The sequence below is a fragment of the Sceloporus occidentalis genome, unplaced genomic scaffold (assembly GCF_023333645.1).
Source record: "Sceloporus occidentalis isolate IW3139 unplaced genomic scaffold, rSceOcc1.0.p SCAF_2, whole genome shotgun sequence".
NCBI lineage: Eukaryota > Metazoa > Chordata > Lepidosauria > Squamata > Phrynosomatidae > Sceloporus > Sceloporus occidentalis.
This window is the reverse complement of record NW_028316982.1, coordinates 199,301,724-199,429,609: the sequence shown is the minus strand read 5'-3', so window position 1 is coordinate 199,429,609 and position 127,886 is coordinate 199,301,724. Positions and strand designations below refer to the sequence as shown.

Sequence of the window (127,886 nt, the reverse complement as noted above, 5' to 3'; positions counted from 1 at the left end):
TTGCCTGATGAAGTCATCTGGAAAAGGCAAATTCTTGCACACATTTTTGTACTGTTTTGGTTGGCTTAATAAACATATAACAATAATATGGATTTGGGAATTTTTCTTATGACCAACATGACAACTTCTGCTTTCTACAGATCTGACATTGCATGGTTTGCACACATGGCAGGTTGCAAAGGCAGGTTACAAAATATAGCTGTGTAGAGGTTATACAGTTAAGAGGTACTCAGGTACCCTCTGTTTGTTAATTCCACCTCTTTCTCCTCCCCTCTGGCCACATTCCTGTGATGTTTTGTGCATATGCTCAAAGATTTTGAAAACTCTCCTGTATCAGAATGACTTTAAACAAGCATAAAGGTCTTTTGAGATCAAAAGAACCCTTTGAATACCAAACATTACTCATAAGTGTTGAGTATTTGCTGTATTTGGCTATTGCTTATAAAGGGCTTTGGATTCTTCACAGATTAAAGGTACATGAGATGGTTCAGGTAATCCATGTTATCAGTCCTGTTAGGCTAAGATAGCAAACAGCTGAGCTGCACAGAACTCTTGGAACTCTGATATCTTTGGTTGTCGAAGGGTAGAGCAATTCAGCTAAGTCAGTGTTTGGGCCCGTACAGACAAGCCAAAACAAAGCTGCTTCAGGTCACTTTGGAGGTATGTTGTTTAAATGACACAGGCATCTTAAGAGGCCAAAAGCTGTGCAAAGCTCTGCTCTGGTCCTTAGGTCTGGAGCATGGCTTTGGCACAGCTTCCGGCCTCTTAGGGCTTCTGGCCTCTTAGGACACATGCATCATTTAAGCAGCATACCTCCAAAGTGACCCAAAGCAGCTTTATTTTGGCCTGTATATTTCATCTCCTTGTTATCTTTTCTTGCTCCCCTAGCATTTTCCTTTCTTTTTCTTTCCTTTCTTTCTTTTTTGTTCCTGATTAGCAATAAAATAACAAAGAATTGCAAATTAAACTCACCTGGTTCTACATCATCACTATTGGTCCTGATGCAAAACATTTGCTCACAGCAGAAAGCCATATGCTCATTGCTGAGCTCAAAGTCCTCAGACTTCCAAACCACTCACACACATTAAATAATAATAGAATTTTAGATTGGAAAGGATGCCAAAGACCATCTAATCCAAGCCCCTGCTATGCAGAAATGAACAACTGAAGCACTCCTAAAAGATGTCCAGCCAACCTCTGTTTGAAAATTTCCAAAGATGCTGAGTCCACCACCCACAAAGGGAGTCCATTCCACTGTTGAACAGCTTTTATAATAAAGAAGTTCTTCTTAATGTAACCAGTGTTCTGTGTAATCATGCTGGCCACATGATCACAGAGATCATGATCTCTGACAACGCTGGCTCTTCAGCTTAGTAACGGAGATGAGACCACCCCCTATGGTCGGATGCAACTTGACAACCTTGTCAACAGGGAATACCTTTACCTTTTTCTTAATGTTTAGGCAGAATCTCTTTCCTTTGCCGTTCTCATTTAGTTTTGAGAATGGTGATAACTGGTAGAGATGGGGGTGGGAAGAAGGCAGGCAGGCACAAAGCAGTGCTGATGTATACAGAAGGTTTCTGCCCTTGCATTTTGTGCTTCTGGTCTGGCAGGCTTGTAAGTGGAAGCCTGTCTCCATTCATAGGTTGCCTTTTGCAGGATCAAAGCAATGGCAAACCACCTTTGAGTGTTCCTTGTCTATAAAATCATGGGGTTGCAACTTGCCATAAGTTGACAGGCACCAAAGGTACATGGATGCACACACACAAAGTGATTAAAAGTGAAATTTAAAGATGGGGGGGGATTAAAATCTTTTCTAATACAGTTTACTCTCCATATCCATGGATTCCTTATCTGCAGATTCAACCATCTATGGTTTCAAAATATATAAATTCCAAAAAGCAAACTTTTATCATTTTATATAAGGGACACCATTTTGCCATGTCATTGTATTTAATGGGACCTGAGCATCCACGGATTCTGGTATCCAAAGGAGGGGGGAGGGGGTGTCCTGGAACCAAACCCCAGTGGAAATCAAGAGCTCATTGTAGATGTGTCATGGTAGCCTTTTTTGGTTACACTTTGAATCCCAAATATGAATCTCTCACAATCTGTAATTTGTGCCAAATAAAAAGGTCATTAAGTCCATGCAGGCCCAGCACTCTTTTAGTGCCATTTTGTATTGCATAAGACTGTAACTGTAACAATTGGAATGGCACAATAGAATTCTTATAGCCCCTTTGATTTCTCTACCTAAGAGGCATCTATAGATCCTCCCTTCCATCACTGCAGTTATAAAGGTCAATTAGTCTTAAGCTGCATCTATACTGCAGAATAAATGCAATTTGACATGGCTTTAACTGCCATGGTTCAATGCTATGGAATTCTGGGATTTTGGGGAGACTGGGATTTTGGGAGAATTTTTGGAATTCTGGGATTATTGAGCCTTCTCAGTCAGAGAGCTCTGATATCACAATAAAATGTCCCAGGATTCCATAGCACTGAGTCATAGTAGTTAAAGCAGTGATAAACTGCATTATTTCTGAAGTCAGATTCAGGCTTAGTCCTGTAGATCTTTTCTGTACATGGTCTTTAAATTCTACAGGGATATTTTAGATGATATTTTATCACTGTTGTTACCTATTATGCTCTATATAAAATTTTGGTATAAATGATAGCCCTTATGACCCCTAGATGAATTCTGGCTGCCTGTCCTCCATTAAGAGCTAAGTGAGGAGACATGTACTCACCATACCTAAAGGCATAGTCATCTTAAACATTGTCATTCCAGATAGTCTAGGAACTGGCAGATGAGATTACCATTTTGCCCAAGAGGTACAATGTTTGCCTTCCCAGAGGCGCTTATCCCCTCCCTGAGTCTGTTGTCCAAGTAGATTAAGACCACTAAGATAATCAGACCGACTCATTCAGGTGTAAAACAAGTAATTAAACACCTTTGCCAGAGATGGGTCTTTTGCCCCTATAAAAACCCAAAAAGTCTGGGTGCCTTCTGAGAGATTTCCACACTTTACGTCAGTCACACCTTTGACTTGGACATTGGCATTTTCATTCAAACCCATGTTGTGGAATGGACTTCTCCCATCTCCTTTCTTCCCCATTTGATTCCTGGAGGAGAATCTACACTTTGGTGAGTATAGCCCTAGTGAAGCCTGAACTCTTTTCCCACACTAATCTCTGATTTTCCTGAGCCTTGTATGATTGTGTGTGTGTGAAGAAATTGTGTGTGGTTTTTACTATTAATAAATTAGATATTAACTATAGAAGTTTGTCTCTGCTCCATTTCTGGAATTCCCTGGTCTTCTCCGTATACACCAGGGGTCAGCAACCTCCAGCCTGCGGGTCAGATGTGGCCTGCGGAGGCCTGGCGACCGGCCCCTGGCTGCTGTTGCCGCCGCTGCCGTGGCCACCCGTCACGGCTTTTCGCCGCTCTGGGCACTGCCATTTTGGGCGGCAAAATGGCGGCGCCCATAGCAGCCTCTGGGGCTATGGGCGCCGCCATTTTGCCACCCAAAATGGCGGCGCCCAGAACAGCGAAAAGCCGCTCTGGGTGGCTGCGGCGGCAGCGGCGGTGGGCCTCCAGGAGGCCCGCTGCCGTCTCCGGAGCCCTCCAGGAGGGCTCCGAGGGCGGCAGGGGGCCTCTTGGGGGCCCGTTGCCATCTTCGGGGCCCTCCAGGAGGGCTCCGAGGGCGGCAGGGGGCCTCTGGGGGGCCCGTTGCCATCTCCGGGGCCCTCCAGGAGGGCTCCGAGGGCGGCAGGGGGCCTCTTGGGGGCCCGTTGCCGTCTCCGGGGCCCTCCAGGAGGGCTCCGAGGGCGGCAGGGGGCCTCTTGGGGGCCCGTTGCCGTCTCCGGGGCCCTCCAGGAGGGCTCCGAGGGCGGCAGGGGGCCTCTGGGGGGACCTTTGCCGTCTCCGGGGCCCTCCAGGAGGGCTCCGAGGGCGGCAGGGGGCCTCTGGGGGGACCTTTGCCGTCTCTGGGGCCCTCCAGGAGGGCTCCGAGGGCGGCAGGGGGCCTCTGGGAGGCCCGGTGCTGTCGCTGGGGCCCTCCAGGAGGGCTCCGAGGGTGGCAGGGAGCCTCTGGGGGGCCCGGTGCTGTCGCTGGGGCCCTCCAGGGGGCCCTCCAGCGCTGGCGGGGCCCCCCCAGCTTTTTTGCCGGTCTCTGACGGGGCCTGAGGCCCTGTCAGGGGCCAGCAAGGATGGGGAGGCCTCGCCCCCAGAGGGTGGAAGCCCCGCCCCCGGCATGCGGCCCCACCCCTGGAGGGTGGAAGCTCCACCCCCCGGCACACGGCCCCGCCCAGGAGGATGGAAGCTCCACCCCCGGCATGTGGCCCCACCCCAGAGGGTGGAAGCTCCACCCCCGGCATGCGGCCCCGCCCCGGAGGGTTGAAGCTCCACCCCTGGCTTCGGCCCCCCAGTCGCCTGAGGGACAGCAACCCGGCCCCCGGCTCAAAAAGGTTGCCTACCCCTGGTATACACGATGGGAGATGACCTTGCAGGACTGTCGTAGCAGGCCCCCTCTTGTGATACTGAGCTAATAATAACAATAATAAATTCCCCTAATCAGACTCTTGGCTGCACTATCTTTAGTCTAATTTAATTTAATTTATATTAACAGTTTATAATTTGCGCTAGAATCTATTCCTGGTCTTGTTTTTGCAGACAATGTAACGTCTCAATCTTCTGCTTCCCCTTATGTAGTATACTTGATTTTGTATGCTGTCTGGTAATGCCTACATACACAGTTGTCTTCTCAGCTATCTGAAGAAAGTGTTGAAAATGAACTAACTGTTGGCCTCACAATATTTGATATTCAGGGATAGCTATGTTAGTCATGCAGCAAAATGCAACCAATTACAAAATCCACAAAACAGCAAAATCTTCATTGGGCCAACAAAAAAGCACAAAATATGCATCATGCAAGCTTTCAAAGCCCCACTAGCTTCTTCATCAGGCAAAGTTGGTAAAAATCATACAGGAGAAGAAAAGATGTTAAAGTCACAGGCCTACATTTTCTTAAGATGTTCTTCTCTTGTCAGAAAAGGTGGTCTAGAGAGATATCAATGCAGGTAGAGGCCACTCCCCTTCTTGGCCATCAGGAGACTAGGGATAAAAGGAAATAAAAGACATGTAATAAATATTTCAACTCCATTAGCAACAGAAAACTAACTCCTCTTGAGAGCCAAGCTTTCCTGTTGCCTGGGAAGCTACCAGACCCTTTCTTAAGTAAAGAACATTGTCTTTCTCAAGAAATTTCTATACTGCTACATCTGGAAAAACTTTTAGTGGTTTTATGGGTAAAATTTGCTAATTGTAATCCAAATAAAAGAGTTTTTACCTTTGTCAAAGCTGATTAGTAGCATATCTGCTTTGTTTCTTTCATTTCTTTATTGTAGGCAAAATTGCCCAACAATGTTTGGTTCTTCTCTGTTTTCCATTTTTGAATTAAAGTTTCCTATGATTATCAAACATTCCAGCCTTTGAGTGTGATCAGTTTCCTCCTGGACTCTAGCATAGAATCTTTCCATACCTTCTGTTTCTGTACCAGGAACATAAACTTGGACTGTTGTCCTATTGATATATTTTCTATGTGGTTGTATTTATATTATTTGCTCAAACTTTGCATTATTTCACTGGATTGCTTTTAGTTCATCTTGCCACCTCATTTCTTCTTAAGTGGTCATTCCAAAGTAAGACACTGAAACTGTCTGACTGAAAATGTCCTATTCCTGTTCACCCCAAGTATGGCAATGTTTATACTGTATGTTTCATTTCTTGTTTTATACTTGCTAGCTTTAACCATTCATGCATCTCATATTCCATGATCCTATTATATCAGTTGATTTAACTTCAGACTCTCCTTTCCAGGAGAAGAAAGAAAAAGTGATTTTTTTTCTAAGATTTTTCAAAGCTACTAAACTTGTACTATTACGTTCCAAATTTATCAAAAAAAGAGAAAGAGGACTGTGGGAGCTCGTATCCCAACAAAATCTTTGTTAGCAATTTAGTGTTTACATAACCAGTCATCACAAAAAATTAAGAGTCATGAATAATGGCTGCAGTATATTTCCATGGAAGTGATCAAATTGGCTATAGAATAAGGAGGGATTTGCATTTTCCACAAAGCAGGGAACCTAGAAGACAATAGGTATTCTTCCATTTATTAGCTCTTCTGCCATTTATTACCTTTTTGTAATGCCACTTCTTTACCACCAACAGAAGCAGAACGTAACTAGTCTGGCAATCTACTTGCACCATTTTTTAAGTCTCCTGACTATCCCTCAACCTTTACTAGTTATACCCTTGATTGAACAAAATGAACTTTATGAATAGAGCAGTCACATATATGGACAGCAGCAATCCATGTGATTTGTTCAGTGGCAAGTTTTGTCACCACCATGAGACTAATTCTGATTCCTGCTCTGTGGAATCTTCCTCCGGAACCTGGGTGCTACAACCAAGGCAATGGAGGGATCTCTGAGGCTTCAGTCCAATTGCTTGTTTCAGCTAGAGTGCACCCAACAATTGAATGGTAAGTCAACACTTAAATAAATCCCACTGATTCAGTGAATTTACTCTAGTTGGGGCGAGTAGTTGGGCTTAGGCCTGTGTTACAGTCAGTCTTGGGTTTCGTTTTCTTTTCAGAAAAAGAGGCCTGATTCTTCAGAAAAGGAGACACTGATTCTTCATCCCACTACATACTGATAGATGTAATTTCATACTTACATGCCTACTATCAAATGTTAAGGTTGCCAGGTAAAATAAAGCACAGGACTCTAGTACCTTTAATGGTTATGTAAGAGAGGGAATTTCAGCAGGTGTTGCTTGCATGACAACCAACACCTACTAAAATTGCATTTTAACAATTATTACAGGTACTGAAGTTCCATCCCCTATTTCATTTGGCAACCATTATTATTATTATTATTATTATTATTATTATTATTATTATTATTAAGCTTTATTTATATAGCACTGTAAATTTACACAGCACTGTACATACAATCTTTTAATTAGACGGTTCCCTGCCCTCAGGCTTACAATCTAAGAAGACATGACACAAAAGGGGAAGGGAGTGGAGGATGGAGCCAGAAGCCTTCTGGAAAGGGCTCAGTTCCTTTGGGGAGGCCTGATGGCATTGGCCCACCCCCTCTCTCCCTCAGAAGCCAGGATGGAGTCAGATGCCTTCTGGGAAGGCTCAATCTTGTTGTTGTTGTTGTTGTTGTTGTTAACTGCCCTTTAGTTGGCCCCAACACATGATGACCCTGTGGATGAGATGTCCCCAAGCCTCCCTATCTTCCACTGCTATGCTTAGGTCCTGTAGGTTTATCTGAAATGTGGTCTTCCACTCTTTCTACTGCCTTTTACCTTCTCTAGCATTATTGTTTTTTTCCTAGGGAGTCATGCCTTCTCATGATGGGGCCAAAGTACAACAGCCTCAGTTTCATCATTTTGGCTTCCAAGGAGAGTTCAGGCTTGATCTGTCCAAGGACCCATTTATTTGTCTTTTGGCTGTCCACAGTCTTCTCCATCACCATGTTTTAAATGCACTTTTCTCCATCACCACATCTTAAATGAATTGATTTTCTTTCTATTGGCTTTCTTCACTGTTTGGTTGTCACAGTCATATATAGTAATGGGGAATATAATGGCTTGGACAATTCTAACTTTAGTGCTCAGTTGTATAACTTTACACCTTAAGATCTTATCTAGTTCTTTCATGGCTGTCTTTCCCATTCCTAGCCTTCTTCTTGTTTCTCGAATGCTGTTTCCATTCTGATCAATATTTGATCCAAGGTACAGGAACTCTTTTTATTCTTTTGGTTTCCTCATTTATCTAGGTTGAATTTATGTAGCCCCTCCGTGGTCTTTATTTTTGTTTTGTTTGTGTTCAACAGGAAGCCTGCCTTTTGCACTTTCTTCTATAAGCTTCCTTAGTAAGTGTTCCAAAGTCTAAAACACACTGCAGAAATAATCCAGTTTAAGATCGCTTCAATTGCCCTGGCTCAGTGCTAGGAAATCCTGGGAATTGTGAGACCCGAGCTCTCTCACTGAGGAGACTAAATGTCTCATAAGGCTACAGTTCCCATAATTCCCTAGCATTGAGCCAGGACAGTTAAAGCAGTGTCAAACTGGTTACTTCTGGAGTGTGTTTTGGACCCTAGTCTATGATATTTTCTGCTAGTAGTATGGTGTCATCCACATATCTTAGAAGGTTTCTCCTCCTTCTTCTGAGTCCAGACCTGCACTTCGTATGATATTTTCTGCATTCACGTTGAACAGGTAGAGTGATAGAATGCAGCCTTGCCTGACCCCTTTGCTGATCGGGAACCCCTGTTTCTCCATATTCTGTTCTAACAGTAGTCTCTTGTTCTAAGTACAGATTTCTCATCAGGTCTATGAAATGTAGTGGCACTCCCATGCCTTTGAGAGTGTTCCATAGCTTTTCATGACCTGTGCAGTCAAAGCAATCCATGTGGTCCACAGTCTTCAATCCTGTGACTGAGTTTAACTGTAGACCTGGTGGCTGCAACCTTTGGCTTCATTATTAGACTTTTTCTGGCTGTTTCTTCTCTTCTCTCTTACTTTTTGCACCACCATGGTAGAGGAAGGCTTTCAGAGAAAGTGGATGTTTGCTTGCTTTGCAAAAAGGATTGCACAAAATAAAATCAGTTTTAAACTCATGGACCAGCTACCTGGTTGTCGTTGCTATATCTGGCTTCTTGGTTCTCATGATGTCCATGTGGATGGAGATGTTTACTGTAGAATTGCCTCCAGTTTGTGGGGTTCCAGGACAAAATGTTCTCTGACAGTCCTTTGTGGGCATAATTACCTAGGTACATGGCAGTACTCCAAGCAGCAATGTTTTACCTTCTCACAATGCCCCAGAACAAAAATAGGCAGTGGGTAATGTGGAAAATTTAAGAAGTGGCTACAAAAAAAAAAGGTTGGTACTACAAAAAAAACTGACTGGTACTACATGGACTTGATGTCCTGATAGCTGCCCAAGGATGACGGGTGTTTATGTCAGTTTTAGTTTGATGGCAGAAAGATGTAGAGATGCCAGACTGAAACTGGAGAAGGCTCTTGTACCTTTAATAGTCATATAGGAGATGAAATTTCAAGAGGTGTCACTTGTCTAGCAACCAGGTAACAAGAAATACCTGTGGAAATTCCTTATTCTACACAACAACAGCAACAACATACTGTAATTCTTTTGCTTCTCTTTACATTCAAGTAAAACTGTTAAGTCCAAATAAAGCTTTGGACAACAACTCCCAAAATCCCTCAGCTGCTGTAGTCACTTTCAGACATTATTATTATTATTATTATTATTATTATTATTATTATTATTTCTACCTCTTCAATAAGATTGAGGCTCCTTACATCATTGGTGAACTCGTGAAGTACACAATGTGTGGCGATGTACGGACGCTGTGCGTCCGTTACACCAAGATGGTGGCACCCATGTAGACAGGACGCCGCCATTTGGCTGCCGTGCTGTGCTAGGGTTAGGGAGCGTGCAGTTGATGTGCGGTCCCTAACCCTAGAATTGGCGGCGGCACAGTGCTTTGGGGCCATCTGTCCCGTGCCTTTGTTACATTTTTGTTTTTAAAAAATCTGAGTGCAACTAGCTCCTTGCCTGTAGCACAAAATACATTTTCCTCCTGACAATGCAACAGTACAAGGCATAACACAAAGTAGTACTTGAACCATGTGATATTTCTCCTGTGCTATTCAATGTGTCTAAACCACCAGAACTATAAAAGTACCTTAATTACAGGAATTAATTTCAAGTTACACTAATGTAACTAGTTATAGACAAGCTCCAGTTGGCAATCACAGTCATTCCACACAAACATTCACTTCTGATTTTCCCAAGCTTTATTTATTTCAGCAAGCTTGTTTTCTGCTGCTCCAGAGAACAGAACCCGAAACAATGGATGCAAGCTACAGGAAAAGAGATTCCACCTGAACATTAGGAGGAACTTCCTGACAGTAAGGGCTGTTCAACAGTGGAATGCACTCCCTCGGAGGGTGATAGAGTCTCCTTCCTTGGAGGTCTTTAAACAGAGGCTGGATTGCCATCTGTCAGGGATGCTTTGGTTTGGATTTCCTGCATGGCAGGGGGTTGACTGGATGGCCCTAGTGGTCTCTTCCAACTCTACAATTCTATGATTCTAGGATAATTTGGTATGTTGGTGGTAGTATTTTTGTTGTTACAGCTTTAAGTCAGAAATATTTACCAACCTAAAGCAAATTGTCCAGAGATATTTGGGTAGATCCTCATCTGCATTCTGCTAACCCTGACCCCAAGACAATTTGTTCTCTGTGTTGCAACCAACATGACATGGTTATGAGTGACACTTTTGTACAGTGGGCTTCAATGAAAAGCTGGAAAGCCATTGACTGAAAATGATGACAAGCTGCCTATCAGTTGCCCAGAAAGATCTCTTTATTACAAAGCCAGTTAGAGCAGTTTGCCAGATACAGACTTTCATACCAGGAGCCCATTCATGACACACATTTTTTGCTTCTGGAAATTTTCAGTCGCTTAACCCATTTTCTCTCTCAGATAACTACAAAGGTAAGCTGTGCCTCCAGGAAAATTTTGAGCGTGTCAAGATCTGTGTTGCAAAGCATGGGAAAATAGCAAAAGAGGGAGGAGAAAGAGTGAAGATAAGATATATTTGCCCCCGGGAACAAGTTTCCCATTCTTTCTTCTGGTTCTGCAAGTAGTTTTAACTTGCTTTAGTACACACAGACACAAGTTTATCATTGCTCACTGAGCTTGGCTCCACCTTCTTCATGCAGACAAGATTCTCTTTAAAGCTTGCAGGGTTAGGGCTAAAATTAGCAGATCCTGACTTCATACATCATAAAACAACAAAGGGAAATGCTTCTTGCATGACTCACACTCTCTTGCCACACTGCTGTTTCTCTTCATTAGCTCCGCATCAGCATGTGGATTTTGGAGCACAAGAAGACATTTCTTGATTAGATTCCTGCATTTGACTAGATCTTTTTGGTGTATGTAGGAAGAGAGACACCTTCTACTTCCTGTGTTGACAGGCCAGAAGTTCACATTGGACAACCTAAATTATATTTTAGTTAAGATATGCCTGGAAGTGTGTGGCCAAAATCTGGAAACTCTCCACTATTTAAATAAGATACACAGGGATCAAGGGATACATTTCACTGGCCTGCAGAGATCTTGGCCCTCCTTGTGACTGACAGTACAATCCAGTACATGCTTATTCAGAAGTCAGGGCATGGGCCAGCTTCATGTAAGTAGAAAGTAGCTGCTACAATGGGATTATCTCTCTCTCTCTCTCCTTGGAGCACCCTCCTGCATTCTCCAAAATCTATGTGGTGGGCAGTTCTGGATAAGGGATCATTGCTCCTCCTGGTTTGACTGGTGAAACTTGTTGCAAATGTGAAACAGCTTCACTAACCCTTAGTCCCTAAATTCAATTAAATATAATGCAAAGTAAATGTATATAGCAGCTGTTCTAAACTAGTGCCATTCGGACCCTTTGGACTACAAATTTCATTTGTTATTAACTGCCATTCAGTTGACTTTGACTTGTGGTGATGCTATGAATGAGAGACCTCCAAGTCACCCTGACATCAACAGTCCAGCTCAGATCTTCCAGACTTGGGGCTATCACATCCTTGATTGAGTCTATCCATCAGTAATGCAGTATTCCTGTTTTCCTACTACCTTACTAAGCATGAGTGTCTTTTCTAGGATGCCATGCCTTCTTATGATCTATCCAAAGTACAACAGTTTCAGTACAATTATCTTGGCTTGGAGAGAGAGTACAGGCTTAATTTGTTCTAGGACCCATTCATTTGTCTTTTTAACAGTCCATAGTATCTATATAACTCTTCTCCACATTTCAAATAAGTTGATTTTCTTACGATCAGCTTCTTCACTGTTCAGCTTTCTCAGCCATACATAGAAATGGGAAATGTGATGGCATGGTGTGAATAACTTTAGTATTCAATGATATATCTTTACACTTTGGGATCTTCTGTAATGCTTCATAGCTGCTGTTCCAAGTCCTAATCTTCTGATTTCTTGAGGGCAACCCCCATTTTTACAAATAACTGAGCCAAGGTATCATAAATTTTAAACTATTTCAATGTTTTCATTGGTTTTCATGAGAAAACACATTAAAAGGTGGCTTATTGTGCCTCTTTCTGCTCAATACTAACAAGAGTTAGCTATGGTGCCTCTGCCATTCTCTCTGAGAGTTGTACACTAGGGACACATGGAGAGAGATGCTATCACTGCTGCCCAATAGTTGTTTGCACATTTTGTCTGGCTGCTCAGGAAAAGCTTGTCTGACATAGGAGACCTTACTAGCATCACTGCTACCATCAGCAAAGCCTCTTGCTTCACTGAAAGCATGCAATACCACCACCACAGAAACACAGGGGCATAGTGGGTCAGGTCCCATAAGCCGCAGTTAACATGGCCTATTGCATCATGTGGTCCAAAACAGCTAGAGGACACCAGAAGGCTAAGGTCAGTATACTGCTTCATAGATCTAAGTCCAGTTGTTAGGCACAGCTGGAATAAACCCACTGACTGAATCAAAACCTAAGAAGTCCATTGGGTCAGCTTTAGTTGGGACAAGGAATTGGATTTGAAATAAAAGTGGATATCATAGGACCCTCCAGTTGTTATTGAACTGAATTCCCAGCAGCCCTAGCGAGCATAGCCAACTATTAAAAATGCTGGGAGTTGCAGTACCACAACAACTGGAGGGGGTAAAATTTCCACCCTTGGTTTAGGCCTTAGTCAAAATTCTGCAAATTAATAGTGCAATCCTAATTTAAAAATGTCTCAAGTATAGAGGAAAGGGATTAGTCATGAGCCTCTTCTGCTGGCAGAGATGCCCTCCAAATGTTGTTGGATTGGGATTTAGGAGATGCCAATTCAAGTTCATACCATGGAGCACATTCTGTAATACTGAGTCAGTCAGTCTCTCAGAGGCAGTTTGGCTTCAAACCTAGAATATGTAGTGGTTTGAGCTTTGGACTATGACTCTGGAGACCAGGATTTGAATCCCTACTCAGCCATGGAAACCCACAGGGTGACCTTGAGTATGTGACACACTCTCAGCCTCAAAGAAAGGCAAAGGTCAAACCCCTCTGAATAAATCTTGCAAAAAAAATCCCCAAACTCTGTTACAGATTCACCTTAGAGTCACATAAGTCAGAAATGACTTGAAGACACACAACTGTGGGGAGGAGGTATGCTGCTTTTAGATTGATTGGAAGAAATAGAAGCTGATGGTAATGATGATACAGCACTAAATCTGTCAGTGAAGGGACATTTTAACAAAGATCCTTTCAGCATTTGAAAATGACAACAACTCCCAGAGTCCCTGGAGGCAAGATAACAGAAGAAAAGCAATGGAGGAATTCTGTGCGAAACAATTCATACCATACTATAAGATGTCTCAGGGATGGAAGGGCCCTGGGGAACTGAAAAGCTTTAAGGAATGGAGTTTTCCTCCAGTACTGCCATTATTTGTGACTGGGAGGGACAGTTGTCTTCATTTAATCACAGCATATATAGCCAGAGGGTCAGGGAAGGACCTACACCTCTCTATTCTTGCCCTCAGAATGACCTGGCTCAGCCCTGAGCTTATCAAGAATTCCAAATTGCAGTAGATAATATTGTAAAGCTTTTATGCAGTTTGAAACATAGGCATCAACTGCCATGTTGTGCATTTATCTTTCTCTTTATGCCTCATTCAAATGTAAAGACTTTCTTCTGTTGATAATTATTTCTTGAAATAATAATTTTTAAAAATCTACATATACCTTTGAACATGAAGGTAGCCATCAAGAAGTCTGACTTGAGTTTTTTTGGGGGGTGGGTTTTTTGGGCTATGTGGCCATGTTCTGGAAAAGTTCATTCCTGACATGTTGCCAGGAGCTGTGGCTGGCTTCTTCGGAGAATTCTCTGGAGATGCCAGCCACAGCTGCTGGCAAAGCATCAGGAATAAACTCTTCCAGAACACAGCCACATAGCCCAAAAAACCCACCAAAAAACTATGGATGCCAGCCGTGAAAGCCTTAGACTTTGCATCTGACTCTGTTTCCTGTGGTTTCACAAGGGGCAAAACAGTGCATGAAATTTTAGCTAAAATCTCATCCAGCACTTACACGGTATACACTTATGCAAGTTGAGTTATACTGAGCCATTGCATGATCATGGAGTGGTGATATGACTGTACACTCTCCCCCTGCAGAGCAATTGATTCATCAGCACCAAGCCCTGCATTTATGGACCCACTTAGCCAGTATCCCTCTATGCATGTGCAACAGTTTATGTTGGAATCTCAGGGCTTGCACAATCCTGAACAGGGGCCACTGTTGCCCAACCTCTGAGAAAGAGCAACTACTACTGTGATCGTGTTTAGGCCAGTCTAAATCTACAAGAAGATTCGGGCTAGTGACAGATATATGGCCCATAACTAGTTACTTGGAGGGGCAATGAGCATGTGGCAATCGTATTTCCAAAAGCTACATGACAAAAAACACAAGAAGTAAAACTGAAGCCAGTTTACTGGTGTAACTAACTAACCATTCTCAATCTCTTTACTAAGTTACTTTAAAGGGGTATTTTAGAAGTTTTTTAATAGGAATTTTTAATTTTTTAATTTCCCACCCTTCTACGAAAAAAAGAAGAGTAAAGAAGAAAAGTAAAGAAAGACTGGCTAGTGGCGCAGGCCAGGGCTGTGGCAACTGGGCAGCCCACTCTGAAAGTGGGCAGCTGCCATGGTTGCAAATGAGCTGCCGGCATGGAGCAGATTTTCGTTGCTCCTTTTGCTGGTGGTTTGAGATGCCTTAGGCAGCCTCAGAGCAGCTTCCAGTCATGGCAAGGACATGTGGCATGTGCACGCCACACCCCCCAAAGCAGCCGGAAGCTGCTCTGTTTGGGCCATCTGTTTTGGGCCTTAGAGACACATACTTACTTGTCTGGTTGTCCAATTATACCAGCAGCGGAAAAGGTATAACCCAATAACTCCTTTCCTCCCACCAGTCCCCAAGCTCCTGGATCGCCTGCAAAACCTACAGATCCTCCACCACATTCTTGATTGCAGAAATAACTCCAAATGTAGCTGAGAGCAGCCCAGCAGATTGGCAGCCCAACAGACCTTACACAACTATTTGACAATGGTCAGTGTCACAAATCACATTTTTTATAACCTACTAAGCTCTGGTCACCACTACGTAACTGCTAACATTCCTCAGGTTTGATATAAATTCATCAATACATCTGCAGAAATGGATTCAAATCCATGCTAAAATAAGTTAGCCTTAAAAGTGCTGCTACATTTCTATATATACTACACTGCTAAAACAAATCAGTCTTAAAAGTGCTGCTACTAACCCCCTCCCTTTTCTTTTTATCCCAAAAGTGGCCATTTTCTGAACACCTTCAATCCCCACCTCCTAAATACTCAAATGGCCAGGAAACTACCTTAACACTTGTTTGTGTCCTCTGGGTCATTTCCTTAACCTTCTATGCAGGTCTGACAGCATTCAAAAATCCTTGATATTTCACTAGTTTTGTCTAAAGGGGACCTTCCTAATTATTTCCTAGGTGAAGCAGTGAGATTTTCCCAGTTTAACAGATGTAGATGCCATGGTTGGTGGGGTAGGTGCTGCAGCAGGATGATCAATGGTCATTTTTGGAAATGGCTAAAAAGACTTTATTTTTATTTGTCTGTGTTATCTATCCACTTTTTGCCCATGCCAAATTGTGCTCTTTGTTTTGTCAAAACAGAAATTGCCATCAGTCATTATTTTCCTATATAGATCTATTACAAGGGGCAGTATGACACATGGCTGTTTGAAGTCTGATTGTTCAACAATTGGTAGCTTACCATGGAGCATGTAACCATGTGATAAACCATTCACACTTGTTGTGAACCAGGTGATCATGTAATTAAGATTACCAAATGTTTACAAATAAGTTTATCTTCATCCAGAGTGAATAAGCTCATTTTCCTTTCCTTTCCTTTTTTTTTTTTTTTGGGGGGGGGGCAGTCTCTTTCACACTGCTAGTAGACTAGTTTTATACAATTGTGTTCCAACCAGAGATAGTAGTTAGGAACCTGAGGTACAAACTAGGATGTTACTCAATTTCAATCCCTGATCAGACATGTATTTCTCAGGTGGCAGTAGGTCATTATCCCATGAATGATAACACTGCCCTACTTTACAAGATAGTTATAGCATTATTGAGATAATATATGAGGCATATTGATCATGTGCGATTATACTGATTATAATTGTGTAATATTCCCTTTACCAATTGCTTTTTAAATATATTATGTGATATGGTATGGTGTGTGTGTGTGTGTGTAGATGATGTAATGAACAGTTTTGAGACATACCTTTAGTTTGTGGGACCCAGAGCATATGGGCCGAGTCTGCTCCCTTCCCAGATAGCACTAGTTCCAACTGCTAAAGGTACAGAAATTGCAGAAGTTAGTGGTAGAGCTTAGAAAATCAATGTTTCCAAATTCTAATATTTGTGCTGTATGTCCTGTTTTCTCTGTGATGTTTCTAATTTTGCACAGCAGCAAGGCAGTGAAAGCATCTTACAATGGGATGTGACTGCCTAGTTTAGTCTTGACAGGAACACTCTGCACAGCAGTATTTTGTTACAAGACGTTAATACATCTTAATTTTAACTTCTTTCTGCAATGCATTTTTCTCTATATAATCTGGATATGCATTAGCATATTGCAGTTAGACAGTAACTGTCCAAAGCAATGGTGAGGAAATCAATTAGTGTATACGCAGCTGGTCAAATATTTCATTTTCTTGGTTTGGCTAAGAACTGATACAAAGGCAAGAGAAACATTCATTCATTCTTTTTTGTCAACTGCTGGACTACTTTCCTTTATTTTTCTGAGGGTACAACCATAGTCATTTCATAAAAGACACAGACTGAAATGTCATTTAACACAAGAGATGGCAGATACAAAGTGTAAGGGTGCAGAAACCAAATGCCCTTTTCAGCCTGGGCAGAAGACACAACAGTTCTATAGCTTCCTACCTTTTCTGCTCAAGTCTTTTGCATTAGTATTAGTTTAGGCTGCCTCCTTGTGGGCAACATAACCTACAATCAGTATTACCCTAATGCTTACACCTAGACAGTGTAATGCTGTGTGCTTCATGTTCCTCCCTCCCCCACCCAAGAGAATCAATGTATCACTTATTACAAAGAGAACAAAGAAAGGATGCATGTAATTGTTTTTAAAAATATCCCTTAATTTGCAAATATCCACCAATAACACAGAGTGAAGTACAAAGGGTATTATGGAAAAATGACTCTTGACACCCTCCCTCTAACCCCCAAATTTATGACATGATAGAAGAAGACTACTTGGTGAATTAACAGCCAGCTGGCAAAACTTGTTTTCAGTGGGAAGAACTGCTCTTCAAGTTTCTTAGCTAAACATGATTTGTAATCAATAAGCAGTCCTGCAATAACTGCATTAAAACATTAGGGGTTTGGTTCACAAGATGCTTGATTCAAAATTTAATTTCACTAGACAGAAAACCATTTCCTTGCTCTTAATATCACCTTGGCTATTTTAGATGATACCCCAAGTCGTCTTACTGGTAGAGTGGATTACCCATCACTATAATGGAAACAACTCATGAAACGAGGTACATCTCACATCACAGACTATCCCCACCCTAGTGTCACCCACTTATGTTCAATCAGATACAGGACTGACCTAAGAAATTCAAAGCAAAACTCTTGTTTTTGTGCTCAGTTTTGTTCTTACGTCCCAGTGAAAGGCTAACACATTTTTAAAGGAGTGTAATCTTTACACTTAAACATTCTTGCACTATGATTTTTTAAAAGATTTCAGTTGCATTTACTCTTTATTTTTCCCCACTTCTTTGTCAAACTTATCACAATTTCTCCCCAAGAGTGAGTAATGGTTATGAACTGTTGCTATTCATCTTTGTTTCTTTAGGCTTCCTGTAGAATACAAGATCCCCAAGACCTCTTCTGTATTTCAAACTGCTGGGCCAATATCAGCATATGTTTCACTGTGTAAATTTTTTCCACCAACTCTGGTTTCCAGCAATTGATTCTGTTTACATGTCCTACAGGCTTCTACAAGCCCCTCCACAGTTTGGTGTCAAATATAAGTTAGTAGCTATACATCTGTTGCTGTTGCTGCTCGGTCTGAACCTGCTGCTCCCCTGTCTGCTGTTGACTTGGCTGGGCCTGAGTCTGTAGGACATCAGTCTGAGGCACTGCCCTCCAGGTTAAAGGATGCTGTTCTGATATCTGGCTCCCTAATGGAGCAATGGAGTTCACCAGAGTTGTCAAGTTTATAAAATGGGCTACTGACTGAGGGTTTGTTGCCTCAGATTGTGACTGTATTTGGATATCGTTTTGGCGGTTACCGTGTAACATGGCAGAACCAGTCACTGTGTCAAAAGTCACAGTGAGAATGGAATTGTCTAGCTGTAACTGGCGTTCAGGAGTGGCAAGGTGGCCTACAGCCACAGGCTGCAGATTTGTAAACTGGGTTCCAGCAGCTGTAGTGATAGGAGTAACACTAATGTTGGTCAAACCAACAGAGCTAGAAGGGGCTGTGACATTCGGGTCTCCAAGGGTCACCACCACCTGAGGAAAAAGAGAACTCAAAATTAGTATTTATATGCAGTGGTAATTATCAAAGCAATGTGTGGCCCTCTAGATATTGTTGGACTGCAACTCTTGTCAGCCTTCATCACTGGCTATATTGGCTAGGGCTGATGCTAAGTCACAGTCCAACAACATCCCACTCTGGTGAGAGTACCAGAGGTAAGTGCTGCCTGTTAGTGACAGTTAGCTTTGTTATCTCAGGGGCGCAGGGGTGTATCTAATGGATGTGGGGAAAGTCAAAACTTTAAAAAATGGAACAGCCATATGAGCAACTGAGATCAAGAAGTCAGGAAGACTGTATGGCTTCTCTTTGATTTTCATAAAACACTTTTTGTTAATTCATACAGGTCTGGACTTGGTCTGGATTGCAATAAGTCTGTATTTCCATGATGGTGTACTGTATTTCCAGTGTGATAGTATTTCTAATCTCTTTCCAATTTCCAAAATTATTCTCATGGTCATATCTGTTTGGCCACCTGACTAAGCAATGGGCCTTGATCTGTCAGAGAATTTAGTAGCACACACAGGATGCTTGCACAGGGAGGCAGACTGTGTTTCCAAAGAACTCCAGCAATTAGCAGCTTCTCCTTTCCCTATTTTTATCACAATGATGAGAATTTTACAAATTCTTGTATCAACATACTACTGCAAAATCCTTACAGTCATTAAAATGCTTCTGATGCTTACAGCACCCACAATCCTTTAAGAGACATCTCTTTCCTTTTTTCTTTTGCAAATGACACTCACCTGCTGAATGCTTTGCACTGCTGAATTGGTCTCATCCCCCACATTCCCTGTAAACTCCACTTCTTTTTCGGTATATTCACTGAAGGCAGAATCTTCAGGCACTTGGGTTTCCTCCTCTTCGTCAGGCTTATGCTTTCGTTTATGGCCTCGTTTATGAACCTTCATATGCTTGCTTTCTGATAACTCACCCTGTTCCAGGGCTAGATCTGGCTGTATGGACACAGTTTTCAATGAAACAGTGTCAAAGATCTCCTTCAATATTTACTTTTCTTCAACAGAAGAATTTCAAGGATAAACTCTAATTTAAAATTTCTGGATTTAAAAAAATTAACTAAATTTGATTCTATTTGTTTAGGATTCAGTGAAGACAATGGCTCTCTCTCATGCTACAGCTGATAAATTAGCACAGTGAAGCTAGGAAGATTGTGTGATTGCTAATTATTACCGTTGTGGATGATCACTGTGATTATCTTGTATATATTTGGGATTTACACCGCTATGTCACAGACTGTGGATTCCACATGACTGAGCTCCATCTGGAACTCAAGGAGTGACTGCAAAGATCTTTGAAGTAGTGTTAACACATTCTACACCTCAGTCATGGATGACATATATAGTGTGTGGCAACAGCTCCCTGAATTTAAAGTAATATAATTAAACATATGATTTATAATGCATCTTTATTCAATAGCTGTTTATTAGTGAAATGATGCAGCAGCAGCAGCAGACGTTTTGCTGTGCACAATGCCAACAGCAACAGTTGTTGCAATTGCATTTTCGTAAGGTAGCTCTATGCAAGGGCTAGAAAACTATGTACATGTTGAGATAAAACGTGAGATTCTAAGAATTGTAAGTCAAGAAGAAGCCCAATGCACAAAAGAACCAAGAGTATAGTTTGTCTGCCTCTTTCATATAGTCTGGAGGCTTATGTAAAATATAACAGGAAAACCTGAAGTGGCATAACGATTTCACATTAGGCTATGATTTCAACTTTACCTGCACAATTCCTATAGAAGAAGCATCTACTGTAGTGGTCTCTGACAGTTCGTCCAAGTCATCAATTCTAACTGAAAGAACCTGCAAATAGAGGTATATAATAAGAAGAACAGACTTTCAAAGCGACATGACCCTGCAATTATGCACAAGGGATGGTTCTCCTAATATGTGTAACATAGAGAATTGATTTAATACTATGTTTTATATAGCCATTCCTTCTGGAGCATCAGAGGAATAAATGGGAGAGCAGGGTCCCACTACATTGCCTCAATTAAAAAAAAGAAAAAAGAGAGAACTAGCAATGATAGTTTTTCATTCCATCAACACAGCTGAGAGAGTGGCAACCTTCTGAGATCTTCTCTCAATGAATTGTTCCCATTCAACCTGGCCTTTATAAAAATGCTACCTTTGCAACAAAATGCTGCAGTATAGCCCTAGGCTCTTGTCTTAAAAACTCAGTATCAAAGATCCAAAATACACTGAAGAAATAATCCAGTTTGAGACTGCTTTAACTGCCTGGCTCAGTGCAAGGGAATCCTGGGAATTGCAGCTTATCATGACACCAGAGCTCTCTGACAGAGAAGGCTAAATGTTTCATAAAACTACAGTTCTCAGAATTCCCTGGCATTGAGCCAGGGCGGAAAACAGTCTCAAACTGGATTACTTCTGCAGTGTGTTTTGGAGCAAAGACAGCTCTGGCTTGGGTTTTATTTCAAGACCATTCATTGTTTTGATCATTTAAGAAGTTCAATCACTCTGCATGCAAGGCAGTGGAGTGAAAGGCCTTAGAATGCAACTGAATGCTCAGCTTGAATATATGGCCTGGAAGGAGTTCTGAGGGGACAATTTGAACAGATTCATCTCTGCTGCAACCTAAGAGGAAGGAGGACCATTTGACAGAAAACCCATTTAGCAGTCTGATTTCCAGCCTTTAATATTAAAGGAGGACAATTGGTGCTGCAGGCTCTACCTCAGAGGAAGCAACTGGCAAAAGCACCTCTGAGTATTCCTCCCCTAAGAAAATCCTATTAAAGGCCACCATAAGTTCACAGATGACTTGAAGGCACATACACACACATCCTGCAGGGCTAATGAAATCTATAAACATTTAGGATAGCATGAAGTTGAAGGCTTTCACAGCTGGCATCCATAATTTTTTGTGGGCTTTTCGGGCTATGTGGCTGTGTTCTGGAAGAGTTTATTCCTGACATTTCACCAGCATCTGTGGCTAGCATCTTCAGAGAATGCCAGCCTCAGATGCTGGCAAAACATCAGGATAAACTTTTCCAGAACATGACCATATAGCCCAAAAAACCCACAAAAACTATTTAGTATAGCCTTTCAACTTGTACTAGGGATACAACAGGAACAACTTTACAGGCTATTCTATTCTATCAGCTCAACCTAGAGTATAAAAGTCAATGGAAAATATAACAGGATTGTTGTACATTATTGGCTTTATGCCTCTGTTTTAGGCAACTAATGCTGCTGGATAACCCTCTAAGACACAATGGCAATATTCAGTGTGAACAACACTGCAGCAGTGTCATAGCCACACTCTTTAAAACATGGTTCCCTCTCACCAGTCTCACTAGGAAGACATCAGAAACCCTCAGTTTTAAAAGTCTATCTCCACACTTACCTCTGGGTGTTTTCGCCGCATGTGACGACTCATGGAAGCTCTCGTAGAAACTTTTGTCCCACAGAGCTGACAACTTTGGGCTTCCACCTTATCATGAGTCAGTTGGATGTGTTTCTGAAGCATGTAATCAGTGACGTATTTTTTATCACATACTGAACATGTCCACTGCTTTCCCACTATGTAATAAGTAAAAGTAGATCTTGAGTATTCACCCTCAAGTATGATATCTTAATACTTAAAGCATTTCAATCACAATAATATAGAACATGTTATATGTTGTAGTATATGGAATGAAGATGATACCATTTGTAGACACTTATTTACTGGTTAAGCTGAACTAGAATAAAGAAGTGGAAGGCTGGTGAAAAAGAAGATGGGCTCCATTAAGAGTGTACCTTGGATGCCTGTAGACAACCATCAGAATGACCCTTGCCATATGAGATCATGGCTGTAACATTATTTCAGATCAGTAATGCTGGAACCTCAACAGCTTACTAGAAAAGAGGACATTTAAGCTAAGCTTCCCTCTCACATTTCTGACCTATATCAACTTAGCTGATATGGCAGAGATCTTGACTTATTTCTGCAGATAAAACAGCAGTCTTCACAGCAAGTTAAAGTTTATTATGGCATAAATCAGACTTGATCAACTCACAGCTCATACATGGCCCTCAATCTTATTTGGCCATGGCTATTTATGAACAAGAAAACCATTGACCACAGTGGGAAAAGCAGCAAAAGACCACTGTTCTTAAATTATACATTCGTGAAAGAGAAACCACAGAACATGGTGGTTACAACATATTTTCACTGGTCTAGAGCCAAGGTTCCATGATTTGCTTCTCAAGACTAAGAGGTTGTGGAGACAGAAACCAGAGTGTCAGGACAGGAGCAGTGAAAGACCTCTGGGGTTTGCATCTCTCTCTCTTGTCAGAATATAAGAGACTTCCAAAAGCTTCCCAGTTTGGGGAAGCAGTTAGCTCGGGCGGGGTGGGTGGGTGGGAGGGAAACTGCACAAAATAAAAGATTGCAACTGTCATATTCAAAGGCAACTTCAAAGAGAAACTTTATGACAAACAATTGAAATGAATTCAGAGACATAACCGTGTTGTCAAAGGCACAACAAGATCCCTTTGTAAACTGAAATCAAGAAATTCAGCTGGATCATGTGGCCTGAATGAAGATGAAGTGCGTTCTAGTCCAGAAAGGATTATGCCATAATAAGCATGCTAATTTTATGGTTCTGCTGTTTTTGTCCCCCCCCCCCCCCCCACATGCATTACTTGCTTTTAATAATTTGACAAATACAGGGAAAATTGCAATAACCTATCAAAATTATGTTTTAATTGAATAGTTGTTTTAAAAAAGCTTATTCACATTCAGTTCAGAGTATGTACAAATTAGTGTCCAAAAACAAAATTCATTAGAATAATATTTATATGGTCCCATACAAAAAACAGCTACTATTTTGGAAATTATCAGAAAGATTTTACTGTGCTATACATTAAGTAATGCTACATGTTTAAATACATAATCCAAGATGGGTAAATATTGTAAAATATACTAAACAAACTACCCACAGCACATTTCCAATTTTAAATTTTCTAAAATAGAGGCATTAGATTCAGAATTATGTGTTCTATACATGACCAAGAATATCTTGCAGGTGCACAATCTGGAATCTCTGCTTTCGTTTTCAAAAACCAGTTTTTAGGATTAATAATAGAGGAGTTCATCATTTACCTGTGTGAATTAGTTTATGGGTCTCCATTGTGTTCCTCTCACTAAAGGTCTTCCCACAGAGCTCACACATGAAGTCTTTGATCCCTGCTAATTAGAAAACATGTTTAATACCAAAATTATAATCTTGCCTTGTGGCAAATGTGAAATCTTGTGTTACAAAAGATAACCATTCCTTCAGATGCCAAGTTATGTCAGTGTTTGCAGTTCAGCAAAACAAATGCTAATTGGGGAGTGACTCCAGAAGGTAGTGCTAGAGGTGAGTGTAAGACTTGGGGAGAGAGATCTATATATATGCTTAACTCTTTGGCATTTAGTGTATGGACATTTGCTTTGTCCACTATGAAATCACTGGGACAAGTGCTTTGGCAATTTGAAATGAACTACTCTCAGTAAAATGACACCTAGCTGGATTCACATATGTAATGACAAGGGGGGGGGGGGGGTGAACTACTATCTCTCAGCACAATTCAGAACATTGGTGCTCATTTGGAAGTTTAGCAGGGGAGTGCAACTATTGTATACCCTTGACCGAAGAATGGTACAGTCCTTCTATCTGGGATGGTTGTCTTCTTCCAGTGCACCTTTGGGAAGGACGCACATGGAGCGGTGAGGTACCCCCTCCACAAATCTAGAGTAATGGCAAGTTATGTACGGTAAGTGTCTTCAGTCCAGCTTAGCAAAAGCTAATTGGGTTGTGAGTATACTTTTTAGTAGTAGCCATTTCTTCCTTCCCAGAAAGGTCCATCTGATGCCAATACATGCATCTATTTATATAATGACATCCTCTACAAGAAACTGGGAGTTCTGTAAAGGGGCTAGAGCTGGTGATATATAAAACTGCTAACCTTTAATACAGCAATGAAAAATAGCCTTTTTTATCAATTATGTTCAATGAGTTTTCAGAAAGGAACTGACATTTTATTTTCAAATATATGAAAGAGCAATGGCAAAAAGTGATTTTGATAGATTAATAGTGAGGTTTGTGTCTGGTTGGAGTTTATAACTGATAATTGTGAAAAAATTATAAAGTGAAAGTAGCAAGGACAAACGATCTATTTGTTTCATAGATTAGGTATTAAATCAGAAAATGAACAATATAGTTAAAAGGTAATAAAAAAAGTTAATGCAAGAAGAAAAGGAGAAGTGAAAAGGGATACGGGAGAAGATTGGATGTTCAGTAGGAAGTCAAAGGAGAGATGAATGGTAGAATGATAGGGAGGGTTTACAGAACTTAATAGTTAATAGATAGAGGTGGTGTTGAATTCAGTAGGTTAGAGGTAGAGTGAGGATGAGGGAGGGACCGGGTTAGGGGTGAGGGTGAATATAGAAAATATTAGACAGTGATTAATTCTTTGTATGAATGTATTGTGTGGGCATTTAATTGTGAATGGTTTTTGTTAAAAATAAAATTTAAAAAAGGAAGGAACTGACAAAATATTGGGCAACATGGCCTACTCTGTGAGAGGGCCACATTGCTCCTGCCAGTTGTGCTCACCTGTATGCCTTTTGTAATGTTTAAGCATGTTAACTTTCTGTGCAAATTTCCGATGGCACTCCATGCACTCATACTCCTTTATCCCTTTATGAAGCTTCATGTGGTGGCGTAGTGCATGCTTTGTTTTCATGCCTGTAAAGAGGAAAGCTTAGCTGTTCTAAACCACAGTAAGGAAGCCCTTTTGAAAATGAAGAAATAAGACTTTGAATGTTTTGAGCCAATGACCACTTCTGAGGGGGAAAACTGAGTAAAACGTTCATTGGGACAACTTGTCTGGAACCACCTTTGAACTATGATCAATTTTAGAAAACAATCCACATAAAAGCTTTAGAAAACCCATGAAGGAGGTCAAGAAAAGATCACAGAACAGTTTTTAAATGGGACATTCGTAAGTGAAATGGGAAGCTCAGCATGAACTTGCACACAGTTTATTGAAAGAATTTTGTTCATTCAGCTGTTTGCTTTGGAAACACCGCTTAGGTTCAATGATAATTCATGACACTTAAGGCTGCTCAATGCAGTTCAAGTGAAGCAGAAAACAATTACAGAATGGCAAAGGAGCAGGAGACTGCCTAGTGAGGCTACAGGATTAGAAAATTCATATCCTAAGACATTTTAGAAAGAGATGTGTAATAGAACAAATTGCTGTAGAAAACTCAGGAAAATAAACTTTTAACATGGTTGCAGCAAATAAGAGAAGAACAGAAAGAATCAGACTCCCTCCCTCCTTTTTTTTTGCAGTAGCACAACAGAGAGATTTGTTTTTGTTTGTTTTTTAAAAGCCATTTTCTGTGTAAGATACTTCAAGCTACAAATACTTTAAATATTGTGATTAACATTTCAGTTAAAATAGTTGGAAGCAGGATCCATGAAGGAAGTAGGACTTTCTTTGAAACTAAATGTACAGTGTTAAAGATCCCTAGGCCTAATATTTGTAAATAATTGTTAGTGTCCCATCCTTCTTCCAGTGAGTTTAAGGCTGTGTACAAACGTCCCCTCCTCCCTTTTATTTTCACAATCACTCCATGAGATAAGCTGGGCTGAGTGATGGTGGTTTGCTGGAGGTCTCCCATTGAGCTTCACTGTAAGGGAAGGTCTACTTCACGTACTCCTGGTCTTAGTCTGAAACTAAGAACCACCTGAATTTTGGAGGAGGTAGCTATAACTACTGTCATACTGAAGAAGAACATTCCTACAGCCAAGATGCTCTCAGATCACTGGTGCTAAATGACTTGCATATTACTACAGCTTCTGTGTCATACTCATTGTTCCTGTAAAGAAAAACACCACCAATAGCAATAATTTTTTTATTACATTTCAGGCACAGTTATATCACCTTTACGCAACCAATGAATAAATGAAGCTTGAAGTCTTATACACTATATATTTTGATAATACATAGGGGAGACAGCTTTGGGGTCACTGTCATATACAATTAAATGGATGTAATCAATCCAGAATCCTATTCACTGCTGTATAAAACATAAAATGCACATTTCCAGTAATTTATAAGGAACCCTCCTGAATACCAATAAAGATTGATAACCAAAAAAAGAATGTTCTTCTTGGCGAACCAGAGATTTTTTGAGATACAAAGGGAGGCTCATACCTTTACCACATTCAGCACATAGATATTCTCGGATATTATCGTGGACTCTCATGTGTTCTTTTAACATGTCCTTCCTTGCAAATGACTTACCACACTGTTCACAGGCATGACTTTTCACACCTATAAAGCAAACAAGGAAAAGAAGGAGATTGGGGGGAAATGTACATTTCATGCGCAGCTAAAATCAAAAGCACATCTTTTACTATCTGTATAAAGCTGTTAAACGCTTTTCTCAAAACAAAATGTTTTAAGGAAAGATGTAAAATGAGAGAGAAGCAAAGACACATGAAAACTTGTAATTAACAGAACTCTCTAAGCAGCTGTAAAAAGATCTGCTAAATGTGACAAGATAACATACAAACAATGTAACAGATAAGCAAAATAAGGGGAAACAGAAAAGGGGAGAGAAGGGGCAGAAGAAACTATATTATCAGGGTGACTGAAGAAAGCATAGGGAATGGAATAGGAGATGCTCCAAATTGTATCCTGCATTGGAAGGGTACGAGAACTGACCATGTTTCTTATCCATCAGGAAAGGACATCTCATCGAGGGATTAGAGAAGCAAGAGCCTGTTTTTCTCATCCCAACCAGTTATGGATGAAATAGTTTTTGTTTTTAATCTGACTCCTATGTACCTCTATTCCTGTCAAGCTGTCAAACTCTCTCACCACTCCTTGCCAGGACTGCAAAATTTAGAAAGGCAAGTGGGGGAGGAAGATCCAGCCAATTCACAATGCAAGATGCAACTATCAACCAAGGCTGGTGCTTCTAGCAGACTCAACCTGCTTTATAACTTCTCTAGGCTGCAGGTAATGTATTAAGAGCATCTTCCTATCTTAAAGATCCTTTCTCCCAACCACCCACACCTAGAGAAAGCATACGTTTGGACAGAATTTCCTCAATGCAGAATTGAACATTACAATTAAGAATTACAAATTACAACACAGAATTAAGCACTACTATCCCAGCCAGTAGAATCCAATTACAGCAAAAAGCAGCAGCAGAACAAATTTTTTTGTTATTAAGAACAGTAATAAAACAAATCTACCTGTATGTATAAGTTTATGCCGTTCTAAATTTCCTATGCTGTTAAAAATCCTTCCACAGATTTCACATGGATGGATATATCTAAAATAGGAAATAAAGATCAGCTACCAACAACTTTTTTTCTGATGAATTGAAAATCTACAATCTTAAAGGTGTATTTTTATTTGAAAGAAAAGAAATGAAACCATTGTTTAACAGGGTACCATTATGCAGAAAACCAAACTGCATTTCAATATATTTGTCTTTCAAGCTACTAGATTATCTCCTTCATGGGTTCACAGGATCAAGATTTTTGTTTTTAATATTTCTGCAGATTACAAATGAGCACTGAAATGTTTCTATAGATGGCACTTTTAGTTTTTAAATTTGTATATGGATTTATAGCTTTAAAATTTTGTTATATAGGCATATGCAATTATACATGAAGAACATTGTTTTACACTATCCAACTAAAGATAATAAGAAAACATCACATCCTTTTCAGACAAAAACCTCTTTTATGCTAGGATTTTATGTACATTCTCATCAACTCTAATAAAGATTATTCCTATGGCACAGTGGGCTGATTGAGGCAAAGCCAAAAGGTAGATGGTTTGTGCCCAGGTGTTACATCAGATACTGTTTCTCATTCTGTTTCTCCCTGCCTCACACAAAGCCTTCATGTGAAGCATAACACTGCACTCCCACATTATTTCTACATTATTAGTGAAAGAGCATTTGTCAACTAATTTTGCTGCTGCTATGATTAACTGTGTTACACTTCAAACTGGCAAGAGGGGGGGGGGAATGTTTCTTCTGATGTATATGTGCAAAACTACCTTAAGTTATTTTCTCTAGATAATATGCTTTCAATCAGGAGCAGGCAACTTTAAAACCCACCCCAAACCCATCAGGAACTGCAAACCATCTGCAGTTAATGATTTTGGCATGGCAATGGCTATGGGAAAATCTGAACATTCATTTTAAGACCAGACGTACTGGGAAGATATGCCCTGAACCTTATTTTGAAGGTGAACTAGGTTTCCAGGGGTGTGATTTGGCTTTAAAGAAAAGTGACTGCTCCTCTGTGTGTTGTTTTGAAGAAAAAAATACTTATCTTTTTGCTGCTGCCCCTTTGTGAATATTCAGCAGTGGAGTGTAAAATTCATAAATGGGAGTCACAAAAAATGTGTAGTCCCTTCCTACTTTAAGCAGAGTCCTAGCTGAGTATTAAAAATCCATTAAAAGCTTGTCCCTGACTACTCATCTTTCCTAAAGCTTCATCATCCTTTCTAAGAAATGTGTTTTAGGTTGTAATCCTGTCTCGTGTTTCTCACTCAGAGGTTCCCAATGAAATGAGATCTGCCCACAGCAAGCTGTGGAATGCAACCATAATTTAGTTTAGACAGATGAATTTGCTTACTTCTGCACATTGGGGTCAGGCAGGTTTTCCCGATGAATGACCATGTGTGCATGGTAAGTTGCCTTCAAAGCAAAGCGTCTATTGCAGATACTACAGCCATAACCTTTCTCCTTGTGAATTTCCATGATGTGTTTGAGATATTCTTTTCCTCTGCCAAATGTCAACTATAGAATGAAACAAGAGTGAATGTAACACATTGGGAAGATTGGGATGCACCTTTCAAAACAGCCGCCACTTAGCCAATGCAACTTTGGAGTATGTAAAGTATATGCAATCTGTTCTGCATTTTGCTGGTGGCAGTGAAGTTTGATGGAGTTGATGAGATGGCTTAGAATGCTCAATTGCTCAGGGAAGAAAAATGAAGTCAAGCATTTATGAAAGATGTGAGCACTGCTGATTTGGCTGGAGTACTTCTCACAGGAGAGATAGATAAGAACTATACTAGGAAGTATGGCCCGGTACAGAGTTCCCAAAAAGGGCGGTCTGCTGGCGCCCTAGTTTGCTCCCCGAGGAAGCTGCAGCAGACAAACCGCGTGGCTTCCTCGAAGAGCAAAAAGAACCTGCAAAACGTGGGTTCTTTTTGCGGTGCCATTGTGATGCCACAGTGCGCCAATGGCGCAATTGCGACATCATTATGGTACTGTGATGTGCGGATGCTAGACGTCCATTGCGTCAAAATGGTGGCGTCCATTTGTACAGGGTGCCGCCATTTTGACGTACGGAAGATGTGCTAGGGTTGTGGGGCATCTGTAAGCGACCCCCCGAGGCAACCCTAGCACGTCATCAAGACGTGCCACGAAGCCCGTCTGTACCAGGGCATCAAAAGCTAAGGGAGGAAGATTTCACAGTCCCAACACATCTCAATATCACCTGCCTTAATATTTATTTGGTTTAGCTATACCCCCTATGGAAGGATAGAAAGTAAATAGGTTAATAAATATGCACACCAGAACAGACATAGGTTTCTAGATCAGAGCATAAGGCTAGACATTTTCTGACTATTTTAGATATTTTTCATGTCTATTCTCCCATTTCATCTCACCACAAAATGTCTGAAAGGAGTAAAACTACCTGGCACCTTTTGCAGCTATACTTGTGAGGCTCAGAATCTACACTTCCATCAGAATTTTCATCATTTTCCTCTGAAGAAATTCCAATTTTGCCAATAAACTCTTCTCTCTGGTGATCATCCATGATAGCTATGTCCTATGAAGAGCAGAGATGTCAATTCAAAATCTTACTGGACTCAAAAAACATTTTCAATGGCTATAACATGTCTGCTAAATTCTCTAAAATAAAGAAAAACAATAATTCCATCTGCTTCTCAACTAAATTTTATTGATAGCAAAACAGAGCCATACGGAGGAGGTCTCCCTGCTCTATTCCCTATTTTCAGATAGCCAAACTTGCATGAAATTGGGAAATTATGAGATATACTATTTTTTTTAGCCTATCACATGGAAAGGCTTTGCTGCTTAAGTGCCAGCAACAACAAAAATTCTTCAATAGTGTAAACATGAAAATGTTATGTCAATTTATGCTTCTTTGTGCTTTTCCATGACATTTTATTCCTACTGAGAGAACAAGTACAACCCCCCTTTTATTCTCTACTCCATTTCTGTACTAATTTTTTATTCTAGATCTCACAGCCATCCTTGAAGCATAATTTTTTTCAACTAGACATATGATTGTGTGGAGAGAACACAGGCAAATTAGAATGCTGACAGCAGCCAATGGGAGCTAAGCCAGGAAAAGGTGGGGTCTGTTCCCAGAAGTGAGTATAAATAGAGGGGCAAAGCAATGTTTGGGGTTAGGTAGGAGTTTTATTTTACCCTGAAGGATTTAGCAGCTAAGGAGGCTGAGGAGACTCCTATGAGGTGCAGTTTAAAGGCGTTTAGTACCCCAATTAGGGGAAAGAATGGTTCATAGCTGAAGAGAGATGTTGATTGTACCCTGAGAGGTTAAGAGCCACTGAGGCTGGGATAGATTGCTGTGAGGGGCAGTTGGCAAGGGTTTTTAGGTACCCAAGATGGGGACAAGGAATGTTCTTAATTAAATTGTTGTGATAATATCCTGTGGGAGATATAGTGCTTGGTGACTAGTCGAGTCACAGATAACCAGAAGGGTTAAAAGATACAGAAGACAGATAAAGGTTCTGTGAGAATTTAGACTGTAAAGGAACATTTATAAGGCTATAAAGAAACAATTACAAAGATAAGCAAAAGGAACTGTTTAACCGTGTAACCACTAAAGTATTTACACACAGTATTCATCTTGAATGCCATCCACTAAGAAAGATACTGTATTCAACCTGATTTGTAAATAAAGTCCTTTTGTTTGTTCAACAAGCAGTTGTCTGAAGTGGTTAAAGGAACATATCCAAAATGATACAACCAGAGAGAAAAGTCTTTTAGGTTTGGGACACATCCAATAGCGGGTGCCAAGTAATTGGTGCCAAGCTTGGGGGGGGGGGGAGTTGAAGACCCAGAGGGCTGGCATCTAGAGAAAGTTCTAGTGTAGGAGGCACTACAGATGAAAACTGAGTTCAAGTGTCGTGTCACAAATTAGGTGGCGAGCTGGTGGGATAGTTGCCACCAACGTGATAAATTGATGGCAGTGATTGAATTTAAAAGACCCACTGGGCTGCCATCTGAGAAAAGTAGATGGGTGGGTGAGTACAAAATTTGGTGACAGCAGTGGCACACAGTAAAAAGGAGTGAAATGTTTTAAGAAATTTTCACAGTGCCATGTTGTCACAGTTACAGATTATATTATATGTTTCATGGCTTGTTAGATCTTAATGCAAACTGAAACAATTGAAGTTGATAACACTTCAGAACTGACCTTCACCCTTTATTTCTTGTTATACCAATCCAGTCAATTGTTTTCCTGTGAATTCTGTATGTATTTTTCAGTTCTTGGCAGCTTCTTCCTACTCTTACTTAACTTCAGGCTTGATTCAAATCAGACTGCACACTCAAACATTAAACATCCTACCTTAAAATGAACATGTATATGATCTCTCAAGACATCTACTCTGAAGAATTTACGGCCACAAATTTCACAGGTGTATTTCTTGTCTCCATGTGTCAAGAGGTGCTTGTTCATATTGCTTCTACATGAAAATACCTGGAGGAAAAAAAAGGTTAGTGGATCAATTTTGTTTTCCTGTCATATGTGTGAGATACAACTTACCTCTGTTCTTCCTTTAAACCAAAGGTAGGTGATACGTAAAGACACTTATGTCCTTTCTCTTATCAGAGAGAAGCAGCTGAAGAATGAAGCAATATTTAGATTCACAGTCTAATAGGGACTCAAGTCCATCCAATTTATAACAGTGGCTTTATCTTCAGATTCCATTACTGGTCTTTTCCTTCTCCACTGGCAGAGAATGAACTTATTAGATCTCTCTCTTGATGTTTGAAGTTATTCTACATTACACTGTACTGTACAGAGGTTTTCTTTCATACTATAGTTATTGTAACAACTTTATGGGATAGATGCTAGCTACTAAAATCCCTTTTAAAAAATATGAACTATGACCAGAAATATATGAACAGAGGGCAACAGAACTACTGTCCAAACTATTACTTCCTAAAACTATTTCTTGAAGACATTATTTTAGTAGGAATTTGACTCTAACAGTATAATCTTAGGACAGTGTATGTGAAAGTAAGTCCAAGTGAATGGAAGTCCCATTAAACTAAACTGGAAATATATCTAAACAGAAGTACATAGGACTGAAGAGAATATATGTTAATAATGTAATACTTTATCCATATGCATAGTTCCACCCGCCATGCCACAACATTAAGAAATATCATTTTGGTTCCATGTACCTACTTAAAGTATTCTTCCAAGGTACTTCAGATAAATCTCAAGTTCTGAAAATGCATAACTGAGGATATGTGCCTTCCATGTTTTTAATATCCAGCAACTGACAAAATCAAGTCAATAAATCCAAAACCTAGCATGACTAATTTTGCAAGACCAAGGGGGACTCTAGATTGGTGCTTCTTAACAGACTCCTCTATGCCATATATTAATCTAAGGAGACTTCCTAAAGTAAACTGCAATTTTTGAACTACAACTTCCACTATGCTTATGGGCTGTGTTTGACTCAGAGAACTGAAGTCTAAAGCATATACAGGGACAAATGTTTCCTACTCCTGCTATAAAGAGAATTGATTATAAAATCTTTGACTTTATGAGGGTCAGATGGCATTTAGGGAGTATCTCAGTGTGGAAGATACTCCTGGTTTTTGTTTTTTTTGTGGGGGGGAGCAGATTTGTTCAGGGAGGTTTGTCTTTGCCTTCATCTGAGGCTGAAAGAACGTGACTTGCCCAAGATCATCCAGTAGGTTTCCATGACTAAGCAGGGATTTGAACTCTTGTCTTCAGAGAAAATGCTCAAACCTGCTCTCCTGCTATTAGCTTGGTTCTTTATCAACCAGACATTTTTTTAAAAAATAGCCAAAAAATACAGTCATCGTTTTGCTTGTGGTTTTATATATGCTTCTGCATGGACTCTGCTATTTGTGGTGAATGTCAGTAATACAGATGGGTAGTTGGGAGATAACAAATATGGGACTAGTGCACTGAAGCTGTGAAAATACCCCTGTGTGAGCAAATTCTCCAGAAGGGAACATCCAGAAGGGACCATATCACTCCGGTTTTGAGGTCCCTCCACTGGCTGCCTATTGGTTTCCGGGCCCAGTACAAGGTGTTGGTTATTACCTTTAAAGCCCTAAATGGCTTGGGTCCAAGCTATCTCAGAGACCGCCTCTTCCCATACAATCCTCCCCGCGCTCTCCGGTCCTCTGGGAGGAACTTGTTGCAGCCTCAAAAATCGAGGATTGCGGCGACCTCCCGGAGGGCTTTCTCTGTTGTCGCCCCTAGGCTCTGGAACGGCCTGCCGGATGAGATCCGTCAATTAACATCTTTGGACAGCTTCAAAAAGGCTGTCAAGACGGATCTCTTCAGGCAGGCCTTCCCAGACTGAAATATCCCGGCCTCAGGATCTTAGGATTTCCCCCTCCTCAGTAATGTCTCCAAAGCCCCCTTTTCTTTAGAACTGAAGTTGCAGTGGTTTATTGGTTGGTATTATTTTGTTTAATTTATTGTTATTTTAACTAGTTATTGTGGTTTTAAATTAGATATGTTGTTTAATAACTTTTTAAGGGGGGAGGGAAATAAATTGTTTTTATGCTGTATGTTATTTTAATGCTGTAAACCGCCCGGATTGGTTCGCCACAGGGCGGTATATAAATAAAAATTTATTATTATTATTATTATTATTATTATTCTCCGATTCTAAAACTAAAGTTGTACCATTCAATGAGAAATCCTACCTTTCCACATACAGGACATCCAGAAGGCTCTTTTTTGTATCTGACCATGTTCTCTGCACTGTGTTCAAATTCCTCTCTTTTCACACGCCTCACTCCTTAAGGTAACAGTTCCCACCAAAAAAAGAACAAATGTAAAATAAAACATGTTTTTGATTTCATATGAATAATAACACATTCAAGACTACAGCAAAGCATGGAAATTACATTCTGAAAATCATGCTTAGTTTTTGTGTTCCACATTACTACACAGATGGTTTGACAATTCATCCTTGATAAAATGTCATGTTTGAGTTTTATGCTTATATCAAGTTTTGAATTTTGTTCTGTCATGTGCAATCCTTACTCTCCATCAACCGTAGTATGGTAGCTCAACTACTATGACTCAGTTATTCCTAATGCTATGACTTTTCATCATGAAACAATCTGTGTATTTAACAATAGTATATAGTGTAAAAGCAGAGGACAAGTATGAGTAGCTCTGTGACTAATGATGTAACTGGATGTGTGCCAAAAGAATGTTCAGCTGCTGACATGCTCAGAGGTGAAAGAAAACTCCAAAGATGCACAACACATATTATAGGAACATGGAATGTGAGAAGCATGAATCAAGGAAAGATAGACATTGTAAAACCAATGCTAGATATTTGTAAAAAACATATAAACATTGCAGTACTTAGGGCGAGTGAGCTAAAGTGACCTAGTAAGGGACATTTTGAGTCAGATAATTACATAGCATTTTACTCAGGAAGTGAAAAATCTAAGATGAAATGGGGTGGCATTAATAGTAAGGATTGATGTCACAAAAGCAGTCAAGGGATATAATGTGAAGTCTGACCCAATAACATCAATAAGCCTTCAGAGAAAGGCCATCACTATAACCATAATCCACATTTATGCTCTAACTATAGAGACAGAAGAAATGAAAAGATTCTACACTGGAGTCCAGGAGGAAATTGATCACACACCAAAACAAATCATATGGGATTGGATCACAAATGCAGAAAACCGAGCATAATCAAAGATTGTAGAAGAATCAGGCTTAGGATCAAGAAATGAAGCAGGAGATCAAACAACTGAATTTTGTGAAATCCAATTTGTTCATCACATACACATTCTTACAGCAACTAAAGTGGCGACTGAATACATGGGCATCACCTGATGGCCAATATAGAAGTTGGGTAAACTACATAATTGGAAGCAGAAGCTGGAGAAGCTACATTCTCTCTGCAAAAACAAGACTGGGAGCATATTGTAACACAGACCATAAACTAATAATATCAAAAATTAGACTAAAGCTAAAGAAAAACACTAACTCAATCACTGTATGAAACTACAACCTGAAGAACATCTCCTTAAAAATGTAAAAAATAATGTAAGAGATAGATTTGCACTATTAAGCATGATTGACTAGGAGAAAGAAGAACTCTGGATGGAAGCCAGGGACATTGTGAGGGAAGAATTCAAAAAGATAATATGCAGCCCAAAAGAAAGAAAAGTCCCATGGACAACAAATAACATTCTTCAAGTAATTAAGGACAGATGAGAAGCCAAAGTAAAAGCGGGCAGAAATAGAGTCAGAACCTTGAACACAACTACTTACTACAGACATATAAGACCAGATTAGTGTCCACTTCCCAAAAGACCTTTGTTTCGATTGCTCCAAAATTATGGAATGACCTGCTGGAGGAGATCCGTTGTATTACTACCCTAGATGCTTTTAAGACAGCTATTAAAATGGATTTTTTCCGGCGGGCCTTTCCCATCTGATTCTGTATAAGCAGTCTACCCACCTAGCCTCCCCTATTGCTGCCATTGCTCCCCATCCTCTTCCTTAGAAGAAGATATCTTCTTGCCAAATTTTACCTGTGTTTTAAGGAATTCGCTTGGAATGTTTTTTAATGTTGTTTATTGTTTTAATCTCTTTTTATGTATTGCTTATGTTTTTATGATTGGGGGGAGGGGTTAGGATATGGGGTTATTTCTTTGTTTGATTGTAATTTTAACTGTATCATGTTTTATCCTTATACTGTTAGAATCTGCTTTAAAAAAAGCGGAATATAAATAAATTTTATTATTATTATTATACCGCCTTGGCTTAATCATTAATCAAAATGGGGACTGGAGTCAAGAAATCAAAAGAAGACTAGGACTCTGAAGGACAGTTACGAAGGAACTAGACAAGATCCTGGTGTGCAAAGAAATATTATTGGATACCAAAGTTAGGATTATCCATGCCACTATATTTCCAGTTTTCATGTATGACTGTAAAAGCTAGACAGTGAACAAAGCATATAGGAAGAGAATCAGCTCGTTTGAAACGTGGTGCTGGATATTGTGACTGCCAAAAAGATAAATAAATGCATACTAGAGCAAATAAATCCTGAATTTTCCTTTGAAGCCAAGATGACTAAAGTGAGAATGTCATATTTTGGACATATCATGGGAAGACATGATTCCCTAGAAAAGACAATAATGCTTGGGAAGGTAGTAGGCAGTAGGAAAAGAGGAAGACCTGATTACAGTTGGATAGACTCAATCAAGGACACCACAGCTCTGAGTTTGCAAGACCTGAGCAGGGCTGCTGATGAGAGGATGCCTTGGAGGTGTTGCATTCATAAGGCCACCATAATTTGAAGTTAACTTCATGGCAGTTAACAACAAAATACAGTGAGCCTGCACCATACACGGGCCCGTTAGAAGCGGATTTCAGCTTACGCTGAAGCAGCCTAAAAAATGGGAGAATGTGTGGGCGCATGCATGGCCGCGCAGCGAGCACAAGCCTCATTATATACAATGGGGTTTGCGAATGGTGTGTGCGGCCAAGGGGCAAGTGCAAGCCCCATTAGATATAATGGGACTCAAGGATACGCACATTTTGCTTTACGCGAGGGGGGTCCGGAACGGATCCCCCATGTAAAGCAATGGACCACTGTACAGTGTAAAGGTCTCTTGACTGAAAGAACTCTTGAATGATTATTATTATGGGATTTAAAATAAAGCAGTTCAGAAACCATATTGAAAATATGTTCAAGATATTTAGCTTTTTATTTAAAGTTTTCAGAATATGCTGATCTCTTAAATTTACTGATATGAATTAGTCTACAATAAATTGTAGAGAAGCATTGTGCACAATTACTGTGCTCGCCTCAGATCTTTTTAAATTACCAGGATGTTTCCCTAGTCTTGGATTTAGCTGAATAGTGCTCGACTTCTGTCCTACATTCCTAGTAATTTGGGGGTGTTGTTGTTGTTGGTTTGTTTTGGTATTGTTGATTTTATATCCTTGCAATGAGTAAAGGTTTATGTATGCATGATGCACCTTTTGTAAAAATTCTCATGTCAAGTATTTTTGCCTAAAATAATAGAAGTTGTTGTACTCAACTGAAAAACCGTCTGCACTGTTTTTCTAAGTTTCTCAGGCAAACAGTAATTTAATGTCGCACTTATGTTGATCAGCTCTAAATTCTGTAGCTATAGAAGCACATCCAGCAATAAACTGTCAACATATATATGTTTCATATTTATTTCTTCATTATGTTAGCTACCAACAATAAGGATTAATTTTGCTTTGACATGCACAAGGAAAGACAGAAAAGTAAGGACATGTAAGAATATCAAAAAGGGCATGATCAGTCTTTAAATCTCATTGAATATAAGAGAAATGTTGGACAGTTTGTTTGTTTGTTTGTTGTATCTATATCCTGCTATTCTGCCACAAAAGATCTCAAAGTAGCTTACAGACTGTTGATTTGATAATTCCCTGTCCTCAGGCTTACCACCTAAAAAGATGATATAAAAGGAGAAGGGAAAGGCAATGGGGAAGGGGATCAAGTCCAGCAGACATACAGTTATACATGGGTGGTGCAAAGCTTCTTGTAATTTACACCAGTACCATTATCATGAAGACAAAAAGTATGTCATCTGTTCAGCTTTGGAATGATTACCATCAGCCAGACAGAACACTTGCTCAAAACCCCAATATAAACTGTCAAGACAAGACTGAGAATAAGATCCATCACAAAGGTACTTACCTTCTAAATGCCGCCTCTGGTGATCCAACATGACATCCTTCCGATAAAACAACTTATTACAGATCTCACAGGCAAATTTCTTTTCTCCATGTTTCTTTTTGTGTTTTGAGAGATTGCTGTTTGTAGAAAAAAATCTAAAACACATCTCACATTGAAACGTCTTGTCATCTATAAGAAAAGGGGGAAACAAATAAGTTATGTTAATTATATATATATATATTACCATTCAGTTGTTTTTAAGAATGTGCCAAGCAATCCAGCTGCACAACAGAGCAAGGGGCTTTTTCTTAAAACTAAAAAGAAACTCTGTCATATGCTGCATTATTCATATTAAATGTTAATACCCTGATGGTAAAGCAACACACTGATGTGACAATGCCCAGTGCAGTTTATACTAAAGTTACCTATATTGGTTTCCTGGGTGGGTCAAATGTGGGGGAACCACCTGGCATATCAGTTGAAAACCTATGCAGATGTTGCTGTGTGCCTTCAAGTCATTTCTAAGGAGAATAATTCATAGGGTTTTCTGTGGCTGAGATTGTGTGATTTGCCCAAGGTGACCCAGTGGGTTTCCATGGCTGAGCAGGGAATGGAACTCTGATTCCACAACAGTCCACTACACTACACTGACTCTCCTATGCAGAGATGTAATACCAAATACGTGCTGCATATCAAGACAGAGAATGCTATGCTAACCTACCTTGGTTAGAACAGCATGCAATCAAAATCCTATCACTATAAGCCTCTTGCGTATTGCAGTGATGCACTACTTCATCCAAAGTATTCATATGGGCCTGATAGGACCAAAATGTAGTTGCGCCTCAACACAGCCCAAACAATGATTTCAAAAACCACAATGGATATGTAGAGCTCAATGCTGTAGTTCCCTTCCACTGGTGGAAGAAGCACATTTAAGGAAGATAGCTTTGCTCAATTTTCTGAAATGAGATTGTGGCTCATTTCACCTGAACAAGTTATGGTTATGGAAAACTGAGGTGCACGTATTTGTCAATTTTTATAATGGTTTTGTATAACAAGGAAGGAATACAGACCTAACCATTGCTATCTCATTTTTTACTCCATAAATAAACTTATAAACCACTTCATATAGCTTAATTGTACAAGATGATTTGATTATCACCATACCTGTCCGACAGTTGTGGAATTCTAATGCACTCTCTATCCGAAAAGCTTTTTCACATGTAGGACACCTATACCTGTATTCATTATCAACCTGGGGATCAAAAAGTAGAAAACTGAAAAGAAAGCACAATAAGCATGCACATATATACAAGACATTTGTGCTTGAAAAATACTCCTTTGATTTGTTCTCCAATAAAACTGTCTTCCTCCCCAATCCCACAGACTGTCTCCTCCACTCTCACATAGAATGTCACACATTTTTTTAATGTATGGAATGTTTGTGTGGCCTTTTCTGAGGTTCCTAAGCTTTTGAGAACATAGAGATAACATATCTGGAGACAAAATAACTGACAGCAATCTTACGGTCCTTGGAATGAATTCTAAGGACCAAACATTAAAATCAAACTTTCTTTGTGCCTGCACAGAGGTAAGTCCATGGATGAAGAAGGAGCTCCTCCTTGACAAACCTCTATTCAGCAGCTGGAGGCTTAATTATTGTTACCCTTCTGCTGCTGGAACCTGTATCACAGAAAGGGCAAAAAGGAGGATGAGTCCCGGGCAGATAAAGCAGGTTCGGGGAGCCATAAAAGCAAAAACCTGTCTGTTCCAGTGACACGCCACCAAATAGAAAAAAAAATCATGACAGCTTCAGCAATAAGAGAGTAAAAATACAATGACTGGGATAGAGCAATTACTGCTCCTGGAAGGAGGGAGGGAGGAAGACCGATTCAATGAAACACACCACCTAGTGCCCTGTTAGCATAGGAAGTGGTGGATCTTCTTCCTCATTTGCCCGTTGGACGGCTCAGTATGACTAGAGAGAGTGCCATCCCTGCATGTTCTATCCCAAAGGAGCACAAAACCCTATAATCATACCTGCCTTGTTAATGTAGACTAATACTGACCTCATTCCTGCTGTGTTTGTATGAAACATGCTGCTTCAAACTCTCTTTTCGACTAAAAAGTTTGGCACATTCCTCGCATTTGAACAATTTGTCACCTAAAGGATCAATTGCAACAAGACAAGATCAAGTTATATTTTTATTAAACTAAAAACTGAGGAGAAGGCCTTTTAAAATGAAAACATAATAAATGTAAACTTAATAGGTAGCTACTACATGGTCTCTACATTGCATTTCAGCTGCTGCTGCTGTCATCAATTTGATCATGCTTTTGTGTAATCTGTCTAAAATATTCAGACTGCTACCGCTGACATGACTTCTTGTTTATTAGAGAAATTAAATTCTAAAATGACAGATGTCATTGAAATGTAAAAAAGGAAAAAAAACGAATATACTTTGATACACTTTCAGGCATTCTCTCTCCCCACCCCAATTTTAGGGTTGTAAAATAACAGTTTTAAAACAGCACTATGGGTGGGGTGGGAGCATGATGGTCCTTGGTGGCACTATAAAAACACACTAGGGGTACATCCACACTGCAGAATTAAAACAGTTTGACACCACTTTAACTGTCATGGCTCCATCCAAAGGAATCCTGGGAAATTGTGGTATGGTGAAGGTATTCAGTCTGATCTGTTAGAGAGCTCTGGTGCCTCACCAAATTACAAATTCCAGGATTCTGTAGGATAGAGCCATGGCAGTTAAAGTGGTATCAAACTGTTTTATTTCTGCAGTGTGGATACATCCTTGGAACCCACAGGTAGTTCACAAGCAGCACTTTGCCTGTCCTCCCTTACTGCTTATCCAGGACTAATTTATCATGTACTATATTTTGTATCAATGAACCAATTCTTGAACAAAAAATATCTATGCACAGGTTTGAACACATGAAGCATACAGGCAAATATAAATTAGACATTTTGTGGCAAAATGCATACAAACTGGAGTTTGTCCCTTCTTTTGCCAATGATCAGTTGTGTTTTGCATCCAAATTAATTCACCAGGAGAAAACATAACTTATGAAGCAGCCACAGACATCATGGGAAGATTTAGCATTAAAGAGGTTTAGAAGAGAATGGTTTCTAGAAATGCAGTGGAGATAGCACTCCAAAACTTTAATTTGTATGTACATTTATTGTAACAAATTATCATTTTAATACCACTACTGCATTTTGAAGCAAGCCACTATTTTTCAAACTGTAAGAATATGTAGATATGTTATAAAGTAAAATGTAGTCTGGAAAATCAGTATGCAATCACAAGGGCTACATCAGCACTGCACAAATAATTCAGTTTGACCACTTTAACTACCATGGCTCAATGCTTTGGAATCCTGGGATTTGTAATTTGTTGTGCACTTGAGCTCTCTGACAGAGAAGGCTAAATGTCTCACACAACTACAGTTCACAGAATTCTATAGCGTCGAGCCATTGCAGTTAAAGCGGTATCAAGCTGTATTTTTCTGCAGTGCGGATGCAGCCAAAGTTTCTAATTTCAAGTATTCCCCACTCCTATTGTAACCAATAAGACATAGACCATAATGTTTAGTAATTTCTTCATACCACCTGAAGCAGTTTTTCAGGAGGTATGTAGGGATACTGTTTTTTAAAATAAAAAAACAGCATAGTTGCTTTCTATTGACACACAATCTCTCTCAGTAATTAACTGACTAATATGTTCTCTTCATCATTTTCCACCTATACTCTGGAATGGCTGCAGATGTGCAGAATAGGGCCTTTCCTTGTTTTAAAACTAGTAGTGCCAGAACACTACAACACCATGAAAGTATCAACAGAAACGTCACCAAGGACATTTCAAAATATCTTTTGAACTGTCTTAAACACATCTATAAAAACACACAGAATGAAGGGAGGAATTGTATTAATTTTCATCAGTGTTATAGGCACTCTCCACAGATGTTTGTGTCAATAACGTAGCATTCATGGAGTATTTCAAACTAAAATATCCCTGCTAGCTATGGAAAAACTAGGATCAGTTCAAAACGTATCAATGCAAAAACATGATGTCTCTAGGGGGGAAAAGATTTAAATTAAGAAAAACAGCACTGTTGCACATCACTGAACTATTAACTGATTGTGTAGGGAAAGCCAAAACCAATCTTGATTTATATATTTCAAGTGACAAGATATTTCCCTGGGCCTTTGGATTATTTTACTAGTTTGTTATCTGAATGGCTAGAAATCTGCCGCTGCTCTATTCTGATACTGCTTCAGCTTCCAATCAATGGATCTTGTTTCAGTCTCATCTTGGAGAATAGAAAACTCTCTCATTATAACAGTTAGTAGCAGGAACTTCAAAACACAAGGTTAAATTTCAACCCACCATGAGAGCGGATGTGCCTGCTGAGGTTGCTGCTGTTCTGGAACATTTTACTGCAGATGTTACACTGATATACCCGTTTGTGTTCCCCAAGTTGCTTTATTAGCTTTCGCCGGATACCATGTCTGTTCGAGAGAATTAAGCTTCTCTTGAGAGACATAGAGCTCTGATGATGAGGAAACCTGCCAGATTAGAATGAAAGTAAAAAGGTTCAGATTTCTGTGAAAGAAATGCTGTCACTGTTCCTCTTGCTTTCTCCCAGAAACTGGGACTCGATGCAAAAAGTTATTGTTAGCATATAATTAAACTGTCCATAGAATTAAACCCAAACTCACTAAAAAGACAACAGACAAAAGGCAACAAAACAGCACACCATTAAAAGCCCTTGCACTCACTTCCCAAAAGCCTGTTAGAATACTAATGTTTTTGTTTGTTGATAAGTGAACAATGGGAGGAGAGAGCCATCCCAACCACCTTAGGGAGGGAGTTCCAACACCTGAGTGCAGACACTAAGAAGGCCCTCGTTCATGCTCCCAGTGAAGTGGGTGGGACGGAGAGACTTGAAGAACTCTGTACTGATACATGTCTTTATCAAATGCTTTCTCCACATGGAAAGTTTCTCTGTGTCATGTTAGCATACCAGCAGGGGATCCTTCTAGAAGAAAAATAATTTGCAGGAAAATACAGCCCTTGCATGCACATTTGGCTTCCTACACTAGACTCCTATGTTGGGTAGATGACCTTGCTGTACCTTCCAACTCTACAATTCTGATTCTGTGATTGGAAAGACAGGAACCTGGCCTCAGTAAGCCTTATGGATGAACATGAACTGAAATCAAGTTCTGCCAGGTACCTTCCAACTCTACAATTCTGATTCTATGATTGGAAAGACAGGAACCTGGCCTCAGTAAGCCTTATGGATGAACATGAACTGAAATCAAGTTCTGCCAGGTGGTATGCTAGTGACACATTTGGATCATCGTCCTAAGTAACTAAAAATTAGGGCTAAAGTTTGCTTTTCCCCCCCTCTTCCCTCTCAGTTCTTTTTATTTTTGTCTCATGTCTTTCAGATCGAAGGTCTAAAGAGAGGGAGAGTTTAATTCTTGATCTACATATGTTGCTTTGAGAGCCTCTTTTTGGTAAGGTACAGGATAAAAAGCTTTCAAATAAATAATAAAAATAATGTCAAATCTTGTACTTCATTTAGGCAGAATGAAACATCATAGGGATATGAGGCCTATTATTCCTCTGCAAACAGACACCACGGAAATAGACTATATCACTTTAAGTATGCAGTTATTTTTAACTGAGTAGCTAAAGAGCTCAACCAGGGCAAATCTTATTCAATCCAAACAAATCTTGCCAGGACAACCCATGATAGGTTCAACTTAGGGTTGTTATAAATTGGAAACAATTGAAGGTACAAAACAACAACTAGTGCAGTCTACCCATATTGGAAATGGTCATGCTTTTGATTTCTTTTTCATGTTTCATTACACTGAAGATGATAGAAGAGCTCTTGTTCTGTTTCACATTAGCATCTTCCATTCTTCTTTTCCAGAGACTGGAGAAATTATTTTATGACAGCAACCTCCAAAATACCCCAGCAAGCATGGGCACAGGTCATGGTGGGTGAGGCATTATGATAGTACAGTGTGCCCGCGTCATACGTGGGGGCGATATACGTGGCTTTCGGCATACGCCGAAAGCTGTGCCAGAGGGAGCAGCACCGTGCCCCAGAAAGAGCAGCGTCATGCCCTGGAAAGAAGGCGTGCACCACTGCTATGTCACCGCGCCAGCGCGGGGACGAGCCCCATTAGTTTAAATGGGGTTCAAGCATACATGTAATTTCCCTTACGTAGGGGCGTCCAGAACGGATCCCCCGCATAAGGGAAGGAACCACTGTATCCATTAAAAAAAGCATACCCCAAAAACTTTTCTGTGTTTTTCATTTTAGAGTGATACAATAATGATTAATATGGAAACTGTACATTTTATCATTTGGCTCTTCTGTTTCAGGTGGGACTTACTTTGTAATAGAATTTATACTATTTGTAGTACTGGGTAGCTTCCCCAACACCAACTCCATAATCCTTTCTTCTGCAGCAGAAGGCAAGGCTACATCATCAGGTGGGATCTCTGTTATGATTTCAGCTACCTGTTCCACTGTTAATTGAATGCATTATTAATGAGAAAAAGACAGTGAATTATGAACTTTAACTATAGTCATAAAATATACTGAATGAGTCATCTACACCTTGATAAAGCTAAATACATTTCACAGTACTACAATCCAAAATGTTTATCTGGAAGTAAAGCCCCCTTACTGTCCACTGAAATCAATGTACTATAACTCAGTTTTCCCCCCCTAAGGCACAGAGAAAGTTATAAATTCAGACTTATAGGGACTCAAGGGTGAAACAGACCACCCTGAAGGGGCAGTTTGACACCTCCCCTGAGAGAGCTGGGTTGGGGCTGTGGTAACCACATGCCGTGTCTCCAATCCAGCTTTTTGCCAGCCCAAAAAGCAGCAAAATGCTGTTCCTTTTTGAGCCAGGTGACATTTCTTTTCCTGCAGCTTGCATCCATTGCTCTGCGTCCTGTTCTCTGGAACAGCAGAAAACAAGCTTGCTACCTCCTCAATATGACATCCCTTCAAATATTTAAACAGGGCTATCATATCGCCTCTTAACCTTCTTTTTTACAGGCTAAACATCCCCAGCTCCTTTAGTCGTTCCTCATAGGACATGGTTTCCAGACCCTTCACCATTTTAGTCACCCTCCTTTGGACACGTTCCAGTTTCTCATGTCCTTTTTGAATTGTGGTGCCCAGAACTGGACACAATATTCCAGGTGGGCCCTGACCAAAGCAGAATAGAGTGGCACTATTACTTCTCTTGATCTAGACACTATACTTTTATTGATGCAGACTAAAATTGCATTGGCCTTTTAAGCTGCTGCATCACACTGTTGACTCATGTTCAACTTGTGGTCTACTTGGACTCCTAGATCCCTTTCACATGTAGTCTCGTTCAGCCAGGTTTTATGGTGTTCCTGCAGCGTGTAAATGCCGCGCTGCCAGAGCGCCATGAATCTGGCCCATGTGTGGGCAGCCTAGTGATTTCAGGGCATTGTCAGGGCATGTGTTGTGTATATGCCACTTCCCAAGCCAGTGTTTCGGCTCTCAGTCTGATATAGCATATGTCTGACCTAGCTATAAATAAAAGTGGCACTTTAATTATTGCCATTTCACTTTAAATAGCAAATATAAAAGAAAGAACACGTAATGCAAATACAAGATGTCTAAATAAATTTATCTGGTATCCATTTACATTTGTAAGAGTTTCCAGAATTTATGTTCCTTCACAAAGGAGGCAGTGAATCTGTATGAGAGGTGAAATGAGAAACTCCTCACTCATCCCTTTTATCTGATTGCCTTCTCCACTCACCCCCTTTCATTTGATCATGATCCTTTCATCTGATCGCTTTGGTCGCTTCAATGCCTGTACTGAAATAGGCTTGGTGATGGAAAAGTTAAAGGTTTCCCCTTTGATATGATTGTCTAGTTGTGTCTGACCGTAGGGGGCAGTGCTCGTCTCCGTTACTAAGCTGAGGGAGCCAACGTTGTCAAAGTTGCCAGCATGACTGCACGGAACACTGTTACCTTCCCACTGAAGTGGTACCTATTGACTTACTTGCATTTTTACAAGTTTTTGAACTGCTAGGTTGGCAGAAGCTGGGAATAGTGATGGGAGCTGACTCCATTACACGGTGCTTGGGTCTCAGACTGCCAATCTGCCATCCTTGCGGTCATCAGAGCCGGTTTCTCAACCGCTAAGCCAATGCATCCCCTTTATCTCCTTGGTGATAGAGCAGTGCTGAAAACAGCTGCTCGTCTAAATTCCTGCACTGAAAGAGCAGTGTTGATTTGTCCTCTCCAATGGGCACTGAAAAAGCTGCGCTCAGTCAGCCATGCTGAAGCGGCCACAACCAATTGGCCATTGGTTCTGGCCAGGCGCACTGAATGGATATCACTGAAGTGGTCATGATGAACCAGCCACAATAAATCATCCTAGACCCCTTCACATGCCCACTATGACACATCAATGAGCTCCCAAGGGAACTTTATCATAAAGCAGAAGATGCAGTCTCCCCACCTCCCCTGCATCAAGGCACTTAGTACTGCAAAATAATTATTTCATTAGGGCAGTTTTTCCTAACTTCCAGTAACGCTGAACTACAAACCCTTCTTCTGCATCTTATGGGCGCTACAGTCCAATGCTCCCAGAGGTTGCCAGGTTTGGAAGGCCGCATTAGGGTATCATAGAATCGTAGAGTTGGAAGAGACCACAAGGGCCATTCAGTCCAACCACCTGCCATGCAGGAAATCTAAATCAAAGCATCCCCAACAGATGGCCATCCAGACTCTGTTTAAAGACCTCTAAGGAAGGAGACTCCACTACACTCCGAGGGAGTGTGTTCTACTGCCGAACAGCCCTTACTGCCAGGAAGTTCCTCCTAATGTTGAGGTGGAATGTCTTTACATTTTTCTGGAATGTTCCACATTTTAAGGTGATTACATCACAGATAGCTACTTTTGGTAACTTTCTGGTCTCACCAGAAGAGTCTTTGTCATCCACAATCACAAGAGGAGTTTCTGCTTTGGTCACTTTTGGCTTTCTGCCCCTTCGTGTATTTTTTTTCAAATCAGCGGCAGAGGTATTGGCACTTTCACAGATTATGGGCTCATCTGCAGTAGGAACCTCCACATCCTTCTCTGGTATAGCATCATTTTGATTACTCTTTGGAGTTCCTTTGGCTTGTTCCAAGTGATTCAGCAGATGTTCTGCAAGGAAAGTGTGAAGAGTCAGTGAAATGAATGAACATGTGTTGGTGCTCAGACTTATAAGAACTCAGTCTGATATAGCTTCTTCTTCTTCTTATTATTATTATTATTATTATTATTATTATTATTATTATTGGTATTTATACCCTGCCCTTCAGCCCTAAAGGCTTCATTTCAGAAACTGAAATGAAGGGTATTCTCTTCTTTTAAATTTAATGTCACCAAAAGTCAACAAAATCTATATGTTTGGAAATTTCCAACTCATACTATACACAGTACATGAAGCAAGTGCTAGTAATGACTTAGAAACAAATGCAAATAAATAAATAAACAAACAGATTCATTTATATACCGCTTCATACTGAACTAACAGTGTCTAAGTGATTTACAACTGTAAGCTAATTGCCCTCCAACAATCTGGGTACTCATTTTAGAGACCTTGGAAGGATGCAAGCCTGAGTCAAGCTTGAGCTCTTTCACTGGTATTGAACTCGGAACCTTATGGTTTTGAGTGAGCGGGTGCAGTACAGGCATTTAACCACTGCGCCACCAGGGCTCTGGTTTCTTGCTTGTTTCCATATAAATGGGAAGAAATTTTACAAGGGACAAATAAGGGTGTAAGTGCTATGTTTTATATAACCTTATATTTCCTTTGAAAAGGAAAAAAATACTTATTTGGTTTTGCATAGGGGGAGCAACTTAGTGGTCATGTTTCAATGTACAGCTAAAAACTGTTTAATTCCTAGGCTTCCACCTGTGTTCAAGCATTCTCCACCTTCACTGGCGCATTACAGACGGGCCAATGAGGCGCTGTTGTTACGTGCGAGGGGTAGTGGTTCCTGATGCGCCTTGCCCCTCGTGCGTAACGAGTGCGTCAAAATGGCGGCGCCCTATACAGATAGGCGCCGCCATTTTGACATCATGGACACATAGCGTCCGGACGTCACGTGGCGGGAGTGATGCCGCGAGTGCGCGCCTCGCACCTTGCAGTACCACTTCCGGGGTGCAGAAAGAAGCACCATTTTGGCGCTTCTTTCTTGCTGTGCCTGGGAACCGCGCTGTTTGGCTGCTGCGGTTCCCGGACGCAGCAACCGGCAGCGGTGTGAGACCGCCCATTTTGAGCGGTCTGTAACGCGCCTATGTTAAATTAAGTGCTGCTTACTATGATCCAAAATTGTAGTTTATTGTGGCACCAGAGCTCTCTGGCGGAGAAGGCTCAATGTCTCACAAAACTACAATTTCCAGAATTCCATAGCATTGAGCAAAGGCAGTTATAGAGGTCTCAAACTGGGTTATTTCTGTAGTGTGTTTTGGACCTACGTCCTCCAGGTCATAACCTGCAGACATAACTACATGTTTATTGACAAGACAGCTTCATACTTTGTGGCTTGAGGTTGACTTATCTGTACTAATCATAGTTTAGATTAACCACAATTTGTCAAAGATCAGCAAGCTGCATTTAATTTTTAAAAATGGGTAGAAAATCTACCCAACTCTTTGTGGCCACATTGAACAAGAACTGAAAATACAAAAGTCTAGGAGAGAAGCTAGACCTTTTAACAGCCCAGCATTAACATTTGCAGACTATTCAGTCAGTTGTTAAATTGTATTTAAATTAGTTTTATATTATGGCAGATAGTTTAACAATCCGCCTTCCCAATAAATTTTAGTCTACAATTACAATTTATAATTAATATGTGTGTTTTACAGAATCTGGTGGTTTTTTGTTTATATTTTGCAAGGATCACTGTAACACAGAAACACTGTTAAATGAGTTACAGTACACATGAATAATAACATGGAAGTTTGCAACAGTAAGCTTGCAAGCAAGGACTCTCATTTCAGATATTTCTAGGCCACTCTGGAAAATGTTGAGGAGTGAAGACTGCGGTAAAATTGGTTGAATAAACAAATAAACACAATGGCATAGCACACTGAAAAGGGTATTAAAGCACACTGAAGAAGCTGGAGAGAAGCTTACTTTATCAAATTTTGCTTCTGAAGAAGTGGGATGCAGTACACAAATGCTTATGCCAAACAATATTGTGTAAGTCTTTAATGTACCAGACTCTTTTAACAACAAAGACTTTTTTAGTTAACAAGATGAGGGATATACAAAAGCACTCTGATAAAAAAAAATGTGCATTTCAGACATGAGGACTGCAGTTTTCTTATATGGAGGAGTCAAAAGATAATGAAAAGTCACAAGTTTAAAAGCACTCTTCAACATCTTTGTATGTATGTCATCATATTTTAACAATTACATCAGTGCAGGCACACTCTATAATGTGATTTTGACCCATCACACCAGAGATCTCATACACATACAACAGAGACCAGAGTTTTCATACCTGAAGGAGCAGGTTTAGCAGACCGAGAATTCTTGATTTTCTTGACAGAAAAAGTACTGCTAGATTTATTTCCCTCTTGATCACTTTCCATCACAACTAAACACACATCTATTAAAGAGAATGCATTTTCATTAGTTTATTTCTCCATTTACATACTGCTGTTATAATGTCATGAAGCGCTGAACCTTATGGCAATATGGACTATACTGATGGAACAGTAGATGATGGAAAAGTATTTAGCTTATATCCAAATGTCTTCCATTTTACTTAGGCTGAGAACATTTATTTCTCACGCAATGCTCTGCTACAGTTAAAGAGATTTAAGATGTACATTCTTTCTATTTGAAGTCTGCATTGTGCTTTCGAGTGTTACTGAATGAAATAGGAACAAAGAGATCTGTCATAATTCTCTATCCAAAAAGGCTGCAGGGTGACTGAAACTTCTATTTAAAGTCTGAAATCTTTAAATACATCAGCAATAGAACTACCAGCTGAATTCTAAAGAAAAAAAACAAAATGTTTTAGCAGCATATTGGCCATGTGGGTATAGAGTTTCTATACATAGAGTAATAATAACCACAGCAATAACAATAGTTATAATAATACACAACCAATAACAATAGTTACAATAATACAGAAGAACAATAGGTATAATAATACACCTGAATGATCTGCTTTAGAGGGCTGAGAATTCTTGATTTTCTTGAGAGAAAAGGTACCAGGTTTTGAAGCAGTGTTGATCCCTTCTTGGTCACATTCCATCACAACTAAACACACATCTGTTAAGAGAACATTGCATCGATTAGCTTTTACCTTCCTATAACATTTTGCTAAAATACAAAGTATCACCACATATCTTGGCAATGTGACATACACTGAAAATGTTAGTCTATGTCTCAGATCATCTCATTCTGGTTAGGCTGAGATCTTTCCAGCTGCATCTCAGGTTATACAGACTGATCTCCCAGACCAGTCATATATTCTGTGTAACACAGTGAAACAAGCAAGTCATTGAATTTGATTGTAATGTGTGTTATACATATGGGCTATGTACTATTCTTTTGCAATAACATTTCTTAAGGTCACCTGCATGTTGTAGGAGAGGAAAACACTACTGCTTTCCCACTGCAAAGAGAGGGCAAAGCAATGTCCTCCCGTGATTGTGTCTTTTTTTCAGGAGTGTTCAGTCCTTCTTAACAGGAAGCAGTGTCTTTCCTGGAGGCAGAAGAGTGTGTAATTGTGTGTGTGAAACAAGCAGAAAGTTAAAATGTATATGGTAAGGGTTAAAGAGGCCCAGCCGGGCAGTTCAGCTGAAACCAGAGACCTTGGGGGCTACATTATATCCAAACAGAGAAAGAATTAGTTAAATGATATAGGTAATTGTGTGTAATGGCCCAGTTTTTTCTTGTGTGAAGTAGTTCTGAAAAATACTCGCAATTTCCCCATCTTGCTCCAGCCCCCAGTAGTCCAGCACACACTGTTTCCAAGGATCCCTAAACTTTCAGAGGAGCTTTCAGGGGAAGAGGGAGCTCTACTGGGGTGGGAGGAGAGTGAGGGAAGATTTCTTTCATTTGTATGTCTCGGAGCTGAAACTAGCATATAGTTTGGCTGACAGGGTACAGTATACATGAAATAGGGGAAATACTTTACTGATTCATATTCATGCATGGAAACTGTTTGCATGACATGATGCTGTTGTTTTGTGCTTTCAAGTCATTTCTAACTTATGGTGACCCTAAGGTACAGTAAATCTATCATGAGGTGTTTCTCTGTGAGATTTGTTCAGAAACGGTTGGTCACTGCCCTCCTTTAGAACTGAGAGATTGCAGTCTGCCCAAGGGCATGCAGTGGATTTCTATGGCTGAGCAGGGATTTGAACCCTGGTTTTCCAGAGTCAGAATCCAATACTCAGATGACTAAAACATGCTTGTTCTCTTTCAAGACATGCTCTCCCCCACTCCCTCAATCTTTCTTTTCTTTCCAAAAAGCCTCACTTTCCAAACGTACCATTGGTAATATTAGTAACTTGTTTTAGAACCGGTTTTTCCATTTTTTTGGCGTAGAAGGCTGCATACCAAACTCTTAACTCAGTTCCTGGTGGGATGTCCCGGGAAGTAGTGAAGTAAATGTCATTCTCATGCTGAAAAGCAGTTAGGTTCTGGTGATCATATTGGTTGGCTGGTCTCACCATCATCATCCAGTTACAGTCATCTTCATTAGAGGTGTCAAAATACACTGGAGGGCCATCCTTTTGAAAAACCTAATATACACACATGCAAAAAATATACATTTATTTGTAAGTATAATTAAATAAATAACAGTATGCACAGGAATGCATCTGTGTGAGCACAGTAGGGATGAGTAACTGCCAGAGGTCATAGGCCCCTGGAGAACTGTGGAGACCTTCACCCACTTTGCCTTCTGTCCTTTTTTTAAAAAAAATACATTTTTTAAAAAATACCTTTTTCTGTATTTTTCCCTTTTAACTGAAACCCAGAGTCACTGTACCTTCAATGGAAATGGTGACTCCTTTTCCAGTTTTGCAACTCTCTTGGATTCAAAGGGGCCAAACTGGGTACGTTTGACCAGCTGAGTTACTGCAAAAACGCCTTCAGTCCCATCTTCAAGTTGCCTGATCTCCAAGTTGGAGGGAAGAGATGATCTAACCAGTAATATAGAGAGCAAATCAGGGTGAAGCATAAATAGGCAGGCTCTGTTCACTGTGCAATAACTAATATTGTGTATAAGATACATACTTATTCTCTCTATATATTTCCTACACCATAGAATAATTAAAATTAAGGAAAACCACACAACAATTCTTCAACACCATCATGAGGTATCAGCACCAGTATGTACAGTTTGTAGTCTAAACAGCCTAAAGGCACCAGATCCCATATTATATTGGAAGCTAAGCAGGGTCAGCCTTGATTAGTATTTCAATGAGAGACTGCCAATGAATGCCAGGTGCACTGGGCTATACTTCAGAGGAAGGAACTGGCAAAACTACTTCTGTGTATTCCTTGTCTAAGAAAACCCTATGAAATCCATGGGGTTGCCATAAGTAAACCAGTGACTTGAAGGCACATAAGCTCACATGCCCAATTAGCTGAAGTATCAGGTGCAGAATACACGGCTATTTGCATTCTGAACACAGGAAACTGCCTCATACTAGGTCATGGTATTTGTCTATTTAATCCAATGGGGGGTATTTTTCCCCATGTTGAGGGTTGCTTTCCCCCAGGGATAATGTGTACGTGTGTGGCAGTGAGATGGGCATGTCGCTTTTGGGAGGGATTAAAGCTGGTGACTAAGAACAGATTCAAAAGTAAGTATGTCCACAAAACCTCTCTCTTTCTGCCACCAATTTCTCTCTCTTCTTCTTCCACACCTGGCACCAGGTGGCAAAAAGTGCACAACGGTTCTGCAGAGGGCTTATGAACTTAGAGAAAATGCTACATGAGATCAGACTGAGGGCCACAGATTGTCCCTAGAATGTCCCTGATCAATTGTACTAGAGATGCCAGAGACTGAACCTAAGACTATCAGCATGCAAAGCATATGCTCTGCTACTGAACCAAAAGGCACAGCAGATATATTCAGGCATTACTCACCTCACCCTGATCATGCAGTGAAGGGGGCAGCTCTTCCCCATCACAGCTTTCCTAACATGGAAATAGAAGTGTCTAAAGAGAAGAGGTTCCAATTAATGTGAAGGCCCTCCGTATGAGTAAGGATGCTAGAAAATCAGGATGCCTGCTCACATGGAAGAGCATTCAGCCAAAAAGGAACATCTTTACAATGAAAGAAATGATGGAGGGGGACAGAGCTGGGGCCTCCCCTGCTTTTTTGTTATAGAATGCAAGATGAACAATAGCTAAGTATGGCTTACATGGGAATCACTTTTGCAAGCAAAACTAAGATTTCACATTATGTGCAAATCTGTAGAATTTTTAAGGATTTCCTGCACATTCCCCAGCTAATCCAAACTCTGAAATGATCCTGACTCCACGACGTATAAGTCATTAAACCCCATATAGTGACTGCAAGAGAACAAGCATGGTGTACTGATTTGAGAGTTGAAGTACAACTCTGGAGACCAGGGTTCAAATCCCAAGTCTCAGCCTCAGGGGAAGGCAAGGGCGGGCCCATCTGAACAAATTCTGCCAAGAAAACCTCATGATTTTAGAGTCATCATAAATCAGGAACAACTTGGAAGGCAGGCAACAACAATAGTGACTGCAAATGTGGAATATAAAGCACTGTACAGGTTGCAAAATATATATTGTAATTATAAATGAAATAAGTATAACTAAATATGGTTGCATTTCTTGGTAAACAGATCACCATCCCAAGTTGATGTCTTTATTGCAAATTTTGTAACATCATCAATCAATGGGGGAAATGGTCTTGCTTCCTAGTTCAGCCTGCATGTGCTCAAATAAAGGCATAATGTACCCTTCTCAGTATCATATTCACACTTCCAGATGGGATTGATCCATTTGGAACCTAGCTATAAACTGGGTCACAACACCATTTGGGCTGTCCATGTGGCACAAGGCACATGCAGCACTCATTCATCTGGAATTAACCCTGGCTTTCCCTTTCCCATTCTAGGCAGCTTTCCTTTATAGTCATGAAAAGGCATGTATAACAGGGATGCTCTAGCTATGAATTACTCCACTGGTTGATTAGTCTTACTATAGTGTATTTTCACCTACTTTGTACTACTGAAATACTCTAGAATGATGTACTGAAGCAATATTTTAGTACTGTTTTGCAAGATACTTATAATAAGATATATGTGAGGTCTCTAGTGCCAGGATTTCCAGTTTGAAATGCAGCGACAAAACATAACAAAAAGAGGTATAAATGAGAACAGAGGACACCCTTCTGCAACTCTGGGTCTGCTAACTTGAAAAGCAAGCACGCAACACAGCAAAAGTTACTTACCTTGCTCTACTTAAAACAAAGGAGTCTTTGACTGTCACTACTGGGCCCAGCTCTGGGCATTCTGAATCATGATACTGATTACAATCTTCACACCCTGGAAATAGATAAGAGGAACAGTAAAACTCTATTGTTTTTTTCTCAATCAACATCTATGGGGAAAATTCAAAACCCTTTCAGGCTACATGCACAGTTTAATTAATAATATATTTGAGCTCATGAACAACATTTGTATTATTAGACTATAAACATGTTTAGAAGAAAAACCACAGAAGGAAAGTATGTTTTGCATATATGTTTAATGAAGATTGTTTCTGACTCCGACATTACCATATATTAACTAGTAATGTCTGAAAGGGTACACATGTACACAATCCAATATGTGTATACAGACATTGCAGTTCACATTAGAGGTAAAATCTATAACTCCACTGTGCAAACTGAGCTTATCCACTTTGATGTTAAACTTGTATGTTTTTCAAACATGGGGTTGTCCACACCAGCAAAATAAAGTGGCTTCAAACCGACCTGAAGCTGAGGTGTTCAGATGACATATGACGCAAAACTGGGTAGACACAGACAAGAAGCTGTGCTCTGGGGTGAAAAACTGGAGAAAAAAGAAGCTCCAATACTCTGTCCTGATGCTAAAAATTGGCATCATCACGTGTGCATATAAACAGCATGATGAGAGTGCAGGAAAGCAAGGCAGAGTATGGAAGCAGTCTGGAGCATGTGCCCTAGAATGGGTGAGACGCAGCCACCAGCATCACTGTTCACCATATGGGATTTTCATTTGAGCATACATGCACACGCATGGCCAGTTGCACCACTGAGCTGTCCTCATGACGCAAAAGTAAGATAAACATGACAGGCTGAGAATAATAAAAAAGAGATGTAATTACAACATACACAAACCATACAGTTTAAAGGGGGGGGTTATCAGGTGAAGTGGGGGATAGTGGGTATGTATGAGGGGCCTCCATGATTGTGCTTTGCCAGTGTGCCACTTGGCACACCGGTTTGTATGTGTGGCGTATCGCTTGTGTGACTGTCTGGCCGGACACATAGGTGTCCAATCGAAAGGCAGCTGTTAAGGAGGGTGGTAACTGGCGATCACAGGCATGGTGTGCATGCATGGTGGGGAGATGGGGGGGAAATAACTGAGCAGCGTGGCTTGATGCTGCATGGTGCAGACTGTATGTGAATGTTCAGTCTACCTTTGGAACCAGCCATGCAGACAACAGGGGTTTCACCTGCTTTCAGAAGGCCCAGGATGAAGCCTGTTTTTCCTGTCCATCTGCTTAGCCCCCATGCCCAAGCATTTTTAGTGTGAAGTACCCTGTCTCTCTCATCCACTCACTCTTCCTTCAAATTCCTTCTATACCTTTATTTTCAGTGAATAATGTACCTTAAATTCAAGGTCCCATCCTTCAACGAAAGGAAGGAAGCCTGAGTAAATTTCTCCCTTATTAGCAGTGTCACTGCCCTTTGTTATCATTGCTGCTGTTAAAATTGTGTAAACCTTTCTGAGCCCATTTTGCTTATGATATAAAACTTAATTAACAACAACAATGAGAATAAGAAAGGCATTAGAATTTCCATGTAACAAAAAACCTGAAACTGAGCCTCACATCTGAAGGAACTGCTAACACACTGTATCATCCATGTTGTCATCATACTGCTTTTCTTCTTTCTAGACTGTAATTACTAGATTAAAAACCATGAAGGAGTAATTTCTATTAAACTTGACAGAGCTAGTCTTTCATGTATGTGAAAAAACAAAACAAAACCCAGACACCAAAGATTTTAACTAACAGCTATCTAAAAAAGAAGAAAAGAAAAAAGTTACAGTTAAACTTCCAGCCAATAATAAAATAAGCGTCCTCACTATATTAAAATAGACATAGTCATTTCTTAAGTAACTAGTATGCAAATGCAAAAGAATATGTTCAGTTTTCAAATGATAATAGGCCATATAAATTGTTTCTTTTTGAATACTTACATATGAACATAGTCTCTTCATTGCCATCTTCTGCCATTTTTGAAACCTGTCAAAATAGAAGCAACACAGACACTGAGCTGTCATATACCTCTTAACAAAATGCTTACCCAAAGAGTTATAGGAACTCCTACATACTTGCGGCAATCCTATAATAACAGAGGTCATGTACAATCAGCCTGTTAAATGTTGCATTCAAAAAGAATGTTACTACAGATTTCTAAAACATTTGGATTGTACTTAGTTATACAGAAAATATGACACACAAAAAATCAGTGTTATAATCCACTAATGTTTTTGCCTTGCTGTACACAATATCTAGAAAATTTAACAGCAACAATGACACACATGACAATATTGAATCTTCAGACCAACTTGGCATGATATGTGGTTTCTGCAAATATCTGGACTGTTCTGAAATGTAACATAAGTTTGGTAAGCATAAACCATTTCTGCAGAAGAAAATGTACAGTATGTATACTTGCATGTGTAACACATTATTATTATTATTATTATTTACCTTTATTTATAAAGTGCTGTAAATTTACACAGCGCTGTATATACAATCTTTTTAATTAGATGGTTCCCTGCCCTCAGGCTTACAATCTAAAAAGACATGACATAAAAGGAGAAGGGAAAGGTGGTGGGGCTAGTAGGCTAATACATATAAAGTACATAGCAATACAGGAAATGGTTCGATAAAACAGGCATCAAAAGAACATCAAATAGCAAGCGACAATTATGCAATGCCTGGGAACGCTTCTCTGAACAGGATGGTCTTCTGCTCCGTTTTGAAGCTGGTTAAAGAAGTGATGGCCCTTGCTTGTGGGGGAAGAAGGTTCCAGGAGTGAGGGGCAGCGAGTGAAAAGGGGCGAATCCAGGATGGGGCAGAGGAAATCCTGGGCTGGGACAGCATACCGCGACTACCAGAACGGAGGGCCCTGGTGGGAAGGTGAGGAGAAATAAGGTCTGATAAGTAAGGAGGGGCCAGCCCATGGAGGGCTTTAAACATCGACAGCAGGAGCTTGTACTGAATACGGAAAGGGAGGGGGAGCCAGTGAAGGGATGCCAACACAGGAGAGATGTGGTCAGAGTGGTGGGCGGATGTGATAATGTGTGCAGCTGAATACTGGACAGAGATTAAAGGACGGAGGTGAGAAAGAGGAAGCCCAGACAGGAGGACGTTACAGTAATCAAGTCGTGAGATCACTAGGGCATGGACCAGGATCTTGGCAGGAGAGGCAGAGAGATATGGTCAGATTTTAGCAATATTGTACAAAAAGAATTGACAAGCCTTGGCTGTGGTCTGGATCTGAGGGATACACGACAGAGAAGAGTCAAAGATAAAACCAAGACTGTGGGCTTGCTGGACTGGTTAAATAGAACTGTTGTCCACAGAGACAGAAAAGGAGTGTTGAAGGGTGGGCTTAGGAGGAAAGACAAGAAGCTCCGTCTTGGACATGTTGAGCTTCAAACGCCGATGGCGCATCCACTGCGAGACAGCTGTGAGACATGATGAAACTTGCTGTTCAAGCCTTGGAGAAAGGTCGGGGGTGGAAAGATACAACTGGGTGTCATCAGCATACAGATGGTAGGAAAAACCAAAAGAGCTAATGAGTTTACCTAAGGACAGTGTTTAGAGAGAAAACAGAAGGGGGCCCAGAACAGAGCCCTGGGGAACTCCAACAGATAAGGGAACAGGAGAAGAAGTCTGACCACCTGCAACCACTGCAACCACATGCTGATGACGAAGATTATTATATTTATTATATTTTTTAATATTCCACCTTTTTCCCAGTCTGGGACTCAAAGTAGCTTACAGGACTTAAAACAATACAGTTAAAACTTCACATGATACAGACTTTAAAAAGTGATTAAACTATAATAAAATTAAAAACAGGTAAAATTACAATCAGAAATCACGGTTTGATTCCTCTCTTAGCCATGGAAACCCACTGGGGAGATCTTGGGCAAGTCACACACTCTCAGCTCCAGAAAAGACCATAATGGGTTTGTCTTAGGCTCACCATCAGTTGGAAATGACTTGAAGGTACACAACAACGACAACAACAAAAAGAAACATAAATCATTAAAAACACAACAAACAATTCTCTTGGACGTACAGTGTATACTTGACTATAAGTCGAGAAATTGATGCCCCAAAATTGACCCAAAAGAAGATGGGTTGGCTTATAAGCAAGGTCAAAAGGCTCATCCCTCAAGCCTCCTTCCCAGTCTAGCTGTCTCCCTAAATTTTACCCTTGACTTATCCATGTGTCATATAAAAATCCTTAATTTTGGCCCCAAAACCTGACCTGGACTTATACATGACATCGACTTATACTCGAGTATATATGGTAACTTGAAAAATCAATAGAGATGCTAGGTATTAGCTAGGTGGTGGACATTTTACTGGGAATATTTTATTTAGCTTTTAAACTTTTAATTGTTTTTAAATTATTTTAATATGTTTTATGAGGTGATTTTAATTATTTTCAAATTATTATTGTAAACTTTAAAATTTACTATTTCTGAAAGCAGCACTTTGAGGGCCACTCTGGGAGAAAGGCAGCATATAAATTAAACAAAACAACAAACAAACACTACTTGTCTTTTTAGTTGAGAGGAAAATATGTGAATTTTTCTCAATATTGTCTCCAGCATAGTATAAACCTCAAGGATTGCTGACTCACTTTATCTAAACTACAGTAAATGTATTAGCAGTTATGACTTAACTGAATGAAGCTGTTACCATTGCATCTACTAGCACTCCTATGTTCTCTCTTACAAAAAGAAAAGAAGCAACTTCATGGAGCACAGCCTTTGACTGCATATATCACAAAAAGTTATGGATGACTCAAAGACATGGGAGTGCCACCACATCTAATAGTCTTGATGAGAAATCTGTACTTAGGACAAGAGGCTACTGTTAGAACAGAACATGGAGAAACAGAATAGTTCCAATTGGCAAGGTGGTCAGACAAGACTACATTTTATCTCCCTACTTGTTCAATTTGTATGCAGAAAATATCATATGAAGAGGAAGTTTTGACACAGAAGTAGGAGGTGTGAATATAGGGTGAAGAAATATCAACAATCTTAATATATGCAGATGACACCATACTACTAGCAGAACACTTCACAAACTTGGAGCAATTACTAAGGAAAATTAAAGAAGAAAGTGCAAAGGCGGGCTTACTGCTGAACATAAGGAAAACAAAAATAATTACCATGGAGGAAATACAATGAGGAAATCAAAATAGTTAAAGAGCTCCCGTACCTTGGATCAAACACTGATCAGAATGGAGACCTCAGTCAAGAAATCAGAAGAAGGATAGGAATGGGATGGGCAGCTATGAAAGAACTATACAATACTCTATAAAGTTTAAAAATAAAAATTGAGCACTAAAGTTAGAATTGTCCAAGCCACTGTATTCCCCATCACCATGTACAGATGTGAGAGCTGGACAGTGAAAAAAGTGGATAAAAAGAAAATCAATTCATTTGAAAGTGGTGCTGAAGAAGAGTGATAAAGATACTGTGGACAGCCAAAAAAAAAAAAAAATGAACAAATGGCTCCTTGAACTGTTCAAGCCTGAAATGTCCCTGGAAGCCAAGATCATCTAACTTACGCTATTGTACTTTTACCACATCATGAGAGGGCATGACTTATTAGAAAAGGCAATAATGCTAGCAAAGGTAGAGGACAGCAGAAAGGAAGACAGCAGGCCAGATAGATAGACTCGACCATGGAGGTCATGGTCATATGTTTACAGGAACTAAGCACAGCAGTAGATGACAGGGGTCTTGGAGATGTCTCATCTACTGGGTCACCATGAGTAGGGGTCAGTTCAAGGGAAGTAACAGCAAAACATGGAGCCAGTCTAGACTTACCAGGTCTTATCAGATTTCCAGATAATTTTAACACTGGTCCTCCAGCATAGGTGGAAGTCACATATTATCACTTCTCCACATAGACCTGTCATGATATAGGCTTCTGAGGGGCTGCCATACAGTCCCATGTCATCACTTAGTACTCTCTGTGTCTGAATGTACCCAAGGGGATACAATCTCTCTGGAACACACTACTGCCTTTTATACTGCCATGTGGCCTTCTTTCAAAAATATATTGGTTCAACTTCCTAATGAAATTTTCCAAGAGTGGGGTAGGGTCCAAGAGAGGAATGGCTCATGTTCTTGTTCAGACTGCAAACCACCAGTAGAAAGGTCCATCTAGCATTCCACTTAATCAAACTACCCACTATATTCTTCTCCACAGCTGAAATAATGCTTATAGATGTTCCAATCTGGAAGGCAAGGCCATACAGTCCCATTTAAGAAAGAAAAGAAAATAATGCAAGGACTTCAGAGGTCCAGCCAGTTCCTCTACTGCAAGTGCTTACATAATTTAGGTTGCTGATGAGATAGTATCTTTCTATGATTCCAGTAGGAAAGAGTGCTGGTCAACAAAGCTCATTTAGAGCTATCCATGGTACTGTTTACAGCTACACAGTACACAAGAGGGACTCTCTGCCTTCACTTAATTTGATGTATTCTCCTTGACTAGAATCAACGTACCTGACACAATTTTATCTGCTGATGCCTGACCCTTCTACTGAAACTCAGTTCCCCTTCTCATATTTTACTGTGTCAGTTCCTATGGGCCTCTTCTGTGAGCTTCAGGAAACCACAGCATGGGACAGAAACCAAAGAGGTGGTTTACTGAAGTTCCCAAGCCCTCACTAAACCTTTAACCATAAGGAAGGTTACCATTCTTTGACAGGAGTACTGGTTTGTCAGCATTAGCCATACACAGGGGTCCTTTAAAAAGGAACACAGGCAAAAATTAAACATAAGAGGAGTATAGGTACCACACAGTTCTGGAAATATAGTTTTCTGAACCATTTAAAAAAGTTTTCTTCATCCCATTGATTGAAATTTGCTTTCATGAACTCTTTACTGCAGGGGTGGGCAAATCTGCACACAATTCACAAAGGACCTCAAAAGGCTAGCCGTATTATGGCCCGTTACAGACGGGCATAAAGTACAGACTGGGTCCGTACTAGGGTTAGAAAGGGTGTCCCTTCCGGATGCCCCTAACCCTAATACGGACCGAATCCGTACAAAATGGCGGCGCCCGTTCCACACGGGGGCCGCCATCTTGATGTAGCGGACGCTTTGCGTCCGCACGTCGCATATGACGCTGCAAGTGCACCATTGGCACCTCGCGGTGTCATAACTCCGCTGCAAAGAGAAGCGCCATTTTGGCACTTCTTATTTGCAGCGGGGAGGAGCCACACAGTTTGGATGCTGGGGCTCCTCCGCACTGCAACCGGCAGTGGCACGAGACTGCCCGTTTTGGGCGGTCTGTAATGCGCCTATGTTTGGTCTTTAAAAGGCTGACCATGTTCCACCATATCTGTTTAGATGTTGGAGGAACATTTTATCAAAACCAGATGTGACTAGAAGTTTACCAACGTTACCACAGATTTCACAGTGAAGTGGACTACATTGATCTAACAATGTCTAAATCATAAAACTCTATTTATTTTTGTCAGTGATGTGTGCTGCTAACTGAGGAAGACGATGGGTAGCAGAAACCTCAGGAAATCTATGGCTAGATTCTCAGCTTTATACCAAACTGAGAGAAACTGCAAATTTCACCCATAGAATCACAGAGCTGGAAGAGACCACAAGGCCTATTCAGTCCAACACCCTGCCATGCAGGAACTCAACACCAACAGATGGCCACTCAGCCTCTGTTTAAAATCCTCTAAAGAGGGACAGTCCACCACTCTCCAAGGGAGTGTGTTCCATTGTCGAACAGCTCTTACTGTCAGGAAGACAGAGGCTGAATGGCCATCTGTCGGAGGTGTGTTCCTGCATGGCAGGGGGTTGGACTGGATGGCCCTTGTGGTCTCTTCCAACTCTAGGATGTCATGTCTTTGAATTCTAAAGTTGTATATTCCTGCATGACAGGGTGATGATTAGTTAGCCCTTGGGATCCCTTCCAAATCTATGGTTTAAATAATTATCTGAATGAGCATTCTCATCTACATTGTGGCACATCTTGTCATACCATTTTAAAGCAAGATTACAGGAGACAATGATGTTTCAGAAGGTCCAAATTATGGACTTTCTGCATAGGAAGAAGCATAGAAAATAAGAAGGGTAGAAGTGGGAAGCCAAGAGCAAAGATGTGGCTTGGGACTGTTTGCAATGGAGAACGAGCATACATGGAATTCCCCTTACGTGGGAGGATCTGGAACAGATTCCCCACATAAAGGAAGGACCCACTGTACCCTTCTCCAGCACCACATTTCAAATGAGTTGATTTTCTTTCTGTCTGTTTCCTTCACTGTCCAGCTCTCACATCTGTACATGGTAATTGAGAATACAATGGTCTGAATGATTCTGACTTTAGTGCTCAGTTGTATGTCTTTGCTCTTCAGTATCTTTTCCAGTTCTTTCATAACTGCCCTTCCCATTCCCAGTCTTCTTCTTATTTCTTGACCGCAGTCTCCATTCTGGTCAATGTTTAATGCTAGATATGGGAATTCTTTAACTACTTCAATTTCCTCATTGTCTAGATTGAATTTGTGTATTTCTTCTGTGGTCATTATTTCTGTTTTCTTTATGTTTAGCACCAGACCTGCCTTTGCATTTTCATCTTTGACCTTGCTTATTAACCTGTTCCAATTCCTGAATGTTTTCTGCTAATATTATAGTGTCATCCACATATCTTAAGTTGTTAATGTTGCTTCCTCCTGTTTTCACTCCTCCTTTTTCTGATTCTAATTATGCTTTTCTTATTATGTTTTCAGCATATAAGTTAAACAAGTATGGTGATAGGATGCCGACCGGCCTGACCCCTTTGCCTGTTGGGAGCCACTCTGTTTCCCCAAATTCTGTTCTGACGGTGGCCTCTTGTCCTTGATACAGATTCTTCCCCAGGACTATCAGATGTAGTGGCATACCCATGGCTTTGAGTGCATTCCATAGTTTTTCGGGATCTATATAATCACAAAATATTCTTTTTTTAAATATTGGATATTCTTTTTTAAAAAAAAAAAAGCAAAAGAAAATGGAATACAAAATCTCCTGCATTTTATCACTCCTAAAAGAGACTGAAGTATGATTATCAAATGGTGTAGTAGAGACCTGATTTAATATATCAAACTCCTACTTTTTCTTTACTCAGGCCATACTGACTGGAGGATGCTGAATACTATAGTCCAAAAACATAACTTTCCATGCTATGGATTAGACAAATTCAGGGGCAATATATTTTTCAATGACAGATATGACAGCAAAAAGGGAACCTTCAAATCTAAAACTAAACCCCTGAATATCAGATGTAAAGGACAAACAACAATGGAGATACAGTTCTGTCCTTTACAGACTTCTTATAAGCTTTCCAGCTGCATCAGTCAGTCTACTCTTACAAATAGGATACCTAGGGCTTGTTCCCACTACAGTTTAAACCGGATCTTGATCCCGTTTAAACCACGATGGTTCCCATTTAATTCGAATCCCTGAAGCAATTCATAAAGGGAGACCATGGTTTTTGACCATTTTTATCAATTTAACCCGCATCAAAGAGACGCTGGTAAAATGGGGTGTTTTTTGGGCTGAATTGATTTATTTGGAAATAAATCAATTCAGAAAAGTGGGAACCCAGTGGAATCGAATCGGATGTGGATCTGCCTTGGTTCCCACTGGCAGTGGCTTTCCCAGCCATACCTCCAGACTCCGTCCTCAGTCCTCCCGGCCTGCCTCTCCTCCACCCCTGATATGGCCAGGAAGCATGGAGGGAGACATGGTGGGGAAGCCACGGCTGTCACTTCCTGCACTGCTTCTTGAAAGCAGCGCAAACATAATGGGAACCACACTATTTGCTGAACCAGTTTCAGGAATCGGTGCAGGAAGCAAATCAAGAGGTAAGTGGGAATGAGGCTCTAGATGAGATAGCACTTGGTCATATTCAGAACAGCTCTCCTTAGTTCTTGTGAGCAGATCTGGAGGAGAGATAAACTATGATGATGGAACGAAAGCAATAAATTCTGGGCATTTTGCTCTTTTTTTCAACCTTCTTCAGTTTGGTGTCACTTTACCATTCCACAATGTGTGCTGGCATGGTTCACTTTTCTTTCTCTCAGAATTAGGCCCTCAAATGGCACAAAATGAATACAAACCTTGCACAAGGCAAATGACAGCAGGAGGGACAAGAATAGCTAGGGAAAAGTTTGTAATCCACAAGTCTTGGATTTAAATAAAAAAATATGACAAATCTTAAATTAATAAATTGTACAGATAGGTTTGTTTCCACATTTGTATCATCTCTAATCTTTAGTAACTACTACTATCAATATGGTCTTAGTTTTTCCTTGTTGATATTTTCAACAATGTAATACTTTCCCAGGAATAGAAGCTCAAAAAATACATATTGATAACAGCAGTATTGTAGCACTCACCACCCACACTTTCCAAGAACATACATGAATATTCACACTGACATCAAGGCTACAAGATAACAGAACTGACACCAGTAAATTAAAAACAGGTTATAACTTGCATGACTTTGTCAATTGGTATATTGTTCTTAAGAAGAGGAAGCGGATATAATACAAAGAAAGGAGTCTTAGAAGAGCTAAACAGTGAGTCATATCTGTGCACAGCTGAGAAAACTTGGATATCAGAAACAGAACAAATAGTCCAGCACCAGTCCCAAAACTGGACAAGTAGAAACAGACATGCAGAAGCATTTGCACAATTTGAAACATCAGCAAATTTGATTTATTTACAACAGTAACTGAAGGGAGTGACTAATCCCAAAGTATAAACAAATTAATGAGTCTGCTGGACCTCAGTTTATCTCAAAATCATACTAAAACCATTTATTTTGTTCACATTTAACCCTGTTAATTTAATTTTAACTCATCTAGGTTCCGGGTGTGTTTCAGGATCCTAATGACAATGTTATTAGTGTATCTTCCAGCAGAAAGCATACATAATCAAGTGTTTTTATTACGCATATAACAATAAGACAGCTCTGAAAAATATATTGTCTCTTTTATTGCTAACGCCCTGTGGAAGTGCCTGACATCTTCAGAAGACTGTGATAGTGTGGGGAAGGGGGGTTATGGCTGCAATACTATACACACTTGCTTGGAAGTAAACCCCACTAAACTCACTGGGGCTCACTTCTGAGCAGAGATAAATGTGTGGCTGGTGATACAAATGTACTATGGAAATTAGCTTTCTTCTTTGCAAGCCATCCCATGGTAGCACAAAAAGAGTAAAATGCATTATTGAGAACAAAAATAATAAAATCCAACAGTTTGAAATAATAAGAAAAATCCTCCTGCTGAATATCCAAGAACTACTTTAAACAGTGATCAAGCCCTTAATTCTACTATTCTGGGTCTTACCAGGGCATGATTTTTTTTTTCTCAGAAAACATTGAAATATGATCCAGGATAAAGGCAAACAATATAAAGAACACTCCTGAATACACATGACTTTGGCAACATGTCTATTCAAAACCAGTTATATAACATAGTTTTCACATCACTTTTGAATTTATTTTCAAACATTAAAACAATCCGCAAGACTGCAATCCACTATTTAGAAGTAACTCCCACTGGATTCTGGTAAACATACACAGATAAACTTCCAAAACAGGCATTTTATGTTGTCATATACATCTAGCCAACACGGCTATACCAACAGCTTCTACTTGCAAAAGAATTTTTTTCCACTGTATTAAATGTGGATAAATGGATATCTATGAAATGCAAGAGCTGATCTAAACATATCATGTTGTAAGAGCCACAGGTTGCCCAGCATCTGCTTGATGTCCCACCTCTTGTCTACTTCAGTATCATGGGGAAGGGGCCAGCTTTAGTTTTAAAATAATCCTTTACTATGGTCTGCTTAGGTGTGATGAGGCAATTCTAATGCTTGTTTGGATAATTTGTGTTTAAAGAAAAGTGTCAGTCACGTTGCATTATTTCATAGAAGTCTGAGAGCATGACCTTGTGGCACATCCATGCGTGGCTCAGAAGGGCCATGGCTTCCTATGTTATGCCAAACTCGAGGGCTTTTCTCACTTTCAATTTGAGGGGAACGAAGGGGCAGAAATTTTTATTCTAGATTTCTCTTTGGCCCAAATTCTTGCAGGACAGAGTGGGAAACCTTTCTATGCCCTCAAGAGGAGCACCTGCCTTTCTTGTGTGTGTGTGTTTGTATGCATGTGGATAGAGAATTCAAAGATATAGTCGTGTTAGTTGATAGAATCAGTATGTAGAGATCTTGTAGCCCCTTTGAGACTATCTGAAAGAAAGAAGTTGGCAGTAGTTTTCATAGACTTTGAACATCTGAGGAAGGAGACTTAAGTCTATAAAAGCTCATGCTGCCAACTTCTTTCTTTCAATTAGTCTCAAAGGGGCTACAAGCTCTCTCTCTCTCTCTGCCTCCCCCTCTCTAGATATATACTTGATGTTGTGTGCCTTCAAGTTGTTTCGAAGTTATACTGCCCCCAAGGTGAACTTATCATAGGACTTTCTTGGCAAGATTATTCAGAGGTTTGCCATATATAATGTATCTCTTTATATGTATGCTTGCCTGCCTTCTTATCTCTTCCCCGTCTCAGGTGTGCTGTGTGCCTTCAAGTCATTTCCAACTTATGGTGACCCTAAGGTCGTGGGGTTTTCTTGGCAAGATTTTTTCAGAGATTTGCCATTGTCTTCCCCTGAAGAATTCCAAAATGACCTCCATTTTGAGCACTATTAAGAAGAATGAATTGATATGAGTGATATGATGTCTCTGAGGCAGGGATCTGATGAGAAGGTAGGTGCCCAGGGGACCTTGGGGAAGGTGGCCCCAGCCCTTGGCTAGCCCTAGCCCAAAACATTTCTCTTGAATGTCTGACATTTTGAGGAGCCTATGTCTGAGGCAGAGAAGAGATGGGAAAATGGTCAGAGGTCTGGGCTAACACTGTACCAGAACATTCATAGAATCATAGACCCCAAGGGCCCTGATCCAGTCCAACCCCATTCTGCCATGCAGGAAATCTAAATCAAAGCATCCCCGACAGATGGCCATCCAGACTCTGTTTAAAGACCTCCAAGGAAGGAGACTCTGAGGGAGTGTGTTCCACTGTCAAACAGCCCTGACTGTCAGGAAGCTCCTCCTAATGTTGAGCTGGAATCTCTTTACATTTTTCTTGAATGTCCCACATTTTAAGGTGGTTTGTCCACCTTTGGGATGATGACATCAGATTACCCTGTGTATATGTGAGTGCATCATATATGTGTGTGTATACACATACATACACACACATCCAAGGCAGGGAAGAGCTGAGAAGGCAGGCGCACAGGGGACCTTGGGGAAGGCGGCCAAAGCCCAGAACATTTCTCTTGGATGTGCCCCACACTCTCACAATCCTCTGAGGATGCCAGGCACTGCATTTTGAGGTGCCTGAATGTCCTCCATTTTGAGATGCCTTGTTCTCCTTTGCAATTATGACAGCCTATCACCCGATGTGTGTGTATGGCAAGGGACCTTGGGGAAGGCCCAGTGAGCCCTTGGCTGCCACTAGCCCAGAACATTTTTCTTGAATGTCCCACATTTCGCGGTGCCTTGTCCACTTTTGCAGTTATGACATCTCTCTATATATATGCAGATATGCGTGTGTGTGTGTATGTATATATGTATGTACGTGTATATATATATATATATATATATATATATACACATCTGTGTGCATGTAAATACAGTCGGCCCTTCTTATACACGGATTTTTTATACACGGATTCAAGCATACACGGTTTGAAAATGTTCCAAAACAGTATAAATTTACCTTGATTTCCCATTTTTATTAGGGACACCATTTTGCTGTCATTATATTCAATGGGACTTGAGCATACACGGATTTTGTTATACACGGGGGATCTTGGAAACAAACCCCAGCGTATAACAAGGATCCACTGTATGTTTGTATGCATATATATATATATATGTGTGTGTGTGTATATATATATATGTGCCTGTGTGTGTATGCATGTATATATGTATGTGTGTACATATATGTGTGTGCGTACAAACGTGTGTGTGTATATATATGTATATGTGTGTATTTGTGTATGTGTACATATATATTTGTGTACAGATATGTGTTTGTATATATTTTTGTGTATATGTGTCTCTGTGTATAAACACACACACACACACACACATATCTATCTATCTATCTGAGGCAGAGATGTGTTGTGAAGGGGCCCAGGGCCCTTTGGCTACTGCCACTATCCCCGTCCATCCCTTGCCGGCCTCTGCTCCCTCCCTCGGTCCTTCCGAGGGCACCCAGCCTCCCTCCCCTGATATCGTCCGGGAGCGGCTCCTCCGGGTTTTGCCTCGGACCCATGGCCTGCCCCCTCCGCGGCGGCTGCCTCCTGTAACAAAGAACAGGCGGCGTGGAGGTGGAGAGCGGGACGGAGGGGAGGGAGGAGGGAGGGCGGCGCTGGCGGCGGGCGGGCGGGCGGGCGGCCTCCTCTCCCCGTTGCTCCCGCGGAGGAGGGAGCGCCCCCATTGGCCCCGGGGGGGGAGGCGGCGGCGGCGGCGGCGGCAGTGGGGAGGGGCTTTACCTGCTTTTGGAACGCTCGCGCCCGGATCGAATTCCGGGCTCCAGGTTCCGATCCGAGCCGGAAGCCGCGCCTCGCCGGAAGCTGCGCCCGGACGCCCCGCGGGGCACTCTGGGAGTTGTAGTTCGGAAAGGAGGAGGGAGGGAAGGAAGGAAAGGAGGGACTATGGCTGAGTGGATTTGGAAAGGAATGGAAAGGAAAGAAGGGCCGCATGCTTCCACACTGGGGAAATAACCCGGTTTGGCACAGCTTTTATTCTTTTCTGGCTCAAGACTATGGAGTTCTGGGAGTTGGAGTCTGTTGGGGGCCCACAACAAACTCCAACTCCCAGAATTCCATAGCAAAGAACCAGACAAAGAGTTAAAGCGGTGCCAAACCGGGTTATTTCCCCAGTGTGGATGCAGGGCTGGAAGGAAGTGCTGCAGCCATTCTATTCTTTCTGAAGAGGCCTTGGCTGCTAAGCAGGATCAGCCCTGGTTGGTACTTGGATGGGAGCCCACCCAAAGCCAGAGACCCCCATCCTTCTCCTCCTCCACATGGCCCTCTCCTCAGAAAGCCAAGCCTTTGGTTGTGCAGGCCTTCTTTCATGGAACAACAGGCAGAACATCTGAGCAAAATCCAGACTGAGACAGGGGTGGCCTCACTGACTGTGTTCACATCTTGTGTCCACAAATTTAACAAATGGACACCATTTTTCTGTCACTTATTTGTTCTCCTCTGACAATTCCCACCTAATAGCTAAGGATGTCTCCTGATTTCCAACATCTAGCAATCGCCATATGAGCAGCCGTAATAAAAAAGCAACCAAGCTTCTGTGTCTCAAGCGCTTATTTTTCCCTAGAATAAATGGAGAGTCGTAGAAGACCAGGGCCGCATTTTATATCTTGCTTGGCGACAGAGGCAATCTGTCCTAGAATTAGATGTCAAAATAAATTTACTTCAGGGCAGTCTAGCCACATGAGAATAGTGAATGTTCCTATAATTTTTACAACCTCTCCAGCATTTTGGTGACAAGTTTTTCACATGTTTTGTGTCATTTAAATAGGCATGTGCTGTAGTACCATTTACATACAGTTTTTATGGCGTTCTTGGCTAGGGCACGGTGAGATTTAAGAGAAAGAACGGCCACACATTGGTCCAGTCTCTGCGAACTGTGATTTTTAAATCTGAGTTCCAGCTCACTTTGGAACTATGTTCCCTACTATAAGTATATTAAATCAAGCAAATTATTGACCATTAATTTGTCCAGAACATAATTTCTCAAATAATGTTAAGGACCTTGGAGTTTCACCTCTGATCAGTTGTTTGGATGTGAATGAATAGAATCCTAGAGCTGGAAGAGATAACAAGGGCCACCCAATCCAACCCCTGCCATGCAGGAATACACAATCAATGCGTTCCTGACAGATGGCCATCCAGCCTCTGTTTAAAGACCCCAAAGAAGCAGAGTCCACCACTCTCCTAGAAAATATGTTCCACCTTCAAACAGCTCTTACTGTCAGAAAGTTCTTCCTAATGTTGAAGTTGAATCTCTTTTCCTGTAATATGAATCCATTGTTTCATGTCCTGCAGCAGCAGAAAACAAACTTGCTCCAGCCTCAGTATGGCATCCTTTCAAATATTTACACATGGCTACCATGTCAGCCCACGCTCCAGCTTCTCAATATCCTTTTTGAATTGTGGTGCCCAGAACTGGACTCAGTATTCCAGGTGAGGCTTGGCTAAAGCAGAATACAGTGGCACCATTATTTCCCTTGATCAAGGCACTATACTTCTATTGATGCAGATTAGAATTGAATTCTTTCCTATCTGCTGCATCACATCGCTGATTCATATTCAGCCTGTGGGCCACTAAGATTGCTAGATCCTTTCCACATGTACTGTCATCAAGCCAGGTTCATATCTGTGCATTTCACTGTTACTGCCTGAGTGTGGTACCCTACATTTCTTCATGTTGAAATTTATTTTGTTAGTTTTCACAGCTTTCTAATCTCCACCAAACAGTTATACCTTCATTGGGTCAACCCAAACCAGTTCACCTATTCTGAGGTGCATTCCGCCTACGGCATCATTTCCCCCAGGTTGATCACCGTTCTCTTTTTCAGAGAAGACCGAGGCAAAGAAAGTGTTGAGTAGCTCTGCCTTGTCTGTTCCCTGTTATTTTCCCATCTTCTCCACACAGTGGCCCTACCATTTCCTTCTTTCTTTTGCTACAAACATAACCAAAATCCCTTTTTATTGTGAAGTCGAAGGCTTTCATGGCCGGCATCCATGGTTTTTTGTGGTATTTTCGGGCTATGTGGCCATGTTCTAGAAGATTTTCTTCCTGACATTTCGGAAGATCCCAGCCACAGATGCTGGCAAAACGACAGGAAGAAAATCTTCTAGGACATGGCCACATAGCCCGAAAAACCCACAAAAAAGCCTTTTTAATTGTTTTTAACCTCTTGTTCTGTGCTTTAGGTTTTCTGACTTTCACCAAACATGAGCAGACTATTTGTTTGAATTCTTTTTTGGTGATTTCCTCCTTTTCCTATATGTTGTACATGTTCCTTTTGAATCTTAGCCCAATAACTGTGTTTGTTTATGCAACAGCACAGCTATGCCTTCCCACATATTTTGCCACAGCAATGAAAGCAGTGACCAGGGCAGAGAAAGGCAAATATGGCCCTAAGGGCATTTTTGTAGTTCTAGTTCCTCCCAAATCCTCTGGATGCCAGGTGTGTATGGGGGGGGGGGGGGGACAGCAGTACAACCCAAAAATTTTGTGTGTGTGTTTGTGTGTGTCATGTTTTAACATAAAAAATATTTGCTTTTCAAAATTAGGAATAGGCTTCCAACCTCTTCTAGCTTTCACCTTCCACTTTTTGCCATATTGGCAGTCTGTGTAGCCCACAAAGGATCCCAAGTAAGAGATAATTAGCTCTAAATCTACTAAAGTTGACCTCCCTTGAACTAGTGGGAAAGAAAAAAAGTGCAATTTTCCATTTGAATGGTGGAAAATGCCATTTTCATCCCATATAAGCAACCTGATAAAGCTATGCCTACAACATCAACACAGTACTAGTTCTTAAGAATATTTACACTAGGGTTCCCAAATCTCAGGTCCTGGCCCTTTTTCTCTCCGTTCCTCATTGTGAAGGGTAAGAATTGCAGGGTGCGAGTGCTGCCTCAAAAGGTATGTAATGGGTGTGTTTATTCCTCATTAAGTAAGCTTGGTGTCTTTTCTTTGAATGTGCAACCGTGGTTGACACTAAGTATGTCATGTTTAATTTCAGCACTAGGGTCTTCCCTCTGTCACTTATATAACAAGGGGCTATCTTTGGGTCTCAGGCTTTTGTGACAAAGGCGGGATACAAACCGCCGCTTTGCGCGGCTCCCGTGCAGACTGAAAAAGAAGCTCCAAAATGGAGCTTCTTTTAGAGTCGCGTTTGTGACGTAGCGAGGCGCCAGGGGCGCACTCGCTACGTCACAAAGGACGCGACACGTCTGGACGCTATGCGTCCAGTACGTAAAGATGGCGGCGCCCATGTGGAAGGGGCGCCGCCATCTTGTATGTATAGGATACGTACTAGGGTTAGGGGGGTGCGGAAGCACCGCCCCTTCCTAACCCTAGTACGTATCCTATACGTACTATATGGCGGTTTGTATCCCGCCAAAGTCTCAGGACCTGGAATAGTCCTGGCCTGGCAACCCTAATTTGGACCTTTGCAAATTAATAATGAATAAATCGCACATTGTTCGAAACAAAAATATAGCTATACCTTGGGAAGGGGCAGGAAAAGCATAGAGCACTAAACAGTATTCCTCATCTTTAAAAAAAGAAAAAAATCAGGTAGACTACAGAAAAATAACCTTTTTTGTACCAAGTATCCTATGTGCCAATAATTTGGTGTTTGAGGCAAAATCCAGTAACATTTGCAAAACCACTTATTTCTAGACTCACTAAATTACAAATAGTTGGGGAAGATATCCTTTTCACTAATGTTTAAACAGGGCTTCCCAATGGCTGTATATTTAGGGCTAAAGAACTACCACTTTAGTTTGTAGTTTTCAGAAAACAATCTGTGCCTTAGTGTCATATCTAAAACCTTTTTTGCTCTGGGAATAAACATTCTTAGTCATATCATCATCCCATCCCAGTGACCTGATGCTGTGTAGTTCCATTAAAAAGAAGAAGAAAACCACAATTAACATGGTATGCTTTGGATTTTTTATATCCAATAACAGAGCTTTAAGACTTTCAAATAATAGTTTTTAAATATTTTCAAGTATTTGTAAGAGCAGCAACTCCTTTTCTTTTATACAGTTTTGCATTTCAGTTCATTTATATGGCATCAAGCTATACAATAAAAGAAAAGCCAAGACTCAATACTTTTGCAACCCAACCTTTACATCAGGGATAGGAGGAACAATTGTCCTCCAGATATTACTGGAATGCAACTAAGATTGATGGAAGTTGCAGTCCAATGAGATTTGGAGGGCCTCAAGTTTCCTTCACCTCTTATTTATATAGGAGCAAATCCACTGATTATGTTAGACCTTACTTTTCGAGAATCAAGTAGCCTTCCAGATGCTGCCAAGATTACAAGGCCCAGTACTTCTCATCGGCTGTGCTGATTAAGGCTGCTGAGACCTGCAGTACAGAAATATCTGGAGGGCCACATGATTTCTGCTCCTCCTTTTCTAAAGAAATGAGTCTAGGATCACAATCATAGTGTTTATTACAAAAATGTAATATTTCATGAAGAAATTAATTCTCTAGAGATCAGACTATAATAGAACATCCTAAGAAAAGCCTGAATTTGCCCAGTGTTGTTAAAATTGTTGCTTCCTTCGCATCAGCCTTGTTTTTGCACGTCAGGCGTATGAAAAGCCTGGATCCAACACTACTATTATAGCTTATGTAAACCACTGATCTACACCAGGGATATTATTACATAAACAAAAGATATTTCTTTATTTCCTGGTCAAAATGCACTGATAGCATTGATACCAGGTGTTGGCTGAATAAATTAGGAGACCTTGATTCTACAGCTCACAATGAAGCCAAAATTATCAGAGCAAATCTCCAATTAATTATGGTAAGGTTTGTAGTTTAAATAAGAAATGTGTGTATAGTAAGAATATATAGACAGTGACATGTATTCTTTTTTTTTTACTCAGTAACAAGGAAACAGGGAGCACAATTTGCCCCTTGTTAGTATTTAAGAAGCGAACATTTCACACTTCCCTTGACCTAGTTAGTTCCAAAATGGAACAAAGAAAGAAACTCCTGGAAGAGACTACACATGCGCAGTATAATGTTATCCTTCATTCCACTATGACAGAGTACATCTGTCTATTAAATTGAAGACTCCCCAAGGTATGGTGCAGTATTGCCAGTGAAGTATAATCTATTAATGGAAATAAGAACATGTACTGGCAAATAGTCTGTGAGCAGCTCAGAACATAAAGTGGATACTTCCAATGGTATATGCACAGAGTACTAAAATTAAATTCATAAGTAATTGTGCATGTTAGCAATCTCTAGGGTTATTGATGAAAAGCAAGTCTCATTTATACAAGCTTAGCAATGATGTATCAGGCCTACTACATCAGCATTTCATTTCTGTGTCCTGAAATATTTTAAGGCTGCAGTCCTAAGCATTCTTACCTGAGAGTAAGTCCCACTGTACACAGTGAGATTTGCTACTGAGCAAACATGGATAGGATTGCACTGTAAATGTATTTTGTAGTTTTTATCAGATCAGGATTTCTTGGTCTTCTTTGCTTTTGTTTTTGCCCACAACACACCACCTTATTTTAATCTGTATTGCTACTCTTCACCATATGATATTACTTTAAAATGCAACCATGATATGTCACTGTTAACATACATTCATGCAGACAGCTGTCCACTATAATTCCCTGGTCCTCAGTGCTCAGTCCCATATTAAAAACACATTTGGAACCTGTTTTTTTAAAAAGACATACTGTTTTACAGACTAAGGCTCCCTGATCACAATTAGCTGACTTCCAAGAAGTTTGGACAGGACCGAAGCCTTGTTTGCAGCACATTAAAATTGCTATAAGCTTTCCTCCACAATTTCACGTCCTTGCTTTATTGTCCACAGACCATAACATTAGTCAATCTCATTAAGCATACAAGTCTATGTTTCCTTAAATTAGCAGGTCATATAATTTGGCATGTACTAGGTGTTATGGTTCAACTGCATGTGGTTCAACTGATGTCCCATTCAGTTTGCTTTTGCTCTTGCTCTTGAAGATAATTTTCTTGTTCAGAATGCGTGTTAGGGTTCCTCCCTTTTTTCGGGTACCATCAGATGCAGGCTGCTGTAGATAGATCAGGTCATTATGTGACTGGCTCATTCCTGGGTCTTTTTGATGATGCCGCCGGAGGAAAAATAACTTTGCACTTTTCTTTAATATTCCACCTGTAATAGTGAAAATGTAAAAGGTTTTAGATACAAACTCTTTCTTTGAATAACCATTATCTGAAACAGTGTTATTCTCTAAAACAAAGCACTTGATCACATTTCTAATTAGTTCAACTGGCATTTAGTACAGAAAGAGGAAAAAAGTTCTACAACTAAGACTTGTAATAAACTTGTGATAACAATCTTATGCACACTTCAGTTGGACTTACTTCTCAACTGATACTTATAAGACTGCAGTAAATGGTCAGTGTATGAGGTGCTGAAACTGTGATGATTTTCCTAAGGCCAGTTTATTCAGTTAAATTCAACATGCAGTTATTTCCCATGGAATTATGCCCCATAACAGAATTGTGAGACAATGGTACACAAATGTAAAAGGTTTTAGACAGAACGTTTAAATCAACTAATCAAAGTGTAAATTGCATGCAAAAAAGTTATACATCTGTAACAAGCAATACATAAAAGTAGTTTAGACAGAGAGAACTGAAGAAACAGGTTGTGATAAGAGTTTCACAGTTTGGGTGAGATAAGCCCTCAAGTAATAAACGTTTCTCAAATGCTTATTTAGAAATGAGAGCTCAGATCTTGATGAAGTAAAAACCAAATCCAGGTGGTTTCAACAGCAGAGTTATTTTTCAAATGTTCCTTTAGAAATCAAGGGTAGTGCAGCTCTGACACTTCGCTTTCTTTGAATGTGGCCTTCAGATCAACAAAACAAGCAGTTGACAGTTTTTACAAACTGCTATTTTTATGGACATGATATTGGGTAGAAATTTTTCAGTATTACTTTCTAGAAAAAACATTTTTTTCTATTGCTTTTATTTCTTTAATATATTCAATGATCTTTAATGCTTCATGTATGCACAGTATACCACAGGAGAAGTGCAGGAAGCATTAGTGCAATGCCATTGTCCCACTGAAAGGAAAGTGACACAAGGACAGTTCTCTTCATAAGGCTTTCTGGACTGAGATACAAAGAGGCTGTGAGGCAAGCAATCAACCAAAAATGAAAGTGTGGTTCTAAATGAAGGATTTCCTTAATTTATCAAGTTAATGCTAGCCTTTAAAATATGTGCTTATTAATATATACATAGATAAATAGATTGACATGCATATATGCATACATACTCAAGCTATCAAGAAATTATTCATTCACTGGGAGATACAAACTAGACTCTGTAATGGCCTACAGCCCAGTTAGCTTAGTTTAGTACGCCTACCTCAAAGGAGATGTATTATCCATATCTATTGCTTATTTGGGTATGTTGAAATGTATGCAATACAATGGGCCCTTGCTTTGGGCGGTCTGATTCCAGGACCTCCCATGGATACCACAATCTATGGATGCTCAAATACAATGGCATAGTAAAATGGTGTCTCTTATATAAAATTGAAAATTCAAGGTTTGCTTTTTGGAATGTACATACTTCTGGATATTTTCAAACCGTGAACGGATGAATCTGTGGATAAAGAATCCGTGGATACGGGTTCCCCCTACTGCATCTATTATTATTCTTATTAACCTTTATTTATGAAGCGCTGTAAATTTACACAGTGCTGTACATGCAATCTTTTTGTATCTTTAAGAAATAACTGCTTGACTAAGCTATTTTTTGTTCAGAAACTGTTATCTTCAATAAATCAATCTGAATAAGGGTGGAGAACGGAGTAGAGGAATACTTTGACCTCTTGGCAGACTGCCTTCATGTGTCCTGTGCAACTTAAAAGTGATGTCATGTGAATTGTAGATCCCATTTTCTGTGGTAAACCAGTTTTCTTCACAGGTTGTCAGAAATTTGGAGGATAGTGGGTCAAATCACACCAAAATCCCACTTTGGACAGTGTGGGGTGATTTTAGGTGATGCTCCATTCATTTTGAAGGAGGAATTTATGGGTGTGCGAATTGAGAGGGGTGTAGGAAAGGAAGTGAGGGGCCACACTTTGCCTGTTATTGTCTTTAATGATTTGGGGAGGTAAAGGAAAGGGCCAGTGTGACAAATATGTACCCTTCAGCTAGGAATTAGATGGAGTCTTATGAAATTCTTTGTACAGTACTTATACCAGTGATGGCAGACCTATGGCACGCGTGCCAGAGGTGGCACTCAGAGCCTTCTCTGTGGGCACATGTGCAGTCGCCCCAACACAAAGTTTGCCAGAGTTTGTTACTAGAAAGCCAGAGGGACAGAGCACTTTGCAGTAAATAAGTGGGGTTTGGTTGCAGTTTGGGCACTCGGCTTCTAAAAGGTTCACCATCACTGACTTATACTAATGTCAACACCCTTAATTATTACCCCAATATCCACAGTTTGGGCAGGGGGAACTAAGAATTTTAAATTCAAAGACATAGCTGTGTTAGTGTGGAAAATCAAAATGCAAAGGAATCTTGTAGCATCTTTAAGACTAACTGAAAGAAAGAAGCTGGTACCATGAACTTTCATAGACTTGAGCCTCCTTCCTCAAATGCAAAAAAAAGTACCATAGGCTCAAATCTACGAAAGCTCCTGCTGCCAGCTTCTTTCTTTCAGTTAGTCTCAAAGGCACTACAAGATCCCTTTGTACAAGATTTTCTTTTAAAAAAAATGATTTACAGAAAAAATGACCAATAATTTTCTGATGATGAGAGAAGAAATTAATTTATAGCAACTTGGTACCCTTTTAAAATGTATTTTCAAGAAATGAATGGTGAAGATGGATCTACAGCTAGATCAACTAGATTTTTTTTTGGTGTAGCAGATATTAATATATTATAGAAATAGAATAGCTAATAATATACATTACGCATCGGTGGATGAATGTGTAGACCAAGATATATTATTTGTAGGTGATTTGATTCATAACGTATGACTATATTTGATGTATTGTTATCATTGTATACAATATAATTATTATATATTATTGTATTATAAAAGCCCATTCAAGTTTTCAAAACTGCAGAAGAGGGCTGTTCTCAGGTTGTGAGACTTCCTTCCATGGGAGGTTTGGTTGGCTCCTTTTATGCTTTCTTTCCACCGGCAGGTAAAGACCTTGTTATTCAGAGAGGCCTTTGAAATTTAAATTACACTGGTACCCCGGGATACGAAAGGACCGGGTTACGAAATTTTCGGGATACGAAAAACGCGGCTTGGAAAAAACTGTCCCGGGTTACGAAAGATTTTTCGGGTTACGCAATTCTTTTCGGCGCGAAATTCAAATGATGCAAAGTGCAGCGATAGGCTTTCCAGGGATTTCAAGGGCTAACGGCTAACCCAGGGGGCTGGGTTAGGGGTTAGCTTTGGCGCGATTTTTGAATTTCGTTAGCAGCAGTGATTGGCTTGCGAAATCAAGCCAATCAATTGCATTGGCTAACGAAATTGGGGGGGGGGGTGGCTTGCCTTGAGAAATAAAAGCCGGCTTCCATTGATCTGCCCCCTTTGTCTGGCCCTGCGGACTGGTGACAAAGAGTCTCTTTGGAGCTCTAGTCTTGGTTGCGGTTCAGACTTTTCCTAGCTTTCTGCCTTGGGACTTTTGGACTTTTTCTGGCTTTGCCATATCTTCGGATCAAGACCGGCCATCAGCAATTTCTCTACCGGTAGGTTGATGGATTTTTACCTTCTTCTTGTGGGGTGGGGTGGGCTGAGACAGTGTGACCATGCTTTTGCTCTGGGGTGCTGGGGTGCTGTTTATTTTTTTTAAATTTTTTAAATTTTTTTTTAATTTTTATTTTTTTTATTTTTATTTTTTTGGTGTTTTCAAAGTGTGGATTGTGGGTTTTGCTACTGGCATGTTCAGATTTGTGGATGATGGGCTAGAGCTGCTGGGTTGCATTTTTGGGGTTTTTTTGCTGTTTGGGTAACATGCTCTGATGTGTGGATGATGGGTTAGAGCTGCTGGGTTGCTTTTTTGGGGTTTTTTGCTGTTTGGGTAACATGCTCTGATGTGTGGATGATGGGTTAGAGCTGCTGGGTTGCTTTTTTTGGGGTTTTTTGCTGTTTGGGTAACATGCTCTGATGTGTGGATGATGGGTTAGAGCTGCTGGGTTGCTTTTTTGGGGTTTTTTGCTGTTTGGGTAACATGCTCTGATGTGTGGATGATGGGTTAGAGCTGCTGGGTTGCTTTTTTGGGGTTTTTTGCTGTTTGGGTAACATGCTCTGATGTGTGGATGATGGGTTAGAGCTGCTGGGTTGCTTTTTTTGGGGTTTTTTGCTGTTTGGGTAACATGCTCTGATGTGTGGATGATGGCCTAGAGCTTCTGGGTTGCTTTTTTTGGGGTTTTTTGCTGTTTGGGTAACATGCTCTGATGTGTGGATGATGGGTTAGAGCTGCTGGGTTGCTTTTTTGGGTTTTTTTTGCTGTTTGGGTAACATGCTCTGATGTGTGGATGATGGCCTAGAGCTGCTGGGTTGCTTTTTTGGGGTTTTTTGCTGTTTGGGTAACATGCTCTGATGTGTGGATGATGGGTTAGAGCTGCTGGGTTGCTTTTTTTGGGGTTTTTTGCTGTTTGGGTAACATGCTCTGATGTGTGGATGATGGCCTAGAGCTGCTGGGTTGCTTTTTTGGGGTTTTTTGCTGTTTGGGTAACATGCTCTGATGTGTGGATGATGGGTTAGAGCTGCTGGGTTGCTTTTTTTGGGGTTTTTTGCTGTTTGGGTAACATGCTCTGATGTGTGGATGATGGGTTAGAGCTGCTGGGTTGCTTTTTTTGGGGTTTTTTGCTGTTTGGGTAACATGCTCTGATGTGTGGATGATGGCCTAGAGCTGCTGGGTTGCTTTTTTGGGGTTTTTTGCTGTTTGGGTAACATGCTCTGATGTGTGGATGATGGGTTAGAGCTGCTGGGTTGCTTTTTTGGGGTTTTTTTGCTGTTTGGGTAACATGCTCTGATGTGTGGATGATGGCCTAGAGCTTCTGGGTTGCTTTTTTTGGGGTTTTTTGCTGTTTGGGTAACATGCTCTGATGTGTGGATGATGGGTTAGAGCTGCTGGGTTGCTTTTTTGGGTTTTTTTTGCTGTTTGGGTAACATGCTCTGATGTGTGGATGATGGCCTAGAGCTGCTGGGTTGCTTTTTTGGGGTTTTTTGCTGTTTGGGTAACATGCTCTGATGTGTGGATGATGGGTTAGAGCTGCTGGGTTGCTTTTTTTGGGGTTTTTTGCTGTTTGGGTAACATGCTCTGATGTGTGGATGATGGGTTAGAGCTGCTGGGTTGCTTTTTTTGGGGTTTTTTGCTGTTTGGGTAACATGCTCTGATGTGTGGATGATGGGTTAGAGCTGCTGGGTTGCTTTTTTTGGGGTTTTTTGCTGTTTGGGTAACATGCTCTGATGTGTGGATGATGGCCTAGAGCTGCTGGGTTGCTTTTTTTGGGGTTTTTTGCTGTTTGGGTAACATGCTCTGATGTGTGGATGATGGCCTAGAGCTGCTGGGTTGCTTTTTTGGGGTTTTTTGCTGTTTGGGTAACATGCTCTGATGTGTGGATGATGGCCTAGAGCTGCTGGGTTGCTTTTTTTGGGTTTTTTTGCTGTTTGGGTAACATGCTCTGATGTGTGGATGATGGCCTAGAGCTGCTGGGTTGCTTTTTTGGGGTTTTTTGCTGTTTGGGTAACATGCTCTGATGTGTGGATGATGGGTTAGAGCTGCTGGGTTGCTTTTTTGGGGTTTTTTGCTGTTTGGGTAACATGCTCTGATGTGTGGATGATGGGTTAGAGCTGCTGGGTTGCTTTTTTTGGGGTTTTTTGCTGTTTGGGTAACATGCTCTGATGTGTGGATGATGGCCTAGAGCTTCTGGGTTGCTTTTTTTGGGGTTTTTTGCTGTTTGGGTAACATGCTCTGATGTGTGGATGATGGGTTAGAGCTGCTGGGTTGCTTTTTTTGGGGTTTTTTGCTGTTTGGGTAACATGCTCTGATGTGTGGATGATGGCCTAGAGCTTCTGGGTTGCTTTTTTTGGGGTTTTTTGCTGTTTGGGTAACATGCTCTGATGTGTGGATGATGGGTTAGAGCTGCTGGGTTGCTTTTTTGGGGTTTTTTGCTGTTTGGGTAACATGCTCTGATGTGTGGATGATGGGTTAGAGCTGCTGGGTTGCTTTTTTTGGGGTTTTTTGCTGTTTGGGTAACATGCTCTGATGTGTGGATGATGGGTTAGAGCTTCTGGGTTGCTTTTTTTGGGGTTTTTTGCTGTTTGGGTAACATGCTCTGATGTGTGGATGATGGGTTAGAGCTGCTGGGTTGCTTTTTTGGGGTTTTTTTGCTGTTTGGGTAACATGCTCTGATGTGTGGATGATGGCCTAGAGCTGCTGGGTTGCTTTTTTGGGGTTTTTTGCTGTTTGGGTAACATGCTCTGATGTGTGGATGATGGGTTAGAGCTGCTGGGTTGCTTTTTTTGGGGTTTTTTGCTGTTTGGGTAACATGCTCTGATGTGTGGATGATGGGTTAGAGCTGCTGGGTTGCTTTTTTTGGGGTTTTTTGCTGTTTGGGTAACATGCTCTGATGTGTGGATGATGGGTTAGAGCTGCTGGGTTGCTTTTTTTGGGGTTTTTTGCTGTTTGGGTAACATGCTCTGATGTGTGGATGATGGGTTAGAGCTGCTGGGTTGCTTTTTTTGGGGTTTTTTGCTGTTTGGGTAACATGCTCTGATGTGTGGATGATGGCCTAGAGCTTCTGGGTTGCTTTTTTTGGGGTTTTTTGCTGTTTGGGTAACATGCTCTGATGTGTGGATGATGGGTTAGAGCTGCTGGGTTGCTTTTTTGGGGTTTTTTGCTGTTTGGGTAACATGCTCTGATGTGTGGATGATGGGTTAGAGCTGCTGGGTTGCTTTTTTGGGGTTTTTTGCTGTTTGGGTAACATGCTCTGATGTGTGGATGATGGGTTAGAGCTGCTGGGTTGCTTTTTTTGGGGTTTTTTGCTGTTAGTGTGGCATGCTCTGAATTGGGGATGATGGGCTTCATTTGCTGCTTTGATTTCTTCATGGCTGTGCTGTTTTCAAAGTGTGGTGTGAGACTTTTAACACTTTGGCTATGGTCACATGTGGCCAGAGACTCTCACCATAGGGTGGCATTTTCTTATTTGGGGTTTTTGGCCTTATGGGCTTGTGTTCTTGTGTGCTTTGGCCATGGCTGTGATGATTTGAGAGTGTGGGGTGGGACTTTTGCAAGTTTGGCCTTGCTTTGATGTGGGCCAGACAGTGTGACTTTGGGGTTGCATTTTCAGATTTTGGGTTTCTGGCCTATGGGCTTGTGTTCTTGTGTGCTTTGGCCATGGCTGTGATGATTTGAGAGTGTGGGGTGGGACTTTTGCAAGTTTGGGCCAGAGAGTGTGACCATGGGGGTGGGGGTGGTTTCCAATTGTGGCTTTTGCTCAGTGCCTGTGCCTTTTGTGCTTTTTAGGCTTGAGCTACAGTATGGCTCCCAAGCCAAGCGGTGAGAAGAAGAAGAGGGCTCCCTTGTCCTTGGAGGACAAGAAGGACATCATTGCCAAGCACGAGAGGGGCGTGCGCTTGGTGGACATTGCCAAGGAGTATGGACGCAACCCATCGACGATTGGCACTGTCCTCAAGCAGAAGGAGGCCATCAGAGCTGTTGTGGCTCCAGCGAAAGGCGTGACGACCATCGCCAAGCAGAGGACACCGAAGCATGAGGAGATGGAGCGCCTGCTTCTCCTCTGGATCAAGGAAAAGGAGCGAGTCGGGGACACTGTGACCACCTCGGTCATCTGCGAGAAGGCCACCGCCATCTACGAAGACCTGGCCAGCAAGGAGGCAGGCGAAGGAACTTCTTCGCAGGAGGAGCCAGCCACCCCGGACTTCAAAGCATCACGTGGCTGGTTCGACAGGTTCAAGAGGAGGACCGGGATCCACTCTGTCGTCCGTCACGGCGAGGCGTCCAGCGCAGACCACCAGGCCGCTGAAGCATTCGTCGTCGCGTTCAAGGCCATGGTGGAGGAGGAAGGCTACGTCCCGCAGCAAGTCTTCAACTGCGACGAGACGGGCCTCTTCTGGAAGAAGATGCCTCGCCGCACCTACATCACCCAGGAGGAGAGGAGACAGCCAGGCCACAAGCCAATGAAGGACCGCTTCACACTTGCGTTGTGTGCCAATGCCAGCGGGGACTGTAAGGTCAAGCCCCTGTTGGTGTACCACTCCGAGAATCCCAGGGCCTTCAAGGCACACAACATCCAGAAGGACAGGTTGCCAGTGATGTGGCGCTCCAATGGCCGCGCATGGGTGACACGCCTCCTTTTCGTTGAGTGGATCAACAGTGTCTTCGCCCCGACAGTGAAGCGGTACCTGGAGGAAGAAGATTTGCCCCTGAAGTGCCTCCTCCTCTTGGACAATGCTCCTGCGCACCCGCATGGCCTGGAGAAGGACATCCTCGCGGAGTTCTCCTTCATCAAGGTCCAGTTTCTGCCACCCAACACGACCTCCCTCTTGCAACCCATGGACCAGCAGGTGATCGCCAACTTCAAGAAGCTGTACACCAAGCACCTCTTCAAGCGTTGCTTCGATGTGACCGAGAGCACACAGCTGACCCTTCGTGAGTTCTGGAAGCAGCATTTTGACATCGTGGTGTGCTTAAAGATGGTGGACTTGGCCTGGCAGGCGATCACCAGGCGCAACCTGATTGCTGCATGGAGGAAGCTGTGGCCTGATGCTTCTTCCTTGGAAGGGTCACAGTCCGAGGGTGCTGAGCCAGGTGAAGAGGAAGAGGTGCACGAGATCGTGTCCATCGCGAGGTCCCTGGGACTCGACGTGGACAACGAGGACGTGGAGGAACTCCTCGAGGAGCACAACGAGGACCTGACAACAGAGGACCTGAAGGCCTTGGCGGCGATGCAACACTCGGCCGTGGACGAGGACGTGCTCCACTTCGACAGGGGCCAGCAGGAGGAGGCTGCGGGGGCATCTTTGCCAACGGCAGACATTAAAGACATTCTGAGGCAATTCCACAATGTGGCTTCCTTTGTGGAGAAGCACCACCCTGAGCAGGTGCTCACCAGCCATGCCATTGCCCATTTTGATAATGTCTGCCTTAGCCATTTTAAGAACCTGCTTAAGGGCCGGCAAAAGCAGACATCCTTGGACCAGTTCTTCCCTAGAGCGGGAGAACCGTCATCCAAGAAGGCAAAAGGTGACCCTTAAAAAAAAGGTGACCCTAAAAAAAAACACCAAATTCTTTTTAAAAAAATGGTTAACTTTGTTAAATTGGTGGCATTGGCTAAATTGGCTGAATTGGTTAAATTGCTTGAATTGGCTAAATTGGCTGAAGTGGTTAAATTGCTTGAATTGGATAAATTGGCTGAAGTGGTTAAATTGCTTGAATTGGCTGAAGTGGTTAAATTGCTTGAATTGGTTTAAATTTGGCTTTTTGGGCTGCCCCTCTCCTCCTCCTCCTCCTCCTGCCTCACTCCGAGATGCCAGGACCAGATGCCAAGACCAGCAAAGATAAGAAAAACACTTTTGTACTGGTCATGGCTGTGATGTTTTCAAAGTGTGAGATGTGTTTGGCCTTGATTTGATGTGGGCCAGAGAGTGTGACCATGGGGTTGCTTTTTTAGATTTGGGGTTGCTTTGGTCATGGCTATGATGATTTGAGAGCTCCTCCTCCTCCTTCTCCTGCCTCACTCTGATGCCAAGACCAGCAAAGATAAGAAAAACACTTTTTTTCTTTATCCTTTAGAATGGGCCTGACCATGGGGTGGCATGTTCAGATTTGGGGTTTCTGGCCTTTGAGTTTGGGTTCTGGGGTGGCATGGTCATGGCTGTGATGTTTTCAAAGTGTGAGATGTGTTTGGCCTTGATTTGATGTGGGCCAGAGAGTGTGACCTTGGGGTGGCATGTTCAGATTTGGGGTTTCTGGCCTTTGAGTTTGGGTTCTGGGGTGGCATGGTCATGGCTGTGATGTTTTCAAAGTGTGGGCATCGATTTTTGCAAGTTTGGCCTTGATTTGATGTGGGCCAGAGAGTGTGACCATGGGGTGGCATGTTCAGATTTGGGGTTTCTGGCCTTTGAGTTTGGGTTCTGGGGTGGTTTGGTCATGGCTGTGATGATTTCAAAGTGTGAGATGTGAGGTTTGCATGTTTGGCCTTGATTTGATGTGGGCCAGAGAGTGTGACCATGGGGTGGCATGTTCAGATTTGGGGTTTCTGGCCTTTGAGTTTGGGTTCTGGGGTGGCATGGTCATGGCTGTGATGTTTTCAAAGTGTGAGATGTGTTTGGCCTTGATTTGATGTGGGCCAGAGAGTGTGACCATGGGGTGGCATGTTCAGATTTGGGGTTTCTGGCCTTTGAGTTTGGTTTCTGGGGTGGTTTGGTCATGGCTGTGATGTTTTCAAAGTGTGAGATGTGAGGTTTGCATGTTTGGCCTTGATTTGATGTGGGCCAGAGAGTGTGACCATGGGGTGGCATGTTCAGATTTGGGGTTTCTGGCCTTTGAGTTTGGGTTCTGGGGTGGTTTGGTCATGGCTGTGATGTTTTCAAAGTGTGAGATGTGTTTGGCCTTGATTTGATGTGGGCCAGAGAGTGTGACCTTGGGGTGGCATGTTCAGATTTGGGGTTTCTGGCCTTTGAGTTTGGGTTCTGGGGTGGTTTGGTCATGGCTGTGATGATTTCAAAGTGTGAGATGTGAGGTTTGCATGTTTGGCCTTGATTTGATGTGGGCCAGAGAGTGTGACCATGGGGTGGCATGTTCAGATTTGGGGTTTCTGGCCTTTGAGTTTGGGTTCTGGGGTGGTTTGGTCATGGCTGTGATGTTTTCAAAGTGTGAGATGTGTTTGGCCTTGATTTGATGTGGGCCAGAGAGTGTGACCATGGGGTGGCATGTTCAGATTTGGGGTTTCTGGCCTTTGAGTTTGGGTTCTGGGGTGGTTTGGTCATGGCTGTGATGTTTTCAAAGTGTGGGCATCGATTTTTGCAAGTTTGGCCTTGATTTGATGTGGGCCAGAGAGTGTGACCATGGGGTGGCATGTTCAGATTTGGGGTTTCTGGCCTTTGAGTTTGGGTTCTGGGGTGGTTTGGTCATGGCTGTGATGATTTCAAAGTGTGAGATGTGAGGTTTGCATGTTTGGCCTTGATTTGATGTGGGCCAGAGAGTGTGACCATGGGGTGGCATGTTCAGATTTGGGGTTTCTGGCCTTTGAGTTTGGGTTCTGGGGTGGCATGGTCATGGCTGTGATGTTTTCAAAGTGTGAGATGTGTTTGGCCTTGATTTGATGTGGGCCAGAGAGTGTGACCATGGGGTGGCATGTTCAGATTTGGGGTTTCTGGCCTTTGAGTTTGGGTTCTGGGGTGGTTTGGTCATGGCTGTGATGTTTTCAAAGTGTGAGATGTGAGGTTTGCATGTTTGGCCTTGATTTGATGTGGGCCAGAGAGTGTGACCATGGGGTGGCATGTTCAGATTTGGGGTTTCTGGCCTTTGAGTTTGGGTTCTGGGGTGGTTTGGTCATGGCTGTGATGTTTTCAAAGTGTGAGATGTGTTTGGCCTTGATTTGATGTGGGCCAGAGAGTGTGACCTTGGGGTGGCATGTTCAGATTTGGGGTTTCTGGCCTTTGAGTTTGGGTTCTGGGGTGGTTTGGTCATGGCTGTGATGATTTCAAAGTGTGAGATGTGAGGTTTGCATGTTTGGCCTTGATTTGATGTGGGCCAGAGAGTGTGACCATGGGGTGGCATGTTCAGATTTGGGGTTTCTGGCCTTTGAGTTTGGGTTCTGGGGTGGTTTGGTCATGGCTGTGATGTTTTCAAAGTGTGAGATGTGTTTGGCCTTGATTTGATGTGGGCCAGAGAGTGTGACCTTGGGGTGGCATGTTCAGATTTGGGGTTTCTGGCCTTTGAGTTTGGGTTCTGGGGTGGTTTGGTCATGGCTGTGATGTTTTCAAAGTGTGGGCATCGATTTTTGCAAGTTTGGCCTTGATTTGATGTGGGCCAGAGAGTGTGACCATGGGGTGGCATGTTCAGATTTGGGGTTTCTGGCCTTTGAGTTTGGGTTCTGGGGTGGTTTGGTCATGGCTGTGATGATTTCAAAGTGTGAGATGTGAGGTTTGCATGTTTGGCCTTGATTTGATGTGGGCCAGAGAGTGTGACCATGGGGTGGCATGTTCAGATTTGGGGTTTCTGGCCTTTGAGTTTGGGTTCTGGGGTGGCATGGTCATGGCTGTGATGTTTTCAAAGTGTGGGCATCGATTTTTGCAAGTTTGGCCTTGATTTGATGTGGGCCAGAGAGTGTGACCATGGGGTGGCATGTTCAGATTTGGGGTTTCTGGCCTTTGAGTTTGGGTTCTGGGGTGGTTTGGTCATGGCTGTGATGTTTTCAAAGTGTGAGATGTGTTTGGCCTTGATTTGATGTGGGCCAGAGAGTGTGACCATGGGGTGGCATGTTCAGATTTGGGGTTTCTGGCCTTTGAGTTTGGGTTCTGGGGTGGCATGGTCATGGCTGTGATGTTTTCAAAGTGTGGGCATCGATTTTTGCAAGTTTGGCCTTGATTTGATGTGGGCCAGAGAGTGTGACCATGGGGTGGCATGTTCAGATTTGGGGTTTCTGGCCTTTGAGTTTGGGTTCTGGGGTGGTTTGGTCATGGCTGTGATGTTTTCAAAGTGTGAGATGTGTTTGGCCTTGATTTGATGTGGGCCAGAGAGTGTGACCATGGGGTGGCATGTTCAGATTTGGGGTTTCTGGCCTTTGAGTTTGGGTTCTGGGGTGGTTTGGTCATGGCTGTGATGTTTTCAAAGTGTGAGATGTGAGGTTTGCATGTTTGGCCTTGATTTGATGTGGGCCAGAGAGTGTGACCATGGGGTGGCATGTTCAGATTTGGGGTTTCTGGCCTTTGAGTTTGGGTTCTGGGGTGGTTTGGTCATGGCTGTGATGTTTTCAAAGTGTGAGATGTGTTTGGCCTTGATTTGATGTGGGCCAGAGAGTGTGACCTTGGGGTGGCATGTTCAGATTTGGGGTTTCTGGCCTTTGAGTTTGGGTTCTGGGGTGGTTTGGTCATGGCTGTGATGATTTCAAAGTGTGAGATGTGAGGTTTGCATGTTTGGCCTTGATTTGATGTGGGCCAGAGAGTGTGACCATGGGGTGGCATGTTCAGATTTGGGGTTTCTGGCCTTTGAGTTTGGGTTCTGGGGTGGTTTGGTCATGGCTGTGATGTTTTCAAAGTGTGAGATGTGTTTGGCCTTGATTTGATGTGGGCCAGAGAGTGTGACTTTGGGGTGGCATTTTCAGATTTTGGGTTTCTGGCCTATGGGCTTGAGTTCTTGTGTGCTTTGGCCATGGCTGTGATGATTTGAGAGTGTGGGGTGGGACTTTTGCAAGTTTGGGCCAGAGAGTGTGACCATGGGGTTGCTTTTTTAGATTTGGGGTGCTTTGGTCATGGGTGTGATGATTTGAGAGCTCATCCTCCTCCTCCTGCCTGACTCTGAGATGCCAGAACCATCAAAGAGAGAAAAAAACTTTTTTTCTTTATCCTTTAGAAAGTTTAGAATGGACCTGTCAGTCATTGTTAAGATCATTAGAAAGTTTAGAATGGACCTGCCAGTCATTGTTAAGATCATTAGAAAGTTTAGAATGGACCTGCCAGTCATTGTTAAGCTCTTTAGTGCCTCAGGCAACTTGTATTGTAGGGTACTTAGCTTAATAGGCCTCTATTGTGACTTTGTTTTGACTTGCAGGTTCAGTCTGAGGTCATGGAACGCATTAGTTATTTTCAATGGGAAAAGCGTTTCGGGTTACGAAATTTTCGGCTTACGAAAGGAATAGCGGAACGAATTAATTTCGTAACCCGGGGTACCAGTGTATGTAAAAGTAGCATGTGGAAAGGCAAGATGACTAAACTGAGACTGCTGTACTTTGGACATATCTTGAGAAGACATGACTCACTAGAAAGGATAACAATGCTTGGCACTGTAGAATGCAGCAGGAAAAAGAAGACAACCGCATTACAGGTGGATAGACTCAATCAAGGAAGCCACAGCTCTGAGTCTACAAGACCTAAGCAGGGCTGTTGATCACAGAGTGACTTGCAGGTCTCTCGTTCATACAGCCACCTTAAGTTGAAGTCGACCGTAGTTAACAACAACTAGCATGTTAACTTGAGGTGGTGTGCTGTGTTTTAGTAATATTATGTTAAAGGTGTTTTTAGCCATATTTTTCAAAATAATACTGTTATTTAATTCTTTAACTTTTGTATAAGATTTTAAATCAATCTTGTTTTAAATTATTGGAAGCCACCTTGGATCCTGTTCCAGGAGAAAAGTGGACTAAAAATTCAAGAAAATAAATAAATAAAATGTTGGTTTGAGGATTTTTTGAAAAAGAGTTCCTCTCCTCAAAAGTTTATTTGCATCACTAGTACGGTATTTTAATGATTCAAAAGGTATGCTGGGAAGGCAAGTCATACATCAAAAATTTCTATGAACAGGAGGAAAGATATGTCTCCTTTTCAGAATCACCTCTTTGGAATTAATACCAGTTGTTGATGTGTGCTTTCAAGTAATTTCTGACTTAAAACAACCGTAAGGTGCTCCTATCATGGGATTTTCTCGGCAAGATTTGTTCAAAGAGGGTTTGCCATTGTATTCCTCTGGGGCTTAGAGTATGTTACTTGCTCAAGATCACCCAGTGGATTTCTATGGCCGAATGGTGATCTGAACCTTGGTCTCGAGAGTCTTAGTCCAACACTCCAACCACTGCATCATGCTGGTTAATACCAGAGTGCTAAATACATTAGTATCAGAGTGCCAAATATATTCAGACTGCATCAGTCACATGCACATGAACACACACACATATCACTGTTTCTGTAAATCAGGGGTACAAAAATGTGGAAGGTTTAAGGACCACTTTTGCCCTATCCTGGACCTCTGTGGGCTATCCCCCCCTCCCCCAACTCCCCACAAATTTGGAGTTCCCAGAAAAGGTAAATCACATTGCCTGGGCAATGCAGTTTGCCTGCTAAATGCAATTTTTCTCTCTACGGAATTTTTTTTCTCCACAAAAGGCATTTGTAGGAGAGAAGGAGTAACCAGTTCATCATTTCTGCTAAAGACTGCTTTTGCTTTTAAAAAAAGTCTCCAGTGAGGCAAAATTGCATTGAAAAGCCATATGCCCCAGGCAATCCTGGGAACACACTTTGCCCCTTTTGGGACAGGGCAGGACTCAAATATTCTGGGACGATGAAAGGGAGTTAGGGGAGTCTGTGTACTTGGGACCCCAAGCAGACCAAATCCAGCCAACAGGTCACTCTTTGCCTACTCCTACTTTAAAGCTTATGCTAGATGATGATCCCTTTAGCTTTATGTGTTCCAAAGGAGGCAGCAAACACTTTTATGAACATGCACCTTTCCTTTTTCAGGACAATACAGGAGTATTTTGTTCTCTTGATCCGAGAACCAAGTGTATACAATGTTACAAGACATGGCCTTGGAGAGGCTCTGTATGCACAGGCTTCTTGAACATGATGCACTTCCACAGTAAGTGAATTGGATAATTGGACAGTGACAGTACTATGCCTTCCAGTGTAGGTTTGCACAAATCTCACCTGAAGAGAATGCAGGCAGCCAGTGCTGAATCATGCCATGTACATACCCTTTTTTTCCTTTGCAGGAGCTCTGCAGAAACTATCTATCACTGGAGTTACCTCTAGTGCAGAGGTGGGGAAAATGTATTTTCCCCCTGCAGCCCTCTCAAGTGTCCTCTAATGGAGTGAGGGCACATTTTGGGCCTCCCTGGGCAATTTTAGGCACAGAAAGGGCTTTTAAAAAACAATTGGAAGTGACTTCTGATCACTTTCAGTTTTGGGAAAAAAATTCTTTTGGGCCTAAAATGGCCTAAGGGGACTAAAATATGTAGAAAATGCCCCCAACCTCTAGAGAGCATTAGGGTAAGAAATTGTTTGTTTGTTTTTTGTGGTGGGTGGGTGTGCCCCCTAAGGTCTCCTGCAGGGACTAAAATGTCCCTCTAGCCTCTGACAGTTACCCAGCCTTGCTCTAGCATCTGAACTAGAAAAGACTTTGGCTGACAAAAACTTTGGGAGAGAAGGCAAGAACAGCAAGCCAAGCACAGATTCCAACATCATCTGCATGCTTTTCTGGTACTTTCCCCACATATCCCAAACCACAGCAGTACATGCTACAGGGGGTGAGAGGCATCTGAAGATGTGTGATTGCCACTATGACAAGTACTTGGAGCTTCTGATTATGTTTATTAAGGATTTACAGATCTTAATTCTAGATGGAGAAAACTACTACTCCAGTTTTCCCATAGAAGTTTAGCTTACATAGGGTAACAACTTTACCAGCTAAGCAGTCTTAGAATTACAGCAGGGACGTAGCCGGGGGGGGGGGGGGGTTCTGGGGGTCCGGACCCCCCCCCCCTTCCATTAGAAAAATGAATGGTGTGTGCTGCTGCACCGCCGCACTCAAGCCCCATTATAATGGTGGCACTTAGTCTGGACCTCCCCCTTCCTAAAATCCTAGCTACGTCCCTGATTACAGCCCATTTTAACAACTGTGTCTAAGCACAATTTGCAGGGAATATGGGCACACGGAGAATTTTTTTTTTAAATGGCTTATTTGTTAGATTAAGTGTCTCACACAAGCCACAGCATAAGACAGAAATAACTTACTGTGTATGCAATTAATTCTGCTTGGCATAGTACACTTAAGTTTATAAAAAGAATGAGTAAGAAAGATGAAGTCAGAAGTATAAAAAAATAATGAAGATTCAACATATGAAAATGGCTAGCTATACTGAGTTTTGCAATTTATGGAAACAAGAGATAGGAATCTTAAGACCTTTTGATTTTTGTGACCTCATGTCCCCTGGACCCTCCCCCGTGAAAACTGAAGAACTATAGAAGATTTAATTAAATGTGCAAATCTAAGAAGCTTGATAAATGTGTACATGCAAATATCATTTTTAGAAGCCCTTTTATGTAGGCACTTTAGCCAAAAGTACTATAAAATGTGCCATCTCAACATTACACATAGCACAAGTTACTAAGGAAGAAGGATGAAAGAACTATACAAAATTGTTAAAAAATCTTTAGATGCTGAAAACATTCCCTTTTGTTATTTGTTTACACATGAAGGCCGACATAATTTAAACTAAACCAACAGAGAGGGTAAAATTTTATAGCTGTCTCGTAGTACTAAAATGTTTTAAAGTCTCAAAACTGTTTTAAAATATAGCTCTTTAAAATACTGTACCTTTGGATTTCTTCATAGTTCCAGATTCTGAGACGCTTACAGAGCTCCCTGACATCTTATCACAGTCTTGGTCTAATAGTGCATTGCTTTGCCACTGCTGACTACTGTCATCTAAGGTCCAGTCATCATGGCTGTTTTCCTGGGGTTCTTCATAGGTAGGGATCGTTTGGGATGCAGACAATGATAGTTTTTCACCAGAAAGGGATTGCACAGGTGAACCTTCAGCACTGGAAGTCACCGCTTGTTTATATGACCCATCCATGGTTGCTGCATAGTCCAACATAAGCGCAGCTTCGCTGTCCTGAGATAAATTAGTCTGAAACAATACAGAATTATTTGTACATTTCCATCACATTGGTTTTGTTTTAATATTATCATTTATTTTATTGTGTTTTAAAAATATAAAGTAATATGTTTTTATCTGAACACAGTATTTAAAGTTGTGAGCCACCCTGAGTGCCAGTTTGGAGAGAAATATGAGATACAAATTAAATAAATGCAGGTCTGGGAACCAAAGAACATGCCCAAGCTCTCACAACAATCCTCCTCCCTACCACTTTTGAACAGGAGATTCCCTATCACAAGCCCCCACCACCCCCACTTTTTGTTAAAACATGAATCATCAACATTCTGCTGTCCCAGCCTAGGATCTTCACTGCCCCGTCCCAGATTCGTCCCTTCTCACTTGCTGCCCCTCACTCCTGGAACCTTCTTCCCCCATGAGCATGGCTCATCACTTCTTTAACCCGTTTCAAAACTGAGTTGAAGACTATATTGTTCAGGGAAGCGTTCCTAGGCATTGTGTGATTGTTTTTCTGATTGTTATCTCACATTTGACTTGATATTTGATATCTGATGTTTTTAACTTGTTGCCTGCTTAATTTAACTAATTCTATCTTGAATTATTATCTATTGTTTTATATGTATTTTTTTATTATCCTGTAGAATGTACGCCTTTGGCAGGTTTCATTTTTATCGATTTTATTGATTGTATGTGCAGCGCTGTGTAAATCTACAGTATTATATAAATAAAGTATAATAATAATAACAACAAGAACAACAACATTCTAGGAAGTATGATTATCTTTAATACTAAATTACATGGCTCCCATGTTCCTTCTTTGGACAAGAAAAGTTTTTAGTTTTTAGACAAGAAAAGTGGTCCAGGAAATGCCCCCTCCCACACACAATGAAGTCATCCACTTCTGCTCTAGGATATTTCAACAAAGACTCCCAATAATGTGATTAGTCAATGTACCAGGTACAAGCATGAAAATGAAGCTTCCCCCCGCCCCCGCCCCCAAATTTTGCTTTATACCATTTTTTTTCTTTAGGTTTGCACAGAAAGCAAATCCACTGCTTATTCTGTGGATTCTAATTTTTACTTTGACTGGAGTATGGTGAAGTACAGATGACTGCCTTCTCAGTTTTTACTGCTTTGTATGAAAAAATTCTAGTAACAACCAATACAGTATAACATTTCTGATGTTTCAAAAACCCATTGTTTCAAGTCCAAAAATATAATGCTGAGCTGAAATAGAACATCAGTATTTTTAAAATATTTTTATAAAAAATAAAAATAGGAAGAAAATAAAAAGTTAAAATGTATTTTGAACATATTATATTATAGGGCGCTTTTGCTTGTGAAGTTGATTAATCTTACCTTTGATACCCCTGATATTATGATCGTACTTTTTTTCCTGGGAGACTTGAGTTTTTGCTTTGCAGATTCACTGAGCTGTCGAATAGCTACTTCAGCAACAGGATCTGTGCCGTTCAACACCAGTAATTCTGAAAATACATACAAGTATGACTAGATGCAGAGAACAACTGAGAACAGAGTAAAAAATTCAAGTAGGAATGCAAGTAAAAACTCAGCTTTTAAACTAAACTGACATTCAAAACATTTGATGCTATTAAAATACAAAAATGTTAAACAATAAAACTGTTAATCCTTTGCCTTGTTCCCATCAGACAGGGGATAATATGATGTGTTAATGCCCTGTGCCAATTAGCAAGCTAGCTGCTGCACACTGTGCTACTTTTGAACACGGAAAATTTTTCAATTAAAAAGGCTAGCACATGCAGAAAGATGTGTCCTTCCTTGTGTTTTTCAGCTTGTGAAAATCTTTCATAAGATAATGTTTATCATGCTGTTTCTTATACAGTCGGCCCTCGCCTTACGCGGGGATCCGTTCCGGATCCCTCCGTGTAAGGCGAATTCTGCCTATGCTCAAGCCCCATTGGAAACAATGGGCTCGTGCACGACGGCGCGGGGGCGCAACGGGAGCGCACGCCCATTCAATTGAATGGGACGCGCCGCCCCTTCCGCCCCGCACGCACCCCGCGGCTTGAGCACGTAAGTGGGCGCGCTGTACCTCAGAATAAGTCATATGAATTAGTCTCAAGAACCATCCACATTGAAGGTCTGCTTGTGAAATGTTTTTAATAGCACAACTGCATGAAATGCAAGTCACATGTTTAGGATGGCACAGGTGGATTTAATTCCCCATTATACACTAGAAACCAAAACAAAAAAACCTCTTTACCTGTGTCTGATGAAGATAAAGCCTTGCTTACTGAAGTACTCCGACAATGGATTGCTTGAACTGACAAATCCTTTTCAATCACCTTCACTTTAATAGGACTTCGAATTGGTGAATCTAGTAGTACATAAAATACTTCAGTTATTTTCTCATCTATACTTTTCAAAAGTATGTTCCTTAGTGGAGATCTGCTTAGATGAGAGACATATGTTCAATAAAAACTGGAATGTAAATCTACCGACATTAAGATACATGGCTGCATTACTGCACAGACTTAAAAAAAAAAAGAGCTTCAAAGAAGGTAAAAGGGATTTTTTTAAAAAATTCTTCCTCCAAACTGCTTTTCCAGTCAAAACCTGCCCTTCAAAAAAACAAAAAAACCCAAAAAACAAAACAAAACAAAACACACACACACACCCTGAATAGGCTTTCTGGAAGAAAACCAATACCCATACTGGAAAGCCAATAGTTAACACAATTCTGTGCTTTTAATCTCAGATGTTACTTTTGAGTTTTTACTTTAGAAGCTTGTAAAGAGGTCAAGAAATAAAAAATAGTCTCAAGATCAATTTACTGTGATCTGAACCAGACGTTTACTGTTTATAGTGTGTCTTATGATATGGAATACACACCCTTACTTCTGTCTTGTAAGTGAACTAGTATTTAAAGTATACATATGTTTTCTGTGCCACAGTAAATTTATTCTTCATGCTTGGAAGATTCTGCCACTCTTAGGCTGAAGGACAGACAAGTTTGAAACAGAATTGTAGAAGAGACCTGTTCTAAATTAGTAACAGAAACAGTGCATTCTTGATGCAGTATAATTTTGCTGACTAATTTAATCATTATTGTAGGTGCACATATAAACTTGCTTTCTTGCCAGTTCTGCAAGAGAACTAAAAATATACCCAAAGAAAGACTATATCACAAAGATGACAAGTCTGTAATTCTATGCCCCATGACTATCGGCTGACATTTGTTCGAGTTACTGAAACATTTCTAAACTTTTTACTTTCTTATTTCTGTCACAAAATACTCACACGACATCTGGGTTTTTTTAAAAAAAGAACAACAATCATACTTGGTAAATAGTTTTCAGAAAATATCTTCAGTTATAGAAGGGGAAGATGGGGAAATATTCTTCCTCCTTCCCACCACCCCCTGCAGTTTCAAAATCTGTTCCACAGGATTAGACGATCTTCTGAAGGAGATCCGTGGGGGAGGATTGTGAGGGAAGAAAGAAATAAGTCTGCATGCCCAACTCTAGGTTTCACTCAACATTTTTTGTACCTGTTACTTTAGCAAAGGTATGAGATAAAAGCTCCTTTGTGAATAATAGCACCGGGGGAAAAAAGATATTATTCCACTACCTGACAAATCAGACAGGATTTAATAAAACACTTTAAAAACATTTCCCCACAACTAGGAGGACACAGTGTTAATTTTTGAAACCATGTCAAAGCTCACCATAGAAATCATTACCAGACTGTATTGGTGCAGGTTTAGGTTGGTGGGACGTGATCAGATATTGGCACCACAGCCTTAAATAATTTGTGTCCTGTCTTTCATGAATTTAGAGCTTCAAATGTAACAATAAAAAGAGTCAAAGTTCAGAAGAAATTCTGTTTTGTTACCTGAATGCAGAACAGATGGTCTCCCTTCTATTAAAGGCTTGGCTTTTACAGCAGTAACAGTAGTGACCACAGTCCCACAGGGCATCACAGTTCGATCCTTCTCTACTTTAGTAACAGGAAGTTTGGCAGAAGATTGCAAAAATCTAGTCTCTGAAGGTTCTATATATGAGAACTAGAGAAAAAGAAAATTAAATTCAAGTTTGAATAATTAAAAATGAAATATACCAGTCAATGTTATTTGTTTCATTTTTATAAAGAAATTGAAAGGAATTACAGTGGTCTAATTTTAAACTCTTCTAAAAACCAAGTGCAAACAATTTTTCCCTAAATTATTTGAGCAGATACAAGAGTAATTTTGCAAAATTGTTAAAGCTGCTTTGCAGAACTTGGAATGCCATTTTTAAAAGTTGGTGCATAGCCTATACTTAATTTTTCAAAGTAACACAATAATGAAAGAGCTACTTTGTTTTGAACTAAAATGCATCTTAAGAAAAATAGCTGCAAATTCCCCACAATTACCTCACAAAAACATGTTACACATAAAAAGTAAATCTTATTCAATTTGGGGTTTTTTTAAAAAAAAATGTTAACATTACCAGTTGTGTTGTTTTCTGAAAAAATCCACTGCTATGCAGTCACTACCCTCAAAAGCAATTAATTATACAGAATGGCATTACTTGTAATGCTTTACTTTTAAGCTATGCTACTTTTCGAGTATACATGTATACTGTGAAAACTATTTGGGTTAGGCTTGGGAAGAGAAGAAAAAAGAAGGGAAGAAAGAAAAGAGACTATAAAATAAAGTTGTTACCTCTGCAAACACAGATCCTACTGTAGAGTTACTACCACTGAGCTGACTGTTCAATGCAAAACTTCTGTGTCCAGAAGGCTGTTTCCTAAATAAATCCAAAGGTACAGTAGCCAAAGCTGAAAAGCCACCTGCAGAAAATAGAAGCAGGCCATTAAAATATGAGTAACCAATACTGAAGGTTATTTTGAGATCAAGCTCTAATTCAAACTCTTTCAGGCATTTCCAAGGTTCTTGCACTTCACAAAAGTCAAGCCTAACTCTTAAACCACTCAGCGAAGGAATAGAAGAAAAATAGAAATTTTAAGTGAAGATATTCAGGAAGCAGAACAAAAAGTGACAGTATGATTACTGATTCCAACTTAAGATGGAAAATGCTAGCCAGAGAGTAAATCATGAATGTGAACCAGTTAATAGCAACAGGTTCAATCTAAAACACGATGATGAGGATGATGCAGAAACAGGGACTGTACTCAAAAATCCTTGCTGATACAGGTTGAATCTCTCTTATCTGGAATTCTGAAATCTGAAATACTCCAAAATCCAAAACATTTTCCACTGATGGCTAAAATAGTGACATCTTTCCTTCCTGATGGTTCAACATACACAAATTTTGTTTCAAGCACAAAATTATTTAAAATATTGTATCACCTTTAGGTTATGTGTATAAGGTATATACAAAACAAATTAATTGTATGTTTAGACTTAAAATTCAAAATCCAAAACACTTCTGGTCCCAAGTATTTCAGATAAGGAGACACAACCACCTATATAAGGCATACTTTGCCTTAAGAGGACCCAGCTGAGACCATTCATACAATTTCTCTTTGAACATACAACTAAACACTGCACTGAGAAATGGAGTGATTTCCTCTTCATTAAGATTTGCAAAATCCATGGTAGCACCTCACCTACACAGATATTACAGTGAACAATATGAATCAGATTTGTCATTTCAGAGGGTTTCCTCAAGAACATAGCTGAGTAAGTAACTGCATAACAAAATGGTGGCTTTTGTGAGCTACAATTTCCAGAATTATTAGAATTGTTTTGCAAAATAAAGAGTGAGACCCATAAAATAAATTATCTGCATTACTTACTATCTACTTCTCCATTTTTCAGAATCTTTACTTGAAGGTCTTTTGATTTGGCATTTAATTCACTGTGAACAAACAAAATTCAGTTTTAGGAAAGCATTCAGACAAGCATATACTGTAGTTCCATATTTTGCCATACAAGCTTAAGAGCAGCCTGTTAAGCCTTGAGACGTTTCACATATTGAAGTTGTCAACATAGCTGCTAAAAGCACTAGAATTAGACTGGGGGGAAATAATTGTCTATTTCAATTTCACTTGTTACACCAAGAGGCAAGAAATTTACCAAAATGCACAGAAACATTGGATAAGACCACAGTATCGTATTTAGTACTTCTGTAAATGTGGTCATTTGAGATTTCTGCTTTGCATTGGTGATAGTACAGGGAATTTAATCCTTCTCGTTAGATTTCGCTTTCATTTTTTAAAATAACTTAAAGCTCTAATCCTATATCCATAGGAGTAGATACTTAGGAGTAATCCCCACTGAAATGAATGGGACTTATTTCTGAGCTGACATATATAGGACTGTACTGTTAAAGAGTTACAGAATGACAGACTGTAGGCATCTAAAAGAAAATATTATATATTCCTTTGAATTTCATAATCATTTCTATATTTGGCTACACATTCACTGTGCACATGGTTAAGATTCTAGTCTCTTCCATAGCACAGTGGTCTTTGCAAACAGCAACAGAAACCCAGGTTTTTAACAGGTTAGTGCTCCCTTCCTCTCACCAATATGAGTACAGGCCAGGGATGAGTTACCTGCCACCTTTGATTTAATTTTGATAGTACTTTGGCAAGTCATCTGGACAAAAACAGAGATAGGAGTGGTGAAGAGCAAAGAGAGTGCCCCCTCCATTTATCCGAAGGAAATAATGTCATCAAGAGAGAGAAAGAAGAGGCTATTTTTAACTGGTATAGGCTATTAGGCTGCTTTGCTTTCTGACACAACAGAAAGGAAAGGGGGGAAAACAGCTATATTAGTTTCTCTAGCATTGCATTGAAGTCAGAATGGAAGAAACAAACTGAACTTTTGGCTACACTGTTAGCGGACTGGAACTGCCCAGCAACATAGGAGGCACTTTATCTTTCTCTCTGGACAAGAACTGTTTAATTAGCACCTTGAGCCCAATCTCTCTTTTAAATGATCATTCCTGTGTGTGCCACTGTTGTTGTCATTTAAAAAAAAAATTAGCACAGGTATACTCATCTAAGAAGATAATGTGTCAAAGTTGTCCGGGGACTGCTCTGGTAGTCATGTGGCCAGCATGCTTGCACCAAATGCTGTTATCTTCCCACCAAAGTGGTACCTATTTATCTACTTGTATTTGCATGCTTTTGAACTGCTAGGTTGGCAGAAGCTGGAACTGGTGATAGGAGCTCACTCCATCATGCAGCACTCGGGCCTCAAACTGCCAACCTTCCGATCACCAAAACTGGTGTCTTAATCACTAATCAACTGCATCCCTAGTACTCCTTTTACACTAAAGAAAATATTTGAAAAGCCCATTGTACTGTCAGCCTCAGAACACATTTATACAGTTTTACCAGTTTGATAGCACTTTAACTCCCATAGCTCTATCCTACAGAACCTTGAGATTTGTAGTTAGGGTGCTTGAAATTCTCTACCAGAGAGTCCTAGTGCTACACCTATGGAGGTATATAGTGGACCCTTGGTATCCACTGGGGTTTGGTTCCAGAACCTCTTGTGGATACCAAATTCTGTGGACGCTGAACTCCCATTCAGTACAATAGCATAATAATAATTAATAATAATTTGTTTTATTTATATACCGCTATTCCAAAGATCATAGCGGTGAACAGCAAGTAAGCTAATTAGCAAGTAATGAAATGGTGTCCCTTATATTAGATGCCAAAATCAAGGTTTGTGCTTTAGAATTCATATATATAAGTAGAGGACCAACTGTACTAGAGATCTCTAGCAAAAAATGTTAAGTACTTCATCAGACTACAAATGCTAGAATTCCATGGGACACAGCCATGATAGTTAAAAGGGCATTAAACCATTATAACTATATATAGCTGAACACTTTTTCTTTTGCTTTAAATGTTTTCTCGATGCACTGGATCCAGAAAAATATTTAGGAAAAATCATAATCCCCATCTCTGAATCCTAAACAAACAGGATTCTTGTTCCTCACCACCATGATTTCAGTTGGAGGCTAAGGGAAGGAATGAGATTTCCATTATACTTCTACAAGTGTTACCAAATTACTTACAAAATGAACTCATCTTTCCAATAGATGTCCATGGAGTCACTGGGTACAGAGCTGGAAAATTTCTGCAAAGGGTCATTGAGCTGAATTATACATATTGGTTTACTTGTGCCTACAATGAAAGTAACAGATGACTAATCAGTTCCAAATATCTTTTTATGCATTTCACAATTTAAATGGACTACTGGCAAGAAATTTCTAACACTCATAAAACAAATTGTTCTGCACTGAGGATTTGTGTGGGGAACATAACCTGTATCACACATAAGCAATGTAAAGCTTAGGCCCTACACGTCAAAGCAGAAGTAAAGTGGTAGATAAATTAAGGATTTAGCATGCATCTTGACCTCTATGTGCAGGATCCAGAGAATTAACCATTACCCTTCTAAGAAAGGCAATGCTCTGTGTGCAGAATGAGAAATGCAGAGCATTTTCAGAACAAAAGCTTCTCTTTTCCAAAGTAGAGTTTTGGATCAGGCCCTTCATAGCCACAAGTCTATTCAGCAGAATAAGCCATAGGAACATCTTAATGTTTCCAAACCACTTTAGTGGCTCAAATTTCCCATTAGTAATCCATCTAAAGCTTCATTGGGGAAAAAATGACCAAATCACAATTCCAACAAAAACAACTGTTTGAAAGTAAACTATTCCAAAAGTGAGTCAATGTTTGGGGAAGGGTGTGTGGTAGGGAATACAGTTAAAAACACTGTGCAATCCCAGTAGATGGAAGTTTCAGATTTACATAATGTGCTCTAACCCTTAATGTTTGCCTTGCCCTGAAGTTAAGGAAGTATGCAAGCATGGGCTTGTAGAGGCTTAAAAGACCTGATGGACAGGTTTTAAACTCACCTCTCCAAACACACAAATTACAGCACACAGTGTGATTATGTTACTTCACAGCTGCTCAGACTTATGTTTTACAACAGCCTTCCCTGTACCACAGGGAAGAGGGGCTCTTAGGCTTTCAGTTTTGGTTGTCCGTGAAGCTTAACATATGCATTATGGTTCTTTTTAAACTCCATAAATCCTATTAGAATGCATGTACGTACAAATAAAAATGAACATGTATTCATTCATACAGATCTGTCCTAATGCAAACTTTAGAATATGAAACTATGGTCCAAAACACACTGCAAAAATAATCCACACTACAAAAATTATTTTAATAGTAGGAGGGAGGGGCTAATGTAATCTTTTATTGTGTTTTATATTTTTATTCATGTTGTAATCCCGCCTCGATCCGCAGGGAGAGCCGGGAAATACAAATAAATCCTATTATTATTATTATTATTATTATTATTATTTTGACACCATTTTAACTGCCCTGGCTCAATGCTAGGAAATTCTGGGAACTGCAGTTTCGTGAGACATTTAGCCTTCTCTGTCAGAAAGCTCTGGTGCCACAATAAATTACAATTCCCAGGATTCCCTAGCACCGAGCCAGGACAGTTAAAGCAGTCTCAAAATGGATTATTTCTGAATTGTTTTGCACCTATGTTACAATTGTTACAACTTTCCCGTTAGTTTTTCCTATGCTCTTTCTAGAAAGGATACCTAAGAAACAACGTCAGACAGGGAAAGAGGAGTGAAATGATGTCACCATTACACTTGCTAAGAGAATTGATGGGAATGAACTTGCCTACCCCTGCCCAACTTCTATTAATAAGAACTGGTTCAGCTATGTTTAAAAGGTTGTCTCCCTCTCTTTAGGACTGCCAGGAAATTCTACATAATAAAGCAAGCAGAGTGTCCTGTTATTATGACTGGGGACTGTATTGGAAAGATTCTTAGGGCTGGACTACATAAAAACTGCAATGGCATCAGGTACTTTTTAGCCGTTGTTTGGCCTCCTGGTTTCAAGGTGGAGAGCAAATGGGTTCAATCACACACACAAAAAAAAGACACACAAACACACACACTGCAGTAGTAACTGGGGTTTTTAATTTTTCAAGTGTGTTGAGAAACACCTCCTAAATGCCTGTGCTCCCTGGAGAGAACTACATGCTAAAAGAAAAGAAGGCAATTAATCTGTATGGTGTAGACATGCTATTGAATGTGGCTCTCTATACCATATTCCTACTCCTAATACAGATCCTTGATGCTTATGAAAGGATGCAGAACAGAAATATTGCATGTAAACTACATTAATTACTCAGGCAGTACCCAGGTTTCCACTGCTTGCTATTTTTTCCAGAATGAGAGAGATATATACTGGAGGGAGTTATTTTACCTGCAGTGCTCTGATCAGTCAATATAGCCCTGATGTTCTTCACAAGCAGTTTTAGTTCATGTGCTCTTGGAGGCTTAGGAGGACTTGTACCTTGTGGTAGAGCTCCTGCATTTTGTATGCTCTGTTAAAAGGAAACAAGACATTTATTTACGCTGTTGACATCAATTAATTTCCAGCAATCATACTGCTGTAAGTACTGCATGCCCTTAATACGTGTATATGAAACAGTCACATGCACATCACAGAGGTACTAACCTCTGAAATCCTTACTACTGCAAAAGTGAAGATGAAGGCACAGCAATGACAAATTAAACATTGATATAAGTAAAAGGGGTGAAAATACCTGTATTGTCTTTGCATCTGCAGATTTTACATTCAGAATCACAGAAGGAGATGCTTCATTGATGATATTCTTCAACACACCTTTAAGTGTTTCTGACAGTGAATGTTCCCCCACCTCCTGGTCCTAGGAAAAAAGAATAATTACATTGCTTGCAGAATCCAGAAGAATCACTTATAGGAAATTTGTCACTGTCTTCCCTTTCAGCAAATGGCTTGGCTCACTTACTTAAGACACCAAATCTAGCTGCTCTACATATACAGTACTATAACTGCAAGCACATGCTTCTATTCTTTTTCTTTGCTAGAGAACCATGGGCTTAGATAGGCCCAATTTGTGGTATGTAACAGAAATAAAGTAGGCGTGAAATCTTTTTGAGTCTTGTCATGTACAATTTAACACAAAGAGAAATAGAAGAAGTTGTTTTATATTTACGTGGTAAGCTGAAGGGATGCTTTTTTAAAAATATTGTTATATTTATATCCTGTCTTTTTCCTAGTCTGGAATTCAAAATTACTTACAAAGGTTAAAACAGATACAGATTTAAAATCCATGTCATACAAAATATAATTAAACTAACAACAGAATTAAAAACTATTCAAAGCAAGACCATTAAAAAGAAAACAATAAAGAAACAGTATAGCAAATTCTGAAAGGCCATCCTCCCCCAATCAATGAACCATCAAAAGTCTACCAGAGGGAGCCATCAGGCAGACCCAGCAACATCTTGGACTGCCTGAAGGAAGAGGCCCCTCCCTCCTCAACTGTCATCTCGGCCTCAGAGGGAGCCATCAGGCAGACCCAGCAACATCTTGGACTGCCTGAAGGAAGAGGCCCGTCCCTCCTCAACTGTCATCTCGGCCTCAGAGGGAGCCATCAGGCAGACCCAGCAACATCTTGGACTGCCTGAAGGAAGAGGCCCCTCCCTCCTCAACTGTCATCTCGGCCTCAGAGGGAGCCATCAGGCAGACCCAGCAACATCTTGGACTGCCTGAAGGAAGAGGCCCCTCCCTCCTCAACTGTCATCTCGGCCTCAGAGGGAGCCATCAGGCAGACCCAGCAACATCAGGGACTGCCTGAAGGAAGAGGCCCCTCCCTCCTCAACTGTCATCTCAGCCTCAGAGGGAGCCATCAGGCAGACCCAGCAACATCTTGGACTGCCTGAAGGAAGAGGCCCCTCCCTCCTCAACTGTCATCTCGGCCTCAGAGGGAGCCATCAGGCAGACCCAGCAACATCTTGGACTGCCTGAAGGAAGAGGCCCCTCCCTCCTCAACTGTCATCTCGGCTTCAGAGGGAGCCATCAGGCAGACCCAGCAACATCTTGGACTGCCTGAAGGAAGAGGCCCCTCCCTCTTCAACTGTCATCTCGGCCTCAGAGGGAGCCATCAGGCAGACCCAGCAACATCTTGGACTGCCTGAAGGAAGAGGCCCCTCCCTCCTCAACTGTCATCTCGGCCTCAGAGGGAGCCATCAGGCAGACCCAGCAACATCAGGGACTGCCTGAAGGAAGAGGCCCCTCCCTCCTCAACTGTCATCTCGGCCTCAGAGGGAGCCATCAGGCAGACCAGCAACATCTTGGACTGCCTGAAGGAAGAGGCCCCTCCCTCCTCAACTGTCATCTCGGCCTCAGAGGGAGCCATCAGGCAGACCCAGCAACATCGGGGACTGTCTGAAGGAAGAGGCCCCTCCCTCCTCAACTGTCATCTCGGCCTCAGAGGGAGCCATCAGGCAGACCCAGCAACATCAGGGACTGCCTGAAGGAAGAGGCCCCTCCCTCCTCAACTGTCATCTCGGCTTCAGAGGGAGCCATCAGGCAGACCCAGCAACATCAGGGACTGCCTGAAGGAAGAGGCCCCTCCCTCCTCAACTGTCATCTCGGCCTCAGAGGGAGCCATCAGGCAGACCCAGCAACATCTTGGACTGCCTGAAGGAAGAGGCCCCTCCCTCCTCAACTGTCATTTCGGCCTCAGAGGGAGCCATCAGGCAGACCCAGCAACATCAGGGACTGCCTGAAGGAAGAGGCCCCTCCCTCCTCAACTGTCATCTCGGCCTCAGAGGGAGCCATCAGGCAGACCCAGCAACATCAGGGACTGCCTGAAGGAAGAGGCCCCTCCCTCCTCAACTGTCATCTCGGCCTCAGAGGGAGCCATCAGGCAGACCCAGCAACATCTTGGACTGCCTGAAGGAAGAGGCCCCTCCCTCCTCAACTGTCATCTCGGCCTCAGAGGGAGCCATCAGGCAGACCCAGCAACATCTTGGACTGCCTGAAGGAAGAGGCACCTCCCTCCTCAACTGTCATCTCGGCCTCAGTGGGAGCCATCAGGCAGACCCAGCAACATCAGGGACTGCCTGAAGGAAGAGGCACCTCCCTCCTCAACTGTCATCTCGGCCTCAGTGGGAGCCATCAGGCAGACCAGCAACATCTTGGACTGCCTGAAGGAAGAGGCCCCTCCCTCCTCAACTGTCATCTCGGCCTCAGAGGGAGCCATCAGGCAGACCAGCAACATCAGGGACTGCCTGAAGGAAGAGGCCCCTCCCTCCTCAACTGTCATCTCGGCCTCAGAGGGAGCCATCAGGCAGACCAGCAACATCAGGGACTGCCTGAAGGAAGAGGCCCCTCCCTCCTCAACTGTCATCTCGGCCTCAGAGGGAGCCATCAGGCAGACCCAGCAACATCAGGGACAGCCTGAAGGAAGAGGCCCCTCCCTCCTCAACTGTCATCTCGGCCTCAGAGGGAGCCATCAGGCAGACCCAGCAACATCTTGGACTGTCTGAAGGAAGAGGCCCCTCCCTCCTCAACTGTCATCTCGGCCTCAGAGGGAGCCATCAGGCAGACCCAGCAACATCTTGGACTGTCTGAAGGAAGAGGCCCCTCCCTCCTCAACTGTCATCTCGGCCTCAGAGGGAGCCATCAGGCAGACCCAGCAACATCTTGGACTGCCTGAAGGAAGAGGCCCCTCCCTCCCCAACTGTCATCTCGGCCTCAGAGGGAGCCATCAGGCAGACCCAGCAACATCAGGGACAGCCTGAAGGAAGAGGCCCCTCCCTCCCCAACTGTCATCTCGGCCTCAGAGGGAGCCATCAGGCAGACCCAGCAACATCTTGGACTGCCTGAAGGAAGAGGCCCCTCCCTCCTCAACTGTCATCTCGGCCTCAGAGGGAGCCATCAGGCAGACCCAGCAACATCTTGGACTGCCTGAAGGACGAGACTTCTCCCTCCTCAACTGTCATCTCGGCCTCAGAGGGAGCCATCAGGCAGACCCAGCAACATCTTGGACTGCCTGAAGGACGAGACTTCTCCCTCCTTTAACTGTATTTTGTAGTGTATTACGATTTTACTGTACACCGCTATGATCATCGCGGAATAGCGGTCTATAAATAAAACATATTATTATTATTATTATTATTATTATTACCATAATAAAAAGTCTTCTCCTGCCTATAAAGAGATAGCAGGCAGAGCACCAGTCTAATTTCTCTAGGGAGGGAGTTCCACAATCAGAGAACAGCCACCAAGAAGGCCCTCTCCTATGTTCTCAGCTAATATGCTTGTAAAGATGGTAAAACAGAGAGAAGGGTCTCTCCAGAAGATCTCAAAATATAAGCAGGCTCATATGGAAAAGTAAGAACCTTGACAGTTACTGGGAAACAACAGCTAAGGCCCGGGACAGACCACCCCAAAAGGGCGGCCTGCTGGTGGCGCTTACATCACAATGGCAGCGCCCGTGTACACAGGATGCTGCCATTAGTATGCCGCCACTCTGTACTAGGGTTAGGGACCGTGCGGTTGGTGCGTGGTCCCTAACCTTATTATCGCCGCCGCCATGCCACAAAGTGCCCATCTGTATCAGGTCTAAGAAAGAATAATTGCCTTCATGCCCAGGTTTCAGGCTTCCAACAGACAACTATGTTGCCACTATGGGAAAAAGGAAGCCGGATTAAATAGGCCAGTAGGTCTCTTATGTTTGTGTTACATATACAGCATCCAAGAAACCAATATTTTCTGCTGTGGTGCTCAGGATTGAAATTTTTTCTCCAGGCCGGCTCACCAGATGGATTCTGTTCTCCCATTTATCCAATGAAAATGTTTTATGCTACCCTTTTATGTAGCTACTTTTATATTTTCTCTGTGTTTTAATTATTTACTTATATACAAGTATATATACAACGCACTTTACAGAAACATTTAAAAAACAATTAAAAATAGAATTTTAAAAATGAAACCCAAAAAAGAATGATGGTAATTTTTTAAAAAAACTATTCAACATCTGGATTTGAAAATGTTTTTCTGTCCACCTACAAAACATCAGAGATGGGGCTAATCTAACCTTAGATGCTGCCACATATAAGTTCATATGTCAAAGAGGTGGACTCCTGTTTGTGCAATAGAATGTGCCCTTTAACCCATCCCTCCCACAGCCCCCCGCCTCAAATCTGCTCCACAAGATCCCTCAGCCCTCCTAGAATTGCGGTTGGGTGGCAGGAGGGAAAGGAGACTCCATTCTAATGATGTGTTCCATTCCACCAGGGGAAAACACCAGCTACATCTTAGAATTTATTAACCTGAAAAAACTAACTATACTTATAGAGAAAGAATCCTCATATAATGGTAGGATGCAAACAGTTATAGCAGTAACACTGTTAAGAACCATGTCAGAAACTAAGTAATGGATATGAGCCAAGATCCAAATGAGAAATTTCACTGGCTGGCTTGCTTCTTGGCAGGCCATCTTGAGCCATTAATAAAATTGGTGATCTACAGTGCTCCCCAAGAAAGAGCTGCAGTCATAATGCAGCATTATGGCTATTTGATGACTAGGCACTATTTAATCTGAACAACCCTGACAAAGTCCTTTGCCTGAGAAGCCTCTGGGGACACTGATCAATATCCAATGCTTTGTCCTAATGACAACTTTTTAAAAGAAATACCATAGTGCTAGAATGTATTCCTTGGCTAAAGCACTGAAAAGATATAGGAGAATTATATATGCTGCTGCTACTACTACTCTTCAGATATATGTGCTGCTGCCGCCAAGACTTTAACCATACATGTCTGTCCTAATTTTAACATGCATATGCTGTGCTGCAGCAACATAGATATCTGTATTCATTTTCCAGACTTCTTTTTCTGTTGTTGAAGATTCAAAGCTAGTGCAGTGATTGGAGCAACAACTCTTCATGATGGCTGTCACTGCTGAAGAAGGCCCCTTAGCCTTTGGGGAAGCTACTTGTACCTCTTGCATCTGAATATATATACTGGAAAGTAACTCCTATTATGTGTAAAAATTACAGTGTGGCTGATTTCAGCAAGAGATCATCAAATCTTTAAACTATTAAGATATTATGATTTACTTCAGCTTGTAGTTTTCACTAGAAATGAAAAGTTAAAGCAAATGCTAATATACTTACTTCATGAACTTTAGTAGGCTTGGCTTCAATATTTGTTTCTGAAGTGTGGATGAAAGACCATTTGACCTGAATGTCTTCCTCTTTGGATTTCATTGAAAGTTCCAGCTGTTGATAAAACAGATGATTAAAACTGCTACTTCAGTTTTGCAGTTACAAACAGATTCACTGAACTGCAGGTATTTTCTTTATAGTTAAACTTTAGGGTTTGTTATATGTTAACAAATCAGCTCACCCTGCTTATGTTTAGATTTTGTTTTTGCTAAATCCTGGCCATAGCCATCACTAATAATTATTTAATGCAACACTTTCTCCATACTTCCATTTGCAATTCTGTCTTGAGGGCTTACTCAAGCCATTGTTTGCTGGTTCAGATGTAGGCCATGTTCAGATATACAATAAAGATCACTGGTTAAGCATAGATATGCAAAGTTTGAGGTACCGGTGGGCTGCACTATTCCCTTTGCACAAGAAGCAAAATAAGAGTGGAAGCAGCAGTTAAATATAGCTTTCTGTTATATAACAGCTTCCCAATAATCCATAATATCATATAAGAAATTAGGAAAGCACGCAACACCTTTTCACACTCCTCAGTTTCCCAGGACCTCAAAAAAGAGTTCTGAGGATGGGGAGATCACCCAAACTGTTACCCAAATGTAGTATTTTGGTTTGTCTCCCACCAACTCCCTGAAAAATGGCAATATGTGAGCCAAAATGGAACCTGAAGTGACATCCATATGCTAGCCTGCTTGGAAGCCATTAACTTTGGCTGTTCATTAGGAATGTGCATGTGGTTTAACTGACATTTAAATTCTGAAGCAGATCAGTTTGATGCAGTCTGGAATGTGCCTGGATCAAATTCCACTAGACCAAATAGATTCCAGAGCAGTTTACACTACTCCAAAAGGCTGCAACACTTTCTGGGTCACTCTGAAATAATGGACACTTCAGCATAAGGCGAAAAAACCATGGGGAAGTGTGGTGTTATGGGGAGGGATTGGAGTGCAAACAGAGTGGTAGGTTCACATTCCAACACATGAAAATGTGTTGGTATTTTCTGGCAATTCCAACCATGGCTTTTGCAGGTAGGGTTTCTGTGTGATTTCACTGGAATTTATATTTCATACCTTTCACCATTACTTAAATTAGTGACATGGAATTTGGCAAAGAGAGTGAAATTAGGGGGACTTATTTGAGAAAACCATGAAGAGCCTGTGTGTTTGCATTATTTGTTTCTTGAAAGCTCAGGGAGGCTGGGGATTTTAATTTATTTTCACTCTTCGCTTGTGCATGCATATGTTTGTGAGATTTTCCTAATTTTTACAAGTCATAGTTTATTTTCTCTGGTTCATGTGTGCATATGCATGTATCTCTAAGAGCACAATTCTTCCCAAGCTTAAATTTTCAAATCTTTTGGTGATCAAATCCTGTTCTTGATTAGGAGAGAATGTCATTTAGAGAATGAAGAAAAGTATGTATGTTTGTTAAAGGAGCCACTTAATGTTTTTTTATTTAACCTTCACCTTCACTACTACTAGTGTACTGTATAGTTGCTTGAGGTTTGGCCACTCCCTTTCACATCTCCTCCAGTCTCAGCACCCATTATTTAGGGGTTTTCTTGTGTACTGAGAAACGTAAACACTAAATAAAAACTATTTTGCAATTCTGGATTAACATATTGGTCAAGACAGATGAGAGACACTGCTTTGTTTACTAAAGAAGAACACACAACATATTCAGAGATACTCTGACACATTTGTTCAACAAAGTTAATTAAGAAGTAGATTTAAAATGAAACTTTAAAGCTAATTAAACATGGAAAGCTCTAAAGCTACTTGTCTATAGTGTTAATCTTCTCTTTAGGGTGCATCATTCTTCAAAGTTTGATCCAGATATGCTAATTTACCAACAGAAGTGAATGTGTGAGTGGCAATCCAGATTCCCAATCACCATCAAAGTATGGATCTGAAGTGATCAGGCAATATTCTAGATCATTAGACTTTACACCAGATTGTACTGGAGGGCCTATAGACAGTCTTACTTCCTATAATATTCAAACCAAGGAACTATGAATGAAGCTTATCGCACCAGCCCTAAAACGGGCCCGTTACGTTTCAAAATGGGGGCATGCATGGGCATGCACGAAACGGGATGGGGCTAAGAACTGGAGTTTACCACACACTGGAACATCGCCCTGCTGCCGGGCATTCCAATCGTGTCCTACATCCGATCCAGAGGGCGCATTTTCTGAGAACGCTTTGGAACAGTTCTCAGAAATCACGCCCTCTGGAACGGATGTAGGACGTGATTGGAACGCCCAGCAGCAGCAGCGACATTCCAGTATGTGGTAAACTCCAGTTCTTAGCCTCATCCCATTCCATGCATGCCCGTGTGCACCCCCATTTTGAAACGCAACTGGCCCGTTTTAGGGCCCATGCGATAAACTTCATTAACTGAAATTTTCTGTCATTTTGTTCTGTTTTGGCTTTTCTGCACAGCAAGGAAGGAATGAGGTTGCTGCATGCAGGTGCCTCAGTTTTGATTGCTGAAACCAGGCCAAACTGGAAAACTATGTTTGACTTGACCTCCAACTATTACCGGTATATCAAGGCTTGAATGCAGGGACAGGAGACAGTTGAGCCTGTAGCTTGTTCCTGCTCCTCCAAACAATGATTTGGACAGCTACTTGAATGTATGTGATATTAATCCAGAGGAGCGTTTGATTTACACCAATACCTAGGGTAATATATACAGTTATATACAGAACTATAGTACATTGTTCTTGAACTTAACAGAAAATCTCTCAAGGAAAGTTTGAAATATTACCTTCAAATAAAGTGGAGACAGCTTTACATTGTAAGATTGACATTCTGTGGTAACAGGTGAAGTATGGGACACACTAACAATAAAATGAAAGGCATTTCCAACTACATTACAAGAGATCACCTGAAACAAGAATGAAACATGACTTTATAAAGAAACACATTTATAAAGTAAACAGTTCTGTGCATTTATTTGACTGACTGACATTGATTGAGACCAGAGTGCAGGTCTTGACTATGGCAATGAATTTGGTCACATGCAGAAAAGACAGCATCCCCCTCCTCCCTGGTACAGCCAAAGCCAGAAACATCAGGGTGCCTGCACCCATTCAGTCCAAGGATCATCACTTCCTGGCAGTCCACCAAGTTCAGCTTGCATGACCCAGGCAACAGTAGCAACTTGGAGAGAGAAAGACTAGAAATAGCTGCAGATAGATACCATTGGAAAGCCCCAATATGTAATGCTCAGTGTGAGATCATCGCATCAGATACTAATTTTTTGGCTGTGATTGTTGTTTTAATGGTAGCTACTGCTCATGCTGGTGCTCTGGAGCTGAGAAGAGTTTTAAAAGTATGACTGGCTGGTGGTTGTGATGGCAAGCTCAGACATGTAGTTGTAAGGAGAGAAATGCTTGTCCCACCACCTTTCCCAATAAACTGCTTCAGACAAATGAACAAAATCTCAACATAAGGCCAGTGCTAATTCTTCCCTTCCCTCATGCAAACATAGCTAGGACTCCCACAATTCCTCACCACTGGCTAGAGCTGTTAAGAGTTGCATTCCAAAAGACTATGGGATTTCCACCTCTGATTTAGATATCACATCAGGCCAATTATTTCTTTTCTAACTCATTTTCCTTGCCCCACATCCCTGGATTAGACCTTCATGGGATTTAATGCATACAGGGTATGTGTAAAGATGCAGCTGGGAGAGTGGTTGACTACAGCGCCGCAGTGTATTTGCTAAATGTGGTTTGGGTTTCCAACCAAAAACCCCACACAAACCCCACCCCAACATTACAATAAAGTCCTTAAACTGTCCCCTCAGATTTCCTCCCAAACAACTTTATTTATTTATTTAATAAATAACCTGCCTTTCTCCCAACAAAGGATACAAGATGGCATTCAACATTTTAAAAACAGAAAATATTTTAAAAACTGTTAATACAAAATGATTTTTAAAAATCCCTTAGAGGCATGAGAAACTTGAATTCCATTCACTTGCATCTGTTTTTAAATAGCAAAACAAAATAAAAGTGCATTTTCCCAAAATAACACTTAAGTTAGAAAGTGCATGCACTTATCCTTTTGCTATTACCTTCTGTTTTGGGTGTGGATACACTGCTGTTCAGTCATGGATAAACTTAAATCCTGGTTCTCTCTATTGTTTCTATCATCTAAGGCTCAATTGGCGTCAATATTTGGGAAATCCTGGAAGGTTACATGTCTTTGTTGGGCTATTTTAGCTTTTTTTTTTAAAAAAAAAATACTTACTTGATTTCTAAAACATATATACTTTGGTGAACACTGGCCAGGGATAGGAAGATGTATTGGGCCTCCCTGAATCTAGCTGGAGGCCACAGCTGATGCTACTCTATTCACTACATTTCAGTTGTGTGGTAGCAAAATGAGGAAGGATGCACATTTCCACAGATACTTTGTCTGGTTTGTTGGAAAAGAATAAGACAGATTACTAATTGCTGCATCAAAAATAAAAAGTAAATGATTTGTTTAGCTATTCCTACTGCAAGCAGGAGCAATTGGGCAGTGGACACCAGCACCCTGCTTGTCCTCAATTAGCCAGGGTTACCAGGGGTATAAATGAAATAAATAAATCATACATATTGTCTCTGTGGCTGCCCACCTCTGGTTTGGAGCATGAAATCCAATTCTGTTAGAAATTTTGCAAGTAGTAAAACAGATGAGAATGGATCAATGACTAGTGAAACCATTAAGAATGTATTCCTATGCAAGAAGCTACATATTAAGACTTGTGTAGTTATTACAAGTAGGATATAAGAAACCTAAAAATAGATATGAGTTTATTACAGTTGTCAGCTCACATACCCTTACAAAGATGCTTAGCAGCATAGCCTAAACTCCCTTATAACAGTCTTGGTAAGGATGAATTCAAAGTAAAACCTAAGGCAATTCACAATTGCTTTCCAAAGTAAGTTTACTCAGTTTCAAAAGGTAACTACAGTCCCATTATTTTGATGGGTTTGGTGTGATTATGCATAAGTATGGATTCAATACACTAATGTTTCCCTTGGAATGATTCTGTTGAATTCTATCCACATGTAGACTTTTTTTTAATCACCAAATTTCAGGCTTGGTTGAACTTCTTTTTGGCTTAAACTTGAAATTTTTCTCCAGTAATCTACAATTTAGTTCACTTACATGAGTCGCTTTAAGCTATATGCTATGCAAACACTTTTCTCCAGGTATATAGTTGGCTGGATTGTTTACAACAACCTAAGGAGCCCTCAGGTAGTTTAAGCCTTTATCAGAGGATATATGAATTTGTAATTAAAAGACAATCAGAGGAGATATTACTGAGAAAACAATACAGAGCTGTTTCTAGCAGCAATTCAAATCTGTCAGATTATTCATGATTCAAATTACTTTACTATGTTCCTTATACATCTACATCATTTGTTTATGGAATGCTTTTTTATATAACCTTACTAGCCAACTTGGTGGAGGGACCCTCCACAATCAGTACTCCATCCAGTTTTACTGAAAAACTATATGGAACAAGAATCACCAACAAGAACCACTGGTAATTATGATTTGAACTATAGATGTTTATGGCATATTACAATAACTGGTTCCTGCTGAAAGTCAAGTGCTGTAACATACAATCTAACCCCTTCAATTTTTAGAATAGTGTAGGATAGGACCACTCTTTTGAACTGTACTGTAATATTAAGGAAGGCATAGCAGGAAAAAAAATCTACATATCACAGATCACTTCTCTGTGTAGTAATGATTTCCTGGTATGTACTGGTTTCTCTTGGAAGGAGAAAACAGGAGGCTTACCGTGTTCTGAAATATTTGCTTTAATTACAAACATACAGGCTGAGCTAAGGTGGAGATGCATTACTTGAGACATGCCATACCGTGTTTTGAAATATTTGCTTTAATTACGAACGTACAGGCTGAGCTAAGGTGGAGATGCATTACTTGAGACATGCCAGCAGCCTGCCAAATCTGCAAGCAGCATCCCAAAATAAGGCTTCCTTCTTCTGAGCACCAAGCACATTGCATGCCATTTGGATATTTGCTGCCAATTAAGATCTATCATGTAACCTAATAATATATCAGCATAGCCTAGTAGACTGAGCATGGGATTATGACTCTGGAGTTCAGGGTTTGACCTGTGCATTCCATTTGGTATGTATGATAGTCCAAAGTGGCATGGCACATTTTTTAACATTTAAAAATATTTTTTTACAAGGCAATAAAAAGAGTGTGTGGCGGGGGAAGGAATTACTAAGCATTTGATTGGCCTATTCTGGCTACTGAATGGTGAATCACTAGATGATATAAGCACACAGCTTCCTAAGGCATCCAATACCTAATTTCCAATGAACATCTAGTTTAAGGCTTCTATTGTGGAATGGACTTTCACAACTTTAGGGGGCCTTTATCAAAATTCTAGTAACTTTATATCAAATTGATGGATGAAGATGTTTAACCATTTGTAAAAGTAATCATCAAAAACTTATGTAAATGCAGGCAAAATGTCTCCACCATCCATCCATTCTATCATTCAGTCTTTCATTCCATCAGAGACCTCTTTATTCTGAAGATACGTATTAACAAAAATCATTTACACTGGAATCTTTTACACGTCAACTGAGAAGCAAGTAGGTTCTACTGAGTACAAAGGGTCGTAATCTAAGGAAAACATTTCTAGGATTTTGAGCTTAACTATATTTTTCCTGTAGTTCCTAAAATTGTAGGAGTGTCTATTTTCCCATCAGAAGTGTGAAATCTTCAGAGAGGGAAGTGAGAGTTCCACCTTTTTAAGGCTTGAAACATTTTGCCCAAGGAATTTGTGACATGAGGAGGGGAGACACAGCAGTGGGGAATGGTCAGTTTGCTGAACCTTTCCACCTAGCTGGTAGCCTCTTCTTTTTCAGCCACAGCATAATTTTGGGTGAATTTCCTCTAGTTTTGCTCATCTCCATGCTCCTCATTTGCCCTTCCAAAAAACTTCCCCAGGACACATGGTGAGAGGACATTTACCTCATCATCCAGCTCTCTAGAGAACATGGGTCCTGCCTTTCTTCCTACAGACGGAAGGAAAAATGGAAAAGCAAGAGACGAGGCAACCAGGATAGTGTGAAGAGGCAGTTTCTTGATGAAAGGGATGCATGTGTGTTGTTGCTATATGCATTCAAGTCATTTCTGACTTGGCAAAATTTGTTCAGAGGGGGCTTTCACCTGCCTTCCTCTGAGGCTGAGAGACTGTGACTTGCCCTGGTGTACAGTAGATCAATCTTTCTGTAAAAGGGAGGGACTAGATGTCTTGACTAGGGGTTTCAGTGGGTCACATCGCTCAGCAACATGAGTGGCAAAGATATGAAAGAAAAGCAGGTGCTCCTGCATTGATGGCCCAAGAGAAAAAACGTTCTCCTTTTCCACCTCAGTGGAAAAAACTAAGAAACTTTCACAACACCCAACTCAAAACAGAAAGTGCAGGTGTGTACATGCCTACTATACACTCCACAGAGACCTCAAAGTGGTCTTCCTTCTCTGCACAGATTAAATCCACTTCTCCTCAGTTTCACCAATAATAAGTAAGTGTTCCTGAACAATTCCAACAGTAAGTGGACAATTCCAACTAATTATCTAGTTAAGACACTATAAATGCATAGTTTTGCTTCTCAGTACTTAGAATAAGCACTGGTTCTTCCTCAAAATGTCCCCATTCAACTTTGGTTTGTCAAAATAAGCTAATCTTAGAAATTACAAGTAAAATACAGATATTTTTGTTATTCAATTACTTCTTACTATCAACAGACTCTCTTTTTATAGGCAAGTAATAAAAAGACAATTCTATTGTTAGACAAACACATATATAATTTAGTGAAAGCACATAAAGATCCACTCCCAGTTTACAATCACTGTGAATGGCAGACAGTGTTAAGTGGACTTTGTTCTGGGTGTGCCTTAAGCCAAAACAAATACAGAGATATGGTTGCAATGTTGTTCACAAAAGGCCAGTTTTACAGGAATATGCTTGTCTATTCTTGTTTACAAAGGAATAAATTGCACCTTTAATGCTTACTCTACAGGGCCCCTTCAGATATTACTGTTTTTGCTCCCAGGAGTGCTTCTACAACGTATTCCAACAAAAATCTGGTTATCAGCCACTGATGTACTTTCCTGATTCCAGAATTCTTTGCATAAATCTGTCTAATCTAAGTGAACAGTAACTCAGAACATTTTTCTTACAGAACTGATAATAAATACATTCCAATGAGAACAGTCTTGTCAAAAATATGTTTTTGATTGCTTCTCCAAGTAAATCCAACACTATACATGACTGTACAACGTAAAATTCTAACAAACAGGTTTATTGGCATATTACTAAGCAAGAAAATATTCAAAAATAGCCTTTTTAAAAATTACTTCAGATTCTGTAACATTGCTTTTGTAAATAACCATGGAACTACTATTCTTTTACCACAAAATGGTAACCTATACTGTATGTGCTTTTTAGGAAAGAAGATGGCCCTTAACACCCATACACTCCTTCTTCTTATGTTACTAGATAACAGAAACATTTGAATTATAAGAAAAGAGGTTCCACCTATATAAGGGAAGGAAAAAATCTCTCTAAAAGATGTTTGACAGTGTTCTGTGTCTTCCCTCCTCGTGTCACAAATTCCTTGGAGGGTTATTGTCCTTCCACCTTTGAAGTCTTAAAGGTTGGAAGTGCGTTTTTCAGGAGTGATTTAGGTCCAAAGCACACTACAGAAATAATCTAGTTTGAGACCAGTTTAACTACCCTGGCTCAATGCTAGGGAATTTTGGGAAACATTTAGCCTTCTCTGTCAGAAAGAGCTCTGGTGCCACAATAAACTACAGTTACCAAGATTTCCTAGCACTCAGCCAGGCCAGTTAAAGCAGTCTCAAACTGCATTATTTCTGCAGTGTGTTTTTGACCTTAGTTGTGTATTCTTGCATGACAGGGAGTTGGAGTAGATGGCTTTTGTGGTCCTTTCCAGATCTAAGATTCTATGAACAAATTTTATATCTGTACAATTTATATTTGTTACTATAAAATCTATACAAAAGGCAGCAATTCATTCGGCTGCACAGATGCAAGCAAGATGTTAGGATCATGGTACATTCTGAGCACAAGTCACTGATCAAAAGATTTTTAAAGATGCACGTACATACTCCACACACAGAAGAAAGTCCAATGTAGAATAGAAGGAACTGCTACACTTACAAATATGTATCTTATTTCCTTAAAAACAAATTCTCCATGGTTAGGAACACTTCCCTCATTCCCTTCAGTTGTTCCATGTTTACACACAGGCAACAGGCAGCCATAAATTGAGGAACTGATGAGAAAAGCAAAGCTCACCTTTTCTTCTGCAGACTTTACTACACTTATAACTTCCTGTATCACAAGTTCTAAAGGATGAGTAGCTGCATCTTCTTCAAATGTAAACAACCATGGGTCCTGGTGTGGAAAAGAAGAAACAACATGCTTATTTGAATCAGCATAGTTCTTGAAAACAAGCTCTAAAGTTCACAAAGCCATCCCAAAGAAATTGTCTTCATGTAAAGCTAAAATATAAATGCTGGAGTTGAAGCAGCAGGCAAAACCCTAAAGCTGTACTGTAAAATTAGTAAAAGTTGGGGTTGCAATTTGAAGTGAGATAGGATAATCTCTCAGTGACTGCATGGGCAGAGCCATACTTTATCTTTCTCTCCCATACCTTCTCTCTCTCCTCCATGGGGGTGGGGTGCAAAAGAAAGACAGATCATCTTTGCCAGAAGGCTTGCAAAGGGCTTCTGAAATTAGGCTGAAGGCCTATGTGGAATTAGGCTAAGGGCTACTACTTGTTGCCACAGACCAGCATGGTGTTATGGTTTGAGAACATCAGGCAAGAGCTTTTGATATATACCAAGTTCTTTAAGAATGTTAACTTTCAACTCCTTTGTTCTCTCTTCCATATAGAGGCAATGCAAAACTGAAGATAATGATTATTAAATTTACAGTAAAGTCATCATCTACATAGCACTTGTGAGTGTTCAGAACTGGCAGGCTAACAAGAGCACAACAATATACAGTATTGAGAGGGGAAGGCTCATCTAACTCAGCCCTTCCTGACTGTTATGCATCCTACTATGTGTTGCCAATCTAACCCACCATCCCACAGGCTCTGCTCGAATGCAGTGCTCAAACATCCACCCACCACCCAGTAGGTAGGTAGATCTCTGGGACAATGTTTCTAGCCCAGTCCAACACCACTATAGTGGAAGTAAGATTTGCATTCAAGCTTTAATGATCACAGCTTACTTTCAGCCACTACATCAAATCAGCTAAATTCTGAAACTTGACGATAATTCTTTTCACAAATTGGTTCCACCAGTATCAGTGGAAGTTACTTTTGCATGAGGAGAAGAATCTACTACAATACAAAACAGTTAGACATACCACAGGAAAATACTTGGATCCCTCAAACTAGTGCAAGACACAGCTTTTAGGCTGCTAAACAAGTCCAGTCATATACAACTGCCTCTCCCAAGAGCTGGAGGTCTTGAGATATGTTGGTCTATAATTCCCATGATCCCCTATTTACATAGCCAACTGGTGGGAGTTACAGTCCAACACATTTTGCAGGCACAAGGTTAAGAAAGGATGACATCAATAGCAATAACAAGTACCTTTCTATACTGGTTCTTAGTGCACTTAAGCACTCCCTAAGCAGTTTGCAATGTGTAAGCTGGGTACTCATTTTAGCAACCTCAGAAGGATGTCAGGCTGAGTCAACCCGAGAGCCCCTGGCTGGTACTGAACTCATAACCTTGTGACTATGAGTGTGTGACTGCAGTACTGGCATTTAACCACTGCATCAGCAGTTTAAAAAAAACCTTCAGTCATTTTACTGCATAATTTGCAGTGGAATCCTATGCCTCCTATCGCACTGTTTTTCAAGCCTTAGCCCTTCCATGACTGGATTTAAACACACATCACACAGTGATACTGAGCACCCAGAACCATGGTGGAAGCAAAGATTTATAGCTGATCACCCACCATGCCATGGTCCCAAATACAGTTCACTTTTCCATTTCTGCCATGAAAAAACAAACAAAAACCAACACGAAAAACCAACACAAAAGTTTAGAAAAGGAATAACATCGCATTATATCTAGTTAAGCTCCCAAATTCAATGAGACTTATTTTTATGTAAATATGCAAGACACTGAAATCTTACATGAATTGGTAAGAACCCAAGTATTTAAAGTCTGCCTACTCCTGCATGAACAATGTTCAAAGTAAGTAAATGGTATTTATTTATTTATTTATTTATTTATTTATTTATTTATTTATTTATTTGGAGCATTTATACCCTGCTATTCAGCCTCAAAGGCTCTCAGAGCAGCTTGGAAATGGTTAATTATATGGTTCCTTGCCCTCAGGCTTACAATCTAAAAAAATGTTTAAAGATTTTTTGCCACAGTTCACAAATCCCCTGGATGTCATCCACTGACTGGCCACTCCAGGCTCCAGGGACCATGGGTTAGGAGCCCCAACTCAAGACCTGAACTCTGATATTTTTCTTTCAGTCATATATGCAAGTATGAAATGGTTTGACAGACATACAGCTTTAAGGGGAGGGCACAGGTTATGTTTCCTAAATCTCACTCCTTCCAAAATTACAAAATTCAGTCCTTATCTGTATTGACCAAGACATAATCACATCCCATATCAGCAAACAAATATAATCCCTATAATATACCATCAAAAAAAATATAATCCCTATAATATACCATATAATATACCATCAAATGGTACATCACTACCAAGTGACATCCAGCAGCAGACTACATGCTACATGTTCACATTCTTCCTAAGGCTGGTTTGTTGTGGTGAATCAACAGAAGCCAAGCAATTTCATTGGCTTCCTGATGACAACATTATTTTGAGTTTGGGAGAGTAAAAACACATTCCTCTGCCAGGCAGTGAGCTTGAAAGAGGATACAGTTTCCTTCTTGGAAAGGATATACGCATGCAAGGCATTGTTACTTTCCTATCAGTTTTCCTACACCAAGCTCACTTCCTAGCCTTTGACCTTCTTCCCTCCCCTTACAATTTACTATCCACTTGACGATGATGATGATGGTTATAAAGAAAGTGTTTAAAGTATTTTATGGAAACTCCTGATAAGACAACTGATTACACAAACAAGTAGGACAAGAAATAACAAAGGAAATCTATCACAGATTTCCAGGCACTGTACCTTTCAGTGAATAAAAGGTGTACAGGACAATATGGAGCAGATTTTAGATTCCATGTTTAAAAGGGGGAAAAAATCTTGATTGTTCCTTAGAAGAAAACACTTGATTTCAAGGGGCATTTACATTCACCAAATACATTTCAGGCTAGACACTTCCTCGGCATCTTCCCTGAGAACATACAAGCCTACTTTCCATACAAAATTGAGGAACGGATATTAAGGTGCAAGCCTGGGGTCAAAAAGAAGCATGTTCCTGATTTGTTGTTGTGTGCTTTCAAGTTAGTTGTAACTTATGGTGATCCTAAGGTCAACCTCTTATGGGTTTTTCTTGGCATGTTTCTTCAGAGGGGATTTGCCATTGCTATCCTCGAAGGCTGAGAGTTCTTGTTGTCATCAACTGCCCTCGAGTTGAGCTTGACTCATAGCAGCCCTGTGGATAAGACATCTCCAAGGCTCCCAATTCTCTTCTTGTCTGCTCAGGTCCTGCAGACTGAGGCCTGTGGCCTCACTGACTGAGTCTAGCCATCTGCCTTATGGTCTTCCTCTCTTTCTGCTGCATTCCACTTTTCCTAGCATCATTGCCTTTTCTAATGAGTCTTTCCTTCTCATGGTGTGTCCAAAGTACAGCAATCTGAATTTTGTCATCCTGGCTTCCAGGGAGAGTTTGGTTTTAATCAGTTCTAAAATCCATTTGTTAGTCTTTTTGCCCATCCACGGGATCCTCAGCACTCTTCTCCAGCAACACGTCTCAAATGGGTTGATTTTCTTTCTATTGGCTTTCTTCACTGTCCAGTTCTCACATGCGTACATAGTGATGGGGGAATACAATGGCTTGGATGATCCTCACTTTAGGATTCATTGTTATGTCTTTGCACTGTAGGATCTTGTTGTGGTTTGAGCTTTGAACTATAACTCTGGAGACCAGGGTTCAGATTCCGGCTGAGCCATGTAAACCCACTGGGTGAACTTTGGGCAACTCACACTCTCACAGCTTCAGATGACTTGAGGGCACACAACAAAAAACAACAACTAGTTCCTTGATAGCCGTCATGGAGAGTGTGACTTGTCCAAGGAAAGATACATCCATGCCTGCTGTCTTCTCAACCCAACCCATCAGATTTTCGTCTTCAAGGCACTTCTGGCTCCAGTGGCACTACTGGGTAGTATGCCTACTCCAGATGTGACTATCTCCCAGCAAAGGCTTCATCTGCACCGCAGACATAATCCATCTTGACACCACTTTAACTGCCATGGCTCCATGCTGTGGAATTCTGGGGGTTGTAGTGTGCTGTGGCACCAGAGCTGCCTCACCTTTGACTCAGTCCACTATGGGTTGGGAATGGGAGCGGTGGTGAGGAATAATAAACCCATAGCACTGACGATTTACCAGGCATGCTGGAGTTTCCATCCTGAAGCCTAGTTTGGATATAGAGGCTGCATCTACACTGCAGAAACTAATAATAATAATATTAAAAAATAATAATCTTTATTGAAATTTTACAGTATCTACAAATAAAAATTGACTTTCCCCCCGAATTCTTCATACTATTCTTCTCCCCATCCCTCTCCCTCCCCCCATTAAAAATAATAATAATATAGGAGCAACTTAGGGAATGGAGTATGTTTAGCCCAGTGGTCCCCAAACCTTGCTCTTTAAGAGATTTCGGACTTTAGTTCCCAGAATCCCAGACTATTGGCCAATGTAGCGGAGGCTTCTGGGAGCTGAAGTCCAAAATCTCTTAAAGAGCACAGTTTGGGGACCACTGGAACTTTAGCCGGTGGAAGAGAAGGTTAAGAGGTGATATTTGAAGGGTTGCCATACTGAAAATGGAGCAAATTTGTTTTTTGTTTTTTTGCAGCTCCAGAGAATAGCACTTGGGGCAATGGGTTCAAACTAAAGGAAATGAGATTCCACTTCAGCATTAGGAGGAACATCCTGAGAGTAAGGGCTGTTTGACAGGGATGCAGCGGAGCCTCCTTCCTTGGAGGTCTTTAAACAGAGGCTGGATGGCCATCTGTCACAAGGGATGCTTTGATTCTGGCTCCCTGTATGGCAGGGATTTGGACTGGATGACCCTTGTGGCCTCTTCTAACTCCATGATTCTATCTCCTAATCCAAGACTGAAATGCTTACACCATGCAACAAACTACAACCCCCAGAATACCACAACTTTGAGTCATGGCAGTTAAAGTAGTGTCAAAGTTGATTATTTCTGCAATGCAGAGGCAGCCCTGGTTGCTAAACCCCTGGTTCCAAAGTGGAAGCTGGCTGTAGATGGAGTCAGGGAAGAGAAGGCAGGCATGGCATGGATGGATGCCCCCAGCAACACACAAATACACATACACACATGTATACTTATATACAGACACACACACAGATACACACAGAGATACAAACAGATACACACACACACACACACACAGACACGCATATAAATATACACATGCACCCATATACATGTACATACCAACCCATATATATATATATATATATATATATATATAAACAAACATCTATATACATACACATATATATATATACTCACACATACATACCTACACACACACACATATATACACACCCCACACATATACATATACACAGACACCCATACACACACACACACACAGAGAAACACACACACATGCATGTATACCCATAGGCAGGAATGTGTAGACACACAGAGATGTACACAGTCGGCCCTCCATATCCACGGATTCTTTATCCACGGATTCAAGCATCTACGTCTTGAAAATACTCAACAGCAGCAACACCCAATGTAACATATGTATCTATATATATATATATGTGTGTGTGTGTGTGTGTGTGTGTGTATGTCTGTGGGTCGGCGTTGCTCTCTCTCTCTCTGTGTCTCTTACCTGCCGCTGCCTCTGGTCCAGGGCTCGGGCGTTGAGGGCGTGGAGCCAGGCTGCCTGCCAGCGGAGCCTCCAGCTGCGGAGGGCCAGGAGCCAGGCCAGGAGCCAGGAGCAGCCCCCCTCCGGAGGCGCCTCTCTCCCCTCCTGCTTCCCCTGGCAGCCTTGCCGCAGAGCTGCGCGGAGGCCATGCTGGGCCAGGAGCAGCAGCAGCAGGGCCACTGCCAGGAAGAAGGCCAGCAGCCAGGCCAGAGCCCCGGAGCCTCGCTCAGCCAGCCACTCCGGCAGCAGCCCCGCCATGCCTCACCATACTGGCCCTCCTGGCCTCGGCAGCAGCAGCAGCAGAAAGAGCAGCAGCAGCAGCAGGACGCCGCCGGCTCCCTGCCTCCCTCCCTGCCTCCCTGGGGCTGGCCAGGCCGACGGGCATTTGCGCCTCCTCCTCCTCCGCCTCCTCCTCCTCTTCCTCCGGACTCCGACGCTAAGCCTGGCCTCGGAGGAGGAGGAGGAGGAGGAGGAGGAGGGAGCCAGCCACAGAAAGAGGAGGAAGGAAGGAAAAGAAAGGAAGGAAGGAAAAAAGAAAGAAAGAAGGAAGGAAGGGAAAGAAAGAAAGAAGTGAAAGAAAGAAGAAAAGGAAGGAAAAGAAAAGAAGGAAGGGAAAGAAAGAAGTGAAAGAAAGAAGAAAAGGAAGGAAAAGAAAAGAAGGAAGGGAAAGAAAGAAGAAAAGGAAGGAAAGAAAGAAAGAAGTGAAAGAAAGAGAAGAAAAGGAAGGGAAATAAAAGAAGGAGAAGAAAGGAAGGGAAGAAGAAAAAAAGACAGACAAAGCCATCCATCCATCCATCCCGGCGGCCACTGTCCCGGGAGGGTCCGGGTTCCCGAGGGGCCAAGGAGGCCTCCCCCCCGGAGCCAGAGCCAGAGCCAGAGCCAGAGCCAGAGCCGGCGGCCCCGGGTCCCAGGAAAAAGGAGGAGGCGAGAAACACTCCGAGAAAGAGACATTTGGAAGTGTCTTCGTCCTGCTCAGAACTGGAGGGCGTTTTGGAATCCCTCCCGGACAGGAGGCTGGGATGGAGGACCTGTCCTAGAAGAGGAGGACCAAGGCCCTGCTTCTGAAGCCCCGCTCAGAACTGGAGGGCGTTGGGGGCCCCTCTTCCTGGGCAGGAGGTGGGGATGGAGGACACCTGTCCTGGGAAAGGAGGACCTCTGGCCAGCCTGGCTCTTTAGCCTGCTCTGCCCCACTCCAGGGGACCAGATGCCCCAGATGCCAAGGAGGACAAGGCACCACAACATGGAGGACGTGCCTCAAGACTGGAGGAATGGCCAAGTAAACGCCCAAAGCCCTCGCAGAGATAGAAATGTATGTTCCTTAGTCAGGCTCAGAATGGAGGACGCCTTGGAAGGCCTCCTGGACAGAAGGCTTAAATGGAGGACCTGTCCTGGAGAAGGAGGACATGTCTGGTCACCCTGCTGCTTAGACGGATCGACATCAGGGGGACCAGAGGTCCTCATCGCGAAGGAGGAGAAGGCACTGCAGAATGGAGGACGGTCAAGGAAAAGGGAGGACGCAACCAAAGAAAAGTGAAAAACAACGAAATAGAAATTCGTGCTCAAAATTGGAGGGCGTTTTGGCATTCCTCCAGGACAGGAGGTTGGAATGGAGGACGTGCCCTGGAAAAGGAGGACCTGTGGTCAGCCTGCCTATAAATGCAAATTCATGCTCCTTTCCGAATTCGGCTGTTCCTGGGAAGCCTCAGGGCTGCATTTGGACTGCCTTCTCTTTGCAGGCAATGGCATTTGAAAAATCTTTTCCGAAATTATGTGAAAGACCCTGAATGACCCCCGGATTAACCCTTGGTTAACCTTCCAATTTTCCCCATTGATAAAGTTCCTAGAAATATAAAATCATGCTTCTTAGTCCTGCTCAAAATTGGAGGACATTGTGGACAGGTTGGAACGTAGGACACGTCCAGGCAAAGGAGGACCTCTGGTCACCCTGTTTCACAGGGACCATGGGCCCCTGAAGGGGCAGGCTGACCAAATGTCCTAACCACAAAGGAGGACAAAGCATTACAAAATGGAGGACATGAGCAAATAAAATACCCATAGAAATGTAAACTCGGTGATGGAGGACATTTTGAAATCCCTCTTGGACAGAACATTGGAATGTAGGGCCTGTCCTGGAAAAGGAGGACAGCTGCTCTGGAAAATGAGGACACTGGGTGTATTGCAAACAAAGCCCAAAGAAGCGGCATTTCTCCAGAGGAACCAGCAGAGATGCAGGGAGAGGCAGGATATACATAAAATAAATAACTATTATTACAGTGCTCCCTTCCCTTACATGGGGGATCCATTCTGGACACATACACATCCCGTGCGTAAGGGGGAAATCGCATATGCTTCTGCCCCATTGAAAACAATGGGCCATGTGCATGCAGCCCAGTGCGGTGTGCATGCCATGGGGGCGTGCACCATTCATTAGACTGTCCTACATCTTCAGCATGTGCTGAAAGCCGCAGAAGTGAAGCCCACATATGGCGTGGGCTTACTGTATTATTATTATGTGCCTTCATTTTCCAACTTGTGTTTACCCTAATGGGAGCCTATTGTGAGGTTTTCTTGGCAAGTTTCTTCAGAGGGGATTTGCCATTGCCATCCTCGGAGGCTGAGAGAGTGACCCAGGAGTTTATCACACGGGAGGAATTTCTCTTAATTTCGAATGAAAAGAAAGGGGGCCAGAACACATTCATGTGAATTCGTTAGTTCAGCAAATTTACATGAATGCGAATTGCGTTTGAACTGACTTCCCATTGGCCAAAAATAGCTTGCCATTGCCCAAAATTGT

At 41.3% G+C, this 127,886-nt stretch overlaps 2 protein-coding genes across 4 annotated transcripts; both read right to left on the bottom strand.

Annotated features, from left to right (window-relative positions):
- Positions 1 to 16,942: 16,942 nt before the first annotated feature.
- On the bottom strand, positions 16,943 to 70,019 carry PRDM15 (PR/SET domain 15). 3 transcript variants are annotated; one of them, XM_089511970.1, is made up of 25 exons: positions 69,965 to 70,019; positions 57,324 to 57,369; positions 55,325 to 55,418; positions 52,880 to 53,033; positions 52,379 to 52,631; positions 51,034 to 51,150; positions 50,372 to 50,479; positions 47,793 to 48,020; positions 45,205 to 45,340; positions 43,178 to 43,356; positions 40,838 to 40,932; positions 39,936 to 40,023; positions 38,790 to 38,957; positions 34,759 to 34,853; positions 32,405 to 32,536; positions 30,479 to 30,613; positions 29,408 to 29,571; positions 28,007 to 28,086; positions 26,958 to 27,077; positions 25,349 to 25,480; positions 23,854 to 23,940; positions 22,111 to 22,286; positions 20,469 to 20,549; positions 19,473 to 19,682; positions 16,943 to 18,704 (listed from the first exon to the last, which is right to left on the bottom strand). In XM_089511970.1, the coding sequence occupies exons 2-25, from the start codon at positions 57,358 to 57,360 to the stop codon at positions 18,222 to 18,224; spliced, it is 3,552 nt and encodes a 1,183-aa protein (XP_089368096.1). In that variant the 5' UTR covers positions 57,361 to 57,369; positions 69,965 to 70,019; the 3' UTR covers positions 16,943 to 18,221. The 3 variants fall into 3 exon arrangements, with proteins under 3 accessions (XP_089368096.1, XP_089368098.1, XP_089368097.1); XM_089511972.1 differs by having other exon boundaries at positions 23,854 to 23,937; XM_089511971.1 differs by lacking the exon at positions 69,965 to 70,019 and adding an exon at positions 59,231 to 59,403.
- A 4,132-nt stretch (positions 70,020 to 74,151) lies between these two features.
- Positions 74,152 to 125,415, bottom strand: C2CD2 (C2 calcium dependent domain containing 2). Its single transcript, XM_089511969.1, has 14 exons — positions 125,057 to 125,415; positions 119,293 to 119,391; positions 112,690 to 112,809; positions 109,867 to 109,971; positions 104,460 to 104,582; positions 104,117 to 104,237; positions 101,890 to 101,998; positions 99,650 to 99,711; positions 98,553 to 98,680; positions 97,742 to 97,913; positions 96,111 to 96,224; positions 95,225 to 95,352; positions 93,562 to 93,877; positions 74,152 to 76,398 (listed from the first exon to the last, which is right to left on the bottom strand). The coding sequence occupies exons 1-14, from the start codon at positions 125,348 to 125,350 to the stop codon at positions 76,163 to 76,165; spliced, it is 2,127 nt and encodes a 708-aa protein (XP_089368095.1). The 5' UTR covers positions 125,351 to 125,415; the 3' UTR covers positions 74,152 to 76,162.
- Between the last annotated feature and the right edge of the window lie 2,471 nt (positions 125,416 to 127,886).

Bases quoted from the DNA above. Each gene is read 5' to 3' on its own strand.
- PRDM15 (XM_089511970.1), bottom strand. From the start codon at position 57,360: ATGGCAGAAGATGGCAATGAAGAGACTATGTTCATAT. The intron at 25,481-26,957 runs GTATGAGCCTCC...TCCTCTTTACAG, and splicing joins ATGTGCTGAATGTGGTAAAG to GCATGAAAACAAAGCATGCA. The intron at 23,941-25,348 runs GTGAGCACAACT...TTTTCTAATTAG, and splicing joins ACATTACAAAAGGCATACAG to CAGGGATCAAAGACTTCATG.
- C2CD2 (XM_089511969.1), bottom strand. From the start codon at position 125,350: ATGGCGGGGCTGCTGCCGGAGTGGCTGGCTGAGCGAGGCTCCGGGGCT. The intron at 104,238-104,459 runs GTATTTTCACCC...TCCTTTTAACAG, and splicing joins CAGATGCAAAGACAATACAG to AGCATACAAAATGCAGGAGC. The intron at 76,399-93,561 runs GTACAGTATTTT...TCACTATTACAG, and splicing joins AACTATGAAGAAATCCAAAG to GTGGAATATTAAAGAAAAGT.